Raw genomic sequence first — 137,228 nt, 5'->3', positions numbered from 1 at the left:
AATTGGCATGAAACGCAAATAAAACTGAAGATTTCAAATAAAATGTGTCCTTGCTGCTGCCTATGTGTTTCTGTCGTCCCGGGTACTGGGGTGGGGCGGGGGGAGTTAGAGCAGTGCTAGTATGCCATGAAGATGTATGAGGCCGCTCTCCAGGTACTGATAGGGAACAATTGCCAAGATATATTACAAAGTGAAAAAATCCAGGTGCAGAACAAGGTGTTACCATTTGTTTAAAAAAAAGCAGGGGGCGTGTGGGTATTTATAAATGCTCGTGAATGCCAAGCACACTTTGGAGTCATACAAGGAAACCCGTAACGGGGTTACCTCGGAGATAAAGACCTGGGGACCTGGGAGACAGGGATGGGAAGGAGACCTCTCACCATGAACCTTCCTGTATGACCTGATTTTTCAAAACATATATGGAGTACCTGTTTTTAAAACGCATTGTTTTTAAAAGCCACAGTTCCTATTTTAAAATTAATTCATTATCGTTATTCAGATGATAGTCATCAGAGTTACGTGGAGTATATGAGCACATGAACTATATGAGTTACATGAATATGTGGCTATATGAACCATATGAGTTATATAGAGTATTTGGGTACGTGAATATATAGAGTAACGAATATATGGAGTTTGTGAATATTCAGGGTGAGACACCTTGGATGCAGCCCTGGGCAATGCTAACATTGATGAAGTGATTGGATTGGAGACTGAGAAGAAAGAAAGAAAGAAAGAAAGAAAGAAAGAAAGAGAGAGAGAGAGAGAAAGAAAGAAAGAAAGAAAGAAAGAAAGAAAGAAAGAAAAAAACAACTATAAAAGCAGAAAAGAGAAGGAGGAATCGAAGAAAGCCACAGAGAAGCCAAGTCAGAACCAATTCACACCCACTAGGACGACTACCATGGAAAGAAAAATAAAATACAACAGAGTAACAAGTGTCAGGATGGGATGGAGGAATCGGAACCCTGGGCGCTGCTAGGGGGCTTGGAGGATGGCTCTTGCTGGGGAAACAGTGTGGCGATTCCTGAAACAATTAAGCATAGAATGACCCTATGACCCAGCGCTCCTACACTCAGGCATACACCCTGAAGACCTCAAAGCATTCGTACACACACGTTTGTAGAAACATCATTCACAATAGCGAGAGGTGAAAGCAACCCAAATGTCCATCCCTGGATGAACGGATAACCAAACTGTGGTATTCACGCAATGGGATGTCATTCAGCTCTAAAAAGGAATGAAGTTCTGACCTTGCTGCCGCACGAACGCATCTTGAAGACAATATGCGACGTCTCAAATAAACTAGTCACGCAGGAACAAATAGTGTACGATTCCACTTCCGTGAGGCCCCTGGAGTAGTCAAGTTCGCGGAGACAGAAAGTGGAACAGAGGTTGTGTAATACAAGGCGGGGGGTGAGCCTGGGGCATTAGTGTTTCACGAGGGCAGTTCCAGCTGGGAAACATGAGAAAGAAAGTTCTGGAGGTGGACGGTGGGACGGCTGCTCAGCAATGAGGATGTACTTGATGTCCCCTGAACTGCTGGTTAACATAGCAGATTTCACGTCACGTGTGTTTTGCCACCGCAACAAAAACATCCAGTTACAGGATGGGTGTGAGTCCAGCCTGGCAGTTACCAGGGATTTCGATGAGCGCGGCGTCTGGGAAGGCAAAAGGGCAGAAGCCAAAAGAGAGAGCATAGGACAGGAAGACTCTGACAGGGCGCCCATAGAAGTTGGCAGAAAGGTGGGGTGGCGGCTAAGGACTTTTCTGGACTTTTCTGCTCCCTTGGCCAGGCCTGGGCTCCAGGATCACTGCTGGTGCCGAGGTAGGAGGGGGAGGCTGTCCGTGCCCACTCCGAGAGACCCTCTGGCCTCTTCCAAGCCAGCCTGCTCCTCCCCTTCCCCTCTGTTGTGAACACTCTTCAGTTTTCTTACGGTTCAGGCTTTCAGAAACAAGGGGCAGCATCTTGCAGCTCCCCCCACAATCTGCCAGTCCCAGAGCTTGTCAGAGGCAATGAAATGCACAGCCAGCTGCCTACCTGAAGAAGGGGAAGGAAAAAGAGAAAATACAGAGAAAGAGAAAACCATACCTAGTGCACATGTTTCCTGGGGTCTCAGAGCCCATGTGCGGCTCCTTACTGGCTGAGACCAACAAGGGGAATGCGCTTTCTAGCACCTCCCCTCCACAGACTTATGTTCGATCCCCTCCTCCTCCCCCGTGCGGTCTTCCCAATGCTCCCATGCCACGGTCCACCTACCCTTACGCTTGACATCAGAATTCACTCAACACATTGTTCATTAGCACCTGCCATGTTGCATCCCCTGAAGCGAGGCACGGAAGGGCCTTTCCGCTTGTGGATTTTAACATTCTTGCAGCGGGAGACGGCTAACAAAGTTTAAAAGTTAAGTATATATGTGAGATAGTGTTAATGCTATAGAAAAAAAAAAAAAAAGTCCAGAAATAGGGAAAAGAGAGAGCACGAGTGAGGAATGGAATTTCAATTTCCAAAAGGGCAATCGGGGAAAGCAAGCCTCAGGGTGATATTTGAGCAAAAATCGAAGCAGGTGAGGAAGAGCCCTGTGGGTCTCTGGGGGAAGAGCATCCCAGGCAGGAGGGAGAGTCAGTGCAAAGGCCCTGAGACAGGCATTTCCCTTGTGGATTGGAGGAAGAATAAGAGGGTAAACTGTTGCACTTGAGTGAGCACAGGAAAACAGTGGGAGATGTGCTCAGAGTTTAAAGACGTGAGCAAGCAGATCTGATGGTGTGGCTTTGCTACCAACATTAGGACTTTGGCCCCACTAGCTCCTTCCCAACACCATCCCAAAGGCTCCACCTAAGATATGTGAGCTTGGAGTTTCTCTACTACGTGGCAAAACTCGTAACCCAGAGTTTACTTCCCATCTATTCTGCCAGGTGGAGAATGAACCTGTTACAAATGTTAATAATTTAAGAATAAGATGTGACTGATTGGGTAGCCCGTTCCTTTTCTTAGAGAACCAGAATGCAGCCAAATCACAGCCCTGTCATTTCTTGGTTATCAGAGTCACCATCGATGTGGCATACGCGTCAGGAGAGTAAAAGATTGATTTCCACGTTTCTTTGTTAAACATGGACGGTTCTGTAAAAACCTGCCTACCTTCAGAGTACTGAGAAGTCAGGGGTGTTAGCAGTGGGTGTGTCCCCGAGTGAGTAATGCACGCCCTTTTCTGGCAGGGCACACCTCTGGATCCGTGGTCCTCAAGGTGGGCGTCCCTGGATAAGCTGCGTCCATAATTTTCTGGGAAACCGGGAGAAATGCAGATCCTGGGGTACTATTCGAGACCCACAGAGTCAGAAAATCCTGGAAAAGAGGAGCCCAGCGCTCTGTGTCTTAACAACCACCCCCCCAGGTGATTTTTTTAATATTTTTTTTTAAGTTTATTTATTTACTTTGAGAGAGAGAGCAGGAACACACGGGCAGGGGAGGGGCAGAGAGAGAGAGGAGACAGAGGATCCCAAGCAGGCTCTATGCTGTCAATGCAGAGCCCAATGTGAGGCTCGAACCCACAAACAGCAAAATCAAGACCTGAGCCGAATCCAAAAGGCGGACGCTTCACTGACTGAGCCACATAGGTGCCCCTTCCCCAGATGATTCTGAGGGGCGCTGAGCCTTGAGAAGCATTTTCCAGACGACCACATACCCCCCCCCCCCTTTAATCCCTGCCTTCGGGAGGGGTAGACATTGGGAAGTCGGAATGAGAAGAGAGAGACTTTTCTTTATGCCTTTAGCTTCCGGGTTCCCTAGCTGGAGTTTTCTTTATAGATGGTCTCTGCTTATTTAAGACGCACACATGTAAGCCTCCAGGCATTTTGTCATGGGCACTCAACCACACACACACACACACACACACACACACACACACATGCACACCTATGTGCCCAGTTGCTCTAGCAAGCCTAACACAACCAGATGACTTCTCCAGTTCCTCCCTGTACACGGGGCAACGTTGAAACCTTTTGCCAGTTACAAAGTTTCTCCGCAGAGGAAAACAGTGGTAAAAATGCCAAATGATGTTGTTTTTCAAACACTAGTCAAACATGAGGCTCACTTTTTCAATGTTTGCGTGATCAGGATAAAACCAACTGTTCTTTTGGCTAGCATCTTCTCATGTAGCGCTCTTTCTAAATAGGGTATAGGGGAAACCCTGGTAACCCAGCCTACCCTGCAGTCTGCAACGCATAACAAATGGTCCTGTTTCTTCCTTGTAATAGAAGTTTGAGTCCTTGCAGCAATCCGGGGGGCCCCGCCAAGTTGACCAAAAAGAGGTTCAGGACCACGGCGGGGGTGGGGTGGGGCTCCTATCCCTTTGTACAGCCCCTCAGTCTGGTGGCCCATGCATCTAACACGACTGTCTTACCATTCGCGGATACGTTCTTGGGTTTTGAAGGAAAACAGCTATGCCAGGAATTCTATATGAGCAGTAGGTGCTGAGTCAGCGTTGATTTGGTGTATATTTTCTGCCAGCCTGATGAGACAAGTCACCGGATTATTTCCCACCTTCCGGAGCCAGAAGCCCTGCATGGGAAGGAGAGTCAGCCTGTCCCAGTGCACACGGAGAGTCTGTGTCAAAGGCAAGGGGAACATTCCCTCGTTTTCCATGCCATTCCTCAGCGAATACTTTCTGTAGGTAAAAATAGTCCTGAGTTATGACCAGCTTTGGGAAGAGGTGGGGGGAGGCCTCTGCCAGAGCTCTTCCTCATCAAGGGACAAACTGAGGCTGGCCCCGGTTCTGGTTCCGCCCATACCAAGGGGCGATGTGGATGAGCCTCCCAGAGCCTAAAATGTTGATGCTCGGGGACAGTGTTGTGCCTCCCAGCATGCCCCCAGCAGCGAGCCGAATGGGCACCCAAAGCCAGACCCAGGAAGAGGGGGAAGCAAGAGAGACACCGGCCCTGCACCTGCACGACCCTGGCCTCGAGCACCTGCCCGCTTTGCACCCGGGCCTCCCCAAAGACACCATGAAATGCTACAGAGGATTATCTAACAAGACAGGCTGGAACCTCCACCGAGTGCAATTCTTCAAACCATCACATAGTTAGCAGTAAATGCGCAAGACTGGAAAGGAAATGGAGAGAAAATTCGAGGGAGTCTGCTTCCATACTCCTCTTGGGCCATCAGGATTGGGTATCGACAGAAGTCCTTGGTTTCCCTTACTGTTCCCAGCACCGCTTTGCAACTTGGGCATATCCGAGAAAGGGGCCCGGACCAATGGCCTGACTCAGCCAAAATGACACAGCGGCACTAGGCAAGTCACATGGCTTCTGTGAGCTTCGGTTTCCTCGTCCGAAACGTGCATGGTGCCTACTGTGGCACACTGTGACCTGTCGTGAGTGTCAGAGAGTATCTGTACAAGGTCTTTGGAAAATGAAAGCTATTTCAGGGGCACCTGGACTGGCTCAGTTGGTAGAGCATGTGACTCTTGACCTCGGGATTGTGAGTTCGAGCCCCATGTTGGGCATAGAGATTACTCAAAAATAAACTCTATTTTAAAATGCAAGATATTTCCAGGGCGCCCGGGTGGCTCAGTCCGTTGAGCATCCGACTCTGGCTCAGGTCATGATCTCGCAGTTCGTGGGTTCAAGCCCCGCGTCGGGCTCTGTGCTGACAGCTCAGAGCCTGGAGCCTGCTTCGGATTCTGTGTCTCCCTCTCTCTCTGCCCCTCTCCTGCTCACACTCTGTCTCTCTCTCTCTCTCTCATATCAATAAACATTAAAAAAATTATTAAAAAAAATAAAATGCAAGATAGTTCATACAAATGGAAGGCACAACAGTTACCATCTGCTCTCTATCGCTTACAGATCTGCAGCGGGTGTCTGTCCAGCCAGTCATTTTCTTTCTTTCTTTTTCTTTAAATTTATTTATTTATTTATTTATTTATTTATTTATTTATTTATTTTGAGAGCGACAGAGACAGTACAAATGGGGGAGGGGCAGAGAGAGAGGGAGACAGAGAATTCCAAGCAGACTCCACGCTGTCAGTGAAGAGCCCTACACGGGGCTAGAACTCAAGCACATGAGATCATGACCTGAGCCAAAACTAAGAGTCAGACGCTTAACTGACTGAGCCACCCAGGTGCCCCAAGACAGAGAGATTTATTATGGGAATTGGCTCGTGTGATTATGGAAACTGAGAAGTCATATGATCTGCCTTCCACAAGCTGGTGACTCAGGAAAGCCAGTGGTGTAATTCAGACTGAGTCCAAAGGCCTGAGAATGAGGGATCTGATGGTTTAAATCCCAGTGCGAGCAATGGAAAAGATGAAATCAGCTGTCCCAACTGAAGCAGGCAGGCAGGAAGCAAAAAGGGGCGAAGGCCTCCTTGCTCTGCCTTTGATTCTATTCCAGCCTTCCAAGGATGATGGCACACACCCACACTGAGGAATGAACCTGTGTTCCTGAGTCCTCCCATTCAAATGCTCTTGTCACTTGGAAATACGCCTGCCCCCGCCCCAGACACCACCAGAAATAATGTATAATCTGGGCACACCCTGGCCCAGTTGACACATAAAATTAACTACCAAAGTCACCAAATGGTTTTACGTCATAAGTTTTCCAAGGAATATCACACTAAGTGCCGGGGAGAACAAAGGAGAGATCACCTCCATGGAGGACACCAGGGCCACCTTACAGGAGAGGGCTGACCAAGATGAGCCTTGAAGGCTGAATGGGCATCACCATCCCACAGCATCGTGATTGCTCTCAGAAAGGCTGCCTCTCTCTGTTGTCATTCATTGACCCCACAATATTTGTGTTTCTGTGCGAGCTCGGGCACTGTTCTTGGCCCTAAGGATACGGTGGGAAAGGACAGAGACCATGTCCTGCCCTTACAGAGCAAGATGGACAACAAAAGAAAAAACAAGGTGGTGTGCTATGTGACAGGTGCTCCGAAAGTCAACAAATCAGGGAAATGGGACAGGGAAGACCTCCCTGGGTGTGCAGGACAGAGGATGGACTGGAGCTGTGACTTTCTGGAAGAAATGCATATCAGGCACACGGAATAGTCTGTGCAATTGCCCTGAGGAGAGAATGAGCTTGGTCTGAGGAACTGATAGGAACACCAGACAGGGAAGGAAGGAGCCGGAACTGAAGGGTACTTGTTGGGCCCCCTGAGGAGGAGTTTGGATTTTATTCTATGTGTAGTAGAAGCTCTATTTGTAGGATTTTCAGCAGGGGAGATCATATGATCTAAACTTTTGCAAAGTCAAGATTTTGTTCCCAATAGTTTCCAACCATTTATTGAAGTGAATTGAATTTCATCCACTCTTCCAATATTAGCCATATGACCTTGACCAAATTCCTTCACCGTCGACTGTCCCACAGAATCTTCTTTACGCTTAGTAAGCTTGAGCCCAGCATGTGTTACATGAAACTCTGGGTTGCCTCCCTATAGTGGGGAGGCGGTGGATGACGGCTGGGGTGCCTTCCGTTTCCACGAGACCCGTGCTTGTGTCTGTGATGTCAAAGCACTGAAATGGCTGTGGGGTTACCCAAGCTTCCTCTGGTGCTCAGTTCCAACTGCATTATAACTGCTCATTTTCTTGCAGAATGACCCAGGCCCTCCCTCAACTTTGTGCCACAAAGGGAAAATTAACAGTAATATAGAAAGTTAAGAAGGTGAAAGAACATTATCACTCTTGTCAACAATAAAATCTGCTGCTGATATTCAGTTGTGAAGACAGGCACATCTATTATTTATCGAATACAGATGGTTAAATATTAAATACTTGAACCTAGGACAGTGTGAGGGTAAAGCCAGGAGTGTGAACTTGTCAAAATCGTAAAAATGGTAACTCTTCGCAAGGGTGGAGTGCACCTACATTTATTACCGCTTTTATTGCACTATAAATTAAGGGGGGGAACCTACGCTGTGTCAATTTCAAGTCCTAAGTGACCTGCATTATCTCTGGGATGGCATCTGTTCAAATCTGCTTCACAAACAGCAACTGACCCACCTGCCTAGAACTTTTAACTGTTTTGGCCGGGAAGGTGGCAAAAGATAAGATTTGCCCCCTTGTTTACCACGTGAGGGATTGGCACGCGAGGAAAACATTTTACGAGTTGGCAATTTTTCTTACACTTGCACGTCTGATCTAATGGTTGCCCAAAGGTTTGTGTTGACGAAGGCAAAAGTACCTTGCAAAAATCTTGAAAGTCACATGTGGTCTCGAATATCTTAATTTCTATATGATTTTGATGCTCTCCAGTTTACCTTAATTTGTTTCTGGCCTGAATTTTTCATGCAAGCTGAAAAACTTGATCACTGCCATTTGCTTTATAATATGAAGCGAGATACCATGAGGTCTGTCAGAATTGGAGTGTCCGCTCAGCCTACCCCTACAGCTCATAGGTGTAAGCTTGATTTCTTGATGTACTGCTCACAATAAAATGATTTCTCCGTCTTCTTACAAAGAAGAGTTGCACATCCAATTTGTTTCTCCCTTTTAAAAAACGTGTTGAAGTTAGCCAAAAAATTTCCAGTGAAGCACCTGATTCAAATACAAATCCTGCCCAGTAAAGTAGGCAGTCTTATGTTTAATAAGTACTCAGCAAGGATTATGCATTAAATTATCTTCCTCAAAAACTTGCTGATAGACTTATCAATACCGGGCTTAATTTTAATGTTAAAGAGGTAAATTCTGAATCTTTCCATTTTAGGAGGAAAGGAAACCTATGACTTAATTGTATAACAATTTTAACCTTGATTATCCCTTTTTCTGATTGAACGCTATACAATGATATTAAATTCAAAAATTAATCTAGCCTGCAGGATGGATAATTAGTCAAAAGCAGGGAAAAAGTCACAAGAAATTAACAATGAAATCAATTCCTTGATTTTGTGTCACGCCTCTTTCTCCTGGGCATTCTGAGGCAGATTTTCGATATGAGCTCATTTCCTTCTTCTAAATTCTGCTGAAGTCATATTCTAGAAAGATCTAGACTTTTCCTTTTAGAGACAGGAAAACCAAGTTAGAGCAAAGTTCCATGGTGACAGGATGAAAAATCAGAGGAAGAAATGATTCAGGAAGGGCTTAACTAGGAAGGAGGGAAGAGGCAGAGATCAGAGGAGCTGACATTACCTGGCAAAGAGAAGGAGGTCCAAATGGTTAGGGCTGGAGCAGAAAACTGCTTTCAAAAGCTGCTGGGAATCTAGCAAGCAACCATCCGGTTCGGAGCAGGAAAGCAGGGAGCTCCAGGAAGGAGATCTCTGGTGAAAATAAATGGAATAACTGAGAGCTTGAAAAGGAGTTGAGAGTAGGGTGAAGACAAGTCACACACTCGAAAGAAAGAAAGAGAGAAGGGCAGGCAATTAGACCTTCAGGGAAAAACAACAGAAAGTAAGAAAAAGAAGCAAGCAAGATGTGTCATAAATTTAAGTCGTCCATGGAATATAACATACGATTTTTTTAAATATTTGGGAAAATGGCACAGAGTTTGCTCTTAGCATCAAACGTGCCCGGGGATGTCGTTTTAATGTAAAGCCACTCATTGGTTTTTAGCCTTTCAATTCAAACTGTAGACATAGCATCCAAGATTTGGTTGTGTTGTCAGAATGCAAATATTACCAACTTTGATGTTGTGAAATGTAGTTAATAGTTGTAACAAGGAAGGAGGAAGGAAAGGGTGGGTATAAATATCCTTACCTGACAAAGTGAAGGATCAAACGAAATTATGGACAGTTGATACGCAAGAAATCAAGACATAAGCCCATTATTTAAAGTTAGGAAAATTTTAGAAGATTTAATAATAATGTAAATGTCAAACATTAAGAGAAGAGGGAAAACTCAAGAAGGGATTCAAGAAGAAATAGAAATTATGAACAGACCTATAAGAGACTAAATCAGTCATCAAAAACTACCCCCCACCACCCCTACAAGCCAACCTACATGGCTTCACTGGTGAGTTACACCAAATGTTTAAACAAGAATGAATACCAATCCTTCACAAACTCTTCCCAAAAATAAAGCAAGAGGGAAACAGTTCCCAACCCATTCTGAGACAAGCATTCCCTGATACCAAAACTGGGTAAATGCATCACCCCCAAAATCACATACCAACATCCTTTTTGAAGATAAATGCAAAAATCCTCAACAAAGTATTCACAAATAAAATCCAGCAACATATAAAAAGGATTGTATGACCATGTGGGATTTCTCCCAGAAATGCACTGTTGGTTTAACATATGAAAATCAACCAATGTCATATACCATGTTAATAGAGTAAAGGACAGGGGTGCCTGGGTGGCTCGGTTGGTTGAACGTCCAACTTTGGCTCAGGTCATGACCTCATGGTTCCTGAGTTCGAGCCCTGCATTGGGCTCTGTGCTGACAGCTCAGAGCCTGGAGCCTGCTTCAGATCCTGTGTCTTCCTCTCTCTCTGCCCCTCCCCAGCTCATGCTCTGTCTCTCTCTGTCTCTCAAAAACAAATAAAACATTACAAAAAATTTTTAATAAAAAAATAGAGTAAAGGACAAAACTACGTAATCACTTCAATAGACACAGAAGAAGCAAATAACCAAATTCAATACTCCATCACATTACTAGCACTTAACAAACTAGGAAAAGAAGGAAACTTCCTCAACCTGATGAAGGTATCTATATAAAGCCCACAGTTAACAGCATACTTCATGATGAAAAACTGAACACTCCCCTTCTACGATCAGCATAAGACAAGGGTGGCTATTCTTTCTTCCTCTTCTTTTCTTTTTTTTTTTTTTTTGGTTGATTTATTATTTTTTTTAATATGAAGTTTATTGTCAAATTGGTTTGGTTCATTTATTTTGAAAGAGAGAGAGCAAGTGAGGGAAGAGGCAGAGATAGAGGGAGAAAGAGAGAATCCCAAGCAGGCTCTGCACCATCAGCACAGAGCCCGATGCGGGGCTCGAACTCATGAACCATGAGATCATGACCTGAGCCAGAGTCGGATTCTTAACCGACCGAGCCACCCAGGCGCCCCAAGGATGACCATTCTCACCATTTCTATTCAATATGGAACCGAAAGTTCTATGCAGGGCAATTAGGCAAAAAAAAAAAAAAAAAAAAGCATCTAGTTTGGGAAAACAGAAGTAAAACAATTCACAGATGTTATGCTCTTATATATAGGAAATTCTAAGGAATACACACATACACATACACACACAGACACACACACACACACACACACACACACACACTATCAGAACCAGTAAACAAGATCAACAAGGCTGCAGGATACAAAATCAATATATAAAAATCAATTATATTTTCATACACTAACAATGAACAACCTGAAAATGAAATTAACAATTCCACTTACAACGAGATCAAAAGCTGAAAGCCACAGAATATTATTGCAAGAAATTAAGGAAGACTGAAAAAGATGGAGTCCTTGTTTATGGACTAGAAGAATTAACCGTGAAAATGGCAACTCCCCAAACCGGCCCACAGATTCAACACAATCCCCCACAGACCTAAACGCAAGAGCTGAGACTATAAAAATCTTAGAAGAAAATGTAGGAGTACGTCTTCCTGACCTTGGATTAGGCAATTATTTCTCAGATATGACACCAAAAATATGAACAATAACAACAAAAAATAGATGCATCGGTCACTGTGAAAATGTAAGATATTTGTGATTCAAAGGACAGTCCCATCAAGAAAGTGAAAAGACAACCCACAAAGTGGGGAAAAAAATATTTGCAAATCATATATCTGATAAGGATCTAGTTACTCAGAATACATAAGGAATTCTGCCACCTCAACAATAAACAAGTAATCCAATTTAAAAAGACAAAAGAGGGGCGCCTGGGTGGCGCAGTCGGTTGAGCGTCCGACTTCAGCCAGGTCACGATCTCGCGGTCCGTGAGTTCGAGCCCCGCGTCAGGCTCTGGGCTGATGGCTCAGAGCCTGGAGCCTGTTTCCGATTCTGTGTCTCCCTCTCTCTCTGCCCCTCCCCCGTTCATGCTCTGTCTCTCTCTGTCCCCAAAATAAATAAATGTTGAAAAAAAAAAATTAAAAAAAAAAAAAAGACAAAAGACTCGCATAGACATTTCTTCAAAGAAGATCTATGAATGGCCAGTAAACTCATGAAAAGACGCTCAGAATCATTAGTAATTAGGGAAAATACAAGACAAAAACCACAGTCACAAGCCACTTCACATCCACTGGAATGACCATGAGAAAAAAGACAGACAAAAATATCTTGTGTTGGTGAGGATGTGGAGAAATGAGCACTTGCCAGGGGCTGGGAGAGCTGACTGCTAATGGATATGGGGGTTCTTCGCGGGGGACAGAATGTTCCAGCTTTAAACGTGGTTGCACAACTTTGTGAGCACGCTAAGAATCCACTCGACTGCGCACTTAAACAGGGTAAATTTTATAGTATGTGAATGCTAGCTCAAGAAAGCAGTTATAAACATAAAAGACAGAAGGGGGGAGCACCTCAGTGGCTCAGTCGGTTAAGCGTCCCGCTCTTGATTTTGGCTCAAGCCTTAATCTCTCAGTTCATGAGGTCGAGTCCCGTGTCGGGCTCTGTGCTGTCAGCTGCTTGGGATGTTGTCCCTCTCTCTCTGTGCCCCTCCCCTGTGTGTGTGTGTGTGTGTGTGTGTGTGTGCACGCCTGCTCATGTGCTCGCTCTCTCTCTCTCTCTCAAAATAAATAGATAAACTTAAAAAAAAAAAAAAAGAAGACAGCAAAGGGAAAATGATGAACTAAAGCCTTATCTTTGCAGTTAGGAGTCAAAAGGTAAGAGCCCCAAAATGATAAATCAAACAGTAGAGGTGTGACCCTAGCACAGCACAGGAAGTTCTGGAAGAATTAAAACAAGGAATGTAAAGTCACTTTTGGGAGAGGGCTGGGAAGTGTTGGAGAAGAAAGCTGCTTTGCCACGTTATCTCTTTTCTACTTATTTGTTGCTGTGTGCGTGTGTGTGTGTGTGTGTGTGATTTTGACACAACAGAAAAAAATCTTAAAAATGCAAGCATTTTTTTTCAAAGCTCTTGGAGATCGAGGCCAGGGAAAGGGAAGCTTTGCAAGGTACTCATGGGACACGGAGGTGGAGCTTCTGGACCAAGCTTCTTCCAGGAACCGTCCTCGTGCTGAAATCTTGTCTCTGCTGCACACCTGCTGTTGCTCCTTGCGGCCTCCCGCTGCGGCCAGATGACCCTGTCTGGGCTCCAGCAAGGGTAATGACTGATACAGACTTTTCCCAACCAGCTGAGAGATCAGACAGTGACACCATCAAAGAAGGAACAGTGAAAAGAATTAACTGTAAAATTAATTAAATGTCATGCATCAGAATCGCAGCCAGATTGGAACAAGAACGTGGCTGTGGCTCAAGCAGCTAGCACTCCACTTTTGCGTATCTCTTGAACAGCCCCCCAAGTGTGCCAGCAAATTGGGGGTTCACACTGTCACCGGTGGTCTCTATGGCTTTCATTCCAAGTCACTCTTCTTCTGGGTCAAACCTGTTGTTCAGCTACCACACAGCTCAGAGAGTTCTCCATTTGATCCCACACTCGGGGGCGAAAAAAAAAAAAAAATAACAGAGTGTAAGGTAATTTTGTCCCAGATCTTTCCCTCCGAGTCATGAACATAATAGATTTGACTTTTTACATCGCGTGCCCCCCTAAGAAGCATAAAAGAAAGGTTACACTGGCAGGCAGCTAGAAAAGAGTTTAATTAATCCCAAAGTGTGCGCTTCATTTGGAAAGTGCATCACAAAGAATCCTGTGTTTACTGAACTAGATCCTTAGGGCCATTATCCCTCCACCAATGGTGAGATTTTTCTGAGGGAGCCTTGTCCCTTGTGGTCTGGAAGGTACTGCCATTAAAATAAGATCCACACAGGGAACCAGAATTGAAGATGCTGAGGATTCAGACACTTTCCCCTTGGCAGAGGTAATTGGCATCCTGGCATTTGTGGAAAGATCTGAGCCCTAATCCTGTAGACTTTGATGGGGCCAAGTCAGCTTTCCCCAGACCATTCCCACGAAGGAGCCCAAGGGTGGTCTGGGTCTGGCATCCTCCTCGTTTGCTATCCCTTTTCTAAACGCAGAGCTGCCCTGTCTTAGCAGACACGGGTGAGGGCTGATCAGAAACTATTTGCTTAGAGGCGCCTGGGTGGCTCAGTCGGTTGAGCGTCGGACTTCGGCTCAGGTCATGATCTCACAGTTCGTGCGTTCTGGCCCCACATTGGGCTCTATGCTGACCGCTTGCTCAGAGCCCGGAGCCTGCTTCAGATTCTGTGTCTCCTTCTCTCTCTGCCCCTCCCCCGCTCACGCTTTGTCTCTCTGTTTCTCAAAAATAAATAAATGTAAAAAAAAAAAAAAAAAGAAAGAAAGAAAGAAAGAAACTACTTGCTTAAAACAAAAAATGGAGTTGTGCTTTCATTTAGCATTATCTTATCTTATTTAAAAGCTTAGGATGCTGGACGTGGATGAACCTTGAAAACATTTACTCACTGGAAAGTGCCGGCCACAGGAGGATAAATACGGTGGGATCCACGCTGTGGGGTCCCTCGGGGAGTCAGACTCACAGACACAGAGAGAAGAAGGGCGGGCTCCAGAGGCTGGGGGACGGGGGCAGGGGGTTAGCGTTTCACGGGAACGGAGTTTCAGTTTGGGAGGGTGAGAAAGTTCCGGAGACGGACGGTGGTGATGACTGCACCACATTCTGAATGTACTTCATGCCAACCGCATACACTTAAAATGGTTAGAATGGTCATTTTTACGTTACATATATTTACTACGATTTTCAAAAATACGTTAAGTTAGGGCTCATGCTAGCAAAAAAAAAAAAAAAAAAAATAGCACAGCGTTGTGCTTTCTGCTAGGTGTTAGCTTCATGCTGATCTCAGAGGCGGCTTTAGAAGCCAGGGTGGGGGACCCTCCGTGGGCATCGGAGGGCAGACCCAAACTCTTCTGGAGACCTGGAGGGAAGAAATTTTTCCTGCTCATGAGTAATGACTGTGGTTTTCTGGCAAACATTAAGGAGGAAGGAACTAAAAATACTTATCGGACACCCTGCCAAAACTCCACAGCGCTCAGAACGTACCAGGCCAACATGTAGAAGAAGCACTTTCAGAGCGCGAGGGATAGGACTAGACACGAAGGTCAAAGTCATTTCACACCTTCCCCTCGCCTCTGGAGAGGCTGGGGCGCAGGAGGAGGGACCAGGCGCCCAGCGCCGCCCCAGCCAGCTGCCCGGAGCCGCTGCCCAGGAGAGAGGAGGTGCAGGACGAGTGCCCCCCCCCCCCAACTGGCATGCCGGCCGCAGTCCCCGCTCCCACCCAGCTGCAGGGTTCGCTGAGCCCTGCCAGGCGGTGCCTTTTCTGCTTGCCAACTCACAGAAGCTGAGACAGAAAGAGCAACACAGACGTTTCCCTGATGCTTCCTCCAAGCTGCTGGAGTCCAAGCCCCAGACACCTGCACAGGGGGTGGGTGGGAAGGAAATGAAGGTGTGTGAGGGGGTGGCCCAAAAGGGGTCTGGCCCTGGAGACCCGCGCTTCTCAAACTTCAGTCTGCCTGTGTTCAGCGGGGGGAGCTGGTTAAAACGCAGCTCTGATTCAGCAGGTCTGAGCGGGGCCAGAGATCCTGACTTCTAACAAGAGCTCAGGTATGCGGCTGCTGCTGGATCAGGGACCGAGAATGAAATGAAAGGCCACCAGGCAGAGAGAGCAAACAGGGATGGGGTTGGGGGGGGGGGGGGCGGTGAAGCCAATGGCGGCGGGCTACTCAGGTGTGGTGAACTCCTGCTTTGGAAGGTGAATGTTTTCTAAATCCTGACCTTGTCCGTGCAGGTCGTTGGCATTGGAGCCGAAGGCCCATGATTTTGTATCCAGCACATGTGAGAATTTCCCTCAGCGTAGGCACTGCCCGGGACCCCTGTGGGTTTGGAGGGTGCAAGCACCCACTATCCACTAGGGGAAGTGTGTCCCTGCAGACAGGGTACACGCTGATCCAAATGGGAAAGTCGAGGAGTGTGACAGAGGGGTTCAAGCCCCAGATGTTCTACCTCAGCTGCGTGACCCTGGGCAAGCCATTCTGAGCCTCAGTTTCCTTATCTATAAAATGGGGTGAGAGAGGCGCCTGGGTGGCTCAGTCAGTTGAGCGTCCGACTTCGGCTCAGGTCACGATCTCACGGTTCCGCGTCCGGCTCTGTGCTGACAGCTCGGAGCCTGGAGCCTGCTTCGGATTCCGTGTCTCCCTCTCTCTCTGTTCATCCCCTGCTCTCACTCTGTCTCTCTCTCTCTCTCTCAAAAATAAAGACTAAAAATATTTTTTTAATAAAATAAAATAAGATGGGGTGAATAATGGTACCTTTCTGTGGTAGACAGCACAATGGCCCCCAAAGAAGTAGGTATCCTAATCCCCAGAACCTGAGACTGTGGGACCTTACATGGCTAAAGGGTGTTCCCAGCTGTGGTTAAAGACTGTGGCTTGGGGCGCCTGGGTGGCTCAGTCGGTTAAACATCCGACTCTTGATTTTGGCTCAGGTCATGATCTCACAGTTCATGGGTTCGAGTCCCACATCGGGCTCCATGCTGATGGTGTGGAGCCTGCTTTGGATTCTCTCTCTCTCTCTCTCTCTCTCTCTCTCTCTCTCTCTCTTGTCTCTCTGCCTCTCCCTTGCTTGCTCGCTCTCCCTCTCTCTCAAAATAAATAAACATTTTCAAAATAATAAATAAACCTTGACCTATGGAGAAGGTCCTGGATTATCCAGGTAGGTCCAAAGTCATCACCAGTCTTAAGAGGGAGACAGGAGGCTCAGTCAGACAAGAAGACACAGTGAGGACAATAGAGGTCAGGGAGAGAGATTGGAAGGTGCTATGCTCCTGGCTCAGAGGGTGGAGACAGGACCCACAAGCTAAGGGATGCAGGCAGGCTCTAGAAGCTGAAAAGGGAAGGAAAAGGAAGAAAACGGACTCTCCCACTCCCCACCCCCAGGGCCTCAGGAAGGAACAGAAGTCTGTCCACACCTTGATTTTAACCCCACACAACCCATTTCCTCCAGAACTGTAAGACAACCACCTGGTGTTGTTTTAGGCCACCAAATATGCAGTAATTTGTGACAGCAATCATAGGAAACAAATACGCTTTTCCACAGGAAGTTTGTAAAGATTCATGAAACTGCGTAAGCAGCTCCTAGCACAGTGCCAGGCACTCAGGCAGCTGCAGCTGTTGGTGGGGGTGGGGGACACCCATGTTCCACCCTCAGCCCGGCCAGGAGCATGGAGGTCATTACTAAGTGGTGACCCTGGACTTCCTGCTTCCAAGCACCTCTGATGCCTAGAGGTCAGACAAGCTTGGCGGAGAAGGATCCCCAAAGCGAAGGCTTTAGAATCACAGATGAAGCGCAAAGAGGACCTCAGTCCTGAGGGTTCCAGCCAGCATCATGCACTTTCCATTCACCTAAGGATTAAAGCCCACTTTGTAAAAATCTCTATACCTCCACAATAATTTCACAAAGAAATGCCATTTTAGGGTGGGGAGGAAAGAGTATAAAATGGATGATGTGCAGCTTGAGTTTCAGGTTGATGCAAAATGGGGCAGACACAGAACTGAGCCTCCCAGGAAGGACTTGATGATGGAGACCGTGGCCGCAGCCCTTGAGATCGCACGCGGCTCCCGGATTACCAAACCTGGACCCGGGCCAGGGTGTAATGGATCATAACTATGGAGTAAGTTATTCAAATTATGATCATTTCAGGAACCATTTTTTTACGAGAAAATAAATTTTAAATAATAGCATTTTAAACTTTTTATGGTTACATTTGTCATGTGACCTGAGACAAGGTATATTTTTGCACTAAAATGGGGCACATTAATTATCTCCAAAGTAACACTCGCTCAGTAACAACATCAGCAGGATGAAAGGGCAGGCTGGGCCAGTCAGCCAATCCTCCTACCTGAGACACGTGAGCACACACACGTATGTGCACACGCGGAGGGTGGGACAGGACGGTTCGGCCTGTGGGTCCAACATAGGTCACCGCAGGGCGGGGGAAGATTGTACACAGGGCAGGTGACTTAATGCAGGCCCAGCAAAGCTAATGTGTGTGTGCGTGTGTGCGTGTGCGCACGTGCATGTGCAATTGTGCACGTGTGCATGTGTGTATGTGTTTGCTTGTTTGTTTAGCAGCTAAACAATCAGTTCATCTTTGGCCATACGCTTCCCCAAACTTCTAGAAATGGAAAAGAAATTTCTATCAGCAATCATTGCCGACCTTTCTCTCCATGTTCCCATGGGAGCCCAGAGGGTCTAAGCCCACCCACCGCCCCTGCAGGTGATCGGGGGCCTGGTAGCAGAGAGTAGGGTTGTCGAACAGAAGGTTTCCTGGCAGGAAGACCGGTCACTGGACCTAGGAGGTCCACACAGTCCCTGGGAGGAAGGACAGGAGGCTCATACATAATAAAAAGAATGTTTTGTATAGTGCTTTCCAGTTTACAACTCCTTTTCCATTCATTGTATCGCCTGCCCAGGACTGGCTAATATAATTTGTGGGGCTGGTACAGGCCCCATTTAAACATTTTTAGGAATTTTGGGGTGCCTGGGTGGCTCAGTCGGTTAAACGTCCGACTTCGGCTCAGGTCATGATCTTGCGGTTCGTGAGTTCGAGCCCCGCGTCGGGCTCTGTGCTGACAGATCAGAGCCTGGAGCCTGCTTCGGATGCTGTGTCTCCCTCTCTCTCTGCCCCTCCCCAGCTCATGCTCTGTCTCTGTCTCTCAAAAATGAGTAAACATTAAACAAAAAAATTTTTTTTTAATTTTTAAGAGTTTGAAGATGGCAACCACAGAACATTAAGCCAAGCCCAGGACGCTCTGTGACTGCCCGGGTCAGCCGCCTGTGTAAGTAGCCCTGCTCCTGCGAAGATTTAGAATTTACCATTTGAGGCATAGGTACCACCCATTGTCTCCCATGCCCCCCTCCCCCTCATCCCCCTGCCGTGTGCTTCCAGCTGCAAAGTACAAACACCCAAAGCAAACTGGCTTAAGCAACAAGGAAATGGACGGGGTGCCATGACTGAGAGTCAAGAGAAAGCTTGGGCTTCAGGACGTCCCTAATGCACTGGCTGTGACTCAGTTTCCCTGCCTTGCTCTGGGTTCTGCCCTCTTGGGCAATGACATCATCCTCAGGTTGGAAGCAAGAATGGCTGCACATTGGGGCCCCCCCCCAACTGTGCACAACATGCCGTGCACCGACCCAACCTTGGATTCTTTGACCAAGAACTAGCAAGAAAGGGGGCTCTACAGCCCCCCCCCCCATCCAGCTGAGCTCAGCCCCCAGACCACTTTGCTGCTGCGCTGGGTGTTGCAGAGACAAACCACACGACCGCACCAGTGCCCTGCCCACATTCCTTGGTGAAAGCTGTCATGAGCTGCCATGTTCTCTAGCATATGACATTGACCTCGAGCCATATCTATTTGGGACACGGGTGCCCCAACCTGAGGACCAACAACCGATCAGTTATATATTGACCTGTATAGAAAGATGGATTAGACCAGATTGTTGCTCTGGGCGTTTGAAGGAAGAAACCATAGGACTCAGAGAGAAGGAGGACCAGTTAATGTTCAAAACTGAAGTTTAAACATTACAACATGAAAAGAAGTCAGGGAGGCCACAGAGGGTCTCGTGCTACCAAAATCATGAACAAGATCCGGGTCCAGCAGAAGCCATAGGGTAGAGATCTTGAGCAAAAGGCGAGAAGCAGGAGAGTGGGGGAACAGAGGACCCGAGTAGCCTGGCGGAGCCCCAGAGTGAAGCCCATAGAGCCCTGCTCCCGAGGGCCTGAGGGCAGTCCAGCCTCTGGCGGCATTGCCCAGCCTCGCCAGCCCTCCTCGTTCTTCTCCTCTATTCGCTCAGTAGGTTTTTCTCACAACCAGAGGAGTCCTGCTTCAAACAAGGATCTTAGATTTAACTGCACTTTTCGGCTAAGAGGAGAGACATACAAGAAAAGAGCCCTTCATTCATTCAACACGCACCGAGAACTCCAAGCCGAGCACTCTGCCAGGCTTTGGGGACGCTATGGGCGGCTGGTCCTCTCAAGGACCTCGGTGTGGCCTTGGGGGAGGGGACAAGACAGGTGAGCAAGTGATTACCCTGTGGTGCGATGATAGGGAGAGGAAGGAAATGATTCAGAGTCCCCAGACTCCTCCTTCTCTGAGGGAAGTGTCCCCAAAGCTTAAACCACGTTCGAAATAGATGCTCTGAGCCAGCGTGAGATGGAAATATTGAGTAAAACACAAGCATATGGCAAATTTCTCCGGTTCCCCTCCCCACTGTTTCCCCTGGATCTGTAATCCTTCCACTTCCATGAAAAAGAATTAAAAACAAATAACCAAGGTTTATCCAGAGAGCTTTGCACAGATTAGTCCTTGCAGTGGGTAAAGCCCGCAAAGTACGGCTTGCAGATACTGAGAACGCTGATAACCAAAACCATATCCATGGTAACTGATCAGAAACATAGGAAATCTATGACATAGGAATCTCTGATGAGACAGAGTAATCAGATGGATGATAGTGACTTATGAATCTAGTTACGGAATTTTATGAGAAAAAGAAGAGGAGGGAGAAGGAAGGGGGTTCGCTTCTCAACACAACATCCATCTACGTCAGAATAAATAACCTCACCTTGATTCCAAGCGACTCACCTTTCTCTCTGAAAATATCCAGGGATATTGCGTGCGTATTGGCAGGTTGGTGCCAGCTGGGGATGGGGCATGAGGAAGAACTTGCCTATTTTTGTGGGGAAGATTGAGCCACACTTTCCTGATTCACTTATCCTACAGGCATTCAGTAAACCCACTGCACATTCACGGACTGATATTTGATATTGAAAGGCTGGTTTAAGAAAGCCTTAGGTCCCGTGGGTGAAAAATCTTGCGGTCAGAACTCTGAAGCAAAGAGGTCCAAGGAAATTTGCTCCAAACTTTGGAGGGGGACATTAGCTTAATTCTGAGGGACAGAATTACAGACTTTCCCCTGCCTTGCCTCATTGAGACCTCCTTAACATAACAGGATGTTCTGTTAAAATCTGAAAGAAATCGCACCGCATAAATCATCAAGACTGAAGTTTAATTTTTAGATTACAAGAGAGAAAAGCGAGCCTGAGAAGACCGCCCTAAGGTCAGCCGAAGGGGACGGGAATTGATTTCTCATGAAGTCATGGTTCAACAAACCCCTGGCCAGATGTGACCTGGCAAATGTCCACATCTGTATCAGAGAATCCAAAGTGCCATCCTTTCGTACTTAGAAAATAGATTAATAACAAGGCAAGTCACGATCACATTAACAACACGACAGCTGCCGGTCTGATGAATCGGAATGGGCAGAAGTATATGGAACTTACATTTTCGGAGTCAATGAGTTTTGATAATTGAGTTTATCCCTTGTGATGAGTACAGTTCTAGGAAATCTAGATAAAAGTGTTATGGGCTCTGTTTGCCTAAGTATTTCCTGAACAAGGACCATTAGCTCTGTATCAGTTTTTTGGACATTTTGTTGTCATTACATCCAGAATAAGATGTTCAGTGGCGTTCTCCAGCACCGTTTGCACCCCACAGAACCCCCTTTATTTTTTAAAGTAATCTATGGAAATATCTGGAAATCACCCAGAAGAAAGGCGGCTCTCTGCTTGGTGAATGGCTAGGAGGGGCTGACCCTTTTCACCCCTGCCCCCGCTGTTACACACAGTAGCCCCTGGGGGGATCCTGGGGAGCACAGTTTGAAAACCACTGCACAATCCACAATGGAGCTCCACGATTCTTTCCTAGTTAATGGACTATCACTGAAGCTTCAGGAGGATTTGGGCTTGGGTTGGCCTTGGTTTGGGTCTGCATGAGCTGGCCCAGGAGAAAGCTGTCTGGGAAAAGAATGCACTGAGGGCCAGGGGCAGGGATGGGAGGGAATCTGGGGCGGAAGGAGCCTGGGAGTCACCCAGAGAGGGTGCCTGGGATGATACGATAGGAAGGAAGAAGACAGATTGGGAATTTGGGAGGAGACAAGGTTATAAAGGGTCTTGAATACCAAGCTAAGCAATCTGGCCTTTGTCCTGTGTCACTAGGCTCTGTGACTAGTTGATTAGACTAGTTCCCTAAGGCTCCCATAGCAAAGATCCACAGACTGGGGGGCTTAAACAACAGGAATTTATTTCCTCACAGTTCTGGAAGCTGGAAGTCTGAGAGCAAAGTGTTGGCAGGCTGATTTCTTCTGAGGCCTCTCTGCTTGGCTTATGGATGGCCACCTTCTCCCTCACGCAGTCAGCCCTCTGTGTGTGTCTCCTCTCTTCTTAGAAGGATAACAGCCACGCTGGGTCAGGGCCCACCCTAATGATCTCATTATTTGACTTCATCACCTCTTCAAAGTCCCCCATCTCCAAATACAGTCACATTCTGAGGTGCTGGGGGTTAGGGGTTCAATGTATGAATTTGGGGGAACACATTTCAGCCCATAACATTGAGATTTATAATGTAAAGCACACACACACTCTCTCTCTCTCTTTTATTTTTAATTTTTTAATGTTTGTTTATTTTGGAGAGAGAGACAGACAGAGAGACAGAGCATGAGTGGGGGAGGGGCGGAGACAGAGAGGGAGGCACAGAATCTGAAACAGGCTCCAGGCTCTGAGCCCCCGTGGCTGAGCTGCACCCCAGCACAGGTACAAGGAGAGGTGGCTGTCATCTGGTGCCCGCGGGAGGATGCATTCCAGAGCACCACAGGAGTTCAGGCAAGAGAGGAAGAGCAGTGTAGAGGGCAGAAAGTGTGGCGGACATTTGTGCGGGACTTGACCCTGGAAAGTGGGCAGGGCTGGGCTAGGCCAATGAGGGGAGGGTCTGTGTTGATAAAGAGGTGAAGGAAGAGCCACAGGACAGGCTCTGCAGCTGCCTGTACAGTTCGCAGACCTCCGTGTGTGAGGTCTGGACATAGCCACACTCATTAGCTTAGGAAGCCACTGCTTCTCAGAGCACGATATTTAAATAGGAAGGACTTTGCCCTGACATCTGCATTGATCCTGAAGACATGCCCGGAGGTGATGCCGAGAGCCCCCATCCTCAGGAAGAACATTTCCTTCCTTCAGCGATTGGGTTTTGGGTTTTGTTTTGGTTTTTGGGTTTTTTTTTTGTTTGTTTTTTTTTTTTTTTGCATTTTTATCCTGTTGCAACACACTAGGCAAGCTCTCATTCCCTCCAAAGCCCTCCCAGGCACTCACACCAGCCCCCGGTTGGAGGATAAAGGAGGGGCACCCCTTCTAAGCAAGTCACAGGGAACCTGACATCCACCATCACGTGTGTTTCAATGGCACTGATTTTAAAGGAATTTTTAGACGGGCTCAAATAACAATCTGGAAAAGCCAGACTCCAGAGAACAATGAGAAAATGCAAAGAAGCCAAATATAAAAATCCTGGCACATGCAAAAGAAAAGAAAAAAAAAATCAATTCACTTCCCCAGATTACAACTGGAAATTCCCAGAGGAACAGGTAGATTTTTTTTTTTTGGGGGGGGGGGAAGAGGAAAAGAGATTATATTTTATGGGAAGAGATACAATAACCATTCTCTCCCCATAAAGCAAGTGATGGAAGATTGTCTCTGCTCCATAGATGCACACTGCACATTCTCGGGATAATACCAACAGGAAATCAATAGGATCTTTTATATGTGAAAAGACATTATCTCTCACAAAAACTTGCCACTCACTGTTAATCTTGGTCCTGAGACAATAAGTAGCCTTTAAATCGAGATCTCTGTTTATTTTTAAGTTATCCTTATTATTTATTTGTTTAGAAATAATCACGTTCAAAGCTTCACCCTTCATTAGGGCCAGAGGGCCTTCAGATAACGCTTCATGACAAGTGTCTCCACCGTGGGCCAGACGCTCTCCAGAAACCTCCCTCCCGGCCGCATCCACTCCGGGTGAACGGCCATATCGTTAGCCACCAAAAGCTTTATCAGGGCATAATTTGGCAGCTGTGACGAGCTCGACGGGATTTATGGGATCTCCTGGTTTTTTGCCTCCATTGATCTGAAATGGAACCAAAGTTAATATTAGCAAAAAGCACTTTGTGCTAGGGTAATTTTCCCATGAAAGGCTTTGGCGACTGGTGGCTTTGAACATCTATCATCCAAGTGCTCTTGGCCAACTCTAGGTCATGAGTTTCATAATACCCAAAAGACTAAATATCCTTGTCTCTCCTCCCGTATGAGAATCTAACCACCATCCTGGTGAACTCTCTCATTTTTCCAAGACACTAATTTAATTGTCACAGGGTATAAACCCCATTAGTATCAGGTTCGGATTTAGCACTGGCTCTGACCTTGTATTAGCTTCCTGGGGCTGCCCTAACAAAGTGCCAAAAACTAGGTGGCTTAAAACAACAGAAATTTCTTCTCTCACAGTCAGCAGGCCTGAGCTCTATCTGAGGACCTTTGGGGGGGGGGGGGAGCGGAGGGGGGAGGGAGGATCCTTCTCTGTAGCTTCCAGCTTCAATGGCAGAAGGATGTCCTTGGTGACCCTAGGCTTGTAGCTACAGGGCTCCAGTCGCACGGCCACCCCTCCCTCTGTCTTCATGTGGTCTTTCCTGGCTGCATGTCTGTGTCCAGGTTTCCCTTTTCCATAAGGACGCCAGTCACATTGGATTAGGACCCACCCTAATGACCTCATCTCAACTTGATGACCTCTTGCCAAGTCATCTTGGTGACCTCAACTTAAAGACCCTATTGACAAGTAAGGTCACATTGTGAAGTATTAGGGATTGGGACTTCCACATATCTTTTTTGGAGGGCACAACTCAGCCTAAAACAGCCCTCAAGGAATTCATCTCTTATTACACACAGACTAGATAACTTGTCATACGATTGGGTTGAATTAGGGGTTCTTGACCTCTGCACAAGTAACATCGTGTTCGGATAATTCTTTGTCCTGTGTATTGCAGGATGTTCAGCAAAATCCCTGGCCTCTACCAACTAGGGGTACAGGTAGCCACCTCCTGCCCCTTTTGATGACCAAAAGCGTCTCCTGACCCGGCCGAAGTCCCCTGAGGGGGCAACGTCGCCCTGACAGGACCGATGACTTCAATGAAATGTAAACCAAGCTTATGAAGGTGCTTCATGCAGACTGAACCCTAAAGAGCTGAGGGTAGTTCTATGTCAATCAAAGAAGAGTCCCTAAAAGAGATGGGTCCTGAGGAGTCCCCTAAACGTCTGCATTCCTTCATTAATGTAACACGCATTTACTGGGCACGGTGAGAAAAGCAGAGGACGAAAGAGATTTTGAAACCCCTGCCTTAGACATCATACATTTTAGCGGGGAGGCTGAAAATAAACAAGATGAATAAAACATATAATATGTTTAGATATTGATGAAAGGGGATGAGCGCAAGACGAAAGCGAGCAAGGAGGACAGGAAGCGTTGGCAGGAGAGGTGCTGGAATTTTCGACAGGGTGGCCTGGGAAGGGCTCACTGAGATATGGGTACACACCTAAGAAGTTGGGGCTGGGGGCTGGGCCGCAAAGATTTGGAGCAAAGACCTCGCAGGCAAGGACATTCCTGGGATGTGTGAGGAACAGGAAGAGGCTTGTGCAACAGGACAGATAAGGCGGGGCTTCCGGGTCCTAGCAAAGACATGCTGGCACTCCTGGTGACACGAAAAATCAGCGGACACGTGTGTGGAGGGATGACCCCTGGCCCAGCATGGTGGGTGACAGGGCCTGTGGCGAGGTTCTGAGCGCATATCTGAAGGCACAGCTGAGCTTTAGTGGTGGGCCGGAGGTGGCCTGGAAGAGAAAAAAGGGGTCTTTGGCTCCCGCCAATGGAAAAATCGAGGTGGCATTAAGGGGGACGAGAAGTCTGCATAAGGAGCAGGTATGAAGGAAATATCAGAAGCAAGATCAGGAATTACTGGAATGAGAAGACTCGGGTGTTTTACGTGACAAAATTTACCATTTTGACCATCTTTTAACGCTACGGCTCTGGGGCACCTGATACGTGTGTTGTGCCTCCATCACCACCATCCATGCCGAGAATGTTTACGTCTTCCCCGCAGGTACGCTGAACTCCTTAAACAGCCCCACTGCTCCCCAGCTCCTGGTGATCACCAGCCTTACTCTGTCTCTGTGAGTTGACTGCTCTAGGAACCTCACGTCAGTGAGGACTCTCACAGTGTTTGTTCTTTTGCGACCGGCTTACTTCACTCAGCATCACGGATGAACTTCAAGGTGCATCCGCATTATAGCGTGTCGGAATCCCCTTCTTGTTTAAGGCCGAGCAATATTCCATCGTGTGTATGGACCACGTTCGTCCGTGGACGGACACTTGGCCTTCTTCCACCTTTCCGCCATCGCGAATAACGCTACTCTGAACATGGGCGTACAAATGTCTGTTCGAGTCCCTGCTTTTGGTTCTTTGGGATAGATACCTGGGAGTAGAATGCCTCAATTATATGATAATTCTGTCTACATTTTTTAAGAACTGCCCTATCATTTTCCACAGCAGCTGCACCATTTTACATTCCCATTAGCAGTGTGCAGGAGTCCTTGCCAACACTTGCTGCTTTCTCTTTGTTTGTTTTTTAATAGCCCTACTAAATGGGCTTGAAGTGGTATCATATTGTGATCAGAAGGTTAGTTTTGCCTGTGTTAAGTTTGAAATGCCTATTAGACATCCAAGTAAATACATCAAATTGGATATATGGATCTGGATGTGAGGGGAGAGGTTGGGGTGGCTAGACAGATTTGGGGGTCAGAATCTGTGGGTGGTACTTAAAGCCATGAGCCTGGCTGGGAAAAAAAAAAATTATCTGGGTCTGCACTGTCCGGAATAGTAACCACTAGCCAGATGCGGCCATTTAAATGTATATTAATTAAAATGAAGTAAAACTTAAAGTTGACTTACTTAGTTACATCAGCTGCATTTCAAGTACTCGACAGCTACATTTGACTAGTGGCTATTATATTGGACAGTACGGATGTAGAGCATTTCCATCATTGCAATTCCACTGGACAGCACCGGTATGGGGACTATGTAAGATTTTTTTAAAAAGGGGGTGGGGGGGGCGCCTGGGTGGCTCAGACGGTTAAGCGTCCGACTTCGGCTCAGGTCATGATCTCGCAGTCTGTGAGCTCGAGCCCCGCAACGGGCTCTGTGCCGACAGCTCAGAGCCTGGAGCCTCCTTCAGATTCTGTGTCTCCCTCTCTCTCTGCTCCTCCCCTGCTCTCTCTCTCTCTCTCTCAAAAACAAATAGACATTAAAAATAAATAAATAAAAGAAAAAAGAGGTCCAAGCACTGAATCACAGGGCACTTCAACACTGAGATCTCTAGTGGAGTGGGGTACAGGTTGGCCTAAAGGTAGGGTTACCTGATGGCCCTCTTTTCCAGGGACAGTCCAGATTGTGCCTGTGGGTCTGAGATGATTAATAGCAGCTCCTTAAATTCTGAAACGCGCTCCACTTTGACAATATGGTCACCCTACCTACCCCCCACTCCACGCTTACTTACTCTGCAGTAAGAATTACCAGGCGGCATCTCCTGTAAAGCAGGGGTGCGGAGCTTCAGTGATCCACACAGTCCATACCTGGGCTCCTCCACCAGTTACCGGGAGCCAGTTAGAGGGCTGGGGATGGTCTGCTTCTCCCCGTGACTAACCCGTGGAGGAAAAGTCTGTGCCCATCGGAGGCCACGCCTCTGGTACTGACAGGAAGCAGGTGTCAACTCACAGCCCCTGTCCTCAGGGTCATGAGGGAAAGCACAGAGCTTTGGTCCACTTTCCCCTTCTGTTTGCTGGTTCTGATACGCTAAACCAAAGATGAGTTTAGATTGGCAAAGTGTGGGCTGTGAGATCTCCTGCTAGAATTTCCATCTCACCTGCAGCCTACCCTGTGGGGACCATCTGGTTATTTACAGCAAATCTCACCTTACTCATTACCATTTACATGCACATGCAAAACTAAGGGAGAGCCTGAAGAGCTAGGAATGTGAGGATCCGAGGCACTCCCACGTCAGTCACTCCATGTTTCGTTAGCCAGGTGGGCTGGAAAAGGAGAGAAAACCAGGAAGTCATGGGCACACATTCCAAAATCCCCCGTGACATCTTCAGAAGGAATGAAACCCCATGGCTGGCAAAAACAAAAGCCCCTGTTCAGTTCTGAAGTTTAGATGCGCGTTGGCACCGTTCTAGCTCAACCTTTCATTTCCATGGAAACCATTCATGATGCCACACACACGGAAATGGGGATTCTGACCAGAGCGAGACAGGAGTAGCAGCCCTGAAAACTAGCTTTCCAGTAAGCCTGTGGCAGAGGGAAGGGCAAGAAAAGCCGTGGAGCCGTACTAGAGGGAGAGCAGCACTCTCGGGGTCCCCAGGATGAGCCCTGGTAGCCCGAGTAGAGCCCACCGACCCCAGAGTTGGTTCTGATGACCTGGCCGGCTACATGTCCCAGCCCGAATCTGCTTTACTTTTTTCCTCTTCTTTTCTAATGCAAAAAGCGTGTTCTACAGTGGGTGGGAGAGGGCTCTTTGCTGTAACTCGAGCATAGGAAGGTGTGGGATGGAGGGAGCAGAAATCACCCATGGTATCAGTTTCCTGTGGCTACGGTCACAAAGTACCACAAACTGGGGGGGGGGGGGGGGGGTTTGAGACTTGAAATTTATTCTCTCACAGTTCTGGAGGCCGAAGTCTGAAATCCGGATATGAGTAGAGCCATGCTCCCTCTGAAGACTCTAGGGGAGAACCCTTCCTACCTCTTGCAGCCTCTGGGGGCTCCTGGCGTCCCTTGGCTTGCAGACACGTGGTTCCAGCCTCTGCCTCCGTCTTCACGTGGAGGCACGTGTCCGTGTCTCAAATCTCCCTCTACGTTTTCTCGTAAGAACACCTGCCTTTGGATTTAGGGCTCACCCTAAATCCAGGATGATCTCATTTCGAGATCCTTAATGACATCTGCAAAGACCCTTTTTCCAAGTAAGGTCACATTCACAGGAATGAAGACGTGGACGTACCTTTCTGGGGGCCTCTGTGCCACCCAGCAACACCCACTGTGCCCGGGGAGATGCAAAGATTCACATTCTCAGCCCCGAATTGGCAATCCTGCGGGTCTTGAGGCTTTGGCCAATTTCAGAGGAATGCCATGACCAGTTCCTATCATTCTGAGACCCGGCCCCGGCGGGGAAGCTGCGTCGTTGCCATGGTGATCCCACACCTTGAAACTTTTGTCCTTTTGCATTGTTCGCAAGGAACTAATTACTGAAGCTTCGCTGGAAGCACAGGAATGTGAGAGGTGGAGTGTTTCTGCAGGAAAGTCATTGCTCAGAGTGGGGACCTTCCTCTCCCCTCATCAGACAAGCAGAATCTGTGACATTCTTTGGATTTTTCCCAGACAACCGTTGTACTAGGCTCAGTCACAACGCTGAACATAATCAGGCACATCGTAATCGGACGCATCTGGGAGTGAGGAGAACAGCCCAGTGGGAAGGGGAAATAAACGCTCCTCCTCACCCTCACCACGTCCCACCCCGCCAGTGCAAAAGAGATTCTGAAAACGTTCGACCCCCCAGAAATGCGGGTGGTCACAGGGACGGGAAGGGAAAAGCCTCTGCATGAACATGATTCATACGGCTCTGCCAGGCACGGAGCAGAAGGGCCAGGCAGCGGGTGAAAGCCCGCTTCTCCGGGGAACTGCACCAACTTGGAGAAGTTGTTGTTTACCCTTCCTGCGGTTTTCGCGCAGGCGAGCTTGTAAAAATGAAGACTTGGGGGGATTCGTCAGAGTTTCAGCCCGGATAGAATTTTGGCAAAAGGTCCTGTGGGTAATTTCCTTTCTCATGAACTCTTTCAATGCATCCATCCCCTTCTGGATTCAGCGTCCTGCCGGGGGGAGCGTGCTGGGGCTTGAACACATGGCCTCAGTGAGCCCTGGAGAGCCTACCAGATAGGAGGATGCGGAGGAAAACCCCCTCCTTCTTAATGGTGTTTCACAGCAGAGGCAATTCCCGCTCCTATAACACCACACTCCAGACCAAGATCAGCGTACTAGTGAGGAGTCAGGAGTAGGAAAGCAAAGTCGAGGTGGTCTGGCAACTTGACGTTATCTTTACGGAAGGAGGTTATGCATTCTTGAGAGCACAGGACGATTAAATGCATTGTCCACAAAAACAGAAAAACAGCCCCGCCTCTGGACAAGCGAGGGCTGCAGCTGCCATTTTTCTGAAACGTCTCCCCCTCCGTTCCAAACCTTCAAGAACAATTTCTTTGCCCACTTGTGCCGATCGGGACCACAGGTCTGCCCTCTGCTGGTTAAGGGACATTCGAGCAGCGTTCCGACTGGGAAGGGGATGATGTTGGGTCCCTTAGCCACCTGCCTGGCGAGGGGATGCAAGGTGTCCTCACTCGCAGACACTTCATGTTGGAGTCAGAGCTGTTCAGCGGGCAAGAGAACATTCCCCGCCCTCGCGGGTCCCTGATAACATCTTCACACACCACGTGTCCGAGGGAAGGAGAAGACAAAACTGACGTCACCACACGTACGGCTCAAGGTCCTCTGAAACATCATTATACAAATCAGTCTAAAAGCGAAATAACGATTGAACATAAAGGCAGTCCTGAAAGGAGACAGACCTGCGTCTGAATCCGTTTTGAGGTTTACGAGCTCTGAGGGCTGGGACGAGAACCTGCCTGAGCCCAGCTGCCTCCTCTGTCAAGTGAAGCTATCAGTAATTACATTGGAAAATTAAATGAGAGGAATCCGTTAGCACAGTGTCTGGCACATGGCAAATATTCTATAAATGGTAGTTTAAATATTTTCCTTTTTCAATCCATTTAATTCTAGAAGCTGGAAAATCTTTCTCCTGCGCGTGGGAAGTAGGAGAAGCCGATGTCAGAGAAGAGGGGTTCATGGCCTTGTGGTTCATGACCAGTGTCCTCACCTCTAACCCAGAGTTCTTGATTAGGGTGATTTTGTCCCCTAAGGGACTTCTGGCAATATCTGGAGACATTTTTGGTTGTTGCGGCTGGGGAGGGGTACTGCCGGCATCGAGGGGGTAGAGGTCGGGGTAGAGGTCAGGGTGGTGCTAAGCTCCTTACAGCGCACAGGACAGCCCCATAATTACCCAGCACCAAATGCTGATAGCACTGAGGTTGGAGACCCTGCTCTGACCTTTCTAGAAGCGTCTTGAGTTTTATTTTTTTTTTATTTTTTTAATGTTTATTTTGTTTTTATTTTCTGAGGGGGGGGCACATGAGCAGGAGAGGGGCAGAGAGAGAGGGAGACAGAATCCGAAGCAGGCTCCAGGCTCTGAGCTGTCAGCACAGAGCCCGACGCGGGCTCGAACTCACAAACCGTGAGATCATGACCTGAGCCAAAGTTGGACACTCAACCGACTGAGCCACCTGGGCGCCCCTGAGTTCTAGAACTTTCAATCTCTGGCAGGCAACATTTCTGCTAACTGCTTGGCTTTCCTGATGACAGTGGAATCAAGAATCAAGGATAAAATCTTCTGGATTTAAAAGCCACCCAAAGTCAAGAGATCAAGACTCCCAATATATTTTTAAAAAATTTTTAATTGTAATAAAATACACATAACATAAAATTTACTACCTAAACCATTTTTTGTCATTTATTTGTTTATTCTGAGAGAGAGTGAGAGCAGGGGAGGGGAAGAGGGAGAGAAGGAGAGAGAGAGAGAATCTCAAGCAGGCTCTGTGACGGTGCAGAGCCCTAGGGGGGGCTCGAACTCATGAACCATGAGATCGTGACCTGAGCTGAAATCAAGAGTCAGATGCTCAACTGACCAAACCACCCAGGTGCCCCCACCTAAAGCATTTTTAAGTGTACCGATCAATAGAGTAAGTACATTTACGTTGTTGTGTGACCAATCTCCAGAGCGCTTTCCATCTTGCAAAACTGAAACTCTATAACTCTACACCCATTAAACAACTCTTCATCTCCCCTCCCTACAAGGACTCCTGCTATCTCTGTAAGATAAAATACTCATGTGTGTTTTTTTTAATGACCTACAGCAGCCATCCAGGCACTGTAAGAGGATCTAGCCTAAGCAGACACAAATCCCAAGAATGCCAGAGACAACTTGGAAAGTGCCTTCTTCCTTGGTATCATTGAGCTGCTGATCTATCTACTTCTGGAACCCCCTGGCTTCTTGCTAGATAATAACTTCTGTTTCAGGGAGAAAACATGTAAAAACAAATTAAAATAACCAGCCAACCAACAAAATACCCATAGGTTTTTCTTTGAAGTTGGCACTTAATTTAAAAGAAGACATCTCTTTGGGGCACCTGGGTGGTTCAGTCAGTTGAGTGTCCAACTCTTGATTTCAGCTCAGGTCATGATCCCAGGGTCTTGAGATTGAGCCCCACGTTGGGGTCTGTGCTGAGCATGGAACCTGCTTAAGGTTCTCTCTTTCTCTCTCCCTCTGCCCCTCTCCTCCACTTGTGCTCTCTCTCTCAAAAAAGCAAATAAGTTTAAAAAGAAGACATTTCTTCAAACCCGGCGTGACTCTATGGTCAAAGCGGGTCCCCTCTGTGACAAAGCCACCTCCACTTGTCTCTCCTTGGGGTTCCCAAGAAACGATGGGTAAGGGAGCTGGGCAGCTTATCACACTACAGAACCACGTATTTCCTGAGATCAGGGATGTTTGTGAAGAAGGCTGACCGACCCCAATTCAGAAAGGCTTAGAGTTTCCCTTGGCTCTCTGCTAGGCTCCTGGGGTCCCTGGCACCTCAGCCTGAGCTCTGTCGCCCTGCCTATCAGTGGATGAAAACATCTCTCTGCTTCCCCACTTCCATCATCTTTTGCTTCGAGCTCTCTTTCCTCTTGGTTTCAGTGCACGTTAAATACACGCATGTACGTTAAGCTCTTATTACACGCAGACACACAACGCTGTTGGAAATAAAATACAAACTATTTCAAGCATTTGCCTCCAGAGCTTACAGTCTAACAGAGGAAATAAACGTGTAAATGATGGAAATTTGTCAGTGGAATATAAGTGGTACGAATGGACATTACGTTGTACAAAAGGACTGAGATTAAACCTGATGAGACACAGATAGGAGGTTGTCTTTGCTCCCTCCAGAAATCCCAATGAAAGGATAACAAAGGAGGGGCGCCTGGGTGGCGCAGTCGGTTAAGCGTCCGACTTCAGCCAGGTCATGATCTCGCGGTCCGTGAGTTCGAGCCCCGCGTCAGGCTCTGGGCTGATGGCTCAGAGCCTGGAGCCTGTTTCCTATTCTGTGTCTCCCTCTCTCTCTGCCCCTCCCCCGTTCGTGCTCTGTCTCTCTCTGTCCCAAAAATAAATAAACGTTGAAAAAAAAAAAAAAGAAAGAAAGGATAACAAAGGAACTAAGTATAAATACACATGGACACAATGCATGTAAGAGACAACATTGGACAAAAGATGCGACAAAAACTTGGAAGACGGAAAATGGAGGGGCCCTTTGTAACAAACTTGGGTTACAGCTTTCTCCACTTGGCTAAATGCTTGTGAGGTCAGGGAAGACAACTGAAAAGTGGGCTGGTTTGTGCTACAGGATCCAGGAGTGATTCAGGAATTGGAGGCTGGACATGCGTGTTGCCAGTCTATGTGCAGATAGTTTAGAACCCCAACTCTTTCCCCAATCTAGCCAGTCAGGCAACTACAGCCCCACCTGCACCCTGTAGGGGGTTTATTATCTGCTGAGGCTCGACAGGAAAGGCCCTGGAGTCTAGATAACAAAGCAAAGCTAGATAGCAGATATTGTAATGAAATGCTATTCCCTTCCCCTTTCCTACAGAGCTTTTACCTACCCCAGGCAGAGGGAAAAGTAGGACTCCTCCCTGGGAAAACCAATACACCCAAGAGAAAAGACCTACAGATCTGACATGTGGGGGACCTTACCTGACAACTCTCTAAGAGCCCCCCTGAAGAGTAGTCTTGAACATGTACACAGGGCTCCCATGAATAGACAGCCAAGGATCACCAGAGTTTTGAGAAAAGTCCCTTCCACCCACCCACACATACCCACAAAGGCCAAAACAAACAGGGGGAAAAATAACTAGGAGGAAATACAAAAAGTGAAAAGGTAGAATAAAACTTAAATACGTTCTCAGAAATACAAGAGAACAAGTTGCATATACAAACCTATTTTAAAGATAAAATAATCAAAGAACAAGAAAGAGCTCTGGAAAATTTAAAATTTTTTTAATGTTTACTTATTTTTGAGAGCAAGAGACAGAGACACACACAGAGTGTGAGCGGGGGAGGGGCAGAGAGAGAAGGAGACACAGAATCTGAAATAGGCTCCAGGCTCTGAGCTGTCAGCACAGAGCTTGACACAGGGCTCAAACGCATGAACTACGAGATCATGACCTGAGCCAAAGTCAGACGCTTAACTGACTGAGCCACCCAGGTGCCCCTGGAAATTTTTAAAAAATATATTATGACAAGTATTTTTCAAAAATCAATAGAAGAACTGGTAGATATAGTTGCATCTCCAACAAAGACTAAAAGAACAAAAGGATGGAAATAAAAGCATGTGGGAATCAGTCCAGGAGGTCTGGCATCACAATAAACATAGCTCCAATAAGAATAAACCAAAAAAACCAATTAAGTGGAATTAAGTTATCAGTCTAAGATATTTCTCCAGATATATCAGATATATCCAGATATATCAGTCTAAGATATTTCTGACTGAGTGACTCAGTCAGTTAAGTGTCCAACTCTTGATTTCAGTTCAGGTCATGATCTCACTGTTTGTGAGTTCGAGCCCATGTTGGGCTCTGTGCTGAGTGTGGAGCCTGCTTTAGATTCTCTCTCTCCCTCTGCCCCTCCCCCCTCTCAAAACAAACAGACAAACAAACAAACAAATATATTTCCCCAATGGACAGAAATGAACCCACTGAATGCATAGCACAATCCATTTTAGAAGATCTATACAAGGTACATCATCATGTAATTTCAGAAAACCAGGAATAAAAACAATGTTTCCAAATAAAGAAGAAAAAAACCAGTTACAAAGCCATAGGAACTAGAACAGGGTCCATCTTATTGCCAGCAACATTGGGAAACTGAGGTTGTAAACCAATGCCTTCAAAATTATGAGGAAAAATCTTTAGAACCTAGACTTTTGTACCCAGTCAAACTATCCACCTAGCAAACTCACTATCAAATATAAAGGTAGGATAAGGGTATCCAAGTTCTCAAAAACCTGGAAAGATTTACTCCATTAAAAACAAGGAGGGGTGCCCGGGTGGCTGAGTCGGTTAAACGTCCGACCTCGGCTCAGGTCATGATCTCATCGTTCATGGGTTCGAGCCCTGCATCAGGCTTGTGCAGACAGCACAGAACCTGGAGCCTGCTTTGGATTGTGTGTGTGTGCCTCTCTGTACCTTCCCCTGCTCATGCTCTGTCTCTCTCTTTCAAAAATAAACATTAAAAAAAAGGGGGGAATGAAACAAATAGGAAATAGGGCATTCAGGAACAGGAGTGCCAACAGTGAAGACAGGGAATGGGTCATCCTACAGTGACAGTCTAGGGAAGATGCAAGATGACAGCTGTGGGACAGGCTGTATGTTCCATATATAAAATTCTAGAAAATGCAGACTAATCTACAATGATAAGTAGCGGATTGGCAGTTCATCATCTTATTTACTGTAATGGATTCACAGGCACATACATGTGTCAAACTCATAAAATTTTTCACTTTAAACATGCGCATTTTATTGCACGTCAACTATACTCCAATAAAGTAGCAAAAAAAATTTTTTAGGAAAATGAGAGAAGTATAGAGAAGTAGAAGACTGGTCATGGAGAACTATCCACAAAGAAGCCATAGAGACAAAAAGAAGGAAGATACAAAAGAGAATAAAAAGCATACAGAATACACTGAGAGGGTCTAACACGCTTAATTGAGATCCCCAAAGAAACAAGAGAATCATGTCACGGCAGTAATCCCAGACATCTAAAGGAAGTGAAACCGTATTGGGAACAATGTGCTGGAAAACAAAAGAACTGTCAAACTAGATTCCTCTACCCTGAGCGGAAAAAAAATCCCTTAATATTAATAAAGACAGATAAAGATCTTTTCAGATAAACAAAAGTTGAGAGCATTGTTCAACAGCAGACCCCATGCTCAAAAAAATTCCACACGTGTTTGTTTAAGCTGAAGGTCAATGACCCTTCATGGAAGCTCAGAGATGCAAGAAAGGTTCAGAACCAAGTTCAAGAATGGTTCAGAGATTTAAAAAATTTTTTTTCTGGCTAGAACCAAAGCTCCATGAAGAAAGTCAGGAGCTATAAGGCTGAAAGATGGGTGAACCTAGATCACACGGGTCCTGAATACCAGCAGGAGGAAGTAAGGACGATGGATACAGAGCAACATGGAGGTCAAGAGAGAGAGAGAAAGCGGTCAAGAGAGAGAAAAAGAAGGCAACGCCGTTAATGCTGCCTGGGGTCCAGGCCAATGGCGAGGAAACAGATGCCATTGGCTCTGGGGTTCAAGAAGTCACTGGAAACTTTGAGGAGGGAATTCTCGTGAAGGATGGGAATGAGGGTCTGATGGCAAGAAGGGGAAGAGTGAGCGGAAAGGAAGCAGAAGCAGCAGGTACCTCCTCTACGTGGAGGTCTAAGAAAGACTTAGGTCTACTTCTCCAAAGTAGAACTTTTTGTTACTCCCTCCAAACGCTGCCGCTTCCCTAGCTTCCTCGGGAGCATAGATGGCCTCACCCCCTGGCACCGCAAACCGAAATGGAGGAGTAACTAACCACCGATTCCGCTCTTCCACCCCCACCCCCTCCAGACCCAACCTATCGTCACTTCCTGTTGACCCCAGTGCAACCAGTGGTCCATGCTTGCCAGCCCCGTGCAGCCCCGTCTGTCTTAGTGCAAGCCCACCTCCCTCTCTTTTTTTTTATTATTTTTAAAAAAAAAATTTTTTTTTCAATGTTTATTTATTTTTGGGACAGAGAGAGACAGAGCATGAACGGGGGAGGGGCAGAGAGAGAGGGAGATACAGAATCGGAAACAGGCTCCAGGCTCCGAGCCATCAGCCCAGAGCCCGACGCGGGGCTCGAACTCACGGACCGCGAGATCGCGAGATCCCGCGAGATCGCGAGATCGCTACCTGGCTGAAGTCGGACGCTTAACCGACTGCGCCACCCAGGCGCCCCTCCCTCTCTTTCCAGAACACTGTGATAGCCTCTAACAGGGGAGGAGGGGAGGGGCTGCTTCCGTTCTTGCTCCCTCTAGCCTCATCCCCCCGGAATAATCCTTCAGAGGGGGGGATGGAAATAGGACCATGTCACCTCCCTGCTTAAAATCCTTCCATGCTCCCCATCGTGGTTGGAATAAAATTTGAATTCTTGAACACTGCCCTCCATGAGCCCTAACCGAGCTTCTCTAACACCTTTGCCTACCGCTTCCTCCCCACTCCCACCCACCCCCCCCCCCCCCGCCCCCACCTGATACGCTTCATGCTCACTGAACGATCAGTCTTATGCTCCACCCTCCCTGTTCCTGGAGCACACCAAACTTCTTCCTGTCTCTGAGCCTTTGCACCAGAACGTTCTTCCCCGAGGTCTTGCAAGCTGGATCCTTCCCGTCATTCAGTTCAAAATTACCTCCTCAGATAGATCTTTCATAACCAACCAACTTAACGTGAACTCCCCCCACCTGCGATGTCCCACCGTTACATCAGTGTGTTTTATTTTCCATACAGCACTCAGCATCTGAAATTATCTTGTTTATTGAGTAACTGGTTTATTGTCTCCACTTCCCCGCCCGGTCCCCTTGGAGGGTTAATTCCACTAAAACAGAAAACATGTCCTTCTCGTGAATTGCTGAACCGCCAGTGCCCTTTCCTGGATGTTGCCTTCCAACTTAAAGATAAGCTGAGGAGACACTGTGGGGGAATTCACAGAGGCTTAATAAGAGGTGAATGCAATAGGTTTACCAAGTAACACTGGGGGCTCGTTGAAGTCTGAGAGCATCAACTATGTGTTTTCCAAGACTTTCCCCAGCTACTCCCGACAGCCCGGGAGAAGCGCAAAAAGGGAGAGAACCAACCGGAGAATGGATGTGGTGGACAGAGCCAAAGGTCAAAGGATTTTTGATATCGCTGAATGACCAAGAAAGCAGCTCGGAAAGGACCCCAGCTGAGTGCTGATGGATTAGGATGGACTAACACACAGGGACCAGGGACCTAAAGTTGCAAACGTCAGGGAAACCGGTACCCTTGGCACAATGGACCGATCACCTGGCAGGTGAAATGCTGAGTTCCAAAGGCAGGAGCTCTGAATCGGAGACTGGGGAGATGCACACTTCGTCGGGATGGTGAGGTCTAAACCTGGTGAGGCGTGACCCCACCTCCCCACCCCCTGTCCGTCCCTGCACTGCTGCCAGACCCTCCCCCACCCCCCACCCCCCCAGGCTGCCTCTGGGGTGTGGGACTGTCTCAGTTCTTGCAGGAGTGGCCCTTCCTCTGGCTGACTCAACCCTTCTGCAATTGTCATCTTAGCTAAAGATGTAAATGACACGTCCCTGAAATGCTAAGGGGGGAGATACCATCAAGAAAATTTAATCCTTGAGTGCCTGCAGACTTTCCCTTCTTTTCTTTAGCTAAGGAATATTTTCCCCCTAACTCCTCTTAACAGGGTTATCAGAGTTCAGGAGGAAAAGAGAGAACAGGCTATGAATGGCAAACAGGCACTGAGTCCCAATCTGGACTCAGTGACAAGAGAATAATAAAAAAGATTAGAGGTAATTTTTCCTCCTGAATTATAGAGAAAGGGTGTGGATCCAGACCAGCTGTGCAGGGTTGGGTCAGGCTGCTAACCTCATCTCTCAGGAGTCCTACTCAGGAAAAGGGGGAAGGAGTGAAGGGGTTCCAGTTGGGGGATGCCGCGAGTAGGAAGTAAAATTACAGGGCTCCCAGTCCAAATGAATTTCAGACACACAATGGATGTTTTTAGTATATGCATATGCCCCATGCAATATTAGTATACTTATCCTAACAATTATTCACTGCATATCTGAAATTCAAATCTAACTGAGTCCTGTATTTAGTGCTAGAAAGGAGGGCCCCAGCACTAGATAAAGCCATTAAACAGAGGAAGCTTCCCGATAGGCAGTCCTGGGAAGGCCACATGTTCCGGGTCATTCTGAATACGAATGGTGGTAAAGGTTAGGGGCGCCTGGGTGGCTCAGTCAGTTAAGCATCTGACTTCGGCTTAGGTCATGATCTCGCAGTCTGTGAGTTCGAGCCCTGCGTTGGGCTCTGTGCTGACAGCTCAGAGCCTGGAGCCTGCTTCAGATTCTGTGTCTCCCTCTCTGTCTCTCTGCCCCTCCCCTGCTCATGCTCTGTCTCTGTCTCAAAAATAAATAAAAAACATTTAAAAAAATTAAAAATAAAAAACAAATGGTGGTGAAGGTCAAGGTTTTTATCTTTTCTATTTAAAGCTAAGAGAATTTGGGGCGCCTGGGTGGCTCAGTCAGTTAAGCATCCGACTTCAGCTTAGGTCATGATCTCGCAGTTTGTGAGTTCGAGCCCCGCGTCGGGCTCTGTGCTCACAGCTCAGAGCCTGGAGCCTGCCTCAGATTCTGTGTCTCCCTGTCTCTGCCCCTTCCCCACTCATGCTCTGTCTCTCTCTGTCTCTCAAAAATGAATAAATGTTAAAAAAAATGTTTTTTTAAATATAGCTAAGAGAATTCAAAAATGATTATATATACATATATAATACATACACATGTATATATAAATATATTACATAAGTATACCAGGCTGGGCTTTGCAGCTAAATTACAAACTGGTTTGTGGCTTTACCCAATAAAGAGAAAACAAAAATGCAAGGCAGTGGGGCACCTGGGTGGCTCAGGCAAGTGCCTGACTCTTTTTTTTTTTTTAATGTTTATTTATTTTTGAGACAGAGAGAGACAGAGCATGAACGGGGGAGGGGCAGAGAGAGAGGGAGACACAGAATCTGAAGCAGGCTCCAGGCTCTGAGCCATCAGCCCAGAGCCCGACGCGGGGCTCGAACTCACGGACCGTGAGATCGTGACCTGAGCCGAAGTCGGACGCTTAACGCTTAACCAACCGAGCCACCCAGGCGCCCCAAGTGCCTGACTCTTTTAAAAAAAACCCGATGGGGCACCTGGGTGGCTCGGTCGGTTAAGTGTCCGACTTCAGCTCAGGTCATGCTCTCGCCGTCCGTGAGTTTGAGCCCCGCATTGGATCTGTGCTGACAGCTTCAGAGCCTGGAGCCTGCTTTGGATTCTGTGTCTCCTCCTCTCTCTGCCTCTCCCCTGCTCATGCTCTGTCTCTCTCTGTCTCTCAGTAATAAATAAATGTTAAAAAAATTTAAAAACAAAAACAAAAAAACATGAGGTCGTGACCTGAGCCAAAACCAAGAGTCAGACACTTCACGGACTCAGCCACCCAGGTGCACCTCAAATGCCTCACTCTTGATTTCAGCTCAGGCCATCATCTCACAGTTCGAGTTTGTGCCTTGCATCAGCACTCTCAGCATGGAGCCTACTCGGGATTCTCTCTCTCTCTGCTCCTCCCCCACTTGCTCTCTCTGTCTCTGTCTCATATATAAATAAATAAAGTTAAAAAAATGCAAGGCAATGAGTTAATGTGGCTGAGTTTCGTCCGTTGCTCTGGCACGAGTAACGGTTGAATGGGTGTGGTAACTTATCAATTTGTGCTGTTCCTGGTTTCCATTATTTTGCCCATCAGAGATTAGGGTTTTTGGAGGGAGAAACAAAACAGCCAACCTCCGAAATAAATTTACTCTCAGGCCTGTGGTGTATCTAAGTTATTTTCCATTCGTCACAACCACTTTCCAAGTAACCATACTACAAAGCATCATGGGCCCGAGAGAGGACAAACACAGAGCATCCCTGAGTCACTATTTATTTTGTTCGGGTGATGATAAAAACCAGGTCATCCTCAATCATAGAAACGCAGACCTGAACGTTCTGAAACATATGTTAGGTTCTGTTTATATAATTCCTAGAGGCGGTGTTTTCCAAAGCAGAAGAAGGATAGCAAGGAATTTCTCTACCCAACTGAGCATTATGGCCCAATTAACGTCTACAAACCTAAGGAAAAAAGGAATGTCTCAACATTGTAGTTTTTTTTCCCCCCAGCCTCTCTGTAAGAAATTCTTAAAGACCAGCAAATGTCAGCAAGCAGCTTAGCCCTAATCACTGTTCTGCAAAGGAGAAAAAAGAAAGACCGTAAAAAATTGCTGTGATAGCTTGCGGAACGTGAGGGTCTGCGGAAGCTATTGCGGAGAAGCCTCACACAGCTAGAGAAACAGCTCTTCCTTGGCAACCCCGGGCAGAGGTCGGCTCCAGACTGACTCAATAAACCTGCCTCAGCACACCTATGTGTCTCAATGCCAAAAGATCCTGAGAGGGGTGGGCAACTTGGAAGGGACCACACACAGGCCCAGATGGTGAACATCTGGCCAAAAATTAGAAAGAGAAAGAAATCAACTTCTCAAATCCACAGACAGGTGTTTGGGGCTTCCCAGGGGACCTGCTTAGGAAGGGCAACAGGGATGGTTCTAAACTGATCCTTAGTTAAGGAACAACACACATTCCTGAGAAATAATGAGGAATGGATACAGGTCAGCATGAACCAAACAGGTGGCAAGAGTAGGGGAGCTCTGCTGTCCACCTTCTCTTGATAATTGCATCCTTTCGAAGACATTTAAATTATTTAGATGATTGTAACCGAGACGTCTTTAATAATGCACCAAACAGCAGGCACCAGGTTGAAATCAATTAGACTCCACCGCTAAATTATAAGGTAGAAATTTACAAGACGACGGCTCTGGGATAGGGACTGAAGGTATATATGCCTGCCAGAGACAATTATGTTAGGAACCAAATGGGTATTGCCTCGTCAGTTAAGAAGCAGAAAAAATGGTCAGGTGCTCCTAAATATAGGGCAATAATAAAAAACGATAATGAGGAGGCTGGTCCTCTGGGCAGGGTTCTGGACGGCCGCGAGAAAAGACAAAGAACAACGGAGGCAGGAACCAATCCCATTCTGGGGGTTTCCTGTGCAAAGACGAGACAGCAAGTGGGGCCTCGAGGAGTCTCGGGCCGGGGTGGCCCTCACGGGGGGTGGCCTAGGTGGGGCTGTTTGGGACAGGATGCTCGCCGCACCGGTAGCCGGCGGGAGGAAGGGGTGGTGAGACAAGGGAGAGGTCGTGGGGCACACAGGGAGTCCCCAGGTGTGACCGCAACGTCCCGGTCCGGTCCCCGCTGAGCCGGGCTGGCTTCAGGATCGCGAGCAGCACGTGGCTGGCCCCCGGCGCCGCGTCCCGCCCTCAGCCGCGCGGGGGCGCAGGGCGCAGGCGCGCTGCCGCAATGCGCGGGCGGCGGCGACGCCACTCCGGTCCGCCAGGGGCCGCTGTGGCGCAGGCGGGCTGGCCCGCGCTGTTGGGGCCGCGGCTCGCCGGTCCCTCTTGGGCACGGCCTTGCCGGTTTGGCGGGGTGAAAGGTTGCGAAGATGGCGACGGCCTTGAGCGAGGAGGAGCTGGACAATGAAGACTATTACTCGTTGCTGAACGTGCGCAGGGAGGTGAGGCCTGCGGCGGGACGCCGTCTGGGCGGAGGCCGCGCCCGGTGGCTCGGGAGGGCCGGGCTGGCGGCCACCGCTCCGTCCCCGCCACGGGCGGCCGGGACCCGGCGGGGGAGGCCGCGTGACCCCGTCCGACATGCGCGACCGGCCGCCGACCGGGCGGTCCCCACTGCCCCGACCCTTGCACTGGGGGTGTCCCGCCGGCCTCTGCCCCTGCTCTCGGCGGCCTGGGCGCCGCGTCCTGGCAAGGCTAGAGGCCCCGGTACCCGCAGGAGGAAGAAGGCTCCCCGAGGTGGAGGCTCTTGGAGTGGGGTTCCCGGCCCTCCAGGACCCGGTGCCTCGTCCGGCTCACAAACTCACCTTGGCTGAGGGGCTAGGTCATCGCCCCCGGCCGGCAGAATGGGAAACTGAGTCTCAGGCACCAAGGTCAAAGCCACCAGCAAACCTTCCCACGGGCGTCTGTCCGGTTCCCGAGTATCCATGGGGACGTCCGGCTTCTGAAGTGAATTCAGGCCCCGAGGCACGTGGCTTGTGTCCTCCTGTCCCCTGAGCTGCTGTCCCGAAATTGAAGGAAGAGCCTCCCGTACCTACAGCCTCAATTCGGAGGCCTCAGTTTAGGAAGAAGCCGTAAAGCCAGGAAAAGCAGGCGGTGCCCCAAGCACGGCCTCAGCACGCGCGCCGCTTTCCACACGCCGAGTGTTTGCACCCTGTTTCCTCACCCAGTAAGAGATAGGGTCTCACGCTGTGCCTGGCACGTAGTAGGGGCCCAGGAAGTTTCATTTCTTGCTGACCAGCCCCGTTGACATCAGCGTGAAGGGCAGGAAGGCTTCCAAGGTCAGGTCATAAGGTGGATCTTTTATCTCTAAGCTGCCGGGTTCGGTCTTCCCAGCCCTGCTAGAGAACCGTTAATTCCCTCTCATTTTTCCCAGCGATCGTAATTAGCCAAGTTTGACAAAGTTCTAGACAAAACCAGTCAAATGTGTGTCGTGCGTAAATGTTGGTGTGCATCGTGTCTGTCGGTAATAGCCAACATTTTTTGAGTACTGCTTTTGTGCAGGGCCCCGTGCGGAGTGAACACTTTATGTTACATTATCTTGTTCATTTCTCACCCCAGCCCCTAAGGGAAATGTTATGATAATCCTTGACTTACAGCTCAGAAAACTGAGGCAGAGAGAGGTTAAGTGACTTGCCCAGAGTTACATCAGTAGAAAGTGCGAGAGCCTGAATTCATCCCTGGGAAGTCCGGGCGGAGCTTCCGCTCCGCTGTCGTAACTAGTCAGACTACAGAGCTGCTAGTTCTGGTACTGTGAGCTTGGGCACCCACATGAAATCCCCCAAATGTGTTAGCCACCATGCATTATGAACAATGAACTGTCTGGGGGGAACTGCAAGTCATGTTATCATCTGCCATAGGCACCTGGAGGTTCTCATAAGTCATAAACAGTAAAGCTTGGGGTGAATCACTTCTTTGGCCTTGGGTTTCTTTCCCTTTGAATGAAGCTGTTTGGCTAGTTACTAAGTTTTCTCCAGTTCTTAGAAGCAAAGCAGTATATGAAACCAGCTTTTCTGAAACCAGCCTTTCTTACCACTGGTTTATAGTCGGCCTTATCAGTAATTGAGCAACAATGTATCCCATTTTCCAGGCTTGCTGAATCTTAGGCAGCTGCAGTTGATCAAAAAGATCTAGAATAATAGACTTGGCCAGAGTCTTTGGTGAGCATTTGTCAGAGGTATACCTTAAAAATGTTGGGGTCTTAGGACTTGTCATTGTTATTGGACTGATGAGTGGGAGCCAAATATTTATTTCTTAAAAAAAAAAAAAAGTCTTATCTCTCCCAATGAGTTGAGGCACTTTTCATATTTATGGCTGTAGGTGAAATTCCTGTGAAACATGTTCTCTTGCTAGAGTCACTTTGTGTTCCCTGTGTCCACAAGCTCTGTGTAAAATGTTACCAAGTGTGTGCAGATTTTATCTCTGAAGATTCTACTGGAAGAGAAGCTCTGAAGGTGATCTCTGGACTTGATATTTACTAGGATTTGTTTTGTGAAATCAGAAATCAACCTGAAGTTGAAATAGCATGATTTCGTTGGAGAGTTAGAGGAAAATAGAAGTAATCTGAACTCTTACATGTGTGGTTGGAAGGAGACAATAACACCTGTTTATTTGCTGTCAGTTCTGCAGCTTGACGCCATTTATTTTTTATTTATTTATTTTTTTCAACATTTATTTATTTTTTTGGGACAGAGAGAGACAGAGCATGAACGGGTGAGGAGCAGAGAGAGAGGGAGACACAGAATCAGAAACAGGCTCCAGGCTCTGAGCCATCAGCCCAGAGCCCGACGCGGGGCTCGAACTCACGGACCGCGAGATCGTGACCTGGCTGAAGTCGGACACTTAACCGACTGCGCCACCCAGGCGCCCCTGACGCCATTTAAATATACCTGTAGGAGGCAAGGTCCTCTTCCCACCAGTTATTCAGAGTACCTTCCAGAGAGTACCTTCAACACTCTGTGTTCAGGAAGTTCAGAGACTTTTCCCTAGAAACCTCAAATGGAAGCAACCTGACCCAAAACCGGGGAATTCTGTTTAAAATTTGAAAAATTACAAGCCTGATACATAGTTAAAATTGGAGTAATACAGAAATGTCAAAAACCAGCTTACAAATCTCTTTTTCCAGGTTTTAAACTTCAAAATATCCACTTGTATTGTATTTCAGAGAGTGAAGCAGGCAGCTAGACAGGACCAGATTCTTCTCTAAACAAGACTTCTGTGATCTTTAATGATTCCCTTTTCTCCAGTGTTCTGGATTTCCTGTTTGCAGAGTAGAGCCATTATCACACTGAGGAGGGAGTAATTTATCATTAACCCGGCACTCTGAAACCAGATTAGCATCTTTGGTTTAGTGTAGTCAAATGTGTCATCATGTGCCTAAAATCTAACTGATCTGAGGTTTCTGGGATGACTTTCCAGGACTTAATTTGGAGAAAGAATTCCTGACCAATCAGTGAACTTTGCTTGATCTTTATACATTTTACAGACATTTTAACTGACACATTCTACACTGAATTTATGCCTTTTTTAAAGCTGAATTTATTTCTAAGTAAATGACTGAAATTCCTGCTTTATCAATGTGGCATTACCATTAAAAGAAGCTCTGTCATTTTTACGCATGCCTTTCAGCAGTGTTCCTAACCCATTTTAAGATCTTTGATCCCAATCAATTTAGCTTTCAAGGGGCTAATCTCCTTCTCAAGTTTTAAACACTTTTTAAAAAGACAGTTAAGGAAAAAAATAAACTTACGTGAAAAAGTTTTTTTTTCCTTGCTAATCCACCCATGGAGGTCAGTCTTCTACACTAGCCTTAAAACTATAATTGCAAAACTGTCACCTACCAATAAAAAGTTTCCCCGGAGTCCCTGCACTTTTTTTCGTTCCCTGGTTTAGAGCACGCTGTTCTTTCCAAAGTTTTTGGTTGTCTGGGTTTCTCTGGCTGGAGATGAGAGTCACAGAGTGGGGCTAAACATTCAAGTTTGGACTGCAGATGGGAAGAAAGGGCTAGAGCAGGAGAGGAAGGTTTACTGGCCACTGTCCGGATTGACCTAGAGGGATGTCACACAACCCAACAGGATGGCTTGGCTGGCCGTCTGGAAAGTGGAGTGTGGTGGTGTGGGCTCAGCCAGGCGCACACTCCAGTCCCTGAAGCAGGGAGGTGTTGTTTACTCATCCGTTGCTTATCTAACTTTGTGATGAGCAGCTAATTTAGTCTTAAGGAGGGATATCAAGATAGGTCTGAGAAGGTTGTTCCTATGTTCAAAGTTACCATACTTTGTAATCGTGACTCTGCTTAAAACGTGTGCATTCAGGAAGTAGTGTTAAGCCTTGGTTGTCCAAAAACCTGTCTTATCCACATGATCACATCCCTAAGGTCACCTGTAAGAGGCTGAGGAGGAAGGTCATTAGAAACTGGAGTCTCAGCCCACATTGCCCCTGAGTGACAAGTCATTTAACCTCTTTTTTTTTTTTTAACAAGTCATTTAATCTCTTAAAGTGTCCCATTTACTCATGTGCTATAGTACTTCAGAGTTATTGAGAGAGTAGAAAGAGGCAACACTGTGGCTTTGCAGCCAGAATGTCCTGAGTTCGAATCCCCATTTTACTATTGGCAGGAGCGGGTTCCTGCCTCTGGGCCAGTAGTTTACTCTTCCTGCTTCCCATTTTCTTTGATGTTGAAATGTAGGTGACAGGCAATAATTTATTAGGAACTTACTGTGAGCCAGCATGCCATATACTGGAGTCTGGCAAGGTAATGAGGATATGCATACAGTGCCTTTGTACAGGTGGATGTTCATTTAATATTTATTGTTATTTCTTGAATTTTGATAAAGCATGAGGTTTTGCTTATTTTAAAAGGACATACGTGGGGCGCCTGGGTGGCTCGGTCGGTTGGGCGTCCGACTTCGGCTCAGGTCACGATCTCGCGGTATGTGAGTTCGAGCCCCACATCGGGCTCTGTGCTGACAGCTCAGAGCCTGGAGCCTGTTTCGGATTCTGTGTCTCCCTCTCTCTCTGACCCTCCCCCGTTCATGCTCTGTCTCTCTCTGTCTCAAAAATAAATAAACGTTAAAAAAAATTTTTTTTTTTTTTTTAAAAAGGACATGCGTGAACATAGAAAAGCTTCGATACGCTTCATCCTGGCTAAGTTTGCTATTCGTCTGTTATATTGATAAAATAAAAAACACAGTGCCAGGATTTGTGCTAAGTGTTAGGTTATGAATTCCCAAAGTTTTCTTTTCTCTTTCTGTTCAAAATACTGAGTTTCTTCTCTTCAAAAGACAGTTATCCCTCTGAACTCTGCTTCCTGCAAAGTCATTAGTTTGAGTAGGGAGGGGTTCCCAGAAGGTGGAGCCAAGTGTGGGAGTAGGGTGAAAGGGATAATCCAGAAAGACAGTATCTGTGGTAAAGGCGCAGAGGGACCCAAAAATATAACTGTCGTGAGATGTCGGCCTTTAAGGGCCCAGGCAGGAAGGGGAGGACCTCCCTGATCAGAAGACAGAGCACTGGGGTCAGGAGAGTTCCCAGCTAGAGTTCAGAGAGGCTTCTGGGTGCAGAGGGAGCTCTTAGGATACCCAGTTGGTTCCAGTGTCATAATATGATTAGCAAACACCATGAGGTTAAATTTTAAAACGTGTTTTCTTTAATGAACCACAGGCTAGTTATTACCTTTCTGCTTCAGGCATTTCAAACAATTGCTTCTTGAAATTTTAATGCTTAGTTCTGCATTATCTACCAAAATACCTCTCTTTTTTTCCTTTGCTAAAGAGAATTCAATTGAAAGCTTTTATATTTGCTGTGAGTTCAGTAGTAAAACAGTGGGTAAGAGAATACAGGACAAGGGAGCAACATGTTTTCGCGTTTCCCTTGGCTGTGGAATTTTAGTGTTTAACTTTTATTAAACTTTGACTTTTATTTTATTTATACCCTACCTTGTTCGAGAAAGGATTTAAGACAACTAACAGGAATGAATAAATAAAAGGGCATAAGAGTTTAAAAGGGGGCCCCACTGGGAGAAAGACCGTCAGGAACACTGCCGCTTTATCATCAGAGTTATCAAGGTCCCTTTTTCCCTTGAAGGAGCTCAGAGCTTGGAGCCTCCTCCAAGTTCATAGCCTGACGGCCGGCTCCCGTTTGGCTCTTGTACCGTTAGAACCATATCTGCATGCGACGAGTGCACAGTGTTCCCTCCCTCGTTTGGAGGAGCCAGAACATTCTTCAGTGGTAAAATGCCAGCAGACGTCAGCCACAAGAAGTGTGCGTGAGTGGGCAGGATTTAACAGATGGACACGGAGAGAGCAAGTAGAAGGTCAGGCTTTTAGGGAAAAATAAGCCAAGCTCTTGATGCAAAGACAGGATCCGAACCATCACTTCTGACCCAGAAAGGAACTGGAGCTCATTTTTCTAAGACGCTGGCCTTTATTTCCTGTTGTGTCTCGAGGGCACCAAAACCGCATATGGACATGACCAGGAAGAGAAATGAGCACCAAATTGTACAGCGGTCAGAAAAGTCTCCCCTCAGCCCTTGGAATGACCTCCGGTCAGGAATCGAACTTTCTGCTCCACTGGCTCCTTTGTCCTCACATTCCGTTGTCTGTAGAGGTGGGCTTGGAGGAAAGCCCCTCCCCCCGGCCCCGCCCCATGAACCTTGAAGGTGACCAGGGGCTTGCTTTTTCTTTGTTAGTACGTAGACTTCTGTCATTACTGATCGCCTATTCTGTTTTCGAATTTGTATTGCCATCTTGGGGGGAATGAGTTGTGTAGATTTTGTAAGTGTTTTCCTTCTGTGTAAGACAACTTAGGTCTTGGAGTTACTTGATCAACCCCGTTTAACTTTTCTGGCTTATTCGTGATCCTGTTGTCTCTCTCTGAAGCCCACCTTCCCGAAGCAGCATCTAAGATGGGTGTAGGAGGTTGACTCTTCAAAATCCCATGACATGGACTGTATCCACCTGCCCCCTGTGCTCTACAAAGCTGTGGCCATGTTCAGGGGTTCAAGAGAAGGACAGTTGGGGCCACTGAGCCCAGCACCTTCCATGGAAAGCCCCTGTGCACGTTTGTCGGTGATGATTTGAAAAGGCAGAGATGGTGGTGGAGCTTCGAAAGATGAAGTCCTTGAACTCAGATTTGAGTTTGACTTTGTAGCAGCCTTATCTGGGGCAAGCCGGTTAGCCTCTCTGAGCCTCTCTCTTCACCCATAAACTCCAGACAATAATTTCACCGTCCTAGGGCTTTGGGGGAAATTAAGCAAGAATGCATGTAAGTGCTCAGCATAGTAATGGGCATGTTATCATGTAAAGTAAATGTCAGTATGTTGTTGTTAGTATCGTGAGCATAAAAGTTAACAAGGAATGTGCTTATTGATTTGTCAGAATTCCTCACACAGTTTGGATGAGCCCGCTGTGTGATTGATGTTTTGTAAATACCTGTCCCCTCTCTGCAGCTTTTCACTCTCATGAACCACAGTGTGGTCCCGGCCAGGGTGCACGGGCGCTCACTCTCTAGCCAGCTTTTGGGTCAGGGGTCCGAGGTCAGGGAAACTCCTTCTCCGCCTCAGATCACACTTTTAGATCTTTCTGATCCTCATTGTGTTTACCTCCTTTTAAATGGAGGTCCCAATACCAATCTCAAGGTGTTCTGTGAGTATTTTTTTTAATGTTTATTTATTTTTGAGAGAGAGAGAGACTGCGAATGAGGGAGGGGCAGAGAGTGGGGGACAGAGGATCTGAAGTGGGGTCTGTACTGACAGCAGCAAGTCCAATCGACGCGGGGCTCGGACTCTCAAAGGTGAGATCATGACCTGAGCCAAAGCCGGACACCCAATCGACTGAGTCACCCAGGCGCCCCAAGGTGTTCTGTGAGTATTAAAGCACCAAATGAGGAAATGCCAGTGGGAGTGTTTTGTGCAAGTGTGTGTGTGCACCACGTGTGTGCCTGTGTGCCTCCTTGAAGTCCCCTTCGGCTTTGGCTCCTCTGATGCTCCCTTTGTCCTCCTTTCTTACCTTGCCAGGTGCTCATTCTCCGTCCTGAGAATTCCCCCAGGTTTGGTCCTTGCCGGCTTGGCTCTTTTTAAAATCTCTTGCTTCTCCTGCATCTCTGCGTGCCTTCTGGGCTGTACATGGTGGTCAGATTCACCTTCCCCCCCAGCCCGATGCTTCCAATTTCTCCCCAACCCATGCATCTGAGCCAGAACTCCTGGAGTGCTTTTTGGTCTGTTTCTCCTTACGGTATTGAGCCCCTTTTAATTGTCCGACAAACGCATTCAGCTCATAAAGCCTCCCCTTGACCCCCTGCCAACTCTGATCCTTCATTTCCACTCTGACTTCTGGGCTCCCAACCAACCCTCTAACCTCAACCCTGTGGTTCTGCTGCACTTTTGCTTAGGTCTCTCTGATTTTGATTTTTGTCAGTTCTAGTCAGACTGTACCAAATTAATATCAACAAACGGTACCAATCGCATTATTTCCCTGCCCAGAAACCTGTCATGACCTCCCATTGTTTATCGGGTCAGGGTCAAACTCTCGGCTCCGTTTTAAAGCACCTTATAAATTAGATGTTTTATGTTTTTTTTGCCTACCGTACGGTGATGTTCTGCTTTTCTCCACTGCAAAGTAAGCGTCATGTGGTTTGGGACCACAGCTGTCTGATTCCCCATTATATCCCTTTGGACAGTGTGAGTATATGACAAGTACCTACCAATGTTTACTGAGTGAACGAGCAAGTGGATGGATGTCCAGGTTCATTTCCTGCCAGCCTCCTGCTTATACTTCTTAGCTCTTGTCAGTTTGGTCAGTGTTCTGTCTCTGTCCCCAACACTGGCCTGTTCGTCAGCCCGTCCTAGATACCAGAGCAAATCACAGTCCACCTTTTTGCATTCCCATTTGGGTCCCTCCACCTCCATGAAGTTTTCTTCGCATTCTCACTGCCCCGAACTTAGTTCCCCCCCCCCCCACTAATGTTAGCATTTCTGTCTTGTATCGTTTAGTTAAATCCACACATGTGGGGTTTTTTTAGGGGAAGCGCACATCCACACGCACACCTAGTGTGTAAACTCCTTAATATATTTCTGTTGTACCTCCTGTGGTACTTAGGACAGGGCTGGCACTCGATCAGTGGACTGACTCCAAGAGGTCAGTATTTACTAACATCGTATTCACGTGTCTAGACGCGTTTTACTTTGTGGAAAACCTGTGTCGAAGATCACATTGCGGTTTTGGCAGCAAACCGCTCTAGAGGAATTTTTTGGAAGGAGTTTATCAGTTATCAGCTTGGCATTTCTAAATTTTCACTCATAAAAACTGCTCAAAGTCAGATGCAGGAGGAAGAGAGCAAATTGAAATGCAGGCCTTGGAGCTCGCTCCCTGCGGAGACTGGGTACCAGGCCGGGAGACGAATGAGGGCTTGTCCTGCTGGGCTGGTGCTTTTTCACCTGGGAGACACCCTGTTCCTCTTCTGTTTATTGCAGGGGGAACCGGTTACTTCTTTCTCATCTCTTGCACTGGCATCAGTGATGATATTGGTAAAAGTAAATGCGTTTCAGATGGATTCGATTGTAGTTTCTTTTGTCAGAGCTCAGTTTTCAGGATGGACAACACGGGCTTAGTCTCACTTGAGATCCCGTTCTGCTTGAGACGCTCTTGTAAAGGTGGGTCGGGCGGAATGAGTCTGCACCACGCCTGAGATTGAGGGTGAGTCCGCGTGCACCGTTGGGGTCTTGCTGTTTGCGGATGAACCCCAGCTTATTTCCAGACCCTCCAAATGAAAATGTAGAAGGCTGTGTTGAGCAGGGCGGATGACAGTAGAAGATGGCAGGACTGTGTGTGAGCGTGGTTTTATTGTGTGGAGTTTTGGACTACGTAGTGGGAACCTTTGCAAAATGAAGTAGGAAATTTTTCCAGGTCCGGTGTAGTGCTTTGGTGAGGACATGACTTGGTCTCCTCAGTGACACCAAGTGATCTGGAACAGCCCTCCTCCATGAAGCAGCTCTTACTCAGCACAAAGAACCCAGACTCTCTTGTCAGTTAGCTCTGAAATCTGCTTTTTCCTTTAAATTGTATGAGCACCAAGTATCATAAAAAAATTACAGGTTTTATTAGCTGATGCAGTTGATTTCAATCAGATTGTCATGGAACATATGGACAATAATGAATCTTCAATTGTGGTAATTAGGCAAAGTTCCCAAAATCTAATAGAACATAGTTTGTGGAGACTTCCTTCCGGAAATACAGCAACACAGGTGCAGCCTGGAGGTTTGGGCTGGAAAGTATAGGCTTCAGCAACTAAAGACCTCGTGGCTTTCCTTTTCCTAAAATGAGCGTGGTGAGGTGTAAGTTGCCGCTTACGTGCTTCAAAGTATTGAATTAAATATTGTCATTGCATTAGTTTTAAGTGCTGCACACCGTTTATTGGTTCTTTGCTTGCTGGCCAGGACTATGCTTCCTGGTCCCCTAGTGGTTGAGCGAGGCCCTGTGACTAGTTCTAGCCAATGATATGAGTGGAAGTGATGTGGGTCCTGCTCAGGCTGAGGGGTTTAAATGCTGGTCTGAGAGCCAGAGAGTCTCTGTCTCTTGCCCTTCCCTCTGCCTTAGAGACTGGCAGTGGTTCAGGGGCACCAAAGTGGCTCAGTCGGTTAAGCCTCCGACTCTTGGTTTCAGCTCAGGTCGTGATCTCGTTGTTCATGGGTCTGAGCCCTGCGTTGGCATTCTCTCTCTCTCCCTCTCTGCCCCTCCTGCGCATGAGTGCGCGCTCTCTCTCTCTCCCTCTCTCTCTCTCTCTCTCAGAATAAATAAATAAACTTAAAAAAGAAGAAATTAAAGCTCAATTAATAAAATATAAAAGGAGACATAAAGTGTACTAGTATTTCAGTAAGGCACAGGAAGACTGAAGGATTTCAAAATAGCTGTGTATTGAAAAATAATGAAATTACAGAGATACAGACATCACAGCAGATAAAATGAAAAATATCTAGTAACTACACAGTGAAATAACTGAATTACTTAGAAATTACTAGCAAACACAATACACAAGTACACATTTTGTTAACCATCAAAACAGTGATGTCATCACATATCATTTGGCCTTAAGTAAATTCCACTGTACGCATGACTCGGTGAGAAAAAGGCAAGCGGTGGCTTAGTTTTATTGAAACTAGTTTTCAGACCCCCAGGGGGCCCCACGCCACACCCTGAGAACCGCTGCCCTCCCCGATCATGACCGATACGGTCTCCGTTCAGACATACGGGTGTTCCTCACCCATTTCCACTTACTTCGTTAAATGAAAATAGAGAACAGAAGCAGAGTGGCAGTATGCTCTTTGAGTGTGTGCATCACATTGATTCCAGAGATGGTCTTCCCTAGACTTTGGGTAGGTGGAGGTAGTGGTAGCTTCTTCAGTGGCTTCATTATTCAACGGAAGCAAATAGGATGAAACTGGAGTCCGAGACTTTTCTGAGGATGATGCCACAGCAGAGATCAGAAGAGAGACAATGTATAGGTTTAGTTTTGTAAAAGTGGAGAACTTCTGTGTTTGCTAAAGACAAAAAACCAAAACCTGAAAAAAAAAAAAAAACCCATAACACAATTTAAAAACTCAAAAGGAGTATACAGTATATTTATTTGATCAACAATTCATCTATTTCCAATGTATATAAAGAACTCTTGGAAGTTAAGCAAAAAAACAAAAAAAAAAACAAAAAAAAAACCAAAAAAAGGGATAAATGCCCCAATAGGAACACAAAACAAAGGAAACAAATAGGTTATTTCATAAAAGAAGAAATCTAAAATGCAAATAAATACATGGAAAAATATCCACCCTCAATAGTAAACAAACGTGCAATTTTTTTTAATGTTTATTTTTGAGAGAGAGAGCAAGTGGGGGAGGGGCAGAGAGAACGGGAGACAGAGGATCTGAAGCAGGCTCTGTGCTGCCAGCAGAGAGCCCAACACAGGACTCGAACTCCTGAACCACGAGACCATGACCTGAGCCGAAGTTGGATGCTTAACTGACTGAGCCACCCAGGTCCCCCCCCTTTTTTAATGTAAACAAACATGTAATTTAAAACAGGGTACCCGTTTTGGTCTGCCAGATGGACAAAGATTGTTTCCTTTCTTATGGTAACATTCAGTGCTGATATGCTGGGTCTGCTGCCCCCCCCCCCCCCCCAGCCAGAAGACGTGACGTTTATTCCCTGGAGAAATTGAACCAGGAAAGCTTCAGAGCCTAGACCTAGACGCAGTGGAGGGCGAGAGTGGCACCCTTACAAAAGCAGGGAATACATGAGCGATTGTATCCCGCATGGTGAGACTTACAGCTTTTCCCATTTGTTCTCTGTGCTCTTTCCTGAAAAAACTAACCTATCAAAAAGAAAACACTGCCAAGTGAAACTTCCCTTCCTGGTCCTCTCCCAGCCATTCCACAGAGAGGCTCATCAGATGACAAGGCCTATTCACATAGGGCTTCCAAATACTTTCTTAGTATCTTACTGTCACATATACATTGATATTAAGGAACCATTGAATATTTGAAGGAATGCTCCAGTCTGAAATTCTAAGATCATGCAGACAGCGAAGAGAAATGAAAGAAGCAGTGCAGCGAGTTTGAAAACTAGATGGTCTTCAGAGAGAGAAGATATTAGGTGTAAGAAATAAGAACAAGGTGATACTTTTAAAAGAAATATATACAAATGAAGAAACTCTTGGAACTTAAAAATAAGATAGAAGCTAAAACTCTATAGAGGGCTGGAAAATGAGGAAATCTCCATGAAAGTAAAATTTAAAACTTAGAAGACCAACTCTTAGGCAGTAAAAAGGGGAAGACAGTATTAAGCAATTATTATCAGAAAGATTCTCAGAACCAAAAAGTATGAGACTCTAGATGGAAGGGGCCAATGAAGTAACTAGCACCGTGGGTGCTAGTTACCCAGAGAAAGTAGTTACCCAGAGAAAGAGAAACGACCTGTGCTGAGGGTAATCATAGGTTAAAGAGAGCATCCGAAAAGTTTCCAAATAGATCACAAAGTATTGGAAATTGGAATGACATTAACCTATCTCGGCAGTGGTACTGTAAACTAGAAGACAATGAAACAATACAGTAAGAGTTCTGAGGGAAAAAATATTTCTGGGCAAGAATTCTATCCTCAGCTAACTACTTATCAAATATAAAGGCAGAATATAAGAACATTTTGGGGTGCCTGGCTGGTTCAGTCAGTAGAGCGTGCAACTCTTGATCTCAAGGCTCTGAGTTCAAGCCCCATGATGGGTGTAGCTTACTTTAAAAAAAATATTTTTTAATTTTTTAATGTTTATTTATTATTGAGAGACAGAGTGTGAGCAGGGGAGGGGTAGAGAGAGGAGGAGACACAGAATCTGAAGTAGGCTCCAGGCTCTGAGCCATCAGCACAGAGCCCGACACGGGGCTCGAACTCACGGACTGTGAGATCATGACCTGAGCCGAAGTCAGTTGCTTAACCAACTGAGCCACACAGGCGCCCCTACAAAAAAATTTTTTTGAGATCTGCAAAGTCTGAAATATTTTTCCTCCTAGCCAACCTCTGTAAAGGAAACTACTGGAGGTTGAGCTTTACTAAAATAAAGAAGAAAACCAGGAAAGAGAAAGGTTGTAGGATACAGAACAGAAGAGACTGACTCAGGGAGATACCCTGGAGGATGGTGACAGGAAATCCTAGGATGAAGTTTGTCTAGCAGGCCTAACATTGGACACAGTGCAGAGATCTCTGGGAGGGATACCTCTTAGGAAAAAAGAAAAACTTGGACTTGGTAAACTGTTTTGTATTTTTGTAGTGAAAAGAGTATTAGAAGTCTCTACTTATAAGTGCTTTACTATGAGGAGTTGGAGAAGAATCTGTGATAGATACCTAGAAAGCTAAAGCAAATGGAAAAAAGTTAGGCAGTTACTAACTCCAGGAAAAATTAAAAGTAGTTCAGGAAAAGAAATAACAATCACAGTATCTGGTTCATTCAGCTTTGAGCTATATTTTCATAGTCATAATAAAAATTAAATTAAGTTTCAGGATACCTGGGTGGCTCAGTGAGTTCAATGTCTTGATTTTGGCTCAGGTCATTATCTCATGGTTGTGAGGCCTAGCCCCAGGTCAGGCTCCTCGCTGGGTGTGGAGCCTGCTTGAGATTCTCTGTCTCTCTCCCTCTCTCCCTCCCCCACTTACATGCCTGTGCACTCTCTCTCAAAATTAAAAAAAATTGAAATGATGTGGAAAATACTTAAAGACCAATAAAAGTCACAAAAACAAAACCTCATAAAGACCTTTAAACAGAAAAAAAAAGACAAAATTATAGAAAAACAAATATTTTGTCTGTAATTTTCTTTTTTCTTTTTAAAAGTTTATTTATTTCGAGAGAGAGAGAGTGCATGTGAGCAGGGGAGGGGCAAAAAGAGAGGGAGTGAGAGGATCCCAAGCAGACTCTGCACTGTCAGCGCAAACACAACGCAGGACTCAGACTTAGGAACCGTGATCATGACCTGAACTGAAACCAGGAGCTGGACACTTAACTGACTGAGCCACCCAGGTGCCCCTATTTTTATTTTTATTTTTTTAGTTTGTTTTTGTTTTTTGTTTTTTTGTTTTTTTTAAGTAAGCTGTATGTGGAGCTCAAACTCAGCCCCTAGATCAGGAGTCACACTTGCCACCAACTGAGCCAGCTGGGTGCTATGTACTTTTCATTTTATCCATGATGAGTATGTATACTTTTCTAATAAGAATAAAGGTTTTTTAAAGGTAATTCAACTGGGAAAAACCTAGCACTTGACTCATTTCCTTAGCCTATTTTGACCAGAAGAATTGATGGCCATTTTTATCTCTATGCTGATGACAAAGCTTTTGTTCATATTTTTGAAATTGGTGTTTATTGTGCTTCATATCCTCACCCAGACTTAATATTCTCAGTCTTTGTCATTTTAGATATTCTCACGGTTGTGTAGTGATACCTACTTTTGTTTGTAATTTGCACTTCCGTAATGACTAATAATATTGAATGTCTTTTCATGTACTTTTTAGCCATTACTGTATCACCTTTGGTTGAAGTTTCTGTTTAAATCTTTTACTCATTATTTTATTGGGTTTTCTTCTTTAGTTGTAAGAGCTCTTTGTATTTTCTGGATACGAGTCTATTGAATACATGTTTTACAAATATTTTTCTTTTATTCTGACAGGAAATCTTTAACTCAAGGTTACAAAAATGATCTCCTATGTTTTCTTTTTTTTTTTAATTTTTTTTTTTCAACGTTTTTTTGTTTTTATTTTTGGGACAGAGAGAGACAGAGCATGAACGGGGGAGGGGCAGAGAGAGAGGGAGACACAGAATCAGAAACAGGCTCCAGGCTCTGAGCCATCAGCCCAGAGCCCAAAGCGGGGCTCGAACCCACGGACCGCGAGATCGTGACCTGGCTGAAGTCGGATGCTTAACCGACTGCGCCACCCAGGCGCCCCTCCTATGTTTCCTTTTTAGAAGTTTTATGGTTTTAGCTTTCACATTTAGGTGTTTTTTTTTCCATTTTTGAGGTTTTTTTTTTTTTTTTCAATTGTTTAAACCGTAAAATACAAATAACATAAAATTTTACCATCTTACCCGTTTTTAAGTATACAGTTCAGTGGTGATAAGTGCATACATATTGTTGTGTAACCATTACCACCACCTATCTTCTAAAGTCTTTTCATCTTGCAAAACTGAAATTCTACCCATTACACAGTAATTCTCTACTCCCCCTCCCCTGCTCCCCGGCAAGTATTATTCAACTTTCCTGTGATTTTTGACTACTCTAGGTACCTCATCTAACTAGAATCACATTGTATTTATCATTTTGTGACTGGCTTATTTCACTTAGCATGATATTTTCAAGGTTCACCCCTGGTGTAGCATATGTCAACATTCCCTACCTTTTTAAGGCTTAGTATTCCATTGTATGTTTTTACCACATGTTGTTGCTGAGCAATCCTCTGTTGATGGACACTTGGGCTGCTTCCATATTTTAGCTATTGTGAATAATATTGCTGTGAACCGGGTTTACAAATAATCTGTTTGAGACCCTGCTTCCGGTTCTTTTGGGTATAGGCCCAGAAGTGGAATTGCTGGATTATATGATAAATCTATTTTTAGTTTTTTGAGGAACTGCCATACTGTCTTCCACAAGAGCTATACCACTTTACATTCCCACCAACAGTGTACATGGATTCCAATTTCTTCACGTCCTTGCTGACACTTGTTATTGTCAGTTTGGTTTATAATAGCATCCTAATGGGTGTGAAGTGATAGATAGCTCATTGTGGCCTTGATTTGCATTTCCCTAATTAGTGAGATCAAGCATCCTTTCATGTGCTTATTGGCTACTCTTGTATCTTCTTTGGGGAAATGTCTATTCAAGTCCTTTGTAAATTTTTGAATTAGGTTGGTTATTTTTGGTGAGTTTTAGGGGTTCCTCATATATTCTGGATATTAATCCTTTATTAAAGATATGATTTGCAAATATTTTCTCTCATTCTTTGGTGGTTTTTTCATTTTCTTGATAGTATCCCTTGATTTACAAAAGTTCTTGAGTTCAGTTTGTCTATTTTTTTCCTTTATTGCCTGTGCCTTTGATGTTATATCCAGGAAATCATTGCCAAGTCCACTGTAATGAAGCTTTTGCCCTATGTGTTCTTCTAAGAGTTTTACACTCATAGCTCTTATGTTTAGAGCACCCATCTATTTTTAGTGGGTAAACTAATAAATGAATCCAGCGAAGTTGCAGGATGCAAAGTCAACATACAAAATCAGTTGCATCAACTTTTATATATGGTGTGAAATAAGGGTCTTACTTCATTCTTTTACATATGAACATCCAGTTTCCCCAAGCACCATTTGTTGGAAGAACTGTCCTTTTCCTATTGAGTAGTCTTGACACCTTGTCAAAAATTATTTGACATATATGTGAATTTGTATTTCTGGGTCCTCTGTCCTATTCTGTTGGTCCGTATGCCTGTCTTTATGCTAGTGCCACACTGTTCTGATTACTGTAGCTCTGTAGTAAGCTTTGAAATAAAGAAATATGAATCCTCCAACTTTGTTCTTTTTCTGGATTGTTTTGGCTCTTTGGGAGCCTTTGAGATTCAATGTGACTTCTAGGGTGGATTTTTCTATTTCTGCAAAAACTGTCTTTGGGACTTTGATAGGGATTGCCTTGAATCTTTTAGTTGCTTTGGGTAGTATTGGCATCTTAATAATACTGAGTCTTCCAGTGCATTGATATGGAATGTCTTTCCATTTTTTTACGTCTTCTTTAATTCTCTCAGCAGTGTTTCATAGTTTTCATTATAAAAATCCTTTGCCTCCTTAGTTCCGTTACTGGTTTTTTTTATGCTATCGTAAATGGACTGTTTTTCTTCATTTCCTTTTCAGATTGCTTATTTTTAGTGTCTAGAAATGCAGCTAATTTGTGTGTTGACTTTGTATCCTCCAGCTTTATTGAATTCATTTATTAATTCCAACAGTTTTTGTGTGTGTGGAATCTTTAGTTTTCTTCATACAAGATCATACAATCTGGGAAAAGAGATTATTTTACTCCTTCTTTCCAATTTTGATACCATTTATTTCTTTTTCTTACCTAATTGCTCTAGCTTGGACTTCCAGGACTATAGAATAGAAGTGGCCAAAGCAGACATCCTTGCCTTGGTCCTGATCTTAGAGGAAGTTGTTTCAGTCTTTCACCATTGAGTGATGTTCACCGTAGGTCTGTCTTCAGTTGTAAGAGCTCTTTATGCCTTTTATTATGCTGAGGTAGTTTCCTTCTGTTCCTAGTTTGTTGAGTGTATTTATACTCAAGGGTGTTGAATTTTGTCACATGCTCTTTCCTCATCAATTGAGATGATCGTGTGAGGTGCTTTGTTTTTCTTTAATTCTCTTAGTGTAGTATATTATTATATTGATTGATTTTTGTTGAACTATCCTTCCTTGCATTTCAGAAATAAATTATACTTGGTCATGATGTGTAATAATCCTTTTAGTATGTGAAATTTTTATTTGCTAGTGTTTTGTTTAGAATTTTTGCATTGGTATTCATAAGGTGTATTGGTCTCTAGTTTTCTCTTGGTGTCTTTGTCCAGATTTGGTATGAGTTTGGAAGTGTTCCCTCCTTGATGTTTTGGGAAAGTTGGAGAAGGATTGATATTAGTTCTTCTTTAAATTTCTGATAGAATTCACCAATGAAGCAGTTAGGTCCAGGGCTTTTTTTCCTTTGTCAAGAAGTCTTTGATTAGTAATTGAATCTCCTTACTAATTATAGGTCTATTCAGATTTTGTTTCTTCATGATTTAATCTTGGTAGGTTTTGAATTTCCAGAAGTTTGTCCATTTTATCTAGATTTTCCAGCTTGTTGGTGGACAATTAAGTGTTCATAGTGTTCCTTTATAATCCTTTTGTTTCTATAGAATCAGTCATGTTATCCCTACTTTAATTTCTGAATTTAATAATTTGAATTTTCTCTCCTTTTTTCCTTAGGCAGTCTAGCTAGAGATTTGTCAGTTTTGTTGATTTTTTTGTGTGTTTTTTGTGTTTTTTGTGTGTGTGTGTGTGTGGTTTTTTTTGTTTGTTTGTTTGTTTGTTTGTTTTTGAGAACCAACTTTTGGTTTCATTCATTCTATTGCTTTTGTATTGTCTGTTTTATTCATCTCTGCTCTGGTCTTTATTATTTCCTTCTGCTAGCCAGCTTTGAGTTTAGTGTGATCTTTTTCTAGTTTCTTAGTTATATATTAGGTCATTGATTTGTGATCTTTCCTGTTTGTTTGTTTTGTTTTTTAAATGTTTCTTTATTTTTGAGAAAGAGAGTGCAAGCAGGGGAGGGGCAGAGAGATAGACAGACAGAGAGAGAGAGAGAGAAGAGGATTGGAAGCAGGCTCCAGGCCCTGAGCTGTCAGCACAGAGCCCGATGTGGGGCTTGAACTCAGGAATTGTGAGATCATGACCTGAGCAGAAGTCAGACACTCCGCAGAGTGAGCCACTCAGGCTCCCCTTTCCTGTTTTTTAATGCAAACATTTATGGTTGTAAATTTCCCCCTCAGCACTGCTTTCACTGCATCCTAGAAGTTTCAGTATATTTTGTTTCTTTTCATTCATCTGTTTTCTAATTTCCCTTGTGGTTTCTTCTTGGTTATTTAAGAATGTGTTGTTTAATTTCCACAAATGTGTGAATTTTCCAGTTTTCTTTCTGTTACTGATTTCTAACTCCATCCCATTGTAGTTGGAGAAGATACTTAGGTTATCTCTTTTAAAATCTATTGAGACTTCATTGGTGGCTTAATATATATCTTCTTGCTGTATTGAACCTTTTGTTGATACCCCAATCCCATCACCTTGCTAAGAGCCTTTAGTAGCTTTTATGCAGGTTCTTTATGATTTCCTACATACATGGCATCCCATCTGCACACATCCCAAAGTGTGTTCTGGTGTCACGAGTAGAATATTCTATATGTGTCTGTTAGATCTACTTGGTTTACTGTGTTGTCCCGGTCCTGTTTCTTTATTTCTGCCTGGTTATTCTCTACATTATTGAAGCAAGATAGTGCAATTTCCAACCATTATTGTAGGACTGTCTATTTCTCCTTTCAATTCTGTCAATTTTTGCTTCATATATTTTGACGGTCTGTTATTAGGTAACAAATAGTTATAATTGTTAATATGTTCTTTCTATATTGGATCTCCTATGAATATATATTGCCCTTCTTTGTTTCTTGCAACCTTTTTTGATTTAGTGTCTATTTTGTCTGATATTAGTGGAGCCACCCTACTCTCTCTGTTACTATTTGCAGGGAATGTTTTTCCATCCCTTTACTTTTCACATATTAGTGTCTTTGGTTCTAAAGCTAGTCTCCTATAGACAGCAAATAGTTGGGTCGTGGTTTGTTTGTTTTTTTAATTCATCCTGCTAATCTCTTTTGATTGGAGAATTCAACCCGTTGAGTTTAAAGTAATTATTGATAAGGTGGGCCTTATTTCTGCTGTTTTGCTATTTCCTTTGTATGCCCTGTATCTTTTTTTGTCCTTTAATTTCCAAATTAGGGTCTTTTGTGTTTAGCCATTTTTTAATAGTGAAACGTTTTAATTCCTTCCTCATTTTTCACATGTATTCTGTTTTCTTTGTGGTTTAGTGTGTTAAACTACGTTTAACTTCCTACTACTTAATTTGAATTTATACCAGCTTAACTTCTATAACATACAAAAACTCTTTCCCATGCCTTTCAGTGATCGAGGTCATAGAATTACATCTTTATCTGTTGCGTCTCCAAAAAATAACCTGATAACTGTTTTCCCTAACGCATTAGCCTCTTACATGATGTAGAAACAAAATGTGAAGTTACAAGCCAAAGTTACAAGGACTAGCTTTTAGTCTGACAGGCTTTTTTAATGTGTTAGTCACTTAAATTATTAAGAAAACAAAATGTGGAGTTAGGATCTGTTTTTGCGGTTAACACTAGCTTTTATACTTGCACTTGTCTTTAACCTTTACTGAGACCTATATTTCCTCATATGGCTTTGAGTTGCAGTCTTTCATTTCACTCCACAGGACTCCCTGGAGCTCGCTTGCAGGGCAGGTTTAGTGGTAATGAACTCCCTTGGCTTCTGTGTATCCGTATCCGTTTTTGTTTATCCGGAGGTCTTTGCGTGACCTCTTGTCTGATGCAAGATAAGGGTCCAGGTTCTCCTTTCTGTATGTGGATGTCCCCCTCTTTCAGCATCATGTATTAGAGACTATCTTTTCCCCCTTGAACCATCTTGACCTCTTTGTCAGAGATCACATGGCCATATGTATGTAGGGGTCGGTTTGTGGGCTCACTACCGTGCCGTTGACTTTTACATTGGTTCTTTCCCCTGTACCACACTGTCTCGATTCCCATAGCCTTGTACTAAATCTTAAAATCCGGCCACATAAGTCCGCCAGTTGTGTTTCAGCTATTCTGGCTGATAAAACAACTAGGAAAGTAACATACCTTTTTGTTCCATAGCCTTTGTTTTTCCACATGAATTTTAGAATTGGCTTGTCTGTTTCTACAGAAAAAGGCCTGGTGGGGTTTTGGGTTGCGTGGTATCTGTAGCATGCTTTGGGAGAATGTAGCATCTTAATAATGTTGACTCTTCCGATGCACGAAAATGGTTTGTCCCTCCATCGTTTTCACTGAGTTGTGTTGTGGCTGCCCATGGACATGTCCTGCACGCACTTGTCCCGTCCATCCCTAAGCAGTTCGTGTTTGTGATGGTACTCTAAGTGCATTGTCTTTTTAAATTTTAGTTTTTAGTAATGTAGGAAAAAATTGATATTTGCATATTGACCCCATATCCCGTGACCTCACTGATGTCACTTAGCAGCCTTTTTGTAGGTGCTTTATGATTTCCCACATAGGTGATATCTGCAAATGCAGAAAGTTTAACCTTCTCCCTTGTAATCTGTATGCCTTTTAGTTTTGTGCCTTACTGCAGGAATTTCATTTTTGTCTTGTATAGCATCGATGAATCCAACCATTTCAACAGACCACTAAACTCTATAGTCAGGTCACAAAGGACCTTTCCACTGTGAATGTTACGATCACTAAGGCTGGATTTATAATAAATTTACTTTAATTAGAAATATAACCAGATGATTGACTTGCTGGAACTTTTCAGACTTAAGGCACAGTACATCTCCTTACTTTATATAGGATTTTAGAAACAAGTGTGCAACTGTAGGTTTCATTTTTAATGACAGCAGATTTTGAAATGATACCAGTATTTTTATGATAAAGAGTTTATCATTTGTGAAATATTGAACCAGTGACCTTAGCTATTCAGATATGATGAAAGGCCCAATCTAACCTTTTATTGAACATGATATTTATTAAAAATGAAACTCTTCGTTTCTATTACTTAATCAATAACACATTAAGCCATTTATTAATATGATTACAGAAGGTCTTGCAGATTAGATATTCTGCCCCCTTGTCATCTAGTTTAACAACCAGGAAACAGCAGTCTAAGCTAGAGTCAGCCAGATCTGTCTAATCATGCGCCTGTAACTTTTATGAGATACTGGAAAGAACACTTACAATTTGCAGAAAGAAAATAATCTGTAGTTGCTGTCTTGGGAGGAACAAGCCCCTTTTACATCATTACATAAGTAAACCTACCTGGAGAAGATCTATTTTATTTAGTTAACCATTACTTATTTGCTTAAAACAGTGAGGTTTGGTACAGGTGGCATATTGGTAAATGTGGCAAGAAATGCGTCGCATGCTTGATGTCGGCCAGGAAAGAAGCCTGTGGTAGGAGAAAGAAGAAAGAGCTGCAGAGTCGGGACTGTTGAGGCACATCTCTGCTATGGGGTCTCATGGTTCTTATTGAAACGGAGTGCCCATCTAGCAAAGGGCACGTGTCCTAAGTGAATTTTCAGAAACGAACTGCTTCCTGGATGAGCATTCCTGTTACCCTGTGCCAGTACCCCGTGTCCTGTTCCGGTCTCAGTGTGCGTGATGCCACGGGAATGTCGAGCTTCACTTGTGACAGGACAGCCAAGGACCCGGACCCCTTCGGAATACACAGCATTGTTGAGTGCTCTGCAGGTCCCACTTCATTTACTCCTCACGGTAACTTTGAGGAGGGAGGTCCCGCAGTCCGCGGTTTCAAGTTGAGAAAACGAGGAAAAGGTTTTACAAGAGCCACCCTTTGTAAGCAAGCACCGTAGGGTCTGCTCTCCCCTCGTTGTCTCCCCATCCCTGAGACTTTGCAGATGAACGAGCTAAGGGTCCGAAAGCTCATTTGCCCCCAGCCCATGTTCTTCACCACTAACCTCGGAGGCCGGTGGAGAGAAGGAAGGAAGGCAGCCGGCTACAAGTTGTTCAACAGTGTAACGCTCAGGGGCTGCCCCAAAGGGAGGGCGGAAGACTGGTGCTGGAACAGGGCAGACATCTGCCTGGCAAGAGGCTGCTCGGTCAGCCAAGTCTTTGACCCCCTTCCAAGAAGCTGCTGATGTAAAACTGTGTGCAAATGAGCCTCTGTCCAAACAAGCAGCAATGGTCTGTGTCTGGTTTAAAGGACAGGCGGAGTGTCTCGGGTGTAGGTGTTTCTTTTCCGGATAACAGATCATGTGAAGTCAGAGCTGGTAGGGCTTGTAGAGGTCAGCCAGCCAGCCACCTCCCCGCCCAGACAAAGAAGCTGAGGGCCCGGAGGTGAAGGCATCGTCCTGATGGCACCGACGGGCACCAGGCCTCCCCACGGCCTCTCCTCTCGGGCACGTGTGACTGACATCTTACCAGTCACATGGAGTGTCTTTCTTTTGGAGTTCTTCAGAACTCCTTGTTTAAAACCTCTAGGGAACCTGCCCAACGTTGCTGGTTTTCTAACATCTGAAGAACTTAGTTTTGCATAAAGTGTTTAAATTTTGTGCCTGGAGCATCAGGGTGGCTCAGTCGGTTAAGCATCTGACTCTTGATTTCTGCTCAAGTCACTATCTCACGGTTCGTGCCAGTGCAGAGCCTGCTTGGGATCCTCTCTCCCTCTCTCTCTCCCTCTCTCTCTCTTCCCCTTCCCCGCTTCATGCTCTTTCCCTAAATAAACTTAAAAAAATAAAAATAAATTTCATGCCGAAAAGTTATTACTAAAGTACAGTAAAGTTTTTCCTTTTTTCCTTAGTGAAAAAAACTCATTAGTCCTGGAACTGGAAGGTAATGAAAAGTTGTGGAAATTATAGAAAAATGTGGTCAAACGTTTTCCCTTGTAACCTTGATCCCTTGATCAGTCCCTGTACTGGTTCTCCTTGGGGACACGTGTTCTGAGGCCTGTTCCTAGTGCACTGTCGGCCCTGGCATTCTCACCGGGGACCTGGTCCCGTTCTCTGCCCGCATGGCTGGTTTTTTGGTCCCTCTGGTGTGTCATCGGCAACCCAGAAGTGGGCTTCTATTGTCAAAATGGTGAGGGGGTTGCCTCCCAAAAACAAAATGTTCTTTACTTGACCGGTCATCTGGATAGAGCTGCCTGTTCAGCATCACCTCGAATAGACCCAAACGGTCCCGGAGGCTGATATGAAATCACACAGAATGTTTCCCCAAAATAGACCCAAGAGGCTGGCCAGGTTGGTGGCTCGGTGTTCCTAGGGCCTCTGAGGGAGTTTGTGTCTGAGGACATCTTGGTGGCTGTGCGGCAGGCAAAGCAGAGTGTGGGTTTTATCCTCCCTGCCCCCCCCCCCCCACCTTCTGTGCGGCTAAAATACACTCAGTCCATTGTACTTACTTGGTATCATCTGTTCTTCCCATGGTGCATGTTTTCCCTCAAACTGAGGACATGTGAGGACTGGGGAGCTGAATGCTTGGGGGGAGGTCTTCTGGGTTTGTGGGGGAGGGCTTTTGTTTCTATAGGATAGCAACGCATTTTTGCCCACTTTCTGTGCTCCCTTTTAGAATCAGAGATTGAATCGGAGGCTTGTGTTGCTTTTACAATTTTATTTGTGGTTTTTATGGGTAAATCTTCATCAAGGTTCCTTTGTCAGAAAACTGGATAAATGCATGGCCTTTCTGTCTGATGGTAGATAGCTTTTTTCCTGTCTGAACCAGTTTTCTGTTGAGAGTGCCTCCACGTGATTTATTTCAAATAACTTGGGTTAGAAAGTAAGCGGGTCTCTGTGACGTTTTTAGTTTCAGCTCAGAGCACATTGAGCCAGTATAGAGACGCATCTGATAGCAGCATTTCCCAGCAAAACACAATTGCTGTTGATGTACATAATTGATCACTTTATTAACTGTGGAAAAAAGAAGCCTTATTGAAGCCATAAAGCATAACTTCATTATGTCCAGAATGTAGAAAGCAAACACATTGGAGAGTGGCTGACAGGTTCCCGTTTCAAGGCTGATTCTGATCACGATAATATTCAAGCAGCATTGATTGTTCTCTAACTGGATTTTTCTCTCCGTAGGCCTCCTCGGAAGAGCTGAAAGCTGCCTACCGGCGGCTGTGCATGCTTTACCATCCCGACAAGCACCGGGACCCAGAGCTCAAGTCCCAGGCGGAGCGGCTGTTTAACCTTGTGCACCAGGCTTATGAAGGTCAGCGGAGGGCCAGGCCTCGCGCACATGCCCTGAAAAGCAGCTGCTCGATTTTTAAGAGGCTTGATTTGTAGAGGACAGAAAGAGAGTCCTTAGAGGTGCATGAGAGAGGAGGTTAGGTTAGTGCTTTTTTACTGACAGGTCCTTTGAAAGAGTGGTAGTTTGCCCTGGAATCAATGTGTCCGGTCAGTGGGACATGAGAGTGTGAGCAGAGCAGACAGGGGCCGGGCTGCAGGGAGCACTCAGGCTCTAAATCGCTCGCTGGCTTTCTTCTAAAGGGAGCTCTTCCAGGTAAAAGGCTGATCGCTTCAGACAGGCCCTCTTTGTTCTCTTTTTTTATGAGAACATTCACAAGAATGTTTTTTTTACTTGAACATCATTTTATTGGCTCCGGAGCATTTGGTTAAGGAAAGGTTCTAACAAAAGGAAGAAAATGATGTTAGGAAGGCCAACAGGAAGTAGAATCAAGTAATTCAGGTTTTTATACTTACATCTTAGGTACTTCAGAAGGAAAATTTTGTGATGTAGCTGTGTATAAAATATTGAAGTCAGGGTGCCTGGGTGGTTCAGCCAGTTAAGTGTCCAACTTCAGCTCAGGTTCATGAATTCGAGCTCTGCATCGGGCTCTGTACTGACAGCTCTGAGCCTGGAGCCTACTTCCGATTCTGTGTCTCCCTCTCTCTCTCTGCCCGTCCCCTGCTTGCGCTCTCTCTCTATATATAATCAAAAATAAACATTAAAAATTTTTTTCAAATGTTAAAGTAACTGATGGGTCCAGTTTCTGTTGGAGATGGTGGAAAAGCTCTAGCAACATAACAGTGATGGTTACACGACACTGAATGCACCTAATGCCGCTGAAGTATACACTTAAAAGTAGCTGAAATCAATTTTATGTTATGCATATTCTGCCACAGGTTTATAAATAAAAATTTAAAAATATTAATGCACTCTTAGAATATATGCCAAGTAAAATAAGTTATTCATTCCGGAACAGATTGGTGATTTGCTCCTTAGTTAAACAGACCAAAAATTAGATAATGTGTTTCTTTATGAAATAAAGACTTCTTGTTGTTGGGTGCCTGGGTGGCTCAGTCGGTTAAGCATCCGTCTTAGTCTCGGGTCATAATCTCACGGTTCATAGGTTTAAGTCCCACATTGGGCTCTGTGCTAACAGCTCAGAGCCTGGAGCCTGCTTCAGATCGTGTGTCTCCCTCTCTTTCTCTGCCCCTCTGCCACTTGTGCTCTGTCTCTTTATCTCCCTCTCTCCCTCCTTCCCTCTCTCTCAAAAATAAACATTAAAAAAATTTTTAAGCAATTTTTTTAACTTTTGGGTTTTTTTAATTTATTTTTGAGAGACAGAGCGTGAGTGGGGGAGGAGCAGAGAGAGAGGGAGACACAGAACCCAAAGCAGGCTCCAGACTCTTGAGCTGTCAGCACAGAGCTCAATGTGGGGTCGGAACCCGTGAACCATGAGATCATGACCTGAGCCGGAGTCGGACGCTTAACCGACTGAGCCACACAGGCACCCCAACATTAAAAAAAAATTTTTTTAATCTATTTTAAAGACTTTTTGTTACAGACATAAAAGCATATGCCATATTTCACTTTATGGTTTTATCAAAAAATTGGATTTTACTGATGAGGAAAACTCGGGCTGCAGTGCACGATCCACGTCTGTGGTCAGCATTGGGTCTTTAGCAGATTTAACTCCTGCTCAGAAGCCTGTTCCTTTTATCGTATCCTGTTGTCTGAATGGCTGTGTGAACTTTACCGTTGTCTAAATTACCCCCGTAGCCAGCTTGTGTTGTCCTGGAGATTCAGGGAAGAGTTAACAGAAAACCCGAACGGTTCTTGAGGAAGTGCTGTGGCAGCAGAGCCGCCCCCATGCTCAGCCTCATGGGGAGACCAAGGGAAAGCCGTGAACAGATAAATCCCTACGAAATCCTACAGATTAGCCCAAGAAGTCTGCCTCCCACGTCTTCCAGTGGTCAGCACTTCTTTCTTCCCCGTTGGATTTGCGTATGGATACAATCATTTACATCGTTTTTTTAATTAGGCCTAAAAATACATGGGAAGTCTCAAGGGAGAGAAGTTTCGAAGGTCTTGCACAGAAACTGGCAGAGGAGGTGAGGAAGGGAGCGACCACTGGCTTTCCTGACACTTGCATTCCGTTTGGATGTCCTTCCAGTAGCTCTGTCCCTCCCTGAAAAATCTTTTTCTGATGTACTTATTTAGGTGATGTGGCAGCCACCGTGGTGACAGGTGTTTGGGTCTTAAAATGATTTACAAAAAAGCAGAAGGATATTAAATATATATATAGTAAATATATATAAAGCTAATTCAGACAGGCTCTGATTGTAGAAAAATCTGATTGTACAATCAGAGCCTGTCTGAATAAGCTTTAGAAACTGGAATTAACTCTTTCTTTCTTTTTGTTTGTTTGTTTGTTTGCTTATTGTTGTGTGTGTTTTTTTTTTGTTTTGTTTTGTTTTTGTTTTGTTTTTGCTTATTTCTTTATTTAAATCCAAGTTAGTTAACATATAGTGCAGTAATGGTTTCAGGAGTAGAACCCAGTGATTCATCACTTACCTGTGACACCTAGTGTTCATCCCAACAAGTGCCCTTCTTAATGCCTGTCCCCCCACCCACCTCCCCTCCAGCAACCCTCAGTTTGTTCTCTGTCTTTGAGAGTTTCATAAGATTTGCTTCCCTCTCTGTTTTTATCTTATTTTTCCTTCCCTTCCTCTGTGTTCATCTGTTTCGTTTCTTCAACTCCTGAAATTAACTCTTTCATCCCCAGCTACTGTATAGACTGTGGCAGAAACTTAACCAAATTTGTTAAAAAATAACTGTTCTCGAGTGGCCCGAGAGTGCAGCTTCCTACCAGGTGCACCTCACAATGAAGAATTGCTCGGACACAAAAAATCCGACATTTCTCATTTGTGTCCCACCTTTAAGCACATCCTGGACCAGATCAGATAGGCAGTTAGGGGGAAAGATGCACAGGGGTGAAGAGTGCCTCTCGGTGAGATTGTGCTTGGAGAGGGAGGAAGGGGAGGAGGTGGATTTACCTGACGACGTTTCCAGCTCTGAAAGGTGAATTCCGTGCTTTGTAAACGTGTGATTTTTAATTTGCAGTGCTCAGCGACCCCCAGACCAGGGCCATCTATGACATCTATGGGAAGAGAGGCCTGGAGATGGAAGGATGGGAGGTAAGAGAACCTGTGCATCTGGCATCCCAGGAAAGTCTTTAAACATCTGCAGAGCACCAACCCCCTGATCCCACAGCCTGGGACCACGTGCTTGAGAATACTGGAAGCCGCTAGAGTCCCTTCCTGGCTTCATATTTCAGTGTAAGAGATGACTTCTAGGCTTGGCTATGCCTCTGTGTACCTCCGTGTGCTCAAGCAGGTCAGCCATCCAGCTTGTCCTCTGTTTCCTAACCTGTCAGGTAAAAAGCCAGGGGCGTAGGCTGTACCAGTATTTTCTAACCCCCAGGAGGGAACAGGCTGGTTGGGGGTCTGATGGAAGACAGTTTCCATAGGGGTGCAGTTCTGTCTCCACACGCATTTCCTGCCACCCTCCACCGTTTTGTGCCGCTCCCTCCGCCCCAGGTTACGAGTGACTGCATTTGGGACGTGTTTGTGTTGGTAATGTGCTGTACGTGTGAGCAAATGGAAACACAGAAAAGTTGACAACTACTGGATTGAATTGCCCAGGAGGAAAAATGTTCCCCTGGCAGCCATGCTGTGTAAAAACAGTTACTCACATTCACACAAGCTTCTGTTCTCCCTTTGCTCTGTCGCTGACTAGTCACAGAGCCTCGAGCAGGTCCATGTTACGAGTGCGGGGAGGGGGAGGGGCGGCATGAGGATCAGATGGGAAGATAGGGGAAGATGAATACAAAAACCAGGGGAAAACCCTTAAGTTGCTGTAAGAACACATAGGTGTTAGTACTTAATTTCATTAAAGAAACTTGGGTTTTGATGCCCCAGATATTGTAGGAGGCTGTTAATGTTAAATTGGCCATTGTTGATTTCTTTCTCATCACTGTATAAATCACCCCTGATGTTCTTTTGGTATTGAATCTCAAGCCTGTCAGCCCGTCTCCTCTAACTAGCATTAAAACCTTCTACAGACCGTGGGATAAAGAGTACAAGAGAAGCGAGACAGCTTCTGGTTCCCTTTCCACTGCTGCTTAATATTGGTGGCTTGTGGGCCATGTTCCACCCGTGGCCATGTTTTGGTTGCCCACACAACAAATTGTAGTCGCTGTCATTTAAAACTCGGGACATTTTGCATAAAAGTCCGGTTGTCTGTCTTCTCTTGGAAAAATCAGAAAATCTGGTAGCAGCGTATCTGACTTCCCCTGCGAGGAACAGCAGTCCACCAGATCTCCTGAGCCTCTGCCCTGTGGGCAAGGCTGTGCCGTCGGCCCTCCCGACACTTAGCACCTCCCGTGGTCTTACATGGGGCCTGCCCTTCATCCGCGTGTCCTGCCTGGCTCCAGCAGGCGGTCGATTTCTGGCCTTTGGTTTGATGGAAATAGCAGTGCTTCAGGTCACCTTAGCTCATCGTAGCAAAGCGTTAGGTCTGATAGCTAAGCATTTTTTCCTCCTAAAAGGAAAATAGAATCTTGTTGTATTTACTTTCTCCTCACCTTGTGTCCACCATGTTGAAGCTCCCTTGTTTTTTGAAGACATGGGTCGGTTAGAGTGTTTCGTGGTAGCAGTCAGCGCCGCAGAAAGGCTGCAGACTTCTCTTACATGCCCCTCCCTTTAGAGTCAGGGTTGTTCATTCCCAGCAGCAGCATCCCAACTAATGGAGCGGTGGGGTAACATCTTCCTGGCAAAATATTGTGTGGTTTCCTATCACCAAACCAAATTATCTCCCTATTAGCAACAAAGCAAAACCGCATGCACAGTAGTGATTATACAAGTATGTAGGCAGTCATGGATGGTGAATGGGTAAGTTTTTATATGCATATATTTTAGTAAGCTACTTTAAGAAAAACAAGTTCTCATCGATCAGAATTGGCTTTTTTTGCATTGATTCTAAGCCTTCACTGAATATAAAAATGACTTCAAGGAAGAACACCTGAAGATCCCCTCCCAGATGTGCACTAAGAGATGTATCCGTGTCTAACACATGAGGGGAAAATTGAGCCCCTCATTCAGGCTGTGAATGAAGAGTCTCAGTGAACTCTGGAGCGCTCTGTGGGGCTGGCATGGCCACTCCTAAGAGGAGACCCCTCCCGCTGCTGGCTGGTTCACACCAGGACTCTCCTGCATCAGTCAGAGCTGCTTCCCCAGGGAGGAAGCTGAGTTCCCTTCATGCTGTTGCTGGTGTTATTTTCTAATTGCTGATGGTATCCATTTGCCCCACATCTGTTAGTCTGAACAGATGGGGTAGTCGCCAAAGGGTGCTGTCAGAATCCTAGCGCCTTCAGTCCAGAGATGTAAGAGCCCACCCCAGGCGTAGTGGCCACTCCCTGTCCAGCAGAGGGGTCACCCCCTTCTTTTGGTGGCCGCTGGGGAGCAAATGGGAGCTTGTTCAGGCTGCACTAAGTACCCTGCATTCAGTCATTAGGTAAGTTTTCATTCCTTGTTTTTGTCTTTTTCTTAATGTTTATTTACTATTGAGAGACAGAGACAGAGCATGAGCATGGGAGGGGCAGAGAGAGGAGGAGACAATCCGAAGCAGCCCGAGGCGGGGCTCGAACTCACAAACCAGGGATCATGACCTGAGCCGAAGTCGGACACTCAACTGACTGAGTCACCCAGGCGCCCCCCCTTGTTTTTGTCTTTCAACCTTCAAGAGGCTTTGTCATTCTCCGGCAGGATTCCACGGGAACGAGATGCAGAGGTTCAGGCACACCCACGTGCAAAGCCAGCCCTTCCAGTTTTCCAAGTTGGTTAGCGGGTTTGTGTGGATACCCACGTTGGAAATGAGATTGGCTTCAGAGTGGCAAGGCTCACCCTGAGCTGGGAACGCTTGGTGGTGCTCAGTCTGCTAACAGCTCGCCAGCGGAACGGAGAGCACATGCCTCAGTAGCCCTGGCAAGACAGTCCATCGTGTCCTTTGGCCCAGACCGTTCACTGTCTACTTTTGTCTGCAGCCCCTTACTTTGTCCTTATTTCACTGCTTCCGCTCTCTTAGACGTCAGTCTTACCGTGTCTAAGAAGGTAACCTGCATTACCAAGAGCTACAGTGTGGCCAAGATCATGAAAACAAAGGCTTGAAAGCTCTCACAGACTAAGGAGACAGGATGACTGAATGCAGTCCCAGAGCCTAGACCGGATCCCCGAACAGACAAGGGATGCGAGTGGAAAAACTGGTAAAATCCAGAAAGTCTGAGTTCAGTTCACGGTAGCGCACCAAGGTTGGTTTTGAGATTTGGCAGCCGTCCCGTGGTTACGTAAGGTGTGAACATCGGGAGAAGCTGGGTGAAGGGTGTACAGGAACTTTCTGTACTATCTTTGTCGTTTTTCTAAAGTTCTAAGTAATCTTCTAGAATTATTCCAAAACAAAAGTCAGGTAGCTAGAATCAGAATTTTCAGACCAGACGGTACCTCGAGAATCCTGTAGTTTATAGCAGGGATCTGAAGTGAGAGATCGGGGACCCCCGCTGAGGCCACCAGGAGGTTAGAGGCAGTGTGGGACAGCCCGCTTTTCGCCAGGCTGCCTTGCTTTTCAGGGTCCCTGTCCCCTCTCCCACAAGGGAAGTCAGTCTTCCTGGCTAACGCAGGGACAGAACTAGTTGGTGAATGGATGGTTAAGGCGAACAGCCCAGGTGTGTGGATTCACGGGCTGCACGTGATACGCTCTGTCATCGAGAACGTCTGGTATTGACCAGCTGTAGTGCCATTCAGGAAGGTGTGCTCCTGGGTGCACAGGAGGGCACATGTCTGAGGGTGACCAAGATGGAAGACGGCGACCTGCCCCTAGCCTGGTCTTCCTCTGTCCCCACCAGAGTGCACGCCGTGTGAAGGAGAGCATAAAGGCCGGGGGCCTTGGAAGCTGGAGCGAGACGCCCTGCCCAGCCCCTCACTGTTCGGGAGGTGCCAGCCGTCCTGACTTTGCAGTTAGCTCTGATTATGCGCCAGCTCTTTGCCAAAACTCCTGTAAAATTGACTAGAAATGGGATGACTTAACCCCTGTGGAGCATCTGCCTCTTCAGTTCACCAGGGAGTGTGGGAGAGGGAAAGGGATTTGTACCTATTGATCCAGCCGGCAGAGGTGAGGCAGCTATAGAGTTTTTGAAAACAAATCTTGTTCTGCTCTGGCCTCTGTGGAGCCTGACACTTTCTGGTCTTAATTCCTGGAATCTTACGAATCTATTTTAAAAATACCAACATAGGGGCGCCTGGGTGGCGCAGTCGGTTAAGCATCCAACTCTCGGTTTCGGCTCAGGTCACGATCTCTCCACCGGTTTCGTGAGTTGAAGCCCTGCATTGGGCTCCGTGCTGACAGCGCAGAACCTGCTTGGGATTCTTTCTCCCTCGCTCTCTGCCCCTCCCCCACTCGCACTCTCTCTAAATAAATAGATAAACTTAAAAAAAAACAGTATAGAGGCACATACACCACATACATGGAGTCAGTGTCGCTGGGTAAGTCTGGCTGGTCAGACTCGTGCTCAGTCTGCACTCTCAACACCAGCGTCCCGTTGGGCAGACTACTCGGTGTGAAGCCTTTTTGTCCAGGTAGAACAGCCCAGTTGCTCCGGGACCCGTGGAGGGGGCTCTTCCGCTTCCCATCCAGACCCCCTTGGCCGTGGTAATGCATCACGTAGGTCGCCACTGGTAGGTTCCATAGTCACAGGCCCACCGAATCTGGGTCCCAAGGTCACAAAGAATTCCTAAAATATTTTAAATCCTTTTTTCCTGATCCGTCTTGACCTTCACGGTTAAATGGAATAGTTGATTACTTATATTTCCCTGAAGCTCTCTTGTCTTTATTTTCTGTGATGAAGGGAGAGGCTGACAGGACGCGGGGGCGGGGGGGGGGGGGGTGATGGAAACTGAAGCACTGAGCCTCACTTCCGCTCTGTCCAGGGCAGGGACTTCGGGTGGGTGGGTGCCTCACGCCCTCAGCTTTGGAGAGAAGTAGGGTGAGTCAGTTAAATACAACCGAGGGTGTTGTTGTGAGGTAACGAAGCAGTCACTGGTGTGCCATTTAGGACTTTCATTTGTTTTTGGATGGTTTTTAAGTGTTCTATTTTATTTTTGAAGTTTATTCATTTGAGAGCGAGCGCACACATGACTGGGGCGGGGGCAGAGAGAGAGAGAGAATCCCAAGCAGGCTCCGCACTGTCAGCACAGAGCCCGACTTGGGGCTTGATCTCATGAACTGTGAGATCATGACCTGAGCCGAAATCAAGAGTCAGACGCTTAACCAGCTGAGCCACTCGGGCGCCCCGTGTTTTTATTTTAGGAATTATTGATTACATCTGGTTATTAGAGGCGGAAATGCTGTTTTCCTTATTTTTTCCTCTTTACTTCCTGAAAGCATAGTAAACACATTTCTCAGTATGCTTTTGGCTAAGCCAGTTTTTGTATTTATTTTTCTATATTGCTGAATGATAAAATAAAGGGACACAGAACCTAGGACGTGACCCGGTTTATGTGAGAATGCACACACACATACATGTATGCACAGAGGGTGTCCAGGAAGATGCATTAAAAACTAGATGTCAGCCTGGGAGAAGGAGGATGGCGGAGAAGAGGGAGCGAGCTATAGGCCAATTGTACTTTTTTCCTTTATATCCTTCTGTACTATTTTGATTTTTTGCTGTAAGCATGTATTTTTTTAAACAATTTTTTAAACTTGTGATTTCCAGGATTGCTTCTTCTCACATCACCTCCCTTTTTAGCTGTTCTGTGAGCAGCCTCTCGAGGCGCCTCTGTGTTTCTCCCACTGATACAAGGAATGTGCTCTCTGGGTTTGTCCCCCACCCATCTCATGACTTTGTCGGCCTGCCCCCACTCTCGGTGTTTCTCCCAGGCCATGGCATCCTGGACCCCTAGAAATCATGTGGTGCCGTTCCCTCTTTCAGAGATGTGGGGCCTGAGGCCCACGGTGGCCTTTTCCTGCCTCTGAAATCTCCGTTTTGTGATGAGCTAAGAAAAGCCAAAACGGAACGCCTTATTTTCTCATAGACTTGTCATTGTGCATCCCTGAGTAGTATTGTGGCCTGCCTTTTGGTACCCGAGTACTGTTTTATGCTAAGGCCCATCTGGCATCATACATTCTCAGGGTCATATCATATTGAAGGGGGAAGAGTCCCACGGTGTAAAAACGCCCAGGCCTGATGGCTGAAGCTCAGAAGGCATCTCCAGCGATGGCTCCAGCACACTGGGGAGAGATGACAGGGCAGTTGTGAGCACCTTCGTCCTCTGCTTTCATCTTCAACGTTTATTACTGGGCTGGGACTCATTAGGAAATTTAGACCACGAGACTTAAGGCGACGTATTCTCTGTAAGATTCCTGCAGCGTCAGAGAGAAGTTTACCGAAATGAAGGAAACCACGCTTACGTCTCTCTGGAGAGCTGAGGGGAAGCATCGCCTTGGGGATGATCGGAGGGCAGAGCTGAGCGGATACGACCGTGAGCCTGAGCTCACCAGGGCCTGGGTCCGTGGGAGAAAGGCTTGTCGGGGTGTCATTGCTGGTCTCGGAATCCCAGGGGGGAGGAACAGCCGGACCTGGGCCACGCGAATGCGCCGCGTTAGCGATGTCCACTCGTGGTGTATGTTTTCCTCGCTTTCTGGGTCCTTAACTGCCTCTTCCTCCTGACTGTGCCTGCAGGTTGTGGAGAGGAGGAGAACGCCAGCTGAAATCAGGGAAGAGTTTGAGCGACTGCAGAGAGAGAGGGAGGACAGGAGGCTGCAGCAGCGCACCAACCCCAAGGTGAGCCGGGCCCGCGGCGGTGAGGATGGCGTACGCCTCACTGCCAGGCGGCAGGCCTGAGGTCAGTGGTGAGAGCGGACCAAATTGGTGGAACAAAATTGTGCGTATTTTATCTCAGAGCAGCCTCTTTCGGGAGAGCAGCTCCTGGTGGCTTTCGGCTCAGGACCTGGAGAAAAGTGTCTTGAACCCTTGAACCATGTGCAGGGAAGACCAAACCCATCCCGAGCCGAGGAGACTCCCCAGGCGGCAGCACAGGCAAGGTCCCTGAGGCCCTTTCCTGCAGTCGTGCCGCCCAAGCCCTTGGCGGGTGACAGTCAAGGGACACTGTCAGCAGCCACCTGACCCTGCTCCAAAGCAGCAGGACTCCCTGCAGCACTGGGGGTGTGGGACGTTTCCAAACTGCCTTACGCGGGGCCCCGGCTCTGATCTGCCTGGACACCGGTGCCGTGAACACCAGTCACCAGGCTGTTCTGGCAACGAGGTGACCCCCTTTTAACAACATCAAGTCCCCAAGGGAGTTTGAGTCCCGTGACCTAGTGACAGGCCCGAGTCTGAGAGCTACTTTTCGGTCCTGTGGATGATACCTTTTCCTCTGATCTGTTAGAGAAGCAGATTGTCCAGCGTGCACGCGCCAGCCCCGTGGCAAATGGGGTGTCTCCGTCAACTTGAGGTGCCGGTTGTGTGAATGTCTAGTCGAATGTGGCCCCGGTGTCCTGTTCGGCTGCACTTGACAAGGGCCCTCAGCAGCCGGACTCCCTCAGTGTGGCCCGATGGCCTGGCAGGCAGCCTGAGATCTCCTAAAGAGAAAGAACAGAGGCTGGCTTACAGCCCGGGCATTGTGATAATATGAACTTCTGATCAAGTACGTTCTAGAAAGGGGAATTTTTTTTCAAGACTCCTACAGCGTTTAGAGGACCGTATCTTCAGAACACTCCCATCTATTTGAAGCCTGCATTTCAAAGTATATTTATAAATGCCGACACCTCTCCTTCTGCCCAGCCTCCCTGCAGCAGATGATGGCGTCAGTGGTGCGGGGCCGTCTTACGGTCGTAGGAGAGCGGAGAATCGAAACGCTGGCCGAACCGACTCGGGGCGGGTGACACGGTGGGGAGCACCAAAGGTCTCTGCGGCGCCCCGAGCCGTGCTCGGGGGTTCCCTTCGCGGAGCCAGTGCTCAGGGCCACGCGCCGCGGGAGGTCTGGTTTGAAAGTCGGCGTCGGCAGATGGAGTGAGGGTTGAGGAGACGGGGTGGGGCCTGGCGGGAGCAAGCTGTTGCTGTGGAATCTTTGCCGTTCTGGCTGGAGTTATGCTGCATTCCGAGCAATGAAGGGGAAAGAGAACGTCACAGTAGCCTGAGCCTCCGTGTCCTGCGATAAAATTGGCCATCTGGGTGCGCGCAGTGATTGCTTATTGGGATTCTGTGGAAACGTGTCTCCAGGCCATGTTTCCGTGGAATGAGAGAGCACAGCTGTGACCATTTCACACAAGCGTGCGAGTTATTGTAAAATTCCTAATACTTTGCTACTTCCATAAACTGCTTCCAAATAAATAAGACATTTTCTAACCAGAAATAGTGAGTGATAACCAGATGTTTGGCCATGCAGCATTTTGAGGAGAGCTTTTATTCCATTTCTGAGGGTTTTGCTTTTCATGATGAGTGGAAAGGTTTGGGATGTTCTCATCCTAAGAAAGGGGAGATCTCCTCTCTTAAGGCCACAGGGGAAGGACACTGCCGATGACCATCGGGCTCAGCACCGACCTGTTGTCACAGGGGACTGGCAGGCGAGCACATTTGTGGCACTGCTGTCTGAGACTTAGATGGGCATTTCTCTCCGTTGTTACCAGTAAGAGTTTGTTGGGCGGGGATATGCCGGTGGGATGTATGTATGAGAACGGGCAAAGAGGTCAGGTGGGAAAAAATGGTAGATGGGAAATATTCCGACACGGTGATGTGGGACCCGAAGCAAAGCGCGTGACCTGTGTTTAGTTTTCTCATCTGTAAAACGAAGCCGCCTGACCTTCCTGACTACCACGCCAAGTTGGGAAATGATTGAAACAATAGGAAATAGGTGTTAATTTATTGGAAACAGACAAACGTGCTGGGTCGATGCAAAGTGGTACACATTAGGTACCCTCGAGGTTAAGAATTTGTGTTTTTGTGTCTCCTCCAGCACTGCGTGGGAAATACTTGGTTTGGTCAGGTAGTTCTGGGCCCATTTGGGTTTGGATGGGGTCTGGCAGTTGGGATTTCAAAGTGGCCCTCTGACAACACCGTCAGCCTTCTCCCATGGCCTTGGCCTTGTGGTGTCTCGGTGTGGCCAGCTACCTGTGAGTCTTGGTTTGTGTGAAATGAGCTTTGGAAAGCACAGTGGTGCTTAGAAACGATGAGCGGAATCCCCAGTTCCCACGTGGGAGCCACCGATGGCACGCGTGCACATGCACACTCACACACACACAGACGCCCAGACGCCAGAGGCAGCACGATAGCGCTTTCCACCTGGAGTCCGGAGCCCTGCACTGGGATTCTGATTCCACCCTCTTGTTCTGGGCCCGGGGCCAGGTCACTTCTCCAGTCTTCGCTCTGTTTCCTCTTGGGTGAAATGAAAGGTTTGCCACAAAGCCCACTGCTTGGGGTCAAGAGACTCCAAAGTCCTTAGTTTAATTGCCCCTGTTTTCTGTCTTTGCTGCATGAGAGTAGAGTCGTGTTCCCTGCTGGAAAACGCGAGGCTTGGGTTGCTGGTGTCCTGGGATCTCCCAGGCCCTCACACTGAGCAGGCGTAGGGGGTAGTTTGCAGCCGGACAGACGATGAGGCTCCTCCACACTGAGTGCGCCGTGCGTGACTGGACTCTGACTGGACCGCCATGGCCACCCTCCCTCCCTCTTCAAGATCTTGGTTTTATTTGCTTAATCCATCGACGCGTCTTGACTTTCAGAGACTTAAGATGATGCAGTAGGGTTGTTCTGTGCCATGTTCACTTCATACTGATTATTTTCATTCCTTTCTTTGTTAATGCCCATAAACCTTCTGTCTCTCTGACGGCAGCCACTCTGGGAGTCTAAAGATGACAGGTCTCAGGCAGCGCAGTCGGGACTTTGTTACTGCCTCCTAATGAACTTGTTCCCATCCCGTGTGAAGCACACTGTTAAGTCAAAGACTGTTGGGGGGCTGTCACTGTCTGCCTCTGGGGGTATGGACTGCTTGCTTTCTGACCCCTTTACATAACAGTTCCTGGAGATCGGCACATTATTTCCTGGACCTTCCATTCTCCTTTCGCTGTACAGAGCTTAACATGAACTCCCTGGCAAGACCTTCTTTCTGATTTTAGAAAGGCCAGCTTATTGGTTTGGTTCCTGTAATAGCTTAAAAATAGAATCCAGCTGTATCAGGAAACATTTAAAAAATGTATCAAGGAAGACCTATAACAGTAAAAATATTTTTGAATCCCAGAGTGTTTTCATAAAGACACAGGATTACATTACTCAATTATTTTTAAAGGGTTTTTGAAAAGCTGTGTTTCACTTGCCATGGCTAATGATTATAGGCATCCGAATGAGCCTGTGGCTATGACTTCAGTCTGTTCGGTGGAAATGACTCTGATGTCATAAACTGACTTGGCTTCGCTGACAGGAAAGTCGTACAGAAGAAAAGCTGTTCGAGCCCATATGTTGGTTGCGCTCAATGTCAGGAAGGGGCGACGTAATGTGTGCAGAAATGGGCAGCTGTCGAGAGTGAAGAAATTGGGAAGTTGGCACGGAAGAGGGGACCGAGTCCGAGAAGGCTGTTGGATAAAGCAGAGCTTTTGCCGAAGAGAAGGGCCGGCTGCTGTCCCCATCCTGGTGGCGTAACCACTTGGAAACAAGGCGTCAGAATTAGAGACTTCGGTTTATGCAGGGAGGGCGGCCCAGGGGGGTGGCGTCCTTGGAAACTCTGGTAAGTTTGAGATTGATCCTCCAACATGAGAGAACATGGGTTCTGACTTTGATCCCAGAATGAATCTGCAGAGACCATCTCACAAGAGCCACCATGGGCTCGTCAGCTATAAAACAGGCAAACTGCACAGTGCCTCTTAAAGCAATTGCCTCTTTGGGTGGAATTTTCAGTTAGTAATTGAGAATGCATTTGACAGAAATTTCTCACATTATCCTTATGGCCAGATAAAATACAAACATGAAAATAATTCAGAATGAAACATTCCTGGCTGAATGAACACCTGATTCTACTCAAAGAGGGTTGATTAATGCATCATCCCCAGCCTGGTGAGAAGCTTCTCCTCATGGGAGAAAGGCTGTAACTTGTCATGCTCAGAATTTCTGTGAATGATGTCAGTGAAGATGTGTTTGTCATATTCACAGGTGACCCAAGGCCGAAGGACAAAACCAAGATTCTAAAAGATCCCAGTGAACTAGAATGGCAAGGTCAGACGTGCTAGCTAAGAGAAGGGGAGACGGGGAAATGGTGGTCTTTATTTGGCTCAGCTTAGTGTTAACAACAGTTTGGAGTATTTTGCAGGTTGGGAATGAGTACGATAAAGATGATTCATTTATACACAAAGCAGTTTAAATTGGGTGCCTGTAAGGAGCCAGATCCTGTGCCAGATGTGGACGTGCAGCAGAGAATAACAGACAAGACCCTGCCCTCTTGGGTACTAGCCAAGAGAGACAATAAACACAATACATAAAGCATATAATACGTTAGAACGTGACCGTGCTATGGCGGGAAGCTAGGTCAAGGTCCGGGGAGAGGAAAGCAATTTGAAATAGGGTGGTCAGGCCTTGCTGAGAGGATAACATTGGAACAAAGATGAGACAGGTTATCCGTGTGGATATCGGGGAAGAGCCTTCTGGATGGAGGGAGCAGCCAGTGCAGAGGGATACTGGATCTGGTATGTTCGAGTAGAGGCAAAGAGACCAGTGTGTCTGGAACAGTGATGGTGGAAATTATTAGCAGCTGAGGGCCAAGAGGCACATCCCCATTTCCCTGTTGAAAAGCAACTGGCCTTAATTTGTGACAGTTCGAGAGAACAGAACCGACGGCACGGAGATGATTTTGGCTCGGTCTAAGGAGCAGTGAACGAGGTGGGCTGCTGGGGGCTGAAGGAAACCGCACTTTCATCCACCATCTCGTCCCGAACACAGAGCAGCAGGGACCTGCATCTTCCAAGTGGGGGGGAAGGGGGGCAGTTATATAATTAAGATAAAAATAAGTTTTCCCGGCTGTTCACAGAGCCAGTGTGGGAGTGGGTGCCAGGCCGGCGGGTGGTGCTCCGTCCCGGCTGGAGCGTTTTGATGACCTCTGGCGGTCTCCAGGCCCTGCCTGGGAGTCGTGGTGTCCCTTGGTTACGTTAGCTCCTCCTGAAGAGGAGGCCTCTGAGACTCCGCGGCACAAGAAGTCGACGGATTTTTAAATATGCATGTTTAAGACCTTTCTAAGATTTTAATCATTTTTAAGTAGATGCTAGTTTTGCAGTCTAAGGTGTGGGGAAATTTTTTGCAGGTTTTTGTGGTCAGAGTAATGCGCGTAAGTAGTTTACGAAGTCGGGTACCAGGCTTACTGCAGAAACAAGCAGCCGCCCCTCCCAGCACCCGTCTTTCCCACCTGACTCCTGCCCCCACCCCACCTGACCCAGGAGGGACATGCCTCTCCTGCCCCCTGAGCTCTTGCTTCAGACGTTTCTTCTGTATTCCTGAGTTGCACGTTTACACTGTTCTGTTTTTCCGGTTTCCCCCCCTCAGTAAAGATAAGGATGCAGTTCCCCAGCGCCCTTGTCCACCCGGCGCGGTTATAATCGCCCTTGGGGTTAAGTGAAGGTTCACCAAATAAATGCTCAGCTGAGCCAGGCGGGCGTACCACGACTGCCAGACCTTTCTCGAAAGGCCTTTTCCTCACGGTGTTAGTAACTCTCTCTCTCCCTAGGTTCCTTTGACGAGCTTTCTATAAATCTGTCACTACTTCGTTTCCAGACTGTTGGATTCAACCTTCCCCCTTCCATCGCACTCCTTAGATACTCTCACCCATCCTGGTGGCACCCCCCGCCCCCAGGATCCCCGCTTCATCCTCCCTGCTCCCATTCCAGTCTGGACCCTGCTTTCCAGGCCTGCGTACAGCTGGGGCCCCAGGACTTTCCTCACCAGCTTCCTAGGAATGCCTTTTCGTTCAGTCAACATCCTGAGCTGCACCAAACAGAACCTCCCTGTCCTCGAGGAGCTCGGAGGCCCAACCCTTTCCTGGGTTGGCTTTCCGCCTCCCTGTCTTCCTGATTGATCCTTTTTTGGGCATCCTCCAGTAGCTCATTATAAAAGATGCCTGGAAGGCAAATTTCTTTGTCCTTTTTTTTCTGCTCTAAGTCTTTTAAAAGAAAAAATAACGTAAGGACTACGCATATATACACATACAAAGGATTACGTGTAATGTATAAACCGTAACAGGAGTGAGGAACATGTAGGACCCCACCGCCTGACCCCAGGACAAGAGTACTGCCCACACCTTGCATCCGCTTCCATGGCCCCCGCCTGCCCCACCTCCCTGCCAGAAGGAAACACAATCCAAATGGCCATCCTTGTGTTGCTTTTTAAATTTTGCCATAAATTGTGTGTATGCTTGGGGCGGCCTGGATGGCTCAGTCGGTTAAGTGTCCGGCTTCGGCCCAGGTCATTGATCTCAAGGTTCGAGCCCCACACTGGGCTCTCTCCTGACTTTGCAGAGCCTACTTGGGATCCTCTGTCTTCCTGTCTCTCTGCCTCTCCCCTGCTCGTGTGCGCTCTCGCTCTCTCTCTCTCTCTCTCTCTCTCTCCTAAAAATAAATAAATAAGCATTTAAAAAAAAAGAGGGGGATGTAGGCTTAAGTAATACACTGTTTGGGTCTTATTTTTCAGCTTTATAAAAATGCTACCATGCTATCAGTAGTCCTCTGGGACTTGTTTTCTACCCACACCTCATACTCTTTTGGAGTCTGTGTGTTTCTCGTGAGGCTGTGGCTCGTTCATTGTCTTTGCTGTAAACCAGCTCACCCACCCTCGTTTCCGGGGTTTTGCTGTTAAAGAACATTCGTGCTTGTCTCCTCATGCACACACGTGCAGGGGTGTCCACAAACACCTAGATATAAAATTGATGTTCAGCTCTTAAGAGATGTCGCCACCTTGCTTTCCAGACTCTGCATACCTCAGAAAGTCTTGGTCGTATCTTTATCCTCAGCTAAGTATAACGCGTGTGTGTGCATATGTTGGACAGTATACGTGTGTTGAGACACGTGTTATGAAGTGAGTCTAACTTACTATTTAGTTACAGCTTCATATTTAACGTGAATATTCCTGCTCTATTTTTTAACATCCACGAAGTTTCCTCTTCTCAGATGTGTTGTTTTTCTAATTCATGGGAAGGTGCAAAGTGGGGCTCTGGTGCTTTGAGCTGTAGAGACAGATGCCCTGCGTTCGCATCCCATCTCAGACACTTCGCCTCTTTGTTCCTCAGCGTGTTCATCTGTGAAGTGGAGACAGTGGCAGTGTCGTCAGTGAAAAGCTGAAGCAGAACACGTGTTGAACACTTGGGAGAGTCCCTGACACATAGCGTTCACAACGCTGTTTTTTACGATTAACGCAACATCTCTTATTTTTCTAAGGATATTCCTTACAGGTTGTTTGCCATTTTCTTTGGCATTTGTCTTCTCTGCTTCTTTCTCCTTCTTTCTGATCTTTACTTGGTTTCCGACTTCCGTGTTGGAGATTTCCCTCGAACGTGTGGTAATAATCTCCGGCTGTCTGCTCCCGAGGAGGGAGGCAGAAAAGCCCGGGCTTGGCAGGGTTTGTCACTCACGGCCTTAACTCCCTCCATCCTCGACGGAGCTTAGTGTTGAAAGGCCTCTTCTACTCAGCGGGTGGTTGCTCTCTGGAGAGGAAACCCCCAGTCTCTGGCCTAGCTGCGGTAGGGGCGTGGGGGGAGCGGGCTGGGAGATGACCCTGTTTCCAGGGCCTGCCCCACCCCTCCCGCCAGAGCTGGCATGCCTTCCCTTGATGTCTTCAAAGATCAGGCCTCTGTCACTTGTCCCCTTAGTAAGCAGGCAACTCCTGGGGTGCCTGGTCCCTCCGGTGCCTCAACCAGCAGAGGCCTGGTTTCAGCTTCCTCTGCTCAGTGACCATCTCCATGCTTTTCCAGTTTCTAAGGCTTGGTTAGCACCTCTTCTCTATCACCTCTGTTATTCCTTGAGCCTCACTTTGGGAGGGAGGAGGGTTTCGAGACAATAATACTATTGGTTTAACCAAAAATCCACATTGGTTATTGGACGTAATTGTACCAGAAGCCTTTTGTTTGTCCATCATCATCGAGATAGAAGAACAAAAGAAAAAAGAAAAAAAAAGAAAATAGCCACAACTCTGTCAACCACAGCTTCTTCGTTTGAAAGTCTGTCGGGAAGAGGGGCGCCTGGGTGGCTCAATTGGATAGGTATCTGACTTCAGCTCAGGTCGTGATCTCGGGATTCGTGAGTTCCAGCCCCGCGTCGGGCTCTGCACCGACAGCTCGGAGCCCAGAGCCTGTTTCGGATTCTGCGTCTCCCTCTCTCCGCCCCTCTCCTGCTCACTCTCCATCTTTCTCTCTCTCAAAAATAAATAAACACTAAAAAAAACTGTTTTTTAACTGCAGATTCTCAGAGGAGCTGCACAGGAGTCTGTCAGGCTGCTCCCGGGGACTCTGCATCTAAACTGGCAGGCTCCCAGGGAGGTCAGATGGCGGCTGACTTGGAGCTGCTGCAGTAGTCTGCAGGCGTGAGGGCAAAAAGCCATCTTGCTTACAGTGCTTATTTTTATTTCATGGTTAAAGAAAACAGGGTTGACTTAAGAATGGTTCATTTGGTGGTCCAGTGTGGTTGTAGTTTAGAGGTTGGAATAGATGCTTAAAAGGTGATCTCTTCCTCCTATGTTTACCTCCCTGAACCTTTGAATCTTAAGAGTTGGTGATTTTTATTAAGTAGTTCAAAACCTGAGAAACTAGTAAATCAGATTCATTTGCTAAGTCGTGTTATATTCTTACTACTGTGGCCTGACTGAAGATGGTTTGAAACCACGGGGAGTGTCCTCCCTGGAGCCCAGTCGCTTCTGGTCTGGGCAGTGGAAACTGCCCTACGCGACAGACTGATTCTTCCATCTCCAGAACAGATCACAGAGGTCTTAGTTGGGAATCTGTAGCTGCTGCCTGTCCCACTGACAGTGTTTCATCGGTATCATGAATGCATGTAAAGGACTTTATAACTATCATCGTGTTGTCTTTTTATACTCTGATGGCAGAATTGAGTACCCTAACACAAGGCTCAGCCAACCGTGGCCCACTGTCTAGTTTTCTTCAGCCCGTGAGCTAAGAATGGTTTTTATTACATCTTTAATGGTTTTTAAAAAATCACAAGAGGGGCATCTGGATGGCTCAGTTGGTTGAGCAGCTGGCACTTAATCTCAGCTCAGGTCTTGATCTCCAGGTCATGGGTTCAGGCCCCTCACTGGACTCCATGCTGGGCATTTAGCCTACTTTAAAAAAAAAAGAAAAAAGGAAGAAGAAGAATTTGTGACACATAAAAACGATATGAAACTTGGGGCACCTGGGTGGCTCAGTCGGTTAAGCGTCCAACTTCGGCTAAGTTAATGGTCGCACAGTCCATAGGTTCAAGCCCTGAGTCGGGCTCTGTGCTGACAGCTCGGAGCCTGGAGCCTGCTTTGGATTCTGTGTCCTTTTCTCTGTGCCCCGCCCCCTGCTCGAGCTCGCTCGAGCTCTCTCTCTCTTGCTCTCTCTGTCAAAAATAAAAATGAAACTTGAATTTCAGTATTCTGAAATAAAGTTTTATTGGAATACAGCAAAGCTCATTCATTTAAGTATGACCCGTGGCTTTTTTGTGCTTTCAGTAACAGCACAGACTGAGTGGTTTCAGCCATAACCGTCTACAAAACCTAATATATGATCTAGCCCTTGACAGAAAAAGTTCGATGACCCTGCTCTAGAAAACTAAAGTGAAGTGTGCAAGTATTTTCCTTTGTAAACTCTTTTTATTTGAAAAATGTGATTTAATTACAATTTAATAATAAAAGGACACAAACCTCCATACATTGGATGAAAAGTTGTTGGGAAAGCGCTGGCTCATTAATTTACCCGGCATTAGATCTATTTTATCTTTCTCTTTTCCTTGATCTTTTTGATCTTCTGTCAGAATTCAGATCTTTCACCCCTCAAAGTTGTGACTTCTCATATAAAAGCATATTGTCTTGAAAGTTCCTGAAAGTGAGTTGGTAAGTTGCCACCAAATACCTCGTTAGCACACGGAGAAGAAAGCTATCCGGTTCTGGTACTGTGACCAGCCCATTTTCAAAAGGTTATCGCCTTGAAATGGGAGAACAGCAGAAGGCAGACATCCAAACCACTCTTGAAAATATTAAGAGACATGTCCTTGTGCACCCAGAATGATGTGATCACTCATGCTCTGGGACAGTCTGTTTCATTGGGTGTGGCTGGCTCTTGAGCCTAACATCCCGTACAGTGGCTCTCTTGACCTTTCTGGGTGAGTCCTTTTCCATAGACTCGGACCAAAGCCTGTTGAGTCTCAGAAGTCACCGCTCAGGCGCGTGGGTGGTGGCTCTGTCGGTTAAACGTCTGACTTCAGCCCAGGTCATGCTCTCACAATTGGTGGGTTCACACCCCACGTTGGGGTCTGTGCTGGCAGCTCGGAGTCTCGAGCCTGCTTCGGATTCTGTGTCTCCCTCTCTCTCTGTCTCTCTGCCCCTACCCCACTCGCACTCTGTCTGTCTCTCTCGATCTCTCTCTGTCTCTAAAATAAACATTAAAAATTTTTAAATTAAAAGGAAAGAAACAACAAAATAGTTGAAAAACTGATGACTTGAGCAATATTTTTGGCTTTTAAGGGCTCTTCTACCCTTTGGTACACAGGCTGATTGTCAGTGTGAAGTTAACACAAAGATGTATCATTCTAAAATTTTTCTTTGGGAAAGGAAAGAAAACCATACTTAACATTCTGGAAGTTTTCACCCAATGCAATTAGACAGATAATAAAGGAGATGTAAATATTGAAAGGGCTGTAGTTTTTTGTGTAGGATATGATTGCCTGTCCTTAGAGAACCAACTGAAACCTGCCGAGACCAACAAGTTTGAATGAGGCGGCCCATCAGGAAACCCCCAGAGATAAGACCGTGGTTGCCACCGTTCCTGCCGCACGGATCACCAAATAGGCTCCCCTGACCGCTCTCCCTGCCTCCTTCCTCGCCTCAGCACAGCAGCCCGATTGAGCCTGCAAAACTAGGGTGGGACCACACCATCCTGCCTGAGGCGCTCCAGTGGCTTATATCATTTGTTATGAGCCAGCATCCTGACAGTGGCCCGTATAGGGTGACCGTCATTCCCCATCCAAACCCCAGGACGTTTTTGAGAGAGAAAAAGAGGTACTTAAAATAATTAAAATTTTACAGCTTTTTGAAATGTTTATTGATCAACACTGATTTTATTATATTGGAGAAACTATGAAATGGTTTATTTAAAACCTATTTTCAAAAATAAAATATTTCCTGTAAAAAAACACATACCTGTGTATATTAAAGCAGATTTTAAAAATTATATTGATTATGTGAACATGAAAAGTGGCAGAAGCGGGGGCGCCTGGCTGGCTCAGCTGGTAGAGCATGCAACTCTTGATTTCAGGATCGTGAGTTCAAGCCCCACATTGGATGTCGAGCCTACTTAAAAAAATAAATAAAAGTAGCAGAAGCAGAATCATTTTTGGCACACATTCACATACGTATATCAGCTGTTTTTGTCTCTGATATTCTGCGTTCTGGTTATGTATCAGTGCATAACCAATCACACCAAAACTTAGTGGCTCGCGTGAACAATTGGGTTTTCTCTCCTGGTCCTGTGGTTGACCAGGTTCTCTGTGGTTGACCATGGTTCTCCCTGGGGGGGTCTCCTCATATGGGTGAAGTCCAGTGGCAGCTGGGTCACACTGAAGATGACGTTTGCACTCTTGTGCCTCCCAGGTGGCTCTCCTTCTTCTCCCCCTAACCCCGGCTGGCTTGGGCTTCCTCACGGCATAGCAGTCTCAGGGGACATAGATTGTCCTGTGTTAGTGAGCTTCCCCAGAAAAGCACCTCCAAAGGCCTGAAAGAAGCTTCGAGTCTTCCTGTGACCTAGCTCTGAAGGCGACACCTTCACACCCACTGCACTCTGTTGGACAAAAGCAAGTCCCAGTCCTGTGCAGAATCAAGGAGAGGGCTCTGTGCAAGGGTCACATGCCAGCAGGCAGGACCCACTGGGAGGCCTTCTTTGGATTCTTACTCCCTCACTGTGGCACCACTATTTTTCCAAAGAATGTACCTTTAGTGTTTTTTTTTTTTCTTTCATGACATTGCCTACCATCTTCTACACTTGTATTTAGTAAATTTGAAATTTTTAACATATTGGATTCTTCTCTGTATACTATAGTATTCTTAATTGAGAAGAAAATAGTCTAAATTCTAAATTTCTACCTTGTGGAGCATGTATTTTGGCCCAAGTATTTCCATAAGTATTGTCTTTTTGTCTCCATTTGGAATATTTTTCTTTGACGCATTTTTTTTTTTTATAAACTGTCTTTATTTATGATCTTTTGACTGCTTCATCAAATTTACATGCCAGCCACAAAGCTGCACGCAAGGCCTTTTCGTTCCGTTCCAGGATAGAAGATAAATTTAACTAATTAAAGATGACAGCTCCACCCAACGATTCTTACCAAAAATTGAGATATTCCAAAATACCATTATGGAATTTCTAAATGAAAAAAACTGTTGGGGCTCTCTTATGCAGTTTGTCCTTCCTCAGGAGCTCAATTTCAGAGTTACGTGCTTTATTTCCAGTGATTGCAATTTCTTAAATATTTTAAAAGCTACAGGGTTTATTGTGCCATTTTAAAAAGGAGTCCTTTAAAGACTCAGACATTCCTAATATTCAATTTTTAATGCACTGGCACGCCACATTTTTTTGTGTTCAGAATCAGCTTCACAAAAAAAAATTGCTGGTACTCTGCATACACAAAAATATTTGTACGTTTTGACAACTTTAGCTTTTTTTTCCATAGGTAGACTATCACAGCTTTTTTTTTGTCTGTTTTATTTTATTTTTTAAGTTTGTTTATGTATTTTGAGAGAGAAGAGGGAGAGCACAAGCAGCGGAGGACAGAATGAGAGAGAGAGAGAGAATATCCCAAGCAGGCTCCCTGCTGTCAGCTCAGAGCCCAACGCGGGGCTCGAACTCCCCAACCTCAAGATCCTGATCTGAGCTGAAATCAAGAGTCAGAGGCCTAACCGACTGAGCTGCCCAGGTTTTGACACGGTTATGCATCTGTGTGCATTGTAACTAATCCCAAGACTGTTTCTACTCCATAGGTCTCTTGATTCAATAAGATACTTGTACTGTAACGCTGTACTTTACCAAAACTGGTATTTGAATGTCACCACAAAAACAAAATTTTACATTCATTGTGGAACATTCTGACTGGAGTTTACAGTAACATTTTCTCATAGAGTTCCCCCAATTCCCACACCGAGGATGAGGGCAGCACACAACCAGCAAATCTTGGACACCGACAGGGCGTCCGAGAATCCAACTCCATTCTGACACCGTCTACCTGGAGACGGCATCAGATTGCACATGTTAGGGGTTCAGTCCTCCAACACTGCTCCCACCCCCCAATTCAGATGCCAGTCCCGAGCCCAAGGCCTAGGACTGAGGGCTGCAGATTCCAACACCCGCCCCCTTGGGTTCTTTTAATTCTCTAGAGGGGCTTGCAGAACTCAGGAAAACACTTCAGTTTACAAATCAGCAGCCAGAGCAGGGTCTGGGGAATGGGTACTGGGGCTTCTGTGCCTTCTCCAGACACCCTACTCTCCCTGTACCTCCGCTGTGTTCAGCAACCCGAAGCTCTCAGAACCCAGTCCTTTTGGATTTTTATGGAGGCCTCATTGCGTAGTCAGACTGACCTAAGTCATTGGCCATTGGCTGATTCAGCTCCCCGCCCCCCCCGCCCCCCCACAAGTCGCCTTCATTAACATAACAGAAGACACTTTTATCGCCCTAATCACCAGAAATTTCTAGGGTTTCTGGAGCTGTGAGCCTGGAACCTTGTGGGTGAAGACCAATAATACATTTAGTCATTCAGATGACTAAATATACATTTCTTATAATTCACAGCATTGTACATTTATAATTCTAATCAAACAATTATTAACATTAACTGATTTTCTATTTGAAGCATCTGGTTAACACTCACATAAAAGTGGCATCATTAGCAGCTGCGAGGTTCTTTTGCTACTAGAACGAACACACATACAGCTATGGCTTTATCTTTCATGTGTGCATTACAAACCTTAGAATGGAAAAATAGTGAAATTAACAGAGGAACTACCATTTGATCTGTAAATCCCTGCTGCTGCTACCCTTCATTTCCGGGCATGGTCTTTAAAGAACAATGAACTAACTATTAAAGGAGACACCGGAGTTTAGACTTAATTTTCATGTGGTCTGAGTTAGCACTATGGATGGATGGTCGATGTTGAAAAATATTTCATACAAGTTACAAATTCATCGACTTACTGAGAAAATGGAAATTGAGTGCTTGTTTTTGTTGTTAAATATACACTATGTTTAATTTTATTGCTGCCTGAAGAATTTGTCAAAAAAGAATTATCCCCCCCCAAAACAACAAAACCCCTGCGTGTTTACCGAATCAGGAGTTGCCCAGTTTTAAGTGACTTGTGAAGTAGGAATGGTTTTTATATTTTTTATGATCAAAAAAAATCAAAAGAAAAAGTTATATTTTGAGACATGAAAAATGTATGAAATTCAGATTTCAAGGTGAATGAAGAGAGTTTTACTGGGGTCAGCTGGGTGTGGGCTGTTCTCCTCTACAACAGTGACCGTAGGATCCACAACACCTAAAATAGTCACCGCGGCCCTTCACTGAAAGTATGCCACCGCCTGATTATACCATTCAGTAGGAGGAAAACACTGGTGAGAGTATTCAGACTGCCATCTGATGTAAATATGCAGGGGTTTTGTTATTTTGCGGGAGGTGATACTTTCTTTTTTGATAATTCTCCACGTAGCGGGACCGCAGGACTGGCCACCTGTCTCCGCCCGTGTTCACATGCACCTGCCGCTGTCCAGGCACACGGCTGACCGCAGCTTCACGCATGTCCCGGGCCAAGGCACAAGCCACCTGCCTGTGTCTCCTACGGCTCACACCCACACTGAGACGGGGAGCGCACCGTGCACCCCACACGCCCCTAGAGGGGACTGTGGCAGATGTCAGGAGTGGAGAGTGAAGGCCTGTCCACCAAACCCAGTCTGGCTTCTTAGTTTAAGTCAACCGCTGACGAGAATACTAGTGATGGTGATGGTAGTACGTTATGTAAACGTGAAAATCTGGGATAACTGCCAAACCAGCAAAGCTGCAGGATTCAGCTGGTCGTCTCCTGGATCTCCCCCCTCCCTCCCCGTGATGTCCACAAATCAGCCACAGGCAGCAACCCCAGCTCCTCCCAAGCCTTGTGCTGTTAGTGCTCCAGCGTCGTCCTCCCTCGTTCCCCTCTCCCGCCTTTGTTCGCATGTCCCCTTCTCAGGGACAGAAACACACGCTCCCACGCTACTTCGGGGGCGGTAGGTGTTCTGGGTCGTGATTGTGGAGGTGGTTTTGCGAGTCTATATGTCTGTCAGAACTCACTGAGCTACGCACTTTGGGCGGGTGCAGTTTATGTTATTGTATGTAAATGAAACCTCGGGGGGGGGGGGGGGGGGCACCTGGGTGGCTCAGACGGTTGAGCACCTGCCTTTGGCTCCGGTCGTGGTCGTGATCTCACGGTTTATGAGTTCGAGCCCTGTATTGGGCTCTGTGCTGATGGTGCAGAGCCTGCTTGGGATTGTGTGTCTGTCTCTGTCTTTGTGTCTCTCTCCCTCTCTCTCTCTCTCTCTCTCTGCTCGCTGCTCCTACCCCGCTCGCACCCTCTGTCTCAAAATAAATAAACATTTTTTTAAAGAAAACCTCAAAACAGTTTTTTTTTTTTTTTAATGGGCTGCAGGGAACTGAATAAAAACGTGTGCGTGGTCAGATATTTATATGTGGGATTAAGAAATATGCCCATTTGAAAAATCTTATGACAATAAAATAATAAACATTGATTTTCTGAGTGTGGAGCATTTTATATCAGTCAGCAAATTTTAGCTTCACATTATTTGAGAGAATATGGTGTTCCACTTCTCATAACTTAATTCTCAGATTAATTTTAGAAAGTGAAGGGCACCTGGGTGGTTCAGTGGTTAAGCATCTGGCTCTTGATTCCATCTCAGGTCATGATCCCAGGGGTCGTGGGATGGAGCCTCGCATGAGGCTCTACACTGATCACGGAGCCTGCTTGGGATTCTCTTTCTCTTTCTCTCCCTTCCTCTGCCCCTCCCCTGTTCACTCTCTCTAGCTCTGGAAAAACAAAACAAAACAAAACCTGATTTAGAAGGTGGGAAGAGTTTTTCAATCTCCCATTTGTCCACAATTGATTTTGTGTGAAATTTTTTTTTTTTTTTTTTTTTTTTTTAGTTTATTTATTTTGAAAGAGAACATCCCAAGCAGGCTGTCAGCACAGAGCCCAACATGGGACCCAAACTCACAAACCGTGAGATCATGACCTGAGCCGAAACCAAGAGTCGGACGCTTAAGTGACTGAGCCCCACAGGCACCCCATCTCTGAAGTTATTTTTAAGTTTTAAAGAGTTTTGAGGTAGTTGTATGACTTAAGAGTGTCTAGACTCAAACATGAACATGTTTGGTCCACGTGGCTTGTGTCTAGGTTTCTGCATCCATGGGTTAAATCTAGAGATGATCTAAAATTAGACCCATGAAGTGGGTCCTGTTTGGGCTCTAAAAATCAAATTGCGTAGACTGTTTTCCTTTCCCTGACCCTTGTCTTTGGCGCGTCATTCACCTGCAGACGCGACTGGTTTTCTGACCCTCGCAGTCGGTGGAGCTGTGCTGCTGGTTGGTGTGAACTGTGACATTCATGCTCTGCGGGCCTCCTGGCGGAGTCCTGCCCACACTCAGTGAACCGCCGGGTGCCAAAGCGTAGATTGTCTTTCGTTCCACAAATACCACCCCTGCTGCTGACTGCTTGTTTTTCTGCCCCAGGGGACCATCAGTGTTGGCATCGATGCCACTGACCTTTTTGATCGCTACGAGGAAGAGTACGAAGATGTGTCCGGAAGTGGCTTTCCGCAGATTGAAATTAACAAGATGCACATATCCCAGTCCATTGAGGTAAAGCCCAGACTCCCCCCACTCCCAACCCGCCCCCCAGTGCAGTGAGGCTTGGGTTAACGAGGCACAACGTACTGCGCAGCTGTGGTTTTTCTCATCTTTATTTATGAAAGGATGTAATTAGCCACTTAAAAAAAGAGAGAGAGAGAGAGAGTTCCAGGCATAACCTTGTTTGTTACTGCTTTGCTGACGTGTTAGCAACATGAGTGCCAGGGGACGCTTAGCTTCCAAGGTCGTAGGGCTCCCCCAGCAGAAATGCGAGCAGTCTAAAAGAAGTAGCGGCCAAGTTCAGGATGATTCGGGGCGAGAAAACAGACCTCCATGGGTGATTCCAAGAACCAGTTTTAGTTTTAACGTACACTCTATTGTGTGCAGAAAACGCAATATTCAGCTAAACCCAGGGTCACTAAAATGTCGTCTTTCTACCCACGATTTGGATGTGGCACTGGTGGGCCAGTCTGCTGAGGGTAACAGTAGGTCTCTCTGCCCCCTCAACTCCTATGTTTATCTTCAAGTGCATCACATGAAGTCCTAACTCTGGGAAACCGGCCCCTCTGGTGGAGCTTCCAGGGTTAGTACAGCCCTGGATTCAGTCCTTTCCATGGTGCCGGTGGCGAGCAAGACCTGGAGAGGTGCAGACATCCCACGATGGGAGGAGAGACACATGAGGCAGTCACTGTGCAGTCTGATGCCATCGGTACACCGGGAACCAGGATGTAGCCCTGTCTTTCCCTGGTTTTATTTCTAATTTGCCTATTAACACTTTTGTAAAACATTACCTCGGTGGCCACGTGCAGTTCAGATGCAAAGTGGGAGAGAAGCGAACCAGCTGAGGTCATACCGTGCATCCCTGTACATTTGAGCTGTAGGTCACTTGCACCTTTGGCCGGGCAGATACAGCGTATTCATTAGGCTGCTGTCCTTGTGCTTCTTAGTGCTTTGATTCATTCGTTACCAGCAAATCTCACTTCCTAGGCACCCTTGACAGCTACAGACACAGCCATCCTCTCCGGAAGCCTCTCAACCCAGAATGGAAATGGAGGGGGTTCCATTAACTTTGCACTTAGACGAGTCACTTCCGCAAAGGGATGGGGAGAGGTAAGAATGTCGACTGGCGGGATCGTGTTGTCCACTGCAGAGTCTTATTTCTGAACATTTATACTCTAAATGCCAACCCTCAAAAAGACCTGGGTTGGTTTCATCATTGTATAAAAGGTGGATGTCAAACTTGCATGAGTTGACTGTCCCCAAGAGAAAAGTCTGTCTCGTGCCTGAGAAGGAATCCTCTGTCTGCTGGACAGCTCAGAGGTAGGACAGAGCAGCAAGATCTCCCTTGAGATGCCACCTTACAGAAATCCAGCCTCGAGAAACTCAGCGTCTCTGTTCCCTTCTGGCAGAAACCTGTAGGGTCTTCCCGCCCCCTGCCCAGTTCAGAAGGCAGGTGCTGTGTCCGTGCTCTGCTCCACTGATTGGCGGTCATTTAACAGCCAGCTTTGCTGAGCACATTGAACTGCGCCAAATGAACACTGAAGAGTTGCCTTGAAAGTCACCCAGACAAGTAGATGAGGCAGCCAGAATGGGCTGGACCTCCAGGGCTGAGTGAGGGACCACTGATGACTTAGCTCCAGACGCCTGAGGGCTCTCTCCAGTCACCCAGGAGACCCTCAGGCAGTGAAGCAGAGCAGACCGGGAACGCAAGGGAGGGGGGGCTCCCCCGCATCCGACCGCCGTGGGCAGCTGTGCAGATGGCAGTGAGGGCCATAGGGAGCCAGTCTCCCCTTGTGACCAGCAGAGGCCTGCAGCGTTTTCATTAGAGGGGCTCCTTTCTGAAACGTGCCTCCTTTGGATCTGTGGAAACAGTCCTCCATTTGGCAAAGGTGAGGAAGAGGTGTTAAGAGTCTTCCAGCTCCTACTCTTAGAGCCCTGGCAAGGGCCGATGGCAGTGAATGAAAAGGAATTATAACCAGAGGTGCTTACCTGAGACCTGGGTTGCTGCTGTGAGAGAAAACACTAACACCTTCTCTTTTTCTCTTTTGAACAGTTAGAATTTGGAGCAGGGGATCTGCAGGGACCTTTATTTGGTCTGAAGCTGTTCCGTAATCTCACGCCAAGATGGTAAATATAAAGAGAGAAATCCTCTTTGTTGGTCCTTGTGGATTAGGAGACTAGAACCTGTGTGTTCTTTTTGCCAAGGTCATCCGGACTTCGCTTTTCTGTCATACAAAGTCACCGGGGGGCAGACCCTGTGGCCCTGGCGTGGGGCCAAGGCAGGGTACCTGTTGCAGAGAGCTCCGGGTTGGCCGGCGCGGGGAGGGGTCGTCTGCTGCTCGTCCCCATCCGGGCCACGCTAACACTCCATGCTCCGAGGTTTCCTCCTCTGTGGGGATGAGGCCCCTGCCTACACACCGGGGGCACTGAGGACCAGGAGAGAGAGACTGGAGGGAAAGCATATTCATGGGGAAGTTGGTCGGTGGCCTGAAATATTTATGAACTTGTGGGGATCGTTTCTTTGTCCTGAGAATGTTTCAAGTTCTGAAAAGGGTCTTTATTAAACAGTGAGAGGGCGTCTGGGTGGCTCAGTTGGTTATGCATCAGACTCTTGATTTCAGCTCCGGTCTTAATCTCAGGGTCATAAGATCAAGCCCCTCATTGGGCTCTGCGCTGAGTGTGCTTAAGATTCTCTCTCCCTGTCTCTGTCTCTCTCACTCTGTCTCACTGTCTCAGAACAAAACACTGAGCACTTGTGAGACTGCCTGGCAGTCAGTGAGATGTGCAGATGCTGGCACTTTAAGGCCCACTCGTAGAACTGTACATCACTCCCCTTCTAGAACCACAGAGATGTCCTTATTTCCCACCTGTGTGAGCTCAGATAAAAGAATTGGGTGGAAGGTGAAATAAAACCTCTTTCTTCTGGAGGAGAAAACAGTTAAAGGAGCCCTGAGATAGGGGTGCCTGGATGGCTCAGTCAGTTAAGCATCCGACTTCCACTCAAGTCATGATTTTAACGGTTCGTGAGTTTGAGCCCCACATCGAGCTCTGTGCTGACAGCTCAGAGCCTGGATCCTGCTTCGGATTCTGTGTCTCCCTCTCTGTCTGCTCCTCCCCCGCTCACTCTGTCTCTCTTTGTCAAAAATTAAACATTAAAAAAAAAATCTTTTAAAGGAGCCCTGAGATAGTCCGTGTTTGCAAAGCAGGGTTTTCACTTGCAGTCGGGTGTCTATCTGCACACCCACCAGGTTCTTCAGGGGAAGACCCGTCCTAAGCTTGTCTGCATAATTCTGTCACCCCTGATGCCAACCCAGAGCACAGATTCCTGCCCCCACCCTTCACACCAGTCAGGTCCTTTGACAGGCCTAGGAATCTGTACTTTGATCCAGCACCCAGGTCATCAGACGCACTTAGGAGACACTTCACTGAGGGAAATCTGTTGGCCATCTCATTCTGGTTGAGCCTCAGAGTGAGTGGTCGCCAGGGAGGGGGGCTAGGGCTGGCTGGTTACCAGCCGTTACAGGTTTGGAAACTAAATTTCATCATAGTGCCCAGTAGTTTATGAGACTTGAGAATGCAAATGTGTAGACAGGGATACCAGGGCGTTGATGCAGTGTCTGCTCTTCAGGGTGCCCTGATCCTAGGGTCGGGCTATTTGCAGTCCAGACTAGCGATCAGAAGGTTGGTTTGCGGTGTAGAATCAGCCCCGAAAAGGCAGACGGCCTGTGGAGTGTTTTCCGTCTCCCAGTGCCTGCCTGGCTGCCTGGCCGACCTCTGTCTCAAATTGGTCTCTCTGTGTAGGACGTGCTGGATAAAAATACTAAATCGTATTACTTTAATTAAACAGGAATCTCAGTCTTTACGGTTTGATTCTTCTATTTTTTTTTTTAATTTTTTTAAAACATTTATTTATTTTTGAGAGAGAAACAGAGCATGAGCCGGGTAGGGGCAGAGAGAGAGGGAGACACAGACCAGGCTCCAGGCCTCGAGCTAGCAGCACAGAGCCCGATGTGGGGTTCGAACTCACGAACCATGAGATCGTGATCTGAGCCGAAGTTGGACGCTTAACCGACTGAGCCACCCAGGCACCCCTACAGTTTGATTCTTTTAAATGTCACTGTTTTAGGCTTTAGTCTGTCTCCTCCCTGTTTGCCTCCCCTGACCCCGCTGTGGCTGAAGCAGAATAACACAGCTGTCACCTGGTGTGACTTGAGAGAAGCCAGGGAAAGTTTGGATTAGGGGCCCTGTAGAGAGGAGGAGTAGGTTCTTAATTCATTTGGGCATGAGCGGTTACTGAAAGTTTGCAAGAACACTGTGATCACAGCTGTCACGTTTATTATTACTTAATGCAACAGTGACGCCTTGCAAGCTTAGGAAAGAGACTTTGGCAATCTGGTAGATACTGGGCTGTTGACTGAGTCCAACGGCTGTTTGCTCACCTTTTAATGCTTTGGGTAAAGTGTGAATTCCTTTGTTTTTGAAATGAAATACCTTTTTTTAACCAGAAGATGGGGCTGACTCCTTTGGAAACCAACTTCCGAGGCCTTTCAGGGCAAGTCGTTTACTGTACTGGCTTCTCATGTGCACGGCCATGGGTGGACACAGGAGTCACATGGGCAGTCTTGGAAAAAATACACTGATGCCTGGTCCCCCACCCCAAAACTCTGACCTCATTGGTCTGGGGTGGTCTCCGGGTAAGGGGTCCTCTAACTTTGCTGCACATTAGAATCACTTGGCAAGCTTTAAAAACACTCCAGGCCTGTAAATCAGCTCCCTGGGGCATGGGAGCTGACCATCAGTACTTTTTAGATTAGCCAGGTGATTCCAGTGTGTAGCCAGCTGTGGGACCTGCCCGCCCGCCCGCCCCGGCCTCCGCTTCCCCTGCTCCCGCCCTGACATGATTCTCAGTTGCAGTCAGATTAGACCCACTGGTTTCCAGAACGCGGACATTCAGGGGACTCTTTGGCTGTAGTTACAGTCCGCATAGGATGGGGCGGGCAGTACACATCAGCAGGGAGGGTTGCTAGGAAGATTACAGCAAGGCGTCTTCTCACTCTCTCAAGGACAGGCTCAGTGTCCTGCTTTCCTTTGGGCCACTGGCTCGGGGATTCATGGACGGGAGGGTGAGCAGGGTCTTAGCCTGGCAGAGAGGAAGGGACCAAGAACGGCTGAGAACCAGGTGTGTCATCCAGGACCCTTTCGATCTGTGTGTCCCCCCAGCTTTGTGACGACAAACTGTGCTCTGCAGTTCTCCTCCCGTGGGATCCGGCCTGGCCTTACCACCGTCCTGGCCCGGAACCTGGACAAGAACACTGTGGGCTACCTGCAGTGGCGGTGGGGTATCCAGTCGGCCATGAACACTAGCATCGTCCGGGACACCAAAACCAGCCACTTCACGGTGGCCCTGCAGGTGAGGACAGAGCCGCCCCCTCGTGTGTCCCTTACGTCCCTCACCCGGATCTGAGCACCCGTGGGGGCCCTGGGGGGCAAGTTCTGTTCACACGCACTCAGTGTCGAAATGCTGTTGTTGTTCTCAGGCTCCCAGGGTAACTGTGTTCCAGTTACCCTAAAGCAGAATGCCCTTTTCACATCTTCTAGTAGGAGAAGCCCACAGAATCAGGGTGAGAAAGAGCACAGGTTGGGAAGCGACCCCCCAGAGCAGCAGAGTTATGCACTCAGATGCCACTGCGGTGGGCAGGAGCACAGGGTGTGAGAGGACCCGCCCCCCCTCAGCCCTCACCACCTGCTGCCGTGTAAGAATGCAGGCTCCTTGTCGCAGAACGTTTTCTTTCCGTGAGAAGTCAGGAAACTGGATTTTTAAGTGAACTCTCCCAGCTTTTAAATATTGGCCTCTAATAAATCACACTCAGACCGCGGCCCCTGCCTGAGAGGCTGCCCGGGAAGGGAGCTCCGCGGCCGGTGTGCGCACAATACCCACCTTCCCGCAGAGTCGCGGCCGCTAGCCCTGCCTTCTCTCCCTGTGTCTTCCCAGCTGGGAATTCCTCACTCCTTTGCACTGATCAGCTATCAGCACAAATTCCAGGATGATGATCAGACTCGCGTGAAAGGATCCCTGAAGTAAGTCCTGGCCCGGCTGACCGGAAGCAGGCCTGCTGCGCGTGGTACGGGGGCTTCCAAATGGCGGGCCGGACATGACCATCCCGCGGTCCCCGCCCTGAGGAACTTGAGTCTCGTGGAAGAACTGCGCCCCTGGGTGTCACTCGTGATCCCCTCCGGGTGGGGGTGGGGAAGGCGAGAGGGAAGGACAGGAGGGGGTGGGGTGGCCTCGAGGGGCCCGACTTGCTCAGGCCGCATGCTCCCTGCAGGGCCGGCTTCTTCGGGACGGTGGTGGAGTACGGAGCGGAGAGGAAAATCTCCAGGCACAGCGTCCTGGGCGCGGCTGTCAGCGTGGGAGTCCCTCAGGGCGTGTCTCTCAAAGTCAAGTAAGTTGAACTGGATCTTTCTGGCCCAGGCTTATCTGGCAACTTGTAACTCACCTGGGCTTCACCCACCTTAAGGATGAAAGAGACTTTGCTTTGTGATTATGTTCTTAAAGAGATGGTTGCTTCTGTCTCGGGCGGGTAAGCAAACGTCAGGGAGTCGCTCAGGGTCTGAGTCTGTGGTCAGGGACCTTCCACGTGCTCCGTGGCCCGCCTGCATCTCTCCCTCCCCGGAGGCCCCCGTGCTGGCCCCACCCGCCCACTCATCGACAGGTCACACGTGTGATGCGTATAGGGTCGCCATCAGCGGATGCGGCAGCCGCGTCTCCCTCGGTGCCAGAGCACTGCCGCCTGCCCACACCCTTCACCGCTGCTCCGGTGGCGCTCCTTCCGGCCTCTCCCTGCCGCCTCGGTTACCTGACCGGCTGGCTGCTGCTAAATGGCAGCATCAGGGCAGGACCCCAGGCTCCATCTGTGCAGACTCCCTCCGCAGGTGGCCGCATACCTTCCTGCACTGACAGCTCACGTTTGCAGCCCCAGCCTGGCCCTCCCCCACACCTGCAGCCCCTGTATCCCAGATCACTGCTCGGATCCCCCGGACATCCTGTGTCGACTCTCGATGCTTCCAAAGCCGCTCTGCCCGGAGCCTCCCTGTGCTGGTCGTGAGAGCCCCAGCCTTCGAGGTGTTCTGTGCGAAACCTTGGAGTTGGCCCTGGCCGCTTTTTCCCCACACTCCAAAGTTAATGTATCTCAAAACCCACCTGGGCTGTCCTCGGGAAGCATCTCCTGAGTGGGGCCGTTCCTCATGCTCTCTGCTCCCACGGTCTCGTGTCTGAGTTACTGCTCTGTCCTCCTGGCCCACGTCCTTCACCCCCTGGTGACCCTGCTCTCCACACGGGCAGAGCATGTAGGTCAGTGTCTGTCACTCGCTGCTCAAACCGTCCGTGATTCCCTCAATCCCTGGCCAAAGCTCGAGTCCTTCAGGACTGTCCGTGATCAGGCCCTCGCTTCCTGCTGACCCCTCCTCTCCCATATACCCCTTCTCCACTCCAGCCGCCCTGGCCCCCGCGCCGCTCCAGAGAACAGCAAGCCCACTCCTGCAACCAGACTGTGAGTTGCTCTTCCTTGGTCCCCAGATGCCAGCACGGCTGGATACTTTGATTCCCTCGGGGCTCTGCCCAGAGGTCACCTGGGCAAAACCATCCCTCATCACCCTGCAAGAGCTGTACCCCTCGCTTTGCCCCAGGCAGACCTTTTCTGTTTGACCCTGTCTGTCCTCCACTGCACCACCTCCCTCTGATCAGCCGTCCGCCTCGCCGGCCCTCATCAGGAGCTCTTTAACTTCGTTGTATTCTGTACAGTACTCCTAGAGCCTAGAACACAGCCTGGCACTCGAGAGAAACTCTGCAAGAGAGAGAGAGACAGACAGGAAGCAGAACGTGCCTCATCACGGTGTGGGAGAGGAGAGCCGCAGCGGGCCACCAGTATCGGAGCCGCATCGGGCCTCTCTCCTCTCAGTGACCTGAGGCCCCCTGAGACTTAATAAAGAGCACACAGAGGGCCGACAGAATTTTATTCTCAAATTGGGACCACTGACGAGACCATTCTCTGATTCCGTCTCTGTTTTTAAACACGTGTCCCATGCAGGTATTACATGACACAATCTGAATTCTCATCCCGAGAGTGCCGCTCTGCCTCTCGGAAAGAAACATTTTCATTTCGTTTCAGCTGAGTCCCCCGTGTCAGCAGGCTGAAATGTCCAGACTGTATTGTTGTATAAACCAAAGTTTTCCAGAAGGCCCTGGAGTTCAGCAATAACATGTGATCTGACTTTGCTAACTCTTCTCTTATGTTCTGTTTATTTGGTGAATGACAATAATTTTTGAATGTTAAACCAACCTTACATTCCTGAGGAAAATTCTTGATCTCATAATGATATCATAATGATCACGATATAATACTTTTTATATATTGCTTGATTTGGTTTACTAGTATCTTACTAAGGATTTTTCTATGGTTTTTTTTGTAAGTTTTTTTTAATGTTTATTTATTTTTGACACAAAGAGTGTGAGCCAGGGAGGGGTGGGGAGCGGGGGGGGTGGGCAGAGAGAGAGGGAGACACAGAATCCGAAGTAGGCTCCAGGCTCTGAGCTGTCAGCCCAGATCCCAATGCAGAGCTCGAACCCACAAATCGCAAGATCGTGACCTGAGCCACCCAGGCACCCCTGTATCTATGTTAAGGGACACTGATGGTAATTTTCTTTTTCTGTTATGTGTTTCTCAGGTTTTAGGATGAGTTATGGCAGCCTGATAAAATGAAGTGTTCCTTCACTTTACTTAGGAAGTGTCACACTTCACTTAGGAAGTGTTCCTTCTTCCTCTGTTTTCCGGGAGGGCTTGTGTAAGAATGATTTATTCCTTAGGTTTCCTAGAATTCACTAGTGGAATGAGCAGAGACTGAAGGTTCTTTGTAGGGAGGTTTCTGAGAATGGATTCAGTACCTTTAATAAATCCGGGGCTTTTCCAGTTTTCTCTTTCATCTCATGTCAGCTTTGTCACTGTGTTTTTCAGAATTTGTCGGTGAATTCAGCCGGTGAATTTCTTAGCATGAAGTTGCTCATAATATGCCCTTATCCTTTTAATGTCTGTAGTTCTCCGTAGATGAGCCTTCATTCCTCACGTTGGTAATTTGTGTTCTTTCTACCTTTTTTGTAACCAGTCTGGCCGGGGCACTTAACTTTCAAAGAACCAGCTTTGGCTTTGTTAATATTCTCTATTGTTTATCTGTTTTCTATTTCTTTATTCTTTATTCTTCCTTCTACATATTTTGGTTTCACATTGCTGCTTTTTCCAGCTTTTTAAAGCCCAGCCTTACGTTACTAATTTGACATCTTCCTTCTTTTCTAATATAAACTTTTGAGGCTTCACACACTGCTTTGCTCCATGCCACAAATTTGGATATGCTGTATCGTTATCATTCAGTTCAAACTGTTTTCTAATTTTACTTTTAGAAATGTATTGCTTAATTTCTAAATATTTGGGTTTTTCTGTATATCCGATTAGTGATTTCAATTTAATCTTATTTTGGTCAGAGAATGTTCTGGTCAGAGAATATTGTGTATGGTTCCAGTCATTTTAAATATATGGAGACTTGTTTCATGCCCCACCATGTAATTGACCTTGGTGATCATGTGCACTCAAAGAGAACGTGTATTCTGCTGTAGTTGGATGCAGCATTCTTTAAATACCCGTGGGTCAGGGGGGTTGACAACATTCACCAGAAATCAGAAGTTCTAGGACTTCACGGATTTGGGCAGATTTCTATCAGGTGCTAAGAAAGTGTTAAAATGTCCTGCTATGAGTGTGGAATCCTCGGTTTCTTCCCCAGTCAGTTTTGGCTTTGTGTATTTTATCTCGAGCAGCGCTCTTTGGAAGCACCATCACAGTCAAGACCTAGAACATTTCCATCGTGTCCAGAAATTGCCTCTTGGTCTTTGTGTGGTCTCCCAGGCCCTGGCAACCACTGCTCTGTTTCCACTCCCTATATTTTCGCCTTTTTCAAAATGTCATATGATTGGATTCATACAGTGTGAAGCTTTTTGTGCTTCTTCCGTGAGTATAGTACTTTTGACATTGTCCTGTTTGTTTTTTTAATGAATCCCTCTCTTTTTTTTTTTTAATGTTTATTTACTTTTTTTTCTTTATTTTTATTTTTTTATAATTTTTTTTTAACGTTTATTTATTTTTGAGACAGAGAGAGACAGAGCATGAATAGGGGAGGGGCAGAGAGAGAGGGAGACACAGAATCGGAAGCAGGCTCCAGGCTCCGAGCCATCAGCCCAGAGCCCAACGTGGGGCTCGAACTCATGGACCGCGAGATCATGACCTGAGCTGAAGTCGGATGCTTAACCGACTGAGCCACCCAGGCGCCCCAAATGTTTATTTACTTTTTGAGAGAGAGAGAGAAAGAGAGCAAGCCAGTGAGGGGCAGAGAGAAAGAGAGAAATCCCAAACAGGGTCTGTCCCGTCAGCATGGAGCCCAGTGCGGGGCTCGAACTCAAGAACCGTGAGATCGTGACCTGAGCCAAAACCAAGAGTCAGACACTTAACTAGCTGAGCCACCCAGGCGCCCCTGCCCTTACTGTTGCATACGTCAGTAGTGTGTCCTTTATTTTTATCGCTGTTTGGAATGACATTGTTGATGTACCACAGTTTATCTGCTTATCAGTTTAAAGATACTTCATTTGGGGGCGCCTGGGTTCCTCAGTCGGTTACGCATCCAACTTCAGCTCAGGTCATGATCTCATAGTTCGTGAGTTCGAGCCCTGCATGGGGCTCCGTGCTAACACCTGGAGCCTGGAGCCTGCTTCAGATTCAAGGTCTCTCTCTCTCTCTGCCCCTCCCCCGCTCATACTCAGTCTCTCTCAAATATTAACAAACATTAAAAAAAGGGTTTTTTTTAATAAACATATTTCACTTGTTTCCAATTTTTACCAACTGCAGATAAAGCCAGCGGACCTTCAGATGCAGGTTTTGTGTGAACAGAAGGTTCCATCTCTCTTGGGTGAACACCTTGGAGCACACCCACTGAGCCGAAAGTAGGTGTGTGTTCCACTTGGTGAGAAAGTAGCCAGCTACTTTCCAGGTAGTGGCTTCGTGTTACTTCCCCAGCAGTGGCCTGCCATGAGAGTGAGAGAGAGAGAGAGAAAGAGAGACGGGGGAGAGAGAGAGAGAGAGAGAGAGAGAGAGAGAGAGAGAGAGCGCGAGCGCGCACGCGTGCTCCGGCCGCTCCGCACCCTTGCTGCCTGGGCCGCTCGCCTTGCGAGCACTCGCTGCTGCAGCAGGTGTATGAGTGTCTGCCTGACGCCCATGACGCTGGGCATCTCCAGGTGCTTGTTTGCCATCCGTCCTTTTTTTTTTTTCTTTTTCTTTTAAGCAAAGTCTTCATTTAGATCTTTTGTCTGTTTTCGGGTTGTTTGGTCTCTTTTTTTTTTTTTTCGTTTTTTTTTTTGCCTGTTCTTCGTCAATTCTGGAGTTGCGTTTCTTCCGAAGGATGTTGTCCCTTAACAGATTTGTTCTTTCAGTGCTCTGAAGATGTTATTCTACTGGTTTCTGGCCTCCATTCTTTCTGATGACACATCAGTGGTCATCTGAATCATTATCCCCCTGCATGTGAGGTCTTTTTTTTTTTTTCTGGCTGTTCACCTTTCTGTTCTGTTTTTTTGTTGTTTGTTTTTCACTTTTGTTCCTCAACAGTCCACACCTAAAATGTACCTACATGTGTTTTTGCTATATTTATGCTGCTTGCGGTTTGCTAAACCTCTTGCATCTGTAAATTTATTCCTACATGAAATTTGGAACTTTTAGGCCATTAATTCTTCAAATATTTATTCCTGCCCCACTCTCTTTCTGGGACCCTAATTACTTAAACTCTAAACCTCTTGAGGCTCTGCCCATTAATCTTCAGTATTTTTTTTTCCTCTTTGTTCTTTGTATTGGATAATTTCTGTTGATCTGTCTACAAGTTCACAGATGTCTGTCCTCTCCAGTCTGCTGTTCAGGCCATGCACTGAATATTGTCTTTGAGCATAAAGAAGCTGCTCTCTAAAATCCTTATCCAGGGGCACCTGGGGGGCTTAGTCAGTTAAGCATCCAACTTCGGCTCAGGTCGTGATCTCATGGTTCGTGAGTTTGAGCCCCACGTCGGGTTCTGTGCTGACAGCTCAGACCCCAGAGCCTGCTTCAGATTCCATGTCTCCCTCTCACTCTCTGCCCCTCCCCTGCTTGCCTACTGCCTCTCCCTCAAAAATAAACAACATTTTAAAACAATAAAATACTTATCTGCTAGTTCCAGCATCTGGGTCGTCTGGGTTTGGTCTCAGTTCATTATCTCTTTCTCTTGTGTATCTAGATGTATAGAGTGGTTTATATTATTGTGGGTAGGGCCGCCTGGGTGGCTCAGTCAGTCAAGCGGCCAACTTCAGCTCAGGTCATGATCTCACGGTTCGTGGGTTCAAGCCCCGCGTCGGGCCCTGTGCTGACAGCTCAGAGCCTGGAGCCTGATTCAGATTCTGTGTCTCCCTCTCTCTCTGCCCCTCCCCAACTCACGCTCTGTCTGTCCCTGTCTCTGTCTCTTAAAAATAAATTAAATAAATAAAATTTAAAAAATTAATTAAAACATTAAAAACAAATACAAATATACTGTGGGTATTGTGAACAGTACATGGTAGAGACTCTGTAGTCTGTTATGATTCCCAGAGAAGCGTTAATTTTTCCTTTTTAAGGTAATTAATTTGGCTGAAGTCAGACTGCAAACTGGAACTCACCTGTGTGGCAGCAGCTAGGCCAGCACAATTATTTCACTGTCCGCTAAGGCCATGGATAGACCAGGGACCGCTAGGGGTTTGTGCCACATATATACCAAGAATTTAGGGTTCCCCATCTCTGATTCCCCTTGTTGGAGGGCCCCTCTTCCCATCTGCTGTGGTTGCCTCCAAACTCTGAGCGCTGGGTCTGCAATCTCCTAGAACCACCGAGTTCTTTCCAATGTTACCTGGCCACCGGTAGCCCGCCGAGACCTGTCCTCAGGCTAAAAGCTGTTAACGAAAACCGGGAAATTTCCCAGTGCTCTTCCTCGCTCTAGACTTTCAGGGTCCTGTGTCCCCACCGCTCTGCCCAGAGATCTTGTTAGTGGCCGCAGTTCGCAGGGGTTCCCTGTGGGGTGACTGCTCCCAGAGGCGCTACTTGACCGTTACTGGACGCGGAAGCTCTTGAACTTGCCACCTTTGGAAATCTTCACACGCTTCTGTCACTTCGATAAATTGAGGGCTGAGATGACCCTGCCTCCAGGACCCCTGGAGGTGCGCGCTCCCGTCTCCTCGGGCCACCTTCACTCTGGTCACGTGGTTGTCGTTGCTTTGCCCTTGAGGTTAGCAGATAGTGTGACCTTTCTTCCGTCACAGACTGCAAATCCAGCAACTGCGCTTTGGAATCGAGAGCAGAAGGTGTGTCGCTCACGAAGCCAGTGGGCTCCGGGTTCCTCATAACTGGTGGTGTTCAGTGCGTCTCTTTCCATGACTGCGGTCTCCGTAACCCTGCCCTGGAAACGTGACTCCTCCTGGAAACGTGACTCCTCCTGGGCGTTCTGTTTTGTTTTTGTTTTCAGGTTAAACAGGGCCAGTCAGACTTACTTCTTCCCTATTCATTTGACGGACCAGCTCCTTCCCAGCGCCGTGTTCTATGCCACCGTGGGGCCACTCGTGGTCTACTTCGCTCTTCACCGCCTGGTCATCAAGCCGTACCTCAGGGCTCAAAAAGAGAAGTGAGTTCAGAGCATGTCACGGGCACGTCCGTAGACAGCTCTGTGCTTCGGTTTTCCTGCCTTTTAGACGGAGATGATGATACTAGAACCTACTCAGAGGGTTGTTAGGAAAATTCCATTAACTAATCCGTGTAAAGGCCCAGCATGGTGTCCGGTCCGTAGTAAGTGCTCAGTGCAGGCTCTTCTCACGGCGGTACTGCTGCCGCGGGCCCATCGCTCCTCCTTCCTACTTCCAGGAAGGGAAACTGGTTTACAAAATTGTGCAGACTGTGCACCACCAGCACAGGAGACAGAGCCACCGGTCCCCATCTTTTCGTGGCGCTGAGTTCAGGAGGAGTGGGTTTGCATTCTTACATATAGGCGCGCGTTGACTAGAGTCTCTGAAGTTACAGAGACGTTCATCTGTTTTGCAGTTGCTTGTAGATAACCCACTGGAGCATTACACCCAGTCTGAGAGGTGGTGTAGACTCGTAACTTACACCAGTCTGAGGTAGTAAGTCATTGAGCTTAGAGATTCTCCTCTGTGGGGCCCCTCTTAGCGTTTGAATCACTGGAGTTCGGGGCCCTGATTCCCCAGGAGGCTCCTCGAGCAAAGATCGTGTGGGGTCCAGTCTTCTGAGGGGACGGGTATATGCTACCCCGAGTCCCTGTGCTTTGCTGCAAGAAAGTATATTTTGTATCCAAAGCAGTAAGTATTGTCCCACCCAGAGCGTTACGTACCAGTCCAGAAGGCGGCATCCCCCGTGGCCCTCGCCTCTCTGGCCGCTCACTGTGCTGAGATTCTTGTCAGGTGGGGGCCTCTTCACACAGCAGTGGGCTTCCCGGGCGCTCCGGTGCGGAGGGCGGGCAGAGCCGTCCAGGGACGAAGGAAGGGGAAGCTGCAGAGGCCTAAAATGAACAGACTTGCCTGAGACTGTCTTGGAAATATTTTCTAAGGCTCCGGAACGAGGCGTGCAGGAAGATCTCCGACTGTTCGCTGGGCACCGGGCCAGCCAGGGGCTCTCCTGCCTCCCTCCACGCTAACATGTGCCTTGTGTTTTTCTCACTTGAGGGAGTTGGAAAAGCAAAGGGAAAGCACAGCCACTGACATTCTCCAGAAGAAACAAGAGGCGGAAGCTGCCGTAAGTGCCGTAGAGACACGAGCCGGAAGTCCTCCTGCTCCAGGGGCCTCCGGATGTCGCCGCGCTGCCGCACAGAGCAGACCGCGCTGCGGGCCCCGCTCCCTTTGCCGGCCCGCACGCCTGGGACCCGGGCTCCGGGATCACCTCACGCTCTGCGTGTGGGCCTCCAGGGCCAACGGCTTCACTGGTCATTTTAGTCTCTGTATTGCTTATGGGACGCACTGCCGGGAACTTCAGTCCCTGTCCTACAGATTAGATGCACTTACCCTCAAAAGGCATAACAAGGTTTTCTAAGAACTGGAAGGTACTGTCTTCCTTTTCTTCCCTGTACGTGAATTGTTTCTATGTGACCTCACAGAGACTCCCAGCCTAAGTGTAGGGGTACCGTCGGGTTCTCCGAGAGCAGAGGAGGGGCCGAAGCGCAGCCAGGCCCGGGACTATAGCTCTGCACAGGGACGCAGGGCCCGGGGAGAGCCCTGACGGTGGCCATCCTTGTTCTTTGCAGGTCCGGTTGATGCAAGAATCTGTCCGAAGAATAATTGAGGCGGAGGAGTCCAGAATGGGTGAGAAGGCGTGGCCTCTCTCGGGGCAGGGTGGGCGCCAGGGGTCTCGAAGGAGCACCGTGTTCTCACGGTCCGGCTGTGCGAGGGGTGCCCGGCCGAGACCTGCCTCTGCTCAGACTGAGCCCGTCCCCAGGGCTCATCATCGTCAACGCCTGGTACGGCAAATTCGTCAACGACAAGAGCAAGAAGAGTGAGAAGGTGAAGGTGATCGACGTGACTGTGCCCCTCCAGTGCCTGGTGAAGGACTCGAAGCTCATCCTCACGGAGGCCTCCAAGGTACAGCACGCGCCCACAGGGTTCGGTCAGGAAGGGCCTTTGGGGAGGGGGCACAGCCTGGCGCCTCGGAGCGGCCGTTCCATCGCAGCGGAATCCCTCGTGCTGCTGGCACTTGCTGTGTGGGGTGCGGCCCGCGCCCAGGTTCTGTTTACACTGGAGCTAATTCCTTCGTTCGTTCACGCAGCAAGCGTCTATTAGTGTTTATGGAGCACCTACCGTGTGGCAGGTAGAGCAGTGAACAAAATCTACGTCCTGCCTTCATGCCTACGTTCTGCATACCCCTTGCCTTTTTCCAGAAAGAGCGTGAGCTCTCCTGTGGCACGTTTGACACTCACCCTGGAGCCCGGGGCGGGGACAGTAAAGGCAAATTAAAATGCAATTAGCTCCGGCCAGACGGGAGAGCTAGCGTGGGACAGGGGGTCTGTGTTGAGAGGAAAGTCTAGGCCCACGTAGGCTGCTTTCTGACATCCTCGGGCACCGAAGTTTGCCTCTTGCGTGGGCGGCTCCTGAGGGAAAGTCCAGGCCCGTCCACACTGCGCCTTCAGGTGGCAGCGGACAGCCACGGTGCTGGGTTTTAAACGACCACCTCAAGTCAACTCGAGTGAGACTGTGTCTGTTACAGGCCGGGCTGCCCGGGTTCTATGACCCGTGTGTAGGTGAGGAGAAGAACCTCAAAGTGCTTTACCAGTTCCGCGGCGTCCTGCACCAGGTCATGGCGCCAGACGGCGAGGCGCTTAGGATACCAAAGCAGTGTGAGTAGCTGCGCCTTGGCCGACGCGGGCCAGGGAGAGGCCCTCAGCCACTGATGGGGACCGGGACATCGAGGTGGATGACAGCCACCTTCCCTCTGTTATCCGCCTGGGAGCGATGACTTGTCAGAGCCCGGGACGCGCTGCCCGGCGGAGGGGTGGCGGCCCTTCCCCGGGGGGGTCTGAGTGAGCCCGTGGCCTGGCAGCTGCAGCCTGGGTGGCCGGGTAGGAAGCAAACCCGGCTGCTCCTGTGCTCCGGAACCGGTTGATTGTCGAGCGCCTTGCACGCTGCTCAGCCGGAGGCCAGGCGGCCTCTGGGCAGCGGATGGCAGAGCCCCCAGTGGAAGGAGGGCGTGGGGACAGTTGCCTTTTGATACATTCAGTTTGTCTCTTACAGCTCACAGGATTGATACAGACGGATAAACTGCTTGAGAAACGAGATTTCCAAGAGGCTGCAAAAAATCTTTTCCCGGGAGTCTACAAATTCGGAAGCAGGGAAAAAACCCAGACATCAGATGTGTTTATTTTATATTACTCCTATAGAAGGTGGTACCGTATCAATTATGTGGAGGGACACACAGACACCCCGCTTTCATGGGTGCTGTAGGTAGGACTCGGGCAGCCCCGCCTGGACCAGAGCCGCAGCGTGGCCTGTGGCTGTTTTCCCAAGGATCATGTCCCCGGAGGGAAGGGCCCTCGGCCCCCACCCCAGCCCATCCCCAGGTTCCTGAGCCCGAGGGCTGACTGCAGCCACCCAGTAGCTCTCAGTCTGTCTTGAGGTATTTATGAAATGTCCTGCCTCACACATAGGACTGTGAACTACTTTTCCTAAAATCCACAGAGCATGGAAAACAAAATGGAAAAGAAGGAAGGTGTTCTCATGAGTCTCACGAGCAGAGGCCTCCAGAACAAGTGAGCGTCTGTCCGGTCAACTTCCCCAAAACCACTTTTTCCTGCTGAAATATTATTCAGTGAATCTGGAGAGGATTGTGTGGGTTTATAAATCTGCTTTTTATCTCGGAACGAATGGTTTTGGAAATTAGTGTCTTTTTTCCCCCCTCCCAGAACTTCTCGAATCATTCCACTGGCAGGTGGCTTGGGACAGAGCGGTATAACCCCCGGTCCCAGGGTCCATCCCTGTCACAGGTCACTTCCTCCCAGGAGCCACCCGTGTCCTTGTGGAGAGAGGCAGGTGCGAGCTAAGCCATCCGCCATCCCTCTCAGCCTGCCCCCCCTCCCCGCCCCCCACGGCTCAGCCTGACCTGCCTTTGCCCCCCACACTGGAGCACCCGGAGCCGGGAGGAGAGGGGGACCCCGGGCGGAGACCCTGGCCCAGGTACGTGCCAAATCCCAAGCGCGGGGAGAGCCAGGCGGGCCTCGCTTGCTCTCTCACTCACGGCCAGCAGGTGGCGCTGCTGCTCCCACACCTCCTCACGGGGGTCCGGTGTCCGCCCCCCTGGGTCCTCTTCGGAGTGTTGACCAAGAGTCACCGCTGAGCAAAGAGGCCCCCCTGGACGGTGGTGGCCGTGACAGCCCCCTGCAGCTGTCGCTGAAGTCAGGCTTCACTCCCCAGCGCCGGTACCGGAGTAATCGCTAACACCCCTCTCCTCCAGTTTTCAAAAACAGTTCAGGTTGTCCGATTCTGTAATATTTATCTCTCTTTCAAAAAGTTTTCCTCTGAGCTGCTGCTCTGAATGTAAATCGTGCAATAAGCGTGGTGTGAAACATCAGACTTTGGGGCGCGGCCGTGCGCTCCCTCCACGGCAGGTGGCTCGTCAGGGCACCGATTCTCGCAATTTTGTTTGAAACGGACTGTACGGAAGGCGCTCTCTTATCGTAATAAATCTTTCCTGAAAACGGGATAGTGTTTTAATGCATCTTGTGTGTTCATTTTCAGGGATGGGCAAAATAAAGTGTGTCCCACCCCCCCCCCAAGGCCTCATTCCATCCTTTATTCTTTGCTATTTAAACCACATTTTTAACAGTTCTTTTTTTGTTTTGAAAGAAAGAGCCGGGGAGGGGCAGAGAGACAGCAAGAGGGAAAAATCCCACAAACCATGAGATCATGACCTGAACCAAAATCAAGAGTTGGAGGCTTAACCTGCTGAGCCACCCAGGTACCCCTTTAACTACTTTTTTAACCGTGAGGCCGAACTTGAAGCCATGATTCGGTTTTACACATTAGACATTTGCCCAAGAAACGGGAATCAGGACATCACTTAGGATCGTTTTCCCGTTTGTTGTTTTTGTTTGGTTTTGTTTTTATTAAAGTCCCTTTTTTCATAGCCAAAGGTGGTCATGCCCTGCCCTTCCCGCGCTTCAACAGGAAACACGAAGTCAGTCTTCTCAGCAGCCACAAAGGACGGGAGGAGAGAGGGCCTCCAGCGAGCACCTCCAGATCTCTTCCCACCGCTCTGAACAGAGCCCTCCTGTGAAACCTTCCTTAAGCCACAGTGGCATAAAGCGAAGAGGCAATTACTGTTCGTTTGTATGGAAACGTTCTGAGCATTCCCAAGTCCAAAAAAACCATCCCAGGTTTTTCAGATACTTTAGGCCACATCTCACTAACGGACACATAAAATCGAGCTGAAGCACAGAGGCTCGCAGACAGCTGGGCGCTCGGCGGCTCGAAGCCGAGCTTCGCTCCCGGGGAAGGGGCCCGGCAGTGCCCGGTGCAGAACCAACACCAGTTGCTAGTTCTGCTTTTCGCCTTTTCTCGCGAGAGTGGAAATCCTCCGACCTCTTTAGGTTAGCGAAAGCAGGTACTGATGCAGGTCGACTGTGAAAGCAAATGGTGTAACCCAGGCTCTCGAGAAACAGAACTCCTACACTGGTTTTCAAGTAAAGAAGGAAAACCAGTGGCGTAGGAAGACGCTTTATTATGTCTTTCGCTCAGACTGGGCCGGGGAAGGGGGGAAGGAGGCACGCCTGATCTCGGAGGCGGGTCCCAGCCACTCCAGCCGCCGTCCTCCAGGTGACCCAGGGCCTGGGCCCAGCTGCCCCGCCAGGAAGTGCACTTCCTCCCCAGCGGGGGCGCCCCATGCAGTGGCTCTGAAGACCCCCGCCCAAGCTTTTGTCGAAAGGGAGCACCGAGCTCCTCTTGATCACGGTCCCGCCCTGTCCTGGGGCTGATGCCACTAAACTTCCCCTGAGGTGGCCCGGGCTCCTCACCAGGGCTTGACCCGGCACGCCTCACTGTCCCTTTGCCTGTCAGCGGCAGGACTGAAAGGTCCGCGGCCAGCGCCCCAGAGCCACCGTCCCACCCCCCAGAGAGGCTCCAACAGGAAAGCCTGGCCGTGCGGCTCAGCTCTGCTGCTCTGGCGGCGGCCTGGCCTGGAGTCCCAGCTGGCCTGCTCTGTGGGCGCGGAGGCGGCTGGACATCCTCTGTATCACCAGCCTCTGAGCCTTCAAGCGTTTTCGGAGCTTCTCGTTTTCCTTCAGAGTCAGGAAGAGTTTTTTTTTTAGGGCATCTAAGTCCAAAAGGGCGTAGCTGTGATCGGACGGCTGTGCGGGGCTGGCCGGCTGACCAGGCGCCCGGCTTCCCTGCGGTCTCTGCGGCGAGACCTGAGGACACAGCGCGTGAAGGCGAGGCGGGGCCCAGGGCCGAGAGCCGGGGCCGTGGCGGGCGGGGACACGGCCCAGCCTGGCCCTTGATGCCACAGCACCCCTGACGTCCCCACCTGCCCGTTCTACTCAGAGGGTCCGAGATCGGGGCCACGGGCTGTGGGGCTCCCACTTGGGCACCGGATTGCTTCGTTCTGTTTGAAGGGAGCCCCCACCCCCGTGCGGAGCCCGAGCGACCACACGCTGCCTTCGTACCGGGGCCCCGCATCTTACCTGTTCTACGGGGCCGCCGGCGTGCGGGGGCAGCGCTTCCAGGGCGGCGTCCGTCTTCCTCCCCAGGCCGCACTCCGCGGGCCCCGCCTCGGAGACCACCTAGGGACGGCAGGGCGGAAGCGGGCAGCACACCCGGGATCCCCTCACGCCGTCCCGGGGGACGGCCGCGGCCAGGGGACCGGTGCAAACAGTTAACAGCCAGCCTGCCCCTCGGGGCCTGGACTCGGACCCTCGGAAATCGGGCACGAGCCACGCCGACATGCTCGCCATGCTCGCAGTGAGACAGTAAGGAGGCCCGGGAGGCTCCGCCTCCCCTTTTCTAGGAAAACCTGGAATCCTCAACCCTGGCTTCTGCGGAGCGCGCGACACACCCCTGCAGGCCAGCCCGGGGGGCAGTGCTGCCGCGCAGTGTCCCCGTCGAGGCCGGGGTCCTGACTTGCGGGTGCCAGCGCGGACTCACCTCCTCCTTCTCCGGGTCCGCATCTGCACCCCCACCGGCCGGGTCCGTGTTCTCCCTCACCAGCTGCAAGAGACAGAGCAGTGGACACAGGCCCCGGACTCTGCTCCTGGGAGGCCGAGGAGACCCCGAGAACCCCACCAGGTGCCCGGCCGCGTGCATCTGTCCCCACTGCTCAGCCCCGAGTGTTCAAACGACGCTCTGAACCCAGCCCAGCTGTCGTCACCACCTCTGTCTCTCTCTCTCCCCGAATCTTAGGTCAGAGGCCCATGGACAGGCCCCGTGAAGCCACAGACCGAATTCCTACGTGTCACCCCAGGGCCTGACATGCTAGGCGCGTGGTAGTAGGTGACTCACATTTGGCTCATTGAGTGGCAGCCACGTAGGAGACAACATCCGACTCAGGGCCTGCGGCCAGTCCCGGGGCGTCCACGGAGCCGAGCCCCCAGCCACGGGGCCAGAACCAGCTGCCCACGCTAGCTTCCGGCCCCGGGCACGGACAGCACCCAGGGGCAGGCCCACAGACGTCCCCCGGGCTTTAAACTGTAATGTCACTTCAGGGGCAAACCTTTTACCACAAACGCGTGCGAAGCTGTCAAACTCCCATCAGCGACACGCACTGACGGAGAAGGTGACTGATCAGAGGGCACAAAGTTTGGGTCAAGCAAAATGACGAAATTCTGGACTCTGCTGCACAAACATCGTGCCGTGGTTAACAGTACTTTGTTGTACATTCAAAAGTTTGTCCAAGGGGCGCCTGGGTGGCCCAGTCGGTTAAGCGTCCGACTTCAGCTCAGGTCGTGATCTCATGCTTCGTGGGTTTGAGCCCCACATCGGGCTCTGTGCTGACACCTCGGAGCCTGGCACCTACTTTGGATTCTATGTCTCCCTCTCTCTCTGCACCTCCCCCTGCTTGTGCTCTCTCTCTGTCTCAAAACTAAATAAACGTTAAAAAAAAAAATTTTTTTTACGTCTGTCAAGAGAGTAGATCACACGTTAAGTGTTCTTACCAGTCAAAATTGAATATATATCAAACAAAAATAAACTGCCTTCCATGCTGAAATAACAAAAAAAACAGACACGCATGGAGAACCTACTTTGTGGGGCGCCTGGGTGGCCCAGTCGGTTAAGTGTCTGCCTCTTCGTTTTGGCTCAGGTCATGACCTCGGGGTTCGTGAGTTCGAGCCCCGCGTCAGCTCCGTGATGAGCCCGGGGCCTGCTTGGGATTCCCTCCCCACCCCCACCCCCACCCCCACCCCCCCCCCCCCCCCCCGCCGCTCATGCCAGCTCACACTCTCGCTCTCTCTCAAAATGAAAGAAAGAGAGAGAGAGAAAGAGAGAGAGAAAGGAAGGAAGGGAGGGAAGGAAGGAAGGAAAGAAAAGAAAGAAAGAGAGAGAGAAAGGGAAGGAAGGGAGGGAGGGAGGGAGGGAGGGAGGGAGGAAGGAAGGAAGGAAGGAAGGAAGGAAGGAAGGAAGGAAGGAAGGAAGGAAACCTAGTCTGTTCAGGCCACAGTCTTGGTGAAACAAATCCCTGCCCTCAGCCGAGTGCGGCAGCTGATGGTGGTGCCCGAGGGAGCCGGCCCAAAGGGAAGGAAGGCCAGTGGGGGGCAACGGACACGGCGGCCGGAGGTCCCTCCAGGGCACGTGAGGGCAGAGGCCCCGACGCGGGGCATGCCGGGCTCACGGCCGCACACGGGCTCACGCGTCCTCACCCCGTAACTCCCTTCCCTCTCGCTCCCAGGAGCAGCCGCTGCACGCGTAGCGGTCGAGTGGGTCGGCCTCGGCTCTGCTCCGCCACAACCCTGCCTTCCCGGTTCACACAGGTGCCCGCTGTGCGGCCCACACTCCGGGACTCGGGACACCTCTGGGATTTACGAAGTTCGGTATAATCCCCCTCGTGGCCGCGACGTCCCAAGGTCCGCGAGCTCTCTCCTGAGCCGAACCTGCACGTCCCGCGCCACCAGGCACGGCCCTTCGGTGTCTCGCCGGGAAATCAAACTCCGGGTGCACAGGGCCCGCCTCACCCGGGAGCCCCACCCTCCAGGGGCTCGGCAAGCGCTGCCCTCCCCCCGCCCCACCTCCTGGGTCTGCAGAGTCCACGTGCTCTCGCGACCACCTGCACCTCCCTGCGACACCACAGGCCCCGGCCGGAGGGAGCCTGCCACAGCCGCGTCCCCACTCGCCTCCCCCAACAAGCCACGGTCTATCCAGGCCCGGCACCATCCGGCCCCTGCCACCCCCCGACTGGCCCGAGCTGATGCTGTTCGCGAGCGTGCCCCCCAGTCCCTCTCTCTCTACGTCTCCGCCCACACAGCCCCTGACCCCCTCCGCCACTGCATCTGTGGCCACCGTCGGTGCCCTGGCCAGAGCTCTCAGCCGGCGCGGGGGGGCCCCTGAGTGGCAGCGGCACTGCCCCCGGGGCCTTGACCACAGCTCTCAGGCCCCGTCTGGCCACTCTGTCTGGCCACTCGGAAGGAAAGGACTAGGTCGAGGGGCACCTGCGTGGCTCAGTCGGTTCAGCATCTGACTCTTGATTCTGGCTGAGGGCATGATCTCACGGTTCATGAGTTCGAGCCCCGCATCTGTCTCTGTGCTGAACAGAGCCCGGCTGGGATTCTCTCTCTCTCCCTCTCACTCTCTGCCCCTCGCCCCGCCTCAAAATCAACTTTAAAAAAAAAACAACAAAAGGGTGAGGTCTGAATGTAACACAGTGGCCACCCAGCCCTGGGAAGGTCCTCACCGTGCAGCCTCAAGCCCAGCACACGTGAAACGCATCGAGGACCAAGCTTTTTGGCACACCCACCAGTCAGCTGCTTCAACAGCTTCTGGTCGCAAATTATATATATATATATATATATATATATATATATATATATATATATATATATATTTGTTTTTAAGTTTTTATTTATTTTTGAGAGAGAGAAAGCAAGAGCGGGGGAGGGGCAGAGAGAGAGGGAGAGAGAGAATCCCAGGCAGGCTCCACACTCACTGCAGAGCCCGATGTGGGGGCTCAAACCCACAGGTCATGAGATCACGACCTGAGCCGAAGGCGGACGCCTGACCAACTCGGCCACCCAGGCGCCCCAAGCGTGATCCATTTCTAAAGGGGCTCCAAACTGCAAATTACCTAAAGCAAAGGTCACGGCCAGTGGGGCCCCTGGGCTCTGAACCCTGGAGGCCTGACAGCACTGTGTGCTCGCTCGTTCTCAGCCTCCACCTTTGCTGTCCCTACAAACGCCCCCGCCCCGCGTGCTGGGCGGTCCCCCGTGTGCTCACCTGCGCGGCGTCCTGAAAGGCAAACACTGTGGGCACGGCATTCTGCTTCAGGTTTTTGCGGTTTCCAAAGGCGCTGAAGCACTCAGGTCGGAAGTGCTCGGAGCAGATGACCGTGTGCTGCTTGGGCTTGAAGTTGCCCCGGCCAATGTTCAGCACCCATTCCTTCAGCAGCTCCGGGCGGCTGAACGGGAACCTAGGAGGCAAAGGAGGGAGACAGGAAGGAACTTGCAAAGCTGATGTGGGCCCTGTAGACTTCTGAACCCTGAAAAATCCCACGAGGTATTTTAGCAGACAGCTTGGAAAATCCCGTAATCTCACTCTGTTAAACCACATCCAACTTCTGGAGGTTTCTGTCAGGGCCGGTTACGGCATCATTAGGAAACCTGGGGCCATGAACGTGGCCAGAAAACCTTCTGACGGTATACTTGCAGGGTGAGCCCATGTGAGCTCCCTCAGGAGCCTACCACGTGCGGCCCTGCCCCGGGCACTGGGAGGGAGGAATGAATACGACAGTCCCACCCTCATAGAGCCAACCTCCGAGAATAGGAAAACAGACGGTAAACCAAACAGATCTGGACTGTGTAGGAATAAAGAGTAGGAAGTGGTCAGGAAGGCTTCCTAAGACGCGAGGTGATGCTGTTCGTGAGCGTGCCCCAGTCCCTCTCTCTCTAAGTCTCTGCCCACACAGCCCCTGACCCCCTCCGCCGCTGCACCTGCGGCCGCCCTCCGTGCCCTGGCCAGAGCTCTCAGCCGGCACGGAGGGGGCCCTGAGCGGCAGCGGCACAGCCCCCGGGGCCTTGACCACAGCTCTCAGGCCCCGTCTGGCCACTCAGAAGGAAAGGACTAGGTCGAGGGGCACCTGCGTGGCTCAGTCGGTTCAGCATCTGACTCTTGATTCTGGCTGAGGGCATGATCTCACGGTTCATGAGTTCGAGCCCCGCATCTGTCTCTGTGCTGAACAGAGCCCGGCTGGGATTCTCTCTCTCCCTCTCACTCTCTGCCCCTCACTCCGCCTCAAAATCAACTTAAAAAAAAAAAGGATAAGGTCTGAATGTAACACAGCGGCCACCCAGCCCTGGGAAGGTCCTCACGTGCGGCCTTTGAGCAGAAGCGGAAGGAAGCAGGAGCGTGAGCCCGTGGATATCTGAGGGAAGGGCTAAGAGCAAAGGCACCGGGATGGGGCTGTGGTCAGAGGCAGGCTTGGCTGGCAGGTGGGCAGTTGGTGGGAGGGGGGTGGGGGCTGTGGGCAGAGGGTGATGGCAGAGGGAGGGCACCTGGTGACCGGGACCAGGATGTCAGCAGAGGGGTGACAGGCAGGCAGAGCTGGGATGTATCTTGAAAGCTGTGTGGCAAAGGTTGCCTGTGGGCCATGAAATAAAAGAGAAGGAAGGAGTTTCATGGATTAAGATGGGAGAGGGAGGTACTGTAGAGGGGGAGGGGGCAGGTTTGGGGGACCAGAATCTTGGTTCTCTATGTTAACTGTTAAACATGAGGCACCTCTTACATGTCCCCGCTGGAGTGGTGGGGGACACGTGTCAGAAGATGTATGTCAACGTGGGGGCCATCCCCATGTAAAGGGTGGTAAAGCCATAAGCCTGGGAGAGATCGGAGCCCTGGGGAGTAAGAGGGAATGGGGAGGGTACAAGACCACGGCCCCCACCCCGAAGGGCTCCAAGGCTAGTGTTGGAAACGAGGAGGACCCAGCAAAGGAGTCTGAGAAGGGACACTGTGACAGAGGAAGAGGTCATGGGGTGCCCTAGAAGCCAAGTGGGAGAGTGTCACGGGGCTCTGCGGTCAGCTGGGCCAAATGCTGCAGATGAGGATGGCCGCCACCAAGGGCTACTGGGGCCTGGCAGGGCACTTTTGTGGGAGTGGCCGCGGCAAGAGCCTGAATGAGTTGGAGAGAGAATCGGAGCAAGTCCACTCCGGCGTAAGCCCGGCCGAAAGGAACAGATACGGGCACGGGGAAGACCTGTCCCGGCAACGTCTACGGTGACGTGCTTGAAATGGCCAAAAACCGGAGGCACCCGAATGCCCTTCATTGTAGAACAGGTCAATTCTGGTATATTCGTTCAGCGGAGCGCTGCTCCCGACGGAGAGGAAGGCACCGCGCTCCAGGCGGGCGGCTCACAGCCAGCGGCGGGCAGAGCAGGAGACACAAGAAAAGCACAGTGGAGTCCACGTGTGAAGTTCAAAACAGCCCAAAGCGCCCCACGCTGACAGATGGCAGGATATGGGTCACCCCTGGGGATGAGAGGGAAGGAGGGGAGGGAGGGGGTGCGGCTGGGGGTTCCCTAGGGGCTGGTGAGATTACGAATCACAGCAGTGACGCCACGTTCACTTCGTGGAAAGGGCCGGACTGCGGACGATTTGTGCGCTTTTCTGTAGGTCTTACGCTTCAATAAAAAGATTTACTTTGAAAAGGAAAACGATAATAGGAAAGGAAGTGGGGGCAGAGTGTGCCCAGCTGGCCCCGGGGTCGTGCTCGAAAGGCAGCACAAACACGGGCAGTGGCTGGAACCTGAGCTCTCTTGGGCAGAGAGCCGGTACCCCACCGGGCCCGACATGCTGCGAGCGCGGCGACAGACCCCACTCCCCCGACACCCTGGAGCGTTCTCACTCCTGCACGCCACCCTCCCTTCACGACAGGAGGTCTGGCCAGGGCTAAGAAGGGGCCAGCTCAAGGCAAACCCGATGGCCCTCACCATCACTCATTCATTTGGAAATGCATTCAGCCAGTACACACTGAGCACCTAAGCTCCAGGATTCACCCGCGAACAAGACCAAGTCCCGGGGACGACAGGCGCCAGAACTGCAGAGGGTGCTAGGGGCTGCGGGGCGCGGCCTGGGGAGGGGCGGCCCACGCCGGACCCCTCTGCTCGAGACCTTCCCGATGCGCCCTCAGCAGGTTGCTCAGCCTCTCCGACAGTCTCCCCACGCGCCGAGGCCGGCCAAGGCGGCACAGGGCCGCCGGTGACCCCGCCGGTCCCCGGGCCGCCGGCCCCTCTGCGAAGGGCCCCGCTACACGCCCTCGGGCCTCTCCGGCTGCCGGGCAGAGGCTCCGGCGTCCCCGCCCAGCGCGCCAGGCCTTAGGCTCCGGCGGAGGGTCGCGGCCGGTCGGACGGGCGAGGGGTGTCGGCGGTCGGGCCCCCGCGCCCCACGGCGCCCCCGCCCCTCACCGGTGGAAGGTGAGCTGCTTCCTGCGGCTGCTGTAGCGGTTGCAGCACTGCCGGGCCGCGCACGACTTCGGCATCTCCAAACACCAGACCCAGGTGCCCCTAACAAAGATGGCGGCGTCGAGCCTGCGGGGCGGAGCCAGAGAGCGGGGCGGGGCCTGCGGGGCGAAGCCTGGCCTGCGGGCGGGGCGGGGCGGGGCCAGCGGGCAGTGAGGGGACCGTGGCGAGGCGGGGCCTGCAGGGCACTGCCGGGCCCGCGGACGAGAGCTGGGCTGTGGACGGGGTGGAGCCAGGGAGCGGGGCGGGACCGCCGGGAGGCGGAGGCGGGCCTGCCTCTGTTCGGCTCCTGGGCCCGCCTCGCGAGCTCTCTCTGCCGCCCGCCTCGCTAGAGCCAGGTGGGCTCCGGGGTGCCCCGTCAAGGGGGTGCGCCCGGACCCAGCTCAGGCCCGACACCCCAAAAGCAAGTTCCACCCATTCGCGAAAAAGCCCGTGGTTCTTGCTTTGAAGAATCAAGACACACCCACCAAACAGCCTTGGACACCTGGAAACCAGAGAAGGGCTCGCGGCCCAAGCTGGCCAGCATTTCTAAGGTTTTAACAGGTGTTAATAATGTGTATTTGGGCAGCTCAAAAGTCACTGGAGGTACTAGTTGACCACCAGTTGGGTCTCAGGTTAGAGGTAGGCAGACACAGCGGACAGAAGGAGCAGGCTATGGGGACCCCAGAGCGTAAAGGGGCAGGACGAGCACCCCTGGGAGACTGCAAACCCACTTGCAGAACCTCACGGGAGGCTGCAGTTTTTACAAAGCAGGTAGCCACTCACGGGGATTCAGGCTGATGCACACAGTGTGATGAAACGGTGAAAGCTATTCATACTGCGGTTTGTTTCTGGAGAATTTACTAGAGAGGTATATGAAGCATTGTGGGCACTTTTCGTCCTGCCAAACCAAACTCAGGCTTCATCTCCCCAAGTCTTTGTGTGATCACCGTTGGGGGGGGGGTGGGGGTCAGCCACAGCTACGCCCTTCAGCACAGAAAACAAACACCTGAAGCTAGTCAGGAACCTCAAAGTAGCAATATATTTATTTACAAAATATACAGTTTCACAGAAACAGCTTCGCTTTATACACATAAACTTTATAATTACACAGAACCATGTAAACGATGTTAAGTGTCTGGCCTGGCCAATGCCAATGCGAGGGGCTTACTTTTGGGGTGACATCTTTCCCTCCCCTCCCTTTATCAGCCACCAACCAGGAGCCCCTAGATGGGCCATGCCTAATTTGCATAAAGCTGATTGCAGCTGCCCAGCTCAACCTAACACAAAAACCAAGGTGTCTTGACTTCCTAGACACCACCCACAGGGATAGATCGATCTGTTAAAAGAACAAAAAGGAAACGAAGGAAACAGATCAAAATATGTATTAAGTACCTTCCAGAGGCGTCACCAGGCATTGAACCTTCTAAAAGCAATACAGCAATCGCCCAGGCTGGTAGTCCCACTGTAAAATCACACATATTCTTAAATGCACTTTTAAAACTTTGTGGAGTTTTAAAAAAAGAAAAAAAAAACACTTTGGAACTTTGGCTATTCTCATGGTGAAGACACTGGACAGGCAATGTCATGGGGCAGATCTTTGGCAAATTCCTCTCCGACTTTTCCTGGACGTTTGCCCTCATCAGAGCCAGACAGTTGTCTGGGGAGAAGGTTGGTTCTAAGCCCGCTTCTCACTATTTTTCTCTACAGCAGAACTTCCCCCTTGGGGATCTTCACAATAAACTAGGTTTCAGAAACTATTTCTATTTCTGTGCTAATATGCGCAACAGAATACAAAACAAAACAAAAGGCAGTTGGCTGGTGAAGCATGAAAGATACTAGCACAGAAAATGGGCTCTGATTAGCCAATTCGAGTTCAACCTCCCCCCACTGTGCCTAAGGGAGAGAATACAAATAGAGTCCCCGTCCGTGGTGGCCCCACACAAGGGTGCCACATGGAGACAACCCCCCCCCACAGAGAGACTGGGGGGGTCCACCCCCACTGTAAATGTAAGTATGACCCACCAAGCTGGGCATCCTTCCCTTTTCATGCTTCACAAGAAACAATGTGTATGAAAACACACCCATCCATTTACAAAAAAAAACATTTTTGAGAAGAGTGTTTGAACTGCTCAAGAGCACTGTCAACTTCCGAGAAAGCGGAAGCCTTCCTCTCCCTCCAGGCACCAGAGCCACCCGTGTCCCCTGCCCTTGAGCAGAGCCCTGTGGAGCTGCAGGCGCAAACTCCCTGGCTTCTCCAGAGCTGGCCTGCACAGGAGTCTCCCCAGTCCAGGGTCCTGATTCAGATCTAAGGAAGTCTGCACCGTCCAATGGTATATTCCTGGAGACCAATGTTACCCTATCACTCACACACCAATTCAAACCAAAAAAAAAAAAAGGCTTCAAATCCTAACCTTGCCCCGTGAAACCAGTGGGCCAGCCTGTGTGAGAGCATACTGAGAATCAACCACAGGAGAGGCCTCCCCCCAAGTTTTCCTTACCTCATTATGTAGAGGAACACCATTCCCCAGTGACTGCCTAACCTTCCTGCTGCTACTGGAGTAAGGTGAGGGAAAGAGGAGGACCGGATCCAAGGGCCCTCTCGCTGGAGAACAGCTTGCCGGGCACCCCAGGACCTCATCCACCAACTGAAAAGGGCACCCAGGCAGAAAACTGCCAATACTTTTGGCTATATCGTGCAAAAAGACAGGTTTTTTACATCGTGCAAAACAGGAAACTGAGTTATGAACACGGGCCACCTCAACCCCCCCAACCAACCCCTTTTCCACCGAGAAGTGGCCACATACTGTCCCTTTTAACAAACAGAAGGAAACCTAGGGATCGTTAGCTGGCCCCCGCCCCAGGGCTCCTCCCAGAGCAAGACCAGAGGACTCTAGCTGGCAGCCAGCAGTGGGGGTGGGGGTGGGGGGGGTGAGGGGGGGGGACAGCAGCAACCACAGCAGGAAGAGAGGGCAGACCACGAAGGTTGGGGCAGCTTGATGGTTGCTGTACAGACACTTATGGTCAAAGACTTACACTCGAGAGAAAGCTTACACGTATGGCTGTTCACTAACAGGCCCGGGAAACCGAACATCTCCTCTCCCGAGACAGCGGAAGCGGGTAACAGCTCGCACCCGTTCCCAGCGGAGGGAGCTTGTTAACAAAATGACAGCAAGGGTTCACCACTACCACGTACCCTCCTTTTCAGCTGAACCAAACCCACTGTACTTGAGTGTTGAGTCCACCTCCACTGCAGAGAACACGGCTCTGGCAGCAGCTTTGGCCAACGAGGATTTTATTCAGTCACTGGCTATATACAGGGTATACCTTGGACAGCCTGTCCTTTTGCTTAGGCACCTGAATGGCAGGGGTCTGCCCGCACCAGAGCTGAGAGTTCTGTGCTCAACTAAGAGACGGGCCAAAAAGCCCATCGTCCCTTCCGATTCCTCGCCCATGGTCTCCTCGCGCACCGACAGTCAGTCCAGAAACAGTTTCCGTGAGCCCATCCGAGAACGGTTGGAGCGGCGGATGTCGAACTTGGAGTCCCGGCACTTCTGGCAGACAAACACTTCCGGAACATTGGATTTCCGGATTTTCGCACAGGACAGGTGAATCCAGGTGTGGCACTCGTTACACTCAATCATAGGGCGGCCGGCGAACGGTTTCATGCAGAAGCAGGTGACGAGGTCCCAGGAGTCGTCATCTGAAAAGGGGAGACACATGTAAGGGGAGGGGAAGAACCTTCCTGTGACCTCTCCCCATCCCACCTGCTCCTCCAGTGGGTCCAGGCAGCTGAGCTGCAGTAAAGCCCGATCTTCACCAAATGCACGGACTCCAACTTGCACTAAGGGCAGGGCTATCAGACGGGCAGGGCCCTCGGAAGTGCTCCCCTCTCTGAAAGTGGAGCAAATGCGTGAACGAAGCCACTGAAATGTGTGGCACCAGGAATTAACCACGAGAGGTGGACTTAGAAGCTAGCTTATTTTTGTATTTGGAGGCCTGTCCCGGAATCTCGGCTGTCTCCAGCCACAATCACCCCCTCCCCCACCACTTCCTAAACATCTCAGTGTCCACCTTCTTCTCCCTTCCTCCCTAGAGATGGCGGGGCACACTCTGCTGTCCCGCTGCCAGGAAGGGACCGTTCCAAAACTCCTGCCTACACCCCCTGATCTTCGGACCACCAGCCACTCGCGTGGCACTCCTCCGGGGACCACTCACCCGAATCCACCATTATGTCCTCATCATTGCCGGTGCTGTCCTCGTCCCGGAACACCACCTGCTTTCCCTGCCGGACAATAGTCCGTTTGCCTTCAGTCTTTATTTCTTTGACCTGATCAGGTGACACCGTGACACAAGATCCGCTGGAAGGAGTGTCAGAGTCCCAGCCCGAGCAGGGGTCGCCGGGAGCCTGGGGGATATCCTGCAGGGCGGGACTTGTGGGGGTCTCTACATATGGGTCAGTAGCTTCCAGCTTCAGCAAGCTCCCCATGTACCCCTCCTTCACAGGCACATCACTGTCCCTCCGCTTCCTCTTCTTCTTCTTCTTCAGCTTGTCCGTTTTCTTTCTGTCCAGCAAGAAGTTACTGGGCTTGGCTCGCTGCAGGAGGCTCGGCTGCAGGTGGCCAAAGCAGCGGTCAGAGACCGGCAAGGGTACCGCGGACGCCATGTCGGTGAAACCAGCGTCCCAGCCGTCACTGTCGATGGTACCAGCGGTGCTGTTGGCAGGGCTGGGGCTGCTCCTCAAAGGGAGCTCCTGAAAGGACAGAAGCACAGGCGTGGGGTCCGAGTGCTTCGGCCGGTCCCCGGCAACAAGAGCTAGCCACAGGCAGAGTGTCCGCAGCCGGTCAGGCCTACAGACCAGGGCTATCAGAACCGTGACCTTCTCGGCTCTCACAGGCAGTACTCTTTAGGAATGGTGTCATGAGCACTCTACCGTGACCTTCCAGATAGAATGTTAACCCCCGAGGAGGAAAACCTTCTCTTGCTGAACCCTCAGCCCCTGGACCAGAGCCAGGAACTCATTCGATGCCCAGTAAGTATCTAGAAAAGTGCCAAGGACACCCTCTGAAAGCCCCTTATCTTTCCCCGATTGTAATATCTCCTGTCTGTTTGTCCTCCCAAGGGGTGTATTTTTTTTTTAATTAAGTGAATTTAAATTAGTTTTGGGAGTTTCCTGACACTCTTCTTCAAAACTGGAGACATCCCCCCAAATACTGCAAAATCAAAGTAGGTAATCATAGCTCCAAAGCCATGAGCTAATCTCTGTGGTTCCTTCAGACCAGTCAAGCATTTTATTTACAAACAGTGGCAACATTCTGCATGGTACAAAAGACACACTTATCCACGTCCACGGCAAACAGAAGTGATAAGCCAATGCTGGACTCTGACCTCTTAATAAACTTTCCTTTCTTTTGAGACCTGTATAATACAAGCTTCAACACTATGACCATGGTGGTCCTCAGTCCTGCCCGTTAGTTACTTAGCAAGGAGAAAAGAAATCCCTTAAAACACAGGGGATTTGGGCCACAAGTCCCTGAAGACACTGTAACATGGTGTGCAAAGCAAGTGGAGAGCTGCTCACCAGAAGAACAGTGTAGACTGGGCCTAACCGTCCGGCTGAACCCCAGGCTCTGCCACTGTAATTAGCCTGGAACCCAGGGTGAGGAGTGCCCCAGCGTCTTCGTCTTTAAAATGGGGATAAATAACAGCACCTGTCTCATAGATCATAAAGACCAAGAACGCCGCCCGGCCACTGTAGGCACTGCATCTGCACCGGACATTCAGAGCGGGCGGACAGGAAACATGTTATTTGCAAGCAAACGCTTAAAGTTTATTAAATCATTTTTAGACAAGCCTATGTTTTCTATCTGAGTTTTAGAAACCACCTCCCAGACAGGTCTAAGTTTCCTAGAAAGATTTCTACCTGACAGCCGTCTGAAGTCCCCCCACCCCACCCGTTCCAGACCCCCACCCTGCCACTGGCTTCACTGCCAGCAAGAAGGGTGGCCCTGAAGATTACCTCCTTCGGATAAGGAATGTAGCCAGCATAGGCCAAGACAAAGGTGCAGAATTTGTTGAAATCCTCCACAGTCCTGCGCCTCTTGTAACTGGGGGAGCACTCCTGTTAGCAGGCGAGAAAACGGGGTGTGTTTGAAAGTAGGCACTTGGAGATGGAACCACAGAAACAAAACTAAGCCCGCTGGAGATGTTCTCGTCAACCACTTGAAAATACACGGTTAGATTTACAAACACTCCAGAAACAAGATAAGGTAGGTTTGGGTCCGAGAAATAGCACTGTACTCAGGAGGCTGAAAGAAGGGTATTGTGGTGTTTTGCCAAGGGCAAACACTGGGGCACTGGTGGGCAGATAACAACATGCACAAGAATCTATTTCTTGTGCTCCTGTGGCATTTTCCAACATTATCACTGTCTGCAGGCCTATCAGGAGCTCTAAAAACTGTGTTTTTGCTACAGATTTTCCATTTTGAAAATAAACTTCAGCTGCAGCTGTAATCCAAATATTTTTAAGTGATTTCAAAGTCAACTACTTCTTACCCTTCAGAACTCAACTCAGGTCTGACCCCTCCCCAGCCAGGGAGGAACTCCTCCTCCTCCTGGGCGCTCTCCTCCAGGAGAGGCCACTTCCGCTGGCCTTCCGCTGGCCCTCCGCTGCTGCAACACCCAGCGTCCAGGGGGCCAGCACCCAAATGCTCCCCGACTCAGAAATTAAACCAGGAACGTTGTTCCTAGGCTTAACTTGCAGGGAGAAGAAATACTGGATGAAATACTAGAGGATTTTGGCTTGTGTGTCCTGTCTCCATTCAATCTAGAAACGTCCTTAACAAGAAGGGGTTTTCTCCCGAAAAAGAGCAGCTCGGGGAGAAAGAACCTTTATTTGCTAAAAAGCAAAACAACTCTCCTTAATTTTGGTTTATTCGGCTAGCTTATTTACCGAGATTTCCTTCAGGCATTTTAGCACCCATCCCAACCCCATCCTTACGTGCTCAGCTCCCATTTCCAGAACCCAGGGACCCCCTACCCTGCTAGGGTGAAAGCGGGACAGAAAGCTGGGGGGTGGGTTCCTGGACCCAGCCCAGCCCCTCCACAGGACGGTGGGCCCAGAAAGCGGCGCGGCACCGGCGCGCCGCCCGCAGGTTTCCTTCCGAAGGCTCCGCTTATTTTTTCAACTTGGTTCTAGCAGACCCCCTCCTCCCCCCCCCGGCGCCCCCTCCTCCCCCCCCCACCCCCCGCCGCTGGGACCCGAGGGGCGCGCAGGTCGGCGGAGCACCGGCCTCAGAGAGGTACCCGGAATTTCCTGCGGCGCAGAGACCCTGCCCCCATCCCCGGGAAGCACTGACCGCCCGCGCTCCGGCCACGGTGGGAGGGCCGCGGCCCTCGGCCCTCAAACTCTCGGGGCGAACTTTTATTTCGGCGGGGAACGCGCAAAAGTGGGTCAGGGGCCTGGACGCGGAGCGCAAGGCGGCGGCGCCCTCGGGCCCGGGGCGGAGGGACCCGCGCCGCCCCCACCGCGCCCGCCCGCCTCGCCGCCCCGCCGCCTTTAGGAAAAGCAGATGGCGGTGCGGCCCCCTCCCCGCCCTCCGCGGAAGCCGCCCCCCGCCGACACTCGGCCCCGGAAGGTGCGGGGCCCATCCCGCGGGGGAGGGGGCGCGGGAGGCCGGGCAGGATTCGGGGTCCGGGACTGGTGGGCCCCGCGAACCCCCAAGGCGGCAGCGCGGCGAGCCAACGCGCCCGCCGCCGCCTCCCCCACCCGCTCGAGCCGGGACCCGCACCCGAGCCCGGCGGACCTCGGGAGCGAGAGGGGACCGAGGCGGGGGCGCCGGAGGGGCCGCCCGGGAGAACCGAGGGCCGATCCCCGGAAGGAGGGGGAGCCGGGGCGGGGCGAGAGAGCCCGCGGCCGGGGGGCGGGGGCCCCGGAGGGGGAGGAGAGCGCGCGGAGGGTGGGGGGCTCGATTCGGGTGTTTGCGGGGGTGGGGACCCGGCAGGAGTAGGCCCCCGGAGCCGGAGGGGGCGGGGGCCGCGCGGGAGTCAGGGGGCGGGGCGCGGACTACCGGGCCCTGGGGATTAAGGGAGCAGGCGGGGGCGCGCGGAGCTGAGTCCCGGTCCGAGGGGGACCACGAGCCCCTCCGGGAGGGGGGGAGGGGGCTCGTCCGAGAAGCGGGAACGCGAGGCGGCGGCTGGGACCGAGTCCCCGGGGGCGGGGAAGGAGTAAGCCAAGCCGGCGGGGAGGGGCCGGGGGCGCAGACAGGTCCCGGAGCTACGCGAGGCCGGGGAGGGGTGGGCGCGGCGACCCGAGGGAAGCGGGCGCCGGGAAGACGCGGACGCCCGCGGGAGGGACGCCGAGGCGAGGGCCGGCTGGGAGGACCGGGCGCGGGCCCGAGTGGGGGGCGGGGTTGAGCGCCCAAGGGGGCGACGAGGGAAGGCCGGGGGATGGGAGGGCGGCGCTGGGCCGGCGGGGGTCCGGCTGCGGAGAGCGCCAGGACTGGAGTGGGGGTGGTCAGGGGCGATCCGGACGCAGCCCTCACTCACCTCCGGGTGGAAGGCGGCGGCGCAAGAGTCGGAGTCCATGTTCAGGGTGGGGGGCGGCGGCTACGGGAGTGCAGGGGCCGGGGTGCGGGCGCCGGGCCGCGGAGCCGCTCAGGGCTGGGGGCTCCGGCGGCAGCGCAGAACGAGGGCGGACCCGGGAGGGGTCGCCCCGGCTGGAGGTGATGAGGGGTTCGGCGTGTTGCGTCCCGGGCTCTGTGCTCCCGGGCCGGCGGCTCCACGGCCGAGCAGAGTTGGCGATGCAGCTCCTGCGGCCGGCGCGGCGGGAGAGGCGGGAGAGTCGCTGCGGGGGGCGGTGGCGGCGGCGAGCGGGAAACCGACCCGCTCCCCGACCTGACGCCCAGTTCGGCTCGTGTCTCGGGAGGGAGGGCGGGAGAGCCGCGAGGGCTGTCGGGAGATGTAGTCTGTGGGCGACGGGAAGCCAAAGGCGCGGGGGCGGGCGCGGGGCATTGTGGAAGTAGTGGTCCCAGCTCCGCCTCTAAGGCGCACAAAGGCCTCCTCGCGGACTACAAGCCCCATAGAGCTCCGCGGCGACTCCCGGTTTTTGGGGGCGGTGTCTCCGGGACCTGAGGCTGCCGGAGCGGGGGAGGTGCGGAGGCTTGCTCCGGCTCGGCGGTGGGGGAGGGGCGGTGCGAGCGGTAGCGCCGCGGTCTCCGCGGGGGCGGGGGTCGCCTCGGCGGGTGGGGGCGGGGCTGACGGCTTTGGACCAGGAGGGCGGGGGCGGCGACTGGCGTCTCCTTTGGGACTTGGGGTTCGGGCACCTTTGTGGGACCGTGGTCCCCGCGGCCCGGGCGGGACTGGGGGCGGCGGGGGCGACAGGCGCTGACGTCGCGGCCGCCCCTGGGCTCGGGTCGGCGGTGCGAACTTGTTTTCGCGGTGGGGGTATTCTGGCCCACTCCTCCTGTCCCACGGGTCCTGGGGCGGCGGGACCGAGGACCTCCTGGTATCTGTAGGATCCACTTTGGGGTGCCGAGTTACTGCGTTTTTAGAAACTGTGCTAGCATCATCGATGTTTTGGAAGATGTTAGCCTTAAATTAGATTTTTTTTTTCTTTTTTCCTCTCTGCCTCATCTTGGGACTGCCCCTGCTTTCTTACTTTAATGGCATTATCTTCTGAATATATTCTCACAGGATCACAACAGTGGGTGAGGGAGAAACCTAGTAAAGATGTTTGGTATTGACATTGATTTTATTGATATTTAATTGAGAAGTTTGCGGTGTTTAAACGCTGGACCGCTGAGTATTTTACAACTTTATATGTTGAAGGTTGATTGACATTGAACACTTAGTTGAAAATTAACCGCTCTGATAAAATTACCAGAGGAGGCCTGATCGTTCTTGAACATTTTTGATAAGCATTTAAAAGAAAAAAGCCTATAGATGATTCAATAACATGTTTGGTAGCTTCGAAGACAAAGGAACTGTGTTAAAGAGGAGTGACATAAAATTTTTAATTTGAATCACAAAAACGACTCCTTGACTCACTAAATCGAAAAAGATGATTGGAAGAATCTCTTGGAGGTTATTTCTGAGGGAGTGAATGCTATGTTGGTTGACTATCACTATTGAGATTGTTAAAATAATTCCGAAGGAAACTAGTAGTTAAAGGACCGGGGTTTGTCTTAGAAATGCTTTTCTGAACCACAGTTTCCTAAATTCTAAAATTTTTATCACAGTTCCTTTCTCAAAAAATGATAGTTTACTATTTTTGCTGTTATTTTTTAATGTAATTTCAGCAATGTCTTCCCGGATTGGAGAGAGCCACAGCGGCGATAACAAAATGAGGTGATCTAGGAAGTTAGATTAAAAACAGACGTTGAACTTGGCCTGTGGAAACATCATCAACAGCTTCTTACCCAGTTGTCACATTCAGGTGATTTAGCAGGATTTAGAATGCTAACTGATCACTATGGCCAGAGCAAATGTCCTGAGGTTAGCCAGTGTTGCCCAGGGTCAGATTACCAGCAGCAACCTGTTTTGCCTGAATAAGAAAAGACCGGGGCTCCTGGGTGGCTCAGTCTGACTCTTGATTTCCGCTCGGGTCACCATCTCACCATTTTTAGTTGGAGCCCTGCATGGGGCTCTGCACTGACAGCATGGAGCCTGCCTGGGATTCTCTGTCTCCCTTGCTTTCTGCCCCTCCCCACTCTCTCTCTCTCAAATATAAATAAACACCTAAAAAATTTTAAAAAGGGCCAGGAAGGGATATTATTCTTTTGTGGTAATTGGAGGTGAAGTCCAAGTAAATGAAAAGGGAATTTTTTTAACTGCTAATTATTCCCATAGTAAATTCATAGAGTAAATGTTAATTAAATCCTCCTCCTATTAAGAAATTGAAGTGAAGAACTTGTTGGTAATAATAATGGACTTGATGACAAAAGCCTAGAATTCAGGGATCTATATTGAATGGAATCACTCAGACATATTAAGGAAAGAAAATTCCAAACCTGAATTGTGTCATGTAACAGGGATCATTCTTGCTCAGAATAGGTGTTTGATAGATACTTCTTGAATAACTTATTAACAAACAGTAGTTCTTGGTACACAGATATGACCAGTACTTCCTGATGTCTGCTTGTTTCCCCGCCTGCCACTCCCAAAAACTTCCTGGAGGACCTTCTTGGTCTCCTTCCTTTGATTCCTCTTAGACGTTTAGCCCTCTGGAGGAGGTTTAGACATGAATATTTACCTTCCCTTCCCTAGACTCAAGGAAGGATTATAATACCAATAACTGACCCAAAGTCAGTAGCATAATATGTACTTGTATTATCTCATCAATACACAGATATGTGTATTTAGTACAGAAAGGCAGAAAATATAGGCAAGCACAAACACTGAAGTAATGTAGTTGGTTTGTCTAGTTTATTTCTCAGGTGTCCTGGTACTATTCCTGGGCTCCAGGGGGCAAATTTGGAATTCAAGGATTAATGCAAGAGCATTAGCCACAGTAGCCAGATACTTGGAGACTGTGATTCCTTGTTTTCTGCCTTTAGGGGAAAAAAAATTATTATTATACCTGCTGATTATTACAGTTATTTGGAAAAGAGGAAGAAAAAAGCCAACGTTAGCACAGGTTGTGACAAGTTTTAAAATACTAAGAATACCATAGTTTCCCAGTAAGTAACTTGAGAATGTAGTTATTTTAATTGGGTTACCAAATATAGCTTCACCTTTCTAAATCTCACAGCTATACCACATTCATTTAGGGAACATTCTGGAAAGCTTTCTGCCTACCATTATAACTCAGTACCTGAGTGTGGGTATGAACATAACCAGAGGTTTCTTTCTCCCAAAATGACTTTTTGGTGGTTCAGCTTTAATAGAATATTCTTAGGAATTCGTGTGGATCTTTCCCATCCTGTTTTCTGATTTTTCTGACTTCCATCTCCAAGAGACCAAAAAAAAAGTAAAACTTCCTCAAAATCATCTTGTTTTTAACTCTTAGTACCTTGACCACTGTATGAATATATACATGTGAATAATCTTAAGTCATTAATAAATAATTTTTATACCATGTATTGTCACCTCTTTATATAGGGAGGGAAATAACTTATAAACAAATAAGTCAAACGAACTTCTCATACAAGGATTCATAGCTAACACTGTGCTGGATATTGTTCGTAAGTTTTTGCCTACAGGGGCACCTGGGTGGCTCAGTTGGCTAAGCCTCTGACTTCAGCTCAGGTCGTGATCTCAGGTTTCGTGAGTTTGAGCCCCGTGTGGGTCTCTGTGCTGACAGCTCAGAGCCTGGAGCCTGCTTCAGATTCTGTGTCTCCCTCTGTCTCTGCCCCTCCCCAACTCATAGGCATCTGCGCACGCGCTCTCTCTCTCTCTCTCTCTCTCTCTCTCTCTCTCAAAAATAAACATTAAAAAACTAATAATAAAAATAAACGTTTTTACCTACTGTATCTCATTTACTTATAATAACGTACTTAATAAATAGAGACTATTATAGCGTTCCTTAAAGGAAAGTTTAGTAAGTTCATTACAAATCACACTTGAGATGGTTCAGAATCAGTAAAGAATTGGGTGTACAATAGGAGAAAAGGCATACTCTCTTTTTAATGGTATAAATGTGTAAGTATGTGCTTCTAAATGTGCTCGAAGGAAAAAAAACCCCAGGATAACCAGCTTTTATAAAATGATCTCCATGACCTCTTGTCCTGTCTGCCTAAAATTAGAATTTAAATATCAAAATTGCATAGTTTAAATTTTTAGAAATGAAATGGTACCATTATTTGTTAAATCACATTACTTTCTCAGACAAAGACCATTTTCATGATATTGGAAGAGGTAAATTTTAAAAACTTTCATGGTTGAAATTTAATTTTTTTTTCTGTGTCCCCTGCCTCAGCAGCCTCCCCCCAGAAGTTTAATCTTTAAATACAAACATTTCCCCCCAAACTATGGGTTGTTGACTAGAGTTAACACCTTTCTCACTGAACACTAGTGTTTCTACCGTGCCCAGATGTGGAATGACATTGGAAGAATTTGCTGGCTCGATCATATATTGTCATACTTAAGTGAATGAATTTCTCACTTTCCCATCTTGAACTTTTTTTTTTTTATTAATTTCGAGAGAGGGGCCCCTGGGTGGCTCAGTCGGTTAAGCATCTGACTTTGGCTCAGGTCATGGTCTCCCAGTTTGTGAGTTCGAGCCCCACGTCGGGCTCTGTGCTGACAGCTCAGAGCCTGGAGCCTGCTTCGGATTCTGTGTCTCCTCTCTCTGCACCTCCCATGCTCATGCTCTGTCTCTCTCTGTCTCTCAATAATAAATAAACATTGGGCGCCTGGGTGGCTCAGTTGGCTAAGTATCCAACCTCAGCTCAGGTCACGATCTCGCAGTTTGTGGGTTCGAGCCCCACGTCGGGCTCTGTGCTGACAGCTCAGAGCCTGGAGCCTGTTTCAGATTCTATGTCTCCCTCTCTCTCTGACCCTCCCCCATTCATGCTCTATCTCTCTCTGTCTCAAAAATAAATAAACGTTGAAAATAATAATAATAAATAAACATTAAAAAAAATTAATTTCAAGAGAGCCAGCAGGGGAGAGGGGCAGAAAGAGATTGTTAAGCAGTTTCCACACTCCGCGTGGAGCCCAACACGGAGCTCCATCCCACAACCTTGGGATCATGACCTGAGCCAAAACAGAGTCTATTAACCAACTGAACCACCCACGTGCCCCCCTCCCCCACAATCTTGAACTCTTATGGTTGATCAGATGAGTGAGAAAAGGAACTAGATAGCATGCCTGGGTTAGTGGGTGATTCAAATTTCCAAACACAGCTGATGGGTCTAAATCTGTTCCTTTATTTTCTAACCACATTCCTATGTTGCCTTAGATATGTACACATGGCTTCGAATGCTCCCCTTTTAGGTCCAGGATATTAATAATATACCTTTTTTTCTCAAGAACTGAATTCTTAATTGTATTTTCAACTATTATCTCACCAAACAGAGTATGTCTATCTAGTACAGAAAGAGAAAAACACAGGCAAGCACAAACAATGAAACCTCGCCACCTCAGAATATGTTACCTTCACAATTGCTTTGTGGGCATATGAACACAGACAACAAACTGGGCCATACTACGGGTAATCGGATTTTTTGCTCGACACTGTAGCACGAATATCTTATTCCAATAAATATATGCATCATTTCTTCAGGACTTCACAGTAAGGCTGATTTGTTTAAGTACACAAAACTGGACTCCGTCCTTCACCAGAGCAACATTATTTGATTTATGAAAGCTTTGCTTTCTGCAAGGTGGACAAGTTCTGACCCAGAGGGAGTGTAGTACTTTTCCCTACAAACATCCCACTTCCTGGCTACTCAGACTCTCTTGTCACAAAGCCTGTGCAAGTAAGCTATTGGCCGGGCTCCTGGGCCCAGGAATGCTGCCGCTGCCGTTAATAGCTGTGTGAACAGTCCATCTATGGGCAACACGCAGCCGCCTGGGTACCTGAATGTTTTTTTTCACTCAGGCCTGTGCTTCCCATGCTGAAATTTGGACCAGACACATTCTCATGGCAAGATGATGAGATTCAAAGCACAAGAGAAAGCCTGCAGTTCGCATTTCAGAGATGGAGGAAAAACAAGATGTCTTCTCCAAAGGTTGTGCCCACTCAGCTGGAACCAAGAAATGACAGCAACCCCCGGGTGCCTGGCCCGCCCTGGGACACACGTGGGCGCGTGGGTGAGGCGTTCACCAGGAATGTTTCTGCGAGGCCCACAGGGCATGGGTGGGGGCTACTAAATAACAAAAACCCAGGTTTCTTCTGAGAAGCAAAAGGACTGGAGTCTTTTCTAAAACCGAGCAAAGCGTCTGCTAAAGAAAAAACATGGCTTCCAAGGGAGGGAATTTTTTTCACCTAGTTCCGTTGAAAGTGGAGTCCTGGTATTGTATTCACGGGAACCACAATAAGGAAGATTCCTTTCTTCACAGTCACCCCACAAGTGACTGTGACGCTCCTGAACGCCCACATCCCTGGTTTTTCAGGCAGTCCCCTGTCTGACCTTGAGCTAAAGGCAGTGTCCCCAGGCCCCTAGCGTCCCCTCTCCTGGAATAGGAAAAACTGCTGCTTTCGCCGGAATTATTTACATTATTTATATTATTATAATTTTCTGGTACTGGAGCCTTTTGTTCAACCTAATAGCACGTTCTTCTGCATTCTCACGGCGGTCTCCTACCCTCAAGTTTTCTGCCTTCCCCACGTCCACTTCCAGGAGAGGGGGCGAGGAGCCTGGGGGTCGAGCCCGCGCGGGCCTGCGCCCTCAGAAAGCAGCTCTGGAGCCTGAGTCTCTATGAATCGGCAACCAGAAGTGCGCCTTGTACGCTGACGAAAGTTAATGACCGAGTTAGTCAAGTTTGAAACTCCTGCAGGAACACAGTGGAGCAGATTCTTGGCGTCTGGCCCCGTGTCACTTACAAGTGCGCCAAGAAAAAACGTCACCTAAAAAAGCTTATACTTGTTCAAGCCTTAGTCCTGAATTGT

The 137,228-nt window shown here is 48.6% G+C and overlaps 3 protein-coding genes and 2 long non-coding RNA genes across 8 annotated transcripts in view; 1 reads left to right on the top strand and 4 right to left on the bottom strand.

Annotated features, from left to right (window-relative positions):
* LOC147577742 (uncharacterized) overlaps positions 1–1,624 on the bottom strand; it is a 5,764-nt gene extending 4,140 nt beyond the window's left edge. The window contains exon 1 of the long non-coding RNA XR_015254410.1: positions 1,251–1,624. This is a non-coding gene — a long non-coding RNA (uncharacterized LOC147577742). The remainder of the gene's footprint in view (positions 1–1,250) is intronic.
* A 22,124-nt stretch (positions 1,625–23,748) lies between these two features.
* On the bottom strand, positions 23,749–28,158 carry LOC147577741 (uncharacterized). Its single transcript, XR_015254409.1, has 3 exons — positions 27,923–28,158; positions 26,117–26,427; positions 23,749–24,035 (listed from the first exon to the last, which is right to left on the bottom strand). It is a non-coding gene; the product is annotated as an uncharacterized LOC147577741 (long non-coding RNA).
* A 14,274-nt stretch (positions 28,159–42,432) lies between these two features.
* DNAJC11 (DnaJ heat shock protein family (Hsp40) member C11) lies at positions 42,433–111,917 on the top strand. Of its 2 annotated transcripts, XM_086715552.1 has the most exons (17): positions 42,433–42,586; positions 67,078–67,207; positions 70,346–70,419; positions 77,013–77,114; positions 94,304–94,432; positions 95,408–95,530; positions 96,474–96,547; positions 99,641–99,830; positions 100,413–100,498; positions 100,747–100,863; positions 101,914–101,970; positions 108,026–108,181; positions 109,233–109,302; positions 109,808–109,865; positions 109,999–110,141; positions 110,764–110,893; positions 111,288–111,917. In XM_086715552.1, exons 1-17 carry the CDS (start codon positions 42,515–42,517, stop codon positions 111,311–111,313), a joined length of 1,737 nt encoding a protein of 578 aa, XP_086571678.1. In that variant the 5' UTR covers positions 42,433–42,514; the 3' UTR covers positions 111,314–111,917. The 2 variants fall into 2 exon arrangements, with proteins under 2 accessions (XP_086571678.1, XP_025767906.1); XM_025912121.2 differs by lacking the exon at positions 101,914–101,970.
* Positions 111,918–113,749: 1,832 nt separating this feature from the next.
* Positions 113,750–121,768, bottom strand: THAP3 (THAP domain containing 3). Of its 3 annotated transcripts, none has more exons than XM_086715549.1 (5): positions 121,643–121,768; positions 118,464–118,656; positions 115,188–115,250; positions 114,728–114,826; positions 113,750–114,454 (listed from the first exon to the last, which is right to left on the bottom strand). In XM_086715549.1, the coding sequence occupies exons 1-5, from the start codon at positions 121,714–121,716 to the stop codon at positions 114,194–114,196; spliced, it is 690 nt and encodes a 229-aa protein (XP_086571675.1). In that variant the 5' UTR covers positions 121,717–121,768; the 3' UTR covers positions 113,750–114,193. The 3 variants fall into 3 exon arrangements, with proteins under 3 accessions (XP_086571675.1, XP_086571677.1, XP_086571676.1); XM_086715551.1 differs by having other exon boundaries at positions 113,750–114,325; XM_086715550.1 differs by lacking the exon at positions 115,188–115,250.
* Positions 121,769–122,703: 935 nt separating this feature from the next.
* Positions 122,704–130,611, bottom strand: PHF13 (PHD finger protein 13). The gene is made up of 4 exons (XM_086715548.1): positions 130,223–130,611; positions 127,695–127,796; positions 125,894–126,428; positions 122,704–125,378 (listed from the first exon to the last, which is right to left on the bottom strand). Exons 1-4 carry the CDS (start codon positions 130,259–130,261, stop codon positions 125,152–125,154), a joined length of 903 nt encoding a protein of 300 aa, XP_086571674.1. The 5' UTR covers positions 130,262–130,611; the 3' UTR covers positions 122,704–125,151.
* Between the last annotated feature and the right edge of the window lie 6,617 nt (positions 130,612–137,228).

Source organism: Puma concolor, chromosome C1, assembly GCF_028749965.1.
Source record: "Puma concolor isolate L17-30 chromosome C1, mPumCon1.1.hap2, whole genome shotgun sequence".
NCBI classification, from domain to species: Eukaryota; Metazoa; Chordata; class Mammalia; order Carnivora; family Felidae; genus Puma; species Puma concolor.
This window is presented reverse-complemented; position numbering and strand designations above follow the sequence as displayed.

Coding starts and splice junctions, on each gene's coding strand:
- DNAJC11 (XM_086715552.1), top strand. CDS start 42,515: ATGGCGACGGCCTTGAGCGAGGAGGAGCTGGACAATGAAGACTATTAC. Junction 100,864..101,913: donor GGCGTGTCTCTCAAAGTCAA/GTAAGTTGAACT, acceptor TCTCCACTCCAG/CCGCCCTGGCCCCCGCGCCG. Junction 108,182..109,232: donor CTCAGGGCTCAAAAAGAGAA/GTGAGTTCAGAG, acceptor TTCTCACTTGAG/GGAGTTGGAAAAGCAAAGGG.
- THAP3 (XM_086715549.1), bottom strand. CDS start 121,716: ATGCCGAAGTCGTGCGCGGCCCGGCAGTGCTGCAACCGCTACAGCAGC. Junction 114,827..115,187: donor CGGACCCGGAGAAGGAGGAG/GTGAGTCCGCGC, acceptor TGCCGTCCCTAG/GTGGTCTCCGAGGCGGGGCC. Junction 114,455..114,727: donor CCGGCGGCCCCGTAGAACAG/GTAAGATGCGGG, acceptor CTGTGTCCTCAG/GTCTCGCCGCAGAGACCGCA.
- PHF13 (XM_086715548.1), bottom strand. CDS start 130,261: ATGGACTCCGACTCTTGCGCCGCCGCCTTCCACCCGGAG. Junction 127,797..130,222: donor CCGCCGCCTTCCACCCGGAG/GTGAGTGAGGGC, acceptor GCCTGCTAACAG/GAGTGCTCCCCCAGTTACAA. Junction 126,429..127,694: donor ACATTCCTTATCCGAAGGAG/GTAATCTTCAGG, acceptor CTGTCCTTTCAG/GAGCTCCCTTTGAGGAGCAG.